Genomic DNA, 141976 nt, shown 5'->3' with positions numbered 1-141976 from the left:
GTACTATGAGAGATCAAACTCATTGACGTAGATCGTATCGGAATAGATACGAGAGCTATTACTTTGTACGAAAAGACACGTTGTACTGTGCTCAGATGAGAAGTTGGACAATGGTACCCTGTTACCAGGGTATGTGCCCTATCTTTTGTAGAGTGGAAATACAGATTGTACTATGAGAGATCAAACTTATTGACGTAGATCGTATCGGAATAGATACGAGAGCTATTACTTTGTACGAAACGACACCTTGTACTGTGCTCAGTTGAGAAGTTGGACAATGGTACCTCGAGTACTTTCTTCGTTGCACAATATTGCACGATACACTTCGTTCTCATTGGAGTGTCTTCCAGTAACGAAAATATATGTGCTCTATTTTTTGTAGAGTGGAACTACAGGTTGTACTATGAAAGATCAGACTCATCGACCAACTTCTCATCTCGAGACAGTACAAACGAGGTACTGAGTCATTTTCTATGAATATTTTTTAACTGACTGTACGTTACAATCGTGTCACAAGTGGAGGTCTACAGGTGGCAGATTATACATATCGTACGATTTACGCAAACATTTGGCACGTAGATTAATCCTAACGTGACGTAAACATTGCTGGTACCTGTATTGTAAAATACAACGGGTAATTTTCCTGGTTATCGTCGAGCGAGATTATTATTTGTGCGAGAACCGTATGGTATCTTTGTTTCTGATTCTTCTTGAAACTTCTCTAGCGCAGTGTATTGTAATTAAATATATTAATATTTTTTCAAGGCAGATTACCTTGAAAATCACAAGTAGACAAGAGAAAGAAAAACGTACGACGAACGAGAGAATTTACATATTGGTTAATTATTCGTTCTTAATCCTACCGAAGATCGTTTAGTTAATTTCTTCCACTTTGTTGATGGTTGGAAAGTGCGATTTAATAATCTTCAGTATTGCTCATACGAATATTTAATACTTCAATGTATAATTCACAGAATGATTCTTAGCACGTGTTTACAATGTTAGGCTCTCACGAGGACTCGATGGTTACGCGGTCTCGCACTAGACACACATGCATACACACACACACGCATACCACAGTACACGATAAGAATGTTCCAGAAAAAAAGGTAAGTATGGTATAAAAATAGTTAGCATCTACAATCGGAGATGTCTCAATTAGTGACTTTAAAAAACTCTAACACACTCAAAGAACACTTTGTATCAATTATCAGGTTTATTTCGTTTCCCAACGATCGATACAAAACTATACTAGGTTATTCGATAAGTTTTATCGTTCTATAGAACTTATTGAACAGTATGGTACTAGGTTGCTCAATACGTTTCATCGATTTCGTGGTTCCATAAAACTTATTGAACAGTATGGTACTAGGTTGCTCAATACGTTTTATCGATTTTGTCGTTCCATAAACTTACTGAACAGTATGGTACTAGGTTGCTCAATACGTTTCATCGAACGACAAAACTTATTGAACAACCTATTACATTGAACATTGAACAACCTATTACATTGAATATTGAACAACCTATTACATTGAACATTGAACAAGCTATTACATTGAACATTGAACATTGAACAACCTATTACATTGAACATTGAACAACCTATTACATTGAACATTGAACAACCTATTACATTGAACATTGAACAACCTATTACATTGAACATTGAACAACCTATTACATTGAACAGCCTAGTACATTGAACACTATAACCTATTACAATGTAACAGTATTACATTGAACATATTACATTCATAAGTTTTATTGAAGAACCTATTACATTGAACGGTACTGTTCAATAAGTTTTATCGAACAATAAAATTAATTGAACAACCTACTACATTGAACAGTACTGTTCAATAAGTTTTGTCGTTCGAAAAACGTATTGAGCAACCTAGTACCATACTGTTCAATAAGTTGTATCGAACGACAAAACTAATTGAACAACAGTACTGTTTAATGTAATAGATTGTTCGATAAGTTTTGTGTTCGGTAAAACGTATCGATGAACCCAGTACCATACTGTTCAATAAGTTTTATCGAACAACAAAATTAATTGAACAATCTATTACATTGAACAACCTATTACATTGAACAGTAATGTTCAATAAGTTTTATCGAACAACAAAATTAATTGAACAACCTATTACATTGAACAGTACTGTTCAATAAATTTTATCTTTCTATAAAACGTATTGAACAACCTAGTACCATACTGTTCAATAAGTTTTATCGAACGACAAAACTAATTGAACAACAGTACTGTTCAATGTAACAGGTTGTTCGATAAGTTTTGTATTCGATAAAACGTATCGATCAACCTAGTACCATACTGCTGAATAAGTTTTATCGAACGCCAAAACTAATCGTACAACCTACCACACATTCGTGTTCCTGCAAGGTGGATATCTCCACGGTGGACAGTTCGATTCTGCAAGGACGGACAAGCGATCGCGGTATCGCCCTAATCGTCCCTGTCGACAAACCGAACAGGCGACTCCTTACGAACTTAACGTCCAAACAACAACCGTTTCGAGCGCGTTACTCGACAAAGAGGAATCGGTTCCCTTCAGCCGCTGGACGCGCCAGATTCGTTCCCCCGATACCCCTGGGATTCCCGCGAACCGATGGACGAAGGTTCTCCGTTGCGTGGCAAGAGGTCGAACAAGTGTACCGATTGTCCGCGGCGTTTTCGCCTTCGACTTCCCTTCGAGCGGACGCACTTTAGATGGACGCGTCGATAGATCGTGACCGTGGAACGTGGGGGCTGCGTGAAACAAAAAGCCGAGAAGATCGCGCCGAAGATTCCGTCGAGGCTGTCGCGGAAGCCACGTCCGCCGCATAACTCTCGACGCTCGTAGTCCTCGGGGCTTCCCGATTTTCTCTGTCTCTCCTCCCTTACCAATGATTTATCCTATCTGTTCATCTCTCTCTCTCCGGGTTCGTCTCTCTCTCTTTGCTGTCCGAACTCGCTATTTTGACAAATAGCAACATCATAATACGAATACAGCCGATTAAATTACGAATACGTGTACGAAGAACCAAAGAACAGAGTTCATCTGGGGTAATAATTCTATTTACGATCCTCCGTTAGCCGAACTCGAGAGAGGTTTGGTTACACCGAGTCAAATCCACTTGATAGTGACGTGTATCGTGGAATATTCCGAAAATATTGGATTGTTTGCAAAGTCGTTTCTTGTTTTCGGTGAAAATGAAACACGATTTTTTTAGAGCGTGCAAACATTTCATTAGATTGTATACTCTCCATTTTGGAGAACAAAGTGACTTCCCGGACAACTCTATAAGTTCCGTGGGATTTGTTCGCGAGATGATGGGCATATTGTAAGATCGACGCGACGATTCTTGATTTTTCACAATCTGAAAAATACTTTGAAAATATACTTTGGAAATATACTTTGTCGACCATTCGATGAATTCGTTTCAACGTACGCTGTCTCGTTACGTATAGAAAAACACCCAAGTAGCGATACACAGTAGCTCGTAGGAATTAAATTGAATTTAGAATCTCGTTGGAAACACATAACACTCTTCCCCGTATCGAGTGGAAACTTAATTAATTCTGACAAAACAATTCGTATTGGATGTTCTCAGAGTTCTTTTTTACTTCTCTGCGAGTACTTGGACGTATTGCTAAATACCTAGATGAATTCGTCCGTGAGATATTTATTAAGAAATATTTTTCTAATCAATTTCACAATAAAGAGAAGGTAAGGCCACTGGACGCGTTACTCGAGCAAACATTAACATCTCCGCTATTTTCTCCAACTTCGACGAGCGTGGAAAAGCACTTTTCCGCTGGTGGAAGAGGGGAAAGTGCAACAATTTTTCTTAACCTCCCACGTTGTAACCCCTTAATATCCTTGCGCGTTTAAGAGCCGGGGGTATCCTTACGTAAAGGTGGCAACGGTGATACGCCGACGGCGATAAGCGGGACACGCACGTCGATACCTACGTAATATGCGAACCGAACGCCTGAATAATGGATGTATTTCGACCGTTATCTATGTAGCGACCGTACCCATCGACGCGGGATATATAACGCGATAAGGAACGGACAGAATCGGACAGCGACTCGATATCCCTCGCGCGACGCGCTTCAGATAAGACGCCAAGAACGTCGAAAAGGAGTCGAGCGGTTTCGTTAATGCATTTATGTATCTACCGCCATCGGACCGGTATATCGTCACCGTTTACTGCTTTTCTCTCCTCACTGTCATTCTCTGGGCACACCTAATCGCGAGGCGACCATACGTCCCGATTTTTCGTCCTTTGGCCCGATTTTAGATCAACGCGTACCTCAAGACCCCCATTTGTCCTAAACTCGATTATTTTGACCCTAATCACGGTAAAGGGTATTTAATCTATATTACGTAGAATTCAGTTATTTTGTTCCTAATCACAATGAAATATTTACGGATAAATTTTCACTCGACGAGATTATTCGATGTTACTATCGTAAGTTGTTAAATTCAGTGTCCTGATTTTTCGTCATTCGGCCCGATTTTAGATCAACGCGTACCTCAAGACCCCCATTTGTCCTAAACTCGATTATTTCGTCCCTAATCGCGTTAGAGAGTATTGTGTACAATTCAGTTATTTCGTTTCTAATCACGATGAAATATTTACGGATAAATCTTCACTCGACGAGATTATTCGATGTTACTATCGTAAGGTGTTAAATTCCGTGTCCCAATTTTTCGTCCTTTGGACCTACTTATCCCGAACTCGGTTATTTGGTCCCAATCTGTTCCTAATTACCAACAAATATCTCCGTATGCGTGAATTTTTGACTAAACAAATAAAATCAGTCAATGTACATACTTCTATTACTAACTATCCGATCTTCATGCTGAGAAATACGATCAGGTTGTAACCGTCATTGTCGACGATCCCCTGTACTGTTCACTGCTGATAAATTGGCAGTCGTGACCACCATTGAGAACCTACTGGATCAGTAGTTGCGATCAGTTCGAGTAATAGCGAAAATGCGTGCAATTCGAGTCCATGTTTTCGTTCTTTGTTACGACCAATAGGACACTCGTTCCTTCCAATCTGCCAATTTCCCATTAGCGAACTGTACATAGGTGTAAAACCGTACAAATCTACCAAGACGATTTCTTCTTCCAGGTCTTCGTCTTCTTCGTCCTCATCGACCCTCGATCCCCTCCCTCGCCACACCCCCGATTCTATTTCTGGACGAAACAGTCTCCACGATCGAATATCCACGTACGTTGAATTTGCATTGCGTATCGGTCACCGCGATTTCGTACCACCGATCGCGAAGAAACCCGTAGACGCCCGGTTTTCCCTCCAAGCGACCTTCCTGAAAGACCACGCGCGCCATCCGGTTCTGTTTCGCTCGACTCGCTTTTACTGGAGGACGTCGAGAGAATTTGCACCGAATCGAATTACGAGATTTATTAGATTCCACTCGAGACTCGCGAGATGTCTGCTTTACACGGTTTCTGGACGAGAATATTTGCGTCCCCTTGTCGAAACTCGGATAGAGTTTAGGATAGAAGAAACACACCCTCGGTTAAAGTCAGGGGACGCTTAGAAGAACCTCGCAAAGATCTGAAACGAGTGAAATGGAAATCGAGACAATCTTTTCTTACATTTTATATTGTTAGCTGCGAAAGAAAGATACGTGCGACAATATCACCCAACATCATTAACAGTGATGTTTTTCTCGGTGTGTGCGCTAAAAATTTTCCAGACGAACGACAAACTTCGAACAGTTCCAACTACGTGAAAAATAACCGTACGATAATCTACGTGGAGTCATTTTAAAGATTGAGCCCTCTACTTTCACATCCCGGAATTTCAATTCCTCTAAAAATCCTCCCGCGCTGGAAATCGATTGAAAAAGTTCGTATAATTATCGGAAAGAATCGAAAACGTTCAAACCGCTGCCAATTGTTTAAAACAATCTTTGCGTCTCTAATATCATCATCGACTCGAAGATCGAAGTCATTTCTTTACAACGACCCCCTAAGAGTTGCTACACCGATTGTTCTTCTCGGAAGAAAGAAACAGTACCGTTCGATGCTCGTACGTTCCAACGAAATCGAAGGGATCTACCTCGTGTCTAGCTACCCTAATTCTCTCAACGATCGAATCGCGTAACCATCTCGATACGGTGACTTCCGTGGTACATATTATCGGCGATCGATCGAGATCCTCCGTTGCCGCGTTTCCATCAGTAACTGTTTCGCGTTCGTGACCGCGATCGTTTCTTTGCCTCTCGCACGGTTAAGGGCCCCTGGTGAAACTTCATTTTTCACGGCTTGCGCCAAAAAGGGGGCCCCGGGAAGAGTAAAGGAAGAAGAGTGAGAAAAAGAGAGAGAGAGAGGAAAACGAGACAGCGGGGTGGTTCTGTTTTACCTGGTCCTAACGAGGGAGAACGAGGCGAATCCTGCGCGTCGGACAGGTTGACGCGAAGCGGTTTGCTTTCCGGTACCGGGAACTGGTGCGGAACGACCGGTCAGGATGTTTTCTTTCCAACGATCTCCACTTTCCCCCCCTCCCCTTCCCTTTCCCCAGTTCACCCCTACGTGGTATTATCTGATCCTTGCTCTCATCGCCGAAAGAACAAAACGCGACGCGAGCCTATCCGCTCACGATCGCGATCCCGCTACATGATCTACGCGCTACTCCCGTTATCTCGCGGCGATCGAGGATACTTACTCGGCGTTCGTCCCGAAAAACGAAGGTCCTACCGTGGGCCCCATCGGCGAGATCGTGCGAGACCGGGGGCCCCCGTGTCCGCGACCGTGTCCTTTCCCGGAGAACGGAAGGCAACGCCACGAATAAATGTTTAACCACACGATCCGTTGTTCTACAAGAGGCGGCACTCGTTAATCGATCGGTCGCTACCCGTGGGTACTTCGGTGCTTGCGGTTTTTTGCCACGGTTCCGTTAGAGCGATTCTCGGTGGAGATAGAGCAACGTTTCGAGGGAATACGATCGTCCATCGTGAACAATTTCTGTTAGGGGGGCGGGGTGATTGCGCGGGGGACGCGGTGGTTCAATGTTTGTAGGAGATCACGGGGGTAGGTTTCGAGGAAAGTGGGAAATCTAGAGAGGTGTGGGGATAAGTTGGGAAATCTAGAGAGGTGTGGGGAGAAGGTGGGAAATCTGGAGAGGTGTGGGAGAAGGTGGGAAATTTTGAGAGGTGTGGGGAGAAGGTGGGAAATATGGAGAGGTGTGGGGAGAAGGTGGGAAATATGGAGGGGTATGGTGAGAGGGTGGAAAATCTGGAGAGACGCAAAGAGAAGGTGGAAAATTTAGAGAGGCACAGGAAGAAGGTGAAAAGGTGGAAAATCTAGAGAGATGTAGAAAAAGGGTGGAAAATCTAGAGATGTGGGAAGAAAATGGGAAATCTAGAAAGATGTACGTAGAAGGTGGAGAATCTGGAGAGACGCAGGAAGAAGGTGGAAAATCTAGAGAAACGTAGAAAAAGTGTGGAAAATAGAGATGTGGAAAGAAGATGGAAAATCTAGAGGGATATAGGAAAAAGATGGGAAATTTAGGGAACTATAGAAAAAGAGTGGAGAATCTAAAGAGATGTAGGAAGAAGGTGGAAAATTCAAAGAGCTGGAGGAAGAAAGTTGAAAATCTAGAAGGACGTAGAAAAAAGGTAGAAAATCTAGAGAGGTGTGGGGAGAAGGTGGAAAATCTAGAGAGATGTACGAAGAAGGTGGAGAGTATGGAGAAATGCAGGAAGAAGGTGGAAAATCTAGAGAAACGTAGAAAAAGTGTGGAAAATAAAGATGTGGGAAGAAAGTGGGAAATCTAGAGGGATATAGAAAAAAGGTGGAAAATTTAGAGAGATGTAGAAAAATAGTGGAAAATCTAGAGAGATGTAGAAAGAAGGTTGGAAATCCAGAGTAAGAGGGTGGGGAATCTAGAGAGATATAGAAAGAAGGTGGGAGATCTGAAGAGACGGAGGAAGAAGGTTGGAAATCTAGAAGGACGTAGAAAGAAGGTAGGAAATTTGAAGAGACGTAGGAAGAATTGATTTAAAACGAGTACATTTGCATTTTTCAGACTCATCGTTCTATTGTACTTGTAAAAAAGTAAAGTCGTAGAAAAATAAACAGTTACACCGTTCAACTTTTCCAACTTCTTACCAACTTCAGTTGGTACACTCTTACCAACTTCAAGGTACCATTCGTTGAAATTGCCAGACTCACCCTGTACAGTCTGAGCAAGCAATGTTGCTTTTAAAGTAGATCACGAAACGAGAGATTGATAAAACGTCGGGGACCATTGAAAAAATTGCCGGCAAGACCGTTTATTTCCTCTCCGTGGCTAATAAAAATCTTGTATCGACGTTAGGCAAATTTTTAATCGAAGCTACGATCAACGACCGACATCGTTGGTTCGTGTACCAATGGGGGTGGTGCGTCGCGACGACGATGACTCCAGAGAAGAATGCAACGTCACGACGTGACGTTTCAAAGCGGAAAAAATGTTTCCCCTTGGCGCACCCCCGGCGGGAGAAAAACGATCGCACAGGTGTAAGCCGCCCCTGGCGGAAATTGCGCTCTCCTTGGTCTGTTACCACCCTGTGAACATTGATTCTAAATACCATGCCGGTCGTACGAAATTTTCCAAGGTATTTCAACAACTGAATATGCTTCTCTCGAGAAAAATGAATTCCGTAGAGAAAGAACGTTAGTTGACTCGCTGTGAAAGTATTTATTTTTCAATATTCTTTGCACAAACAAAGAAAGGAATAAGTAAAAAATATTTAAATATTTTCTTCCTACATCTCTTCAGATTTCCTACCTTCTTTCTACATTTCTCTAGATTCCCTACCCTCTTCTTACAGCTCTCTGGATTTCCAACCTTCTTTCTACATCTCTCTAGATTTTCCACTCTTTTTCTACATCTCTCTAAATTTTCCACCTTCTCCCCACACCTCTCTAGATTTTCTACCTTTTTTCTAGGTCCCTCTAGATTTTCAACTTTCTTCCTCCAGCTCTCTGAATTTTCCACCTTCTTCCTACATCTCTTTAGATTCTCCACTCTTTTTCTATAGCTCCCTAAATTTCCCATCTTTTTCCTATATCCCTCTAGATTTCCCATCTTTTTCCTATATCCCTCTAGATTTCCCATCTTTTTCCTATATCCCTCTAGATTTCCCATCTTTTTCCTATATCCCTCTAGATTTCCCATCTTTTTCCTATATCCCTCTAGATTTCCCATCTTTTTCCTATATCCCTCTAGATTTCCCATCTTTTTCCTATATCCCTCTAGATTTTCCACCTTCTTATTCCGTGAACGAACAACGATGAGATCGACGGGTGAAAATTACGCGAAAATTAACAGAGAAGATTGCACCGGATAATCACGTGGTCATGGAACTTTAAGATAAATATGTTCTTTTTAGACCGGTCATTTGACCACTCATGGTAGGATTAAGTATATATGAAATGTCGGTAGGTTTAGTGTTAACGAAGATTATCGCTAAAAAATATTTCGTATCGATGAATTACCACGCGAACATACGAGACTGTAACTATCCACTCGTCGTCGTGTTTGTAGAATATTGTAAACGTAATACTCCTTTGCGAGTACTATGCCCGATCGTTCGCTTTATTACAACTCGAAGTTTTCCTCGACGCGCTTGTATATCGCTCGACGATTTTCGCAGGAAAGTCGCGCGAGCAAATCTTTAATACATCGACGCGACAAACGAGGCTAATTTCTATTTAATACCTAATTACCATAATACGCGCAATAACTTGGAACAGGTGTCGCGATTAGTCGGTCTTCGCTCTTCTTTCTCCTTCCAACTCTAACGAACTTCGTTAGAATTGCGTTCCAAGGTGTACGACCTTGTTAATAAAACAGCTCGTTTGCACCGATAACATTCAGGGGATCGAATAAACGATTTTTGGACGGTAATTAATCAACGGACCGATCAAGTGTCCGTCCACGGGGCAGACAGCCTTAATTTCTTCGACTATGACTCTACTTTCCTCGAATAATGTCAATGGCCAGTTGTATGCAAGAAACGACGCCTCGTCGTTTAGCAGGATGTTTTTCCTCGTATTCTAATTGCCCGTGGAACCGAACCACCGCGTCACAGCTTCGAATAAATTTCGAAAAATTCCGAGAACGCGAGGAAATTGGAGGCACGGTGACGATAATATACCGACCGAGACAGAAACACGATCGTAAAAACGAGACACGTTGCACAGTGTCCTTAACGCGTCAGCGTTTGGACTAGGCTAACGTCGAAAGTCCATCGCGAGTTTATCTCTCGAACTTGACGTTACCTGTTGGACGTTATCGTACGCGCGACTCTAGAGGCCCCCTCCACTCCCCCCTGGAACGACGTTCGGTTATTTCTGGAGCGACCTAATCAAGAAAAGAAAGAAATTACCTCGAAAATACGTTTCACGACGGTTATTATTAGCTAACGGCGACAAACAACCGACCGACCGTCCGATTGGAAAATATTCGTATCGCTGCAGGGAGCCCTGTCGTGTTTCTCCCGGACCCCGGGAATTATTTCTCTCTTGCGCAATGGGCCCCTCCCGAAATTGGTTTCTCGAGACGGAGGTGCGACGGTGGATAATAACGAACCACGATGATTAAAAAATATAATTCGTGAACGGAAAAATTGGGTTTTACGGTAAACACGATACGAGTCTACAGGGTGTCCCGAACATCACCGGTCGATTTGAATGTCGCGCTGTTTTTAAAACGTTGAATCGATTGAGCTGAAACTCGACGTGTGGCATATAGATAGTTGGGAGATTGATCGTGGAGAAGTACACGGTGAAAGAACGCGTGCGAATTATTCAATCGAATCGAAGATAGGTACACGTTATATGTGTTATTCGCGAACCTTGTGTCGATAAGTCTGTGATAAAAATTGGGTAATAATATAGAATATTAGAAAAAGAGGGAAGTAAGTATTAGTTATTGAACAAAAAAACTTATTAAACAACCTATTGTGATGAGTTATATGGAACATTTAACGAGGTATCGAGTGTGAAAATATAGTAGTGTAGGGAAGCAAAGGTAGGTGTACGTTATATGTGCTATCGTAAGCCTAACGTCGAAAATTGTGCAATACGATGAAATAATGTACAATAATAAAAAAAAGAGAAATATATACACCTGTGATATATGTAATACGCATCTGAGTTAATTAATATAACAACAGACAACGTTTCTAGTTTCTCGACATTATTCACAAGAACGAGAACCAAATTTCTGGAGAAACGAAAATTGTAAAATTGTCTCGAGAAAGAATTTCAGCGCCGGTAACGGAAAAACTGGGAAACTGTGTTAGAAAGTGGGCAAAATATAAATCGAATCCCAAAAGGTTTGAGAGCACCTTTCGACGCCACGTGTCGAGGAACCGGGTGAAAATTTCGAAAACGATCGATGGTTTTTCGAGAGATTTCAACCGTGGGTCGAACGATAATTCACCGGCGCCACGAGACGACCCTTTCGAGGTACACGGTCGAAATCGAAAGGAAAGGCGAACGCGCGTTAAAATCTGCTCCCACCATTTACCATTTTTTCGTCAAATCCGCACGAAAGTCGAGTATGTTAATAATTTGAAATTCTTGCAACTATCTTACGGTACGGGATGTTTAATTCTGGACAACCCGTGTTACGTAACAACCGCGTTTACGAACCTGTTTCGAGGGAACTCTGGCAAGGTAAACTTTGGCAAACGGAAGGAAAATGATTTTTTTTTTTTTTTTTTTTTTATTTGTAAAGTATTTAGATCGAAATTCATGCAACTCTTGTACGACACGAAGTGTTCGATTCTAGACAATCTGTGTTACGTAACAATCGCGTTTACGAACATGTTTCGAGGTAATTTGAGAGAAAAAGTTTGGCAAATAAAAGGGGAATAGTTGTTTATTTATTTACAGAGTATTTAGCAGCGACGTTAATTGCAATTCGATTGTCGAAAAGTTCAATTTGAGGGCATCGTCTCGTAGAATTGGGAAGTTCCCTCCTTTTGGACCTCAAGCAAGACTCAGGATATCTAATCTTGTTAACACCTTTCGTGAAGAAGTACATACATTTTTGTAGATACTTAACAACATTACCCACGGAGATATAGGAACAAGAACCTGTAAACCCAATTTGTTAGAGATAGTGTCGAAAGCTGACAAAAATGTATGCGTAGGTCTCTAAGGGAAAGGGATACGCTTTTCTAATCTATCCATGAACTATATTTCCACGAAGATGTTATTGTTAACCAAGATATTTCATTAACGATACAATAATTCGTACTTTAAACTCGTGAACCGAGAAGTCAAGATTCAACATCGATCAAAGGACGACATTTTCATACCCTTCGTTCGCTTAAAGTAGGACCCTTGTTTCTTCCAAGTTCGTTCTTCTCATCTTCCGACAGTATCTACTTTCAGGAAATCAGTGTACTCTCTAAACAATTTTATCGAACACTGGCACGAAGTATAGAAATTTTAACAATAGTTTCTACAGACTTCTCTCTTCAACATTCGCCTTGAATAATATTTTCTACATTTCTCTCTTTCACACCCCTCTTAAACAATGCTTTCTGCATCTCTCTCTGCTTCGTTCTTTTTTAAAAATCTTTCCTACATTTCTTTCTGCTCACTCTTCTATAAAAATTCTTTCTACACCTCTCTCTTTATACTGCTCTATAAAAATTCTTTCTACATTTCTCTTTGTTAAACTTCTTTTCCAAAATTCTTTCTACACCTCTCTCTGTTACACTTCTCTTTAAAAATTCTTTCTACACCTCTCCCTCTCTCTCTCTCTCTCTTCTACACCCTATAAAAATTCTTTCTGCGCCTCTATCTTTGGCACTCCTCTTTAACAGTGCTTTCTACGCCTCTCTCTTCGACCCTCCTTTTTAAAAATTCTTACTACGCCTCTCTCTTCTACACTCCTCCGTAAAAATTCTTTCTACGCCTTTCTCTTCGACACTCCTCTTCAACAATGTTCATCTACCTCTCACATCTACATTCCTCTTCGGCAATTCTTTCTCTACCTTTCTCTTCTACGCTCCACAATTATCAATGCTCCCTCCATCTCTCTCTTACACCGATGTCTCCAACTCGTGACCCATACTCTCCCCGTTTATCGCAATTATAAAAAAATCCAACGAAAAGATCGCGATGCACCCTCTCCCGAACGCGATCTCGCGCGCGAACATCCCCGACTTTCCCAGCCCCGATCTCGCCGCGTCTCACGAACGGAACGACCGAACCCCGTAGAAGGAAACTCGAAGAAAAAAGCGCAATTTATTTAAACGCGGTAAACCGTGAAACGACCGGGTGGAGCGATCCCCGAAATTTCCGGAATTCTAAGGGAATAGAGTTGCACGGCCACGAGGAAGAAACAAGGGCGGCGTAGTAGGCGGCTCCGAGGACTCTCGTGAACCACGAGAAACGAGAGAGGTAACGAAAGAAAAGAAAAAAGGAGACGAAAAATAAAGAAAGGTAGAGGGAGTCAGCGCCGGGGCGAAGAGGAGAGACCCCAAGAGACCCAGGTAGATGCTAATGGGAGCCCATTGTTTTTTCTCCTCTGTTTCCCGGTGACTGCATTGTTCTTGCAACGGGTCCGGCTTCGCTCATCAGTTAACATTGTCCGCGCATTAGATCGGCCTTGTTCCAAATTCGAGTCGCGGTCGCGCGCGACCTCCTATCGTCGAAGAATGCGACGCTTTTTCGACCCCGGTGCAGTCATCTGGTCACGGAGCGATAAAAGCGAAAAGAAGAGGAACCGTGGATTGGGGAACGGAGATCAGTAGGAGCCAGGGACCAGACAAAGGCACAGAGGGCAGCGAGAAGTTCCCGCAACTGGTGTAAACGAGTGGACGCCTCCCTGTTTAGACTCCCTTTACCTCTGTTTGGTCGACCCGGACAATCGGGAACGCGTAAAACAAACAAGGGATCCTTCTTTCCACCCGAGACGAAAGATCGGTCTGAAATATTCCAACCCGGGCAAACACTACGCGACGACTAATTCTCCAGGAGTCGATTGTGAATTAAGGGGAATATTAGCGCGAGAAATTTCCTAATTAATTTTGAATATAAAGATAATTATGAGTGCGAAGAGTCTGCCTTGTTTGTTGTGGGGACAATTGTCTCTCGATGGGAATAAGTTTCTCGAACGATTGTTCTTGTTACCGAGTGTTAAAATTGTGTTTTACTGATGTATGAAAGAACTTTTGTTTGCCACGAGTAGATTTTTTATGAAATAAAATTGTACTGGTCTACAATTCCAACTATTGTAGAACTATCCTAGAGTCCAACTATCCTAGAGTTCCAACTATTCGGGGCGACTAGTTCTCGAGGAGTGGATTGTGAATTAAGGGGAATATTAGCGACAGAAATTTCCTAATTAATTTTGAATGTAAAGATAACCACGAGCGCGAAGAGTCTGCCTTGATCGTTGTGAGGACAATTGACAATTCTTCTTATAAAGGAATTTTTATATGGTGTTAGAACGATTGTTCTTGTTATAGAACGTTAAAATTGTGTGTTACTGATGTATTAAAGAACTTTTGTTGCGACGCGTAGATTTGTTATTAAATAAAATTGTAGAGTTTGTATTTTGCAACTATTCGGGACGACTAATTCTCGAGGAGTCGATCCGCGGAATTAGTATCGCGGATAAGGACCCTCGAACGATGTGCTTTATTCACTGAGATCTGATGAATATCTTCGACGGATCGATTATTTCTTTTTGTAAAATAAAAGGAATATTGAAATATTTTTTCACTCGAGACACGAGGGATTCCCCTTAACCTCAAAAGAGTGCCCTCTTTGGGACACAAATGTCCCAATACTACCAGAGCCATCTTCTGGAAATCATCGAAAGTAATTCACACTCATGTATTAGAGTAGACATTCTTGCAATCTCTTTGCAATTTCACTGTTAATTACTACGCAACCATGGACAAGATTGTACAATTCAAGAACATACATTCGGGAAACTCGTTGCTAGATTACCTCAAATCGATAAAAACGTTATTGCCAATCTGGTGATTATATATACACAACGTAACTCAGACCTAACCCAGACCTAACTCAGACCTAACCCATAAATTTCCTTCTATCAATTGATAAGATTTTCACCGATTCCGATAAATCGATTCCACATAGAAATTGTTTTATTCATTTATTTATTTATTGTTTGTCGGTGGTAAATTCTTTACAATACAAAGAAAGATACAAATCAATCGCAAGAAGTATTTACATCGCTGCAACGAGATGAACCTTTCGATCTCATTTCACGAGGTGACCAAAGTGCTTACAGAAGGCAACGTACAGATTGCTGATGCAAATGGGTTGCACACTTCTTGTAGACGTTTCTTCGTAAATTTTGCAGCGAGCCACGTCACCGGTGAGCGTACCTGAAGAACCGGACCGAAGGACGGTCCCGATTCGCGGTCAAGATTGATGCGTTACGGCCAGCAGGTCCGGATGAAACTGCCAAAGAAGACGAAACGGCCTTCGAGACGGCCGAGCGGGTGCCCTGGGCCCAGTCCCAACCGCGAGGGGGTGTCTTTCGACGTGGTAGACGCGAACGTACCCCTGGCGAATGGACAGGGGGAGGTGCCGATATCTCGGGCGTAATTTATCACCGCGCGAACGACGGGGACCAGCTAGAGGAACGGGCACCGAACGGGGCCCGAGATCCTCGAGGAACGCGAAATAGACGAAGGAGAGAGGGACCAGACGCGCGGAGGACCGAGCTGGGTCTCCTCTCGGGGCCCAGCCCTCATTACCACGCCCCCAAACTTCCTAGTCATTATCTGGTGGTTCCAATAGCGAGATCGAATTTCATCACGGATTCCAGAACGGACATTCCACCGTGATAATCGGTCCTTCTTCTCCTTCTACCCGTCGAGACCGCTCGAGTATTTTCGCCACCGAGGGGGCCATTTACTGACCAACTTGAAATTCAAGACGGGGAAGATCCTTCCGGTTGCAACCGAGAACTACAAGGCTAGAGAGAGTTTGAACTTGGTGCTGATAGAAGATAGGTGAAGTGGACGAAACATTTATCGAGTATCGTTTCGAACTAGAAAAGTACCATTTTTCTTTCTAGACAGAAGAAGATCCTTTTGGTTGCACCAGATTACTACAAAGCTCGAGAGAGCTTCAACTTGGTGCTGATAGAAGGTGTAGGTGAAGTGGATGAAATATTTTTCGAGTATCATTTCGAACTACAAAAGTACCGTTTTTGTACTTAGAGTAGAGCCTATATTATACAAACTTCGTATGAAGGTTCAACTTCTGGTTGCATTTGAGAACTACAAAGCTAGAGAGAGCTTGAACTTGGTGCTGATAAAAGGTAGGTGAAATGGACGAAACATTTATCGAGTATCGTTTCGAACGAGAAAAGTACCATTTTTGTTCCTAGAGAAGAACCTGTGTTATACGAACGTCGTGTAAAGGTTCGACTTCCGGTTGCACTTGAGAACTACAAGGCTAGAGAGAGCTTGAAAAGTACCATTTTTATTCCTAGAGGACAAAAACCTTACTGGACCTGTGGTATAACACTGAACCTGTTTTATATGAACATCGAATGAAGGTTTAACTATACGAAAATTTTGTTATATAAAAGTTCTATTATACCAACATTTTATATAAAAATTGTATTGTACGAACATTCTGCTATATGAAATCTCTATTATACGAACAGTACATTTCTTGCTTGAAAACATACAAAGTATGTTCTATTAAAATCTATTCACAATTATTCGACACAAAATTGGTACAGTCGCCATTATTCTAAATACAGACCACAAGAACGACCACACAGAAAAGACCAAGTCGTAAATAAAATTAATTGCTACCAACTACAGATAGCGTATACATACTTTCCAAATGAGACTCCACATCGAGTCACTCCGATAATTGCCCAAATTTCGATAGCTGCGCGTTCCGTCCCGTTTCGGTGCAATTATCGGGGTTCCACGTGTATTCGCGTTCGAAAGACCCCGAGAAAACCGAGCAAACCAACACGGGCAACGTAGAGGTTAACCGTCCGGTAATCGAGACGTAATGGCGTCTTATCGAACGGTTCTCCCGCCAAAAGTTCGAAGTTTAACCGATACCGAGACGAGCGACGAAAGGGACGGGAGCTTTGCTCTCGAGAGGAGTCAAAGTAAACCGGAGGGCACCACTCGGGGGCTGGATGTAAATAATTAAAGAGGTCCGGCGAAAACAAATATATCGTTTCGCGCAGTGTGATAGATGATGTTGCTTATTCAGCGTCCTGGATGAAGGAGAAAGAAGAAGAAGAAGAAGAAGAGGAGCGTAGGACGAAGAGGAGGATCGCGCGAGCGCTACGAGCCGTGGATGAACGAAGAGGTACGGGAGGTACGGGCCTCGGTAGGCTTTTAGGACGTTAGGTGGACCCGGGAGAGAGTTCAAGGGCGTGCTGGACGTTTCGAGGGAAGGATGGCGAGGCAATTAGGAGGCTCAGCGGGGTGCCAAAATCTTTGCCCTCTTCCTCGTCCCTCCTTCTTCGACGAGCCTCCTCCTACGCCTCTGATTTCACTTCTCCCTTTATACCCCCCCTGCCGCCCATCACCTTCGTCACCGTTCTCCGTTCATCTCACGCGAGTCGATCCAACGAGCTCGCTTCTTCCTACTTTCGCTCGAATCAGGAAGGACAGGCATTCCTGACCCACCCTTCGATCGTGTAACTAACCCGAAACGCCCTTTCGCGTCCACACCCTCGTATTAATTCAAAGCGTCGATGCCCTCGAAGAATAGGCGAGGACGCCTAACGTCGTTGGTTTTCCAATGGTGGTCCCCCACCCCCTAAGAGGGATGCCCGAAACGTTTGGCGATTCGTTCAACAAGTATTTCACAATTATCACGGGCCATTCGTCTAACTCGAAGATCGAACCATGACGTAGATATCGATGTATCGTAAATATCGATCTATTTAAAATGGGTTACGATACTGATGTTTCGCGTTGAAATTAATTTTAGATACTGAAAATTTCAATTGACGAAACTTAAAATTTTGGAAAGAACGAGAACAGAAATTGTTTGTCATTAAAGTAACGGAGGTTATAGCATGTAGGCGTGCGACGCTATTTCAGTTAATAAACTACTGTGCAAGTAATGAATGGGTAGTCATTCGGATATCTAGGTTACGTGTGCAGCTCTGGAGACCGCGAAAAATTAAAATATATCCTATGTGACATGGATATTGAATAGTAGCGCCCCTGACAGAATTTCTTGGAAACTGTAGACCAAGTCGATAAGGTAGAATAACAGATTTACGAAAGACGAGTGTTCGAGAGAACATTCTTACATGAAAGATCTCTTACCATTTCCACGTCATTACCTACGTTTTCGATTCTGAATGGATTAAAATTTTAATAGAATTAAATGAAGGAATTAACATCAAATATAACAAGATTTAAAAAATTTGGTCGTAAATAAAATCACAGGTGAAATACACAAAAGACTATGGCAAAATATCATTAGTTTGAAACGAGATCTTCGTTTAAGGACGATGAGACTGGAAACTGTATTCAACCGAACCCTAAAGTCGCTATATGAAAGTAGTAAAGATACAAACATCTTCTTTGTATACGATTCATAATTTCATCGAACCTGTCAGTCTCAGAACATATTGCAATAAATTTCACTTAGAAATTTGTTATAACGCGCATGAAAATCTGCATACTTTTATAAAACGTAAGAATATGAACAACTCCGATATATATCAATAAATTCATACGCAAAAGAATTTAATTCTTAGTTCAAAATTCAAATAATCTTAAAAGCACAAGTGGCACCATCTACGGCGAAACGTCCAAGTTTGTTGAGAAATAGTTCGTTAGGCAAGCGCTAGATGGAGACATAGGTACTATTAGACTGTGTAGTTGAATGTTGGTATCAAAATATAAATTTTTCATAGAAAACAGGAATAAATAATATGTCTAGAGGTGTACATAGGATGTCTGTGAGAATGTAAGGGCAAAATATAATTTATACGTAAAATCTTATATATAGGAGATTCATTTAGAACGTGTATTAAAATCAAAGGAATTTGATTTTACTTATTACTTATTATTGATATATTATAATTACTTATACGTAAAATCTTTCACATAAGATTGTATGCATAAATTTTATTTGACCCTTACATATATAACACGCATTCTATGTACACCACTAAACGTTATATTTATCCCTATTTTTATGAAAAAATTATATTTTGTTATCTACAGGCTAATACACGCTCTAACAGCACCTGCATCACCATCTAGTGTTTCGTCAATGAACTATTTCTCAACAAACTTGGGCATTTTGCCGTAGATGGTGCGACTTGTGCTTTCCGGATTATTTAAATTTTGAATTAAGTTATTTTTGTACTTGTGCTTCTGCACACAGTTAAAATCCAAAAATTAATATATTATGCCATAAATTTAGAATAGATAAGAATATTATATAAGAATAAATATTATATTGTAACGTAGAGAATTATTATAGCGCGCATGAAAGACTAAATATATAATGGGCAAAAATAAAGTTTTTGTTGTTTGTCAAACTGAATTTATTGAAATACATTGATACATCGGAGATACTATCGAATTCTTTCGATTCATTAACATATTCGCACTTTCATACTTATTACAAAAATGATATTCTTCAAAGTACTCTACTTGTTCTTATACCGTAAAAATTATTATTCTAAATTCGCAGCCAATTAGCTCGGTACTACTCGCGACGAAGAATTATTGTTCGTCGCGAGTAATACCGATTACCAGGTCTCACCACGTGGAGGTTGCTGCGAGCGGAGACCCGGAGAGAGATAGATGGAATCAATGTTCCATCGATCTCCCTCGATACGCGATACAAACGAAGTTACTAAACCAAAGAGATAGAAGGAATCAATGTTCCTTCGATCTCCTCGTTTAGTTCTGCCAAGCAATTACATTATGGAAAAATTAGGCAAAATTGGGAAAGACGCGACACGAACCGTGCAGTTGGTCCTACTAGGTCTATCCCGTTTCCCCTCCGTGGTTCCGATTCCAGAGAAAACGAACGACGCCTACCACTCCCCTAGAGGAGTGCCCCGTTTCTCCATCTTTACGACGAGAGGGTCTTATTTTGGAGGCTTTCGCAGGGACCAGCAAAAATGCCTGCTCCTGTGCTCGCAACATGCCCCCTCTGGAAGCGGACACACCGGAAGAGACGGCGATAGACCGTTCGGACTACTTACACGGCCGGCCACTTGCTTGTACAAGAAGCAGTGGTGACCGGACCGAGGAACGAGGAAGCGAGCAAAATTAAGCTAAAGATTGGATAATTGCTTGGCAGATCACACCCTTAAAACTAACTTATTCTAACTGCAGAGATAGAAGGAATCAATATTCCTTCGATCTCCTCGTTTAATTCTGCCGAGCAATTACATTATGGAAAAATTAGGCAAAATTGGGGAATACGCGACGCGAACCGTGGAGTTGCTCCTACTAGGTCGGTCCCGTTTCCCCTCAGTGGGCCCGATTCTCAAGGATATGCGCGACGCCGTCCACTCCTCTAGAGGAGTGCCCCGTTTCTCCCAACTCCGCAGCCAGGAGCCACGCAGAGCGTGGACCTGACTCACGGAGGATGACGAAGAGAGGGTCTTATGATGGATCAAGGGCTTCCGCAGGGACCGGTGCGAACACCTGCCCCTGTGTTCGCAGCATATACTCTCTCAAAGCAGACGCACCAGAAGAGACGGCGATCGAGCGTTCGGTCCACCTCCACGGCCGGTCACTTGCTTATGCAACAAGCAGAGGTGGCCGGTCTGAGATACGAGCAAGCGAGCAAAAAGAAGCTAAAGATTGGATAATTGCTCGGCAGATCACAGATATTCGTACATGGTGACCTTAAAACTAACTTAGTCTATACTTAGAATTAACAGTCCCGCGGCGTATGCAGTAGATCAGTCCTCTTCGTTCTTAGTTCTTCGTTTTCCGATACATCTAGGAGAACGTATCTAAGAGAAACCTAAGAGATACCTAAAGTCAAAGCATAATAGGAAATAGAAACGAAGTTGGTTAGTGGAAAAAAAATAAACATGCAATAACAAGTTGAAATTAAAATCAGAGAACAAATGAAATGAATTAGACAAAGAAACAATTAAAAAAAAAGAAGAAAGGGTTGAGAGAGTGGTCGCCAGTACTGACCACCGCCTACCGGCGGCCAGTACCGGTTACCATGGTGGGGGTCCCCCTTCCATAAACCTAAAACGAAGAGATCCGTCCACCTCGGAGGCTCCAGGAACAATGAAATTTTAAACAACCGGAGGCTCCTTATATATCCACCGCAAGGTCACTTACCAGTGACTTACCGTTACTTCCATTGTCTTTGTTCGATCTAATCGAATATTTCAACAAATTGATGGCTTTTTAGCCATTATTTATACTAGAACATTGTTAATAATTGTTTAATCTACGGTCCTACGACGGTTGTTAATAAATATGATAAATAAACATCAAGATATTGCGAAATCTTCGAAGACGTACGGTTTCGGTGAATGTTTGTTGATTTCCGCGATTGTTACTAACATTTATGAATGTTCCCAATATTGATAGAACAATGTGCATCTTATTTATGTATTGCAATTAATTAAGAAACTTACAGAAGTTGATTTTGATCGAGATTCGAAGTAAATACGTGCATCGTAATGTTTTTAAAGCATGGAAAGTAATAATTGTTTATTTGCTACACTAATTTAACCATTGTTTAATTCTTATAATTTACACAATACGCGTAGAAGTAGTATTTTTTAATTAATAGCGCCGAAATTCAATTAATCTCTTTTCTAGATAGAAAAATCATCGTGATGAACGGTTGTGTATCGATAATCGATATGTGTAGCCTTGAAAATGTCAGTTGGATCTTAAGGAAAAATTCCTTCGCGAACAAAAAATATTTCAACGAAATGATATTTTAATCCATTATTTATACTAGAATATTGTTAATAATTGTTTAATCTACGGTCCTACGACGGTTGTTAATAAATATGATAAATAAACATTAAGATATTGCGAAATCTTCGAAGGCGAACGGTTTCGGTGAATGTTTGTTCATTTCCGCGATTGTTACTAACAATTATGCATGTTCCCAATATTAATCGAACAATGTGCATCTTATTTATGCATTAAAAATGATGAAGTAACTTATAGAAATTGATTTAGATCGAGATTCAAAGTAAAACGTGTTTCGTAAAGTTTTATAGCATGGAAAGTTACAATTGTTTATTAGATACATTAATTTGATATTTGTTTAATTCTTATAAGTTACACAATACGCGTAGAAGTAGTATTTTTTACTTAATAACGCCGAAATTGAATTAATCGCTTTTCTAGTGGTAAAAATAATCGTGATGAACGTTTGTTTATCGATAATCGATATGTGTAGCCTTGACAATTTCGGTTGGATCTTAAGGAAAAATTCTTTCGCGAACAAAGAATATTTCAACGAAATGATATTTTAAGCCATTATTTATACTAGAACATTGTTAATAATTGTTTAATCTACGGTCCTACGACGGTTGTTAATAAATATGATAAATGAACATCAAGATATTGCGAAATCTGCGAAGGGGAACGGTTTCAGTGAATTGTTGTTCATCAACGTAATTGTTATTAACATTTATGCATGTTTCGAACATTTATGTCAGAGAATGCATCTTTGTTATGCATTGTAAATGATTGATTTGTCTATAGAAATTAAATTTGATCGAGAATTGAAGTAAAACGTTTTATTCATGTGTTTCTCGATTTTCGATCGAAATTAATATTTGTAAAGTAATTAATGACTTATAATGCACAAATAAGATGCACATTGTAATGTTAATATTCGGAACGTGCGAAAATGTTAATAAGCATCACGGAAATGAAGAAACATTTACCAAAACCGTTCCCCTTCATAGGTTTTGCAATATCTTGATGTTTATTTATCATAATCATTAACAACCGTCGTAGAACCATAGTTTAAACAATTATTAACACTGTCCTAGTATAAATAATGGCTTAAAATATTATTTCGTTAAAATAATCTTTGTTCACGAAGGAATTTTTCTTTGAGATCCAACTGACATTCTCAAGGCTACACGTATCGATTATCGATAAACAAGTGTTCATCACGATGATTTTTCTATGTAGAAAAGCGATTAATTGAATATCGGCGCTTTTAAGTAAAAAATGCAACTTCTACGCGTATTGTGTAAATTTAAGAATTAAACAAATGTAAATTAATATATCTAATTATCAATTGTTACATTCCTTGCTTTGAAACATTAAGAAACACGTTTATAACCCGAAACTCGATCAACATTAATTGTTGTTGGCGAATCGATCATTTTTAATGCATAAATAAGATACACATTGTTCGATCAATATTGGGAACATGCGTAAATGTTACTAACAATCGCGTGGAAGAACAAACAATCACAGAAACCGTTCCTCTTCCCAGATTTCGCAATATCGTGATGTTTATTTATCGTAATTAACAACAACCGTCGTAGGACCGTACCTTGAAAAATTATTAATAATATCCAAGTATAAATAATGGTTTAAAATATAAATGTATTGAAATATTCTTTGTTCGCGAAGGAAGTTTTCGTTGAGGTCCAATGAACACTGTCAAGGCTACACGTATCGATTATCGATTTACAAATATTCTTCACGATGATTTTTCTATCTAGAAAAGTGATTAATTGAATTTCGATTCTTTTAAGTAAAAAGAACAACTTCTACATGTATTGTGTAAATTATAATAATTAAAGAAATGTTAAATTAATGTATCTAATAGACAAATAATACTTTCCATACTTTAAAACTTTAAGAAACATGTTTTTACTTCGAATTTCGATAAAAATTAATTTCTGAAGGCTAACTAATCATTTATAATGCATAAACGAGATGCGTATTGTATCATTAATATTCAGCACATGCGTAAATGTTAATAACAATCGCGTGGAGGAACAAACATTCACCGAAACCGTTCGCCTTCGCAGATTTCGCAATATCTTGATGTTTATTTATCATATTTATTAACAACCGTCGTAGGACCGTGGATTAAGTAATTATTAATAATGTCCTAGTATAAATAATGGCTTAAAATATAATTTCATTGAAATATTCTTTGTTCGGGAAGGAATTCATCGATGAGATCTAACTGACATTCTCAAGGCTACACCTAATGTTTATCGATTCACAAATATTCATCGCGATAATTTTTCTATCCAGAACACCGATTAATTGAATTTTGGCACTTTTATGTAAGAAATACCACGTCTACGCGTATTGTTTAAATCATTAGAATTAAACAAATGTTAAATCAATGTATCTAATGAACAATTTTTACTTTCCATGCTTTAAAACTTTACGAAACACGTTTTAACATCGAGTCTCGATCAAAATCAATTTCTATAAGTTCCTTAATTAATTGCAATACATAAATAAGATGCACATTGTTCGATCAATATTGGGAACATTCATAAATGTTAGTAACAAACGCGGAAATCAACAAACATTCACCGAAACCGTTCGCCTTCGAAGATTTCGCAATATCTTGATGCTTATTTATTATATTTATTAACAACCGTCGTAGGACCGTAGATTAAACAATTATTAACAATGTTCTAGTATAAATAATGGCTTAAAATATCATTTCGTTGAAATATTCTTTGTTCGCGAAAGAATTTTTCCTTAAGATCCAACCGAAATTGTCAAGGCTACACATATCGATTATCGATAAACAAGCGTTCATCACGATTATTTTTACCACTAGAAAAGCGATTAATTCAATTTCGGCGTTATTAAGTAAAAAATACTACTTCTACGCGTATTGTGTAACTTATAAGAATTAAACAAATATCAAATTAATGTATCTAATAAACAATTGTAACTTTCCATGCTATAAAACTTTACGAAACACGTTTTACTTTGAATCTCGATCTAAATCAATTTCTATAAGTTACTTCATCATTTTTAATGCATAAATAAGATGCACATTGTTCGATTAATATTGGGAACATGCATAATTGTTAGTAACAATCGCGGAAATGAACAAACATTCACCGAAACCGTTCGCCTTCGAAGATTTCGCAATATCTTAATGTTTATTTATCATATTTATTAACAACCGTCGTAGGACCGTAGATTAAACAATTATTAACAATGTTCTAGTATAAATAATGGCTTAAAATATCATATCGTTGAAATATTCTTTCTTCGCGAAGGAATTTTTCGCTGAGATCCAACTGACATTCTCAAGGCTACACGTATCGATTATCGATTCGCAAATATTCATCGCGATAATTTTTCTATCCAGAACACCGATTAATTGAATTTTGGCACTTTTATGTAAGAAATACCACGTCTACGCGTATTGTTTAAATCATAAGAATTAAACAAATGTTGAATCAATGTATCTAATGAACAATTGTTACTTTCCATGCTTTAAAACTTTACGACACACGTTTTAACATCGAGTCTCGATCAAAATCAATTTCTATAAGTTTCTTAATTAATTGCAATACATAAATAAGATGCACATTGTTCTATCAATATTGGGAACATTCATAAATGTTAGTAACAATCGCGGAAATCAACAAACATTCACCGGAACCGTACGCCTTCGAAGATTTCGCAATATCTTGATATTTATTTATCATATTTATTAACAACCGTCGTAGGACCGTAAATTAAACAATTATTAACAATGTTCTAGTATAAATAATGGCTAAAAAGCCATCAATTTGTTGAAATATTCGATTAGATCGAACAAAGACAATGGAAGTAACGGTAAGTCACTGGTAAGTGACCTTGCGGTGGATATATAAGGAGCCGCCCGTTGTTTAAAATTTCATTGTTCCTGGAGCCTCCGAGGTGGACGGATCTCTTCGTTTTAGGTTTATGGAAGGGGGACCCCCACCATGGTAACCGGTACTGGCCGCCGGTAGGCGGTTGTCAGTACTGGCGACCACTCTCTCAACCCTTTCTTTTTTTTTTTTTTAATTGTTTCTTTGTCTAATTCATTTCATTTGTTCTCTGATTTTAATTTCTACTTGTTATTGCATGTTTATTTTTTTCCACTAACCAACTTCGTTTCTATTTCCTATTATGCCTTGACTTTAGGTATCTCTTAGGTTTCTCTTAGATACGTTCTCCTAGATGTATCGGAAAACGAAGAACTAAGAACGAAGAGGACTGATCTACTGCATCCTTCGTGGGACTGTTACTTCTAAGTATAGACTAAGTTAGTTTTAAGGTCACCATGTACGAATATCTGTGATCTGCCGAGCAATTATCCAATCTTTAGCTTCTTTTTGCTCGCTTGCTCGTATCCCAGACCGGCCACCTCTGCTTCTTGCATAAGCAAGTGACCGGCCGTGGAGGTGGACCGAACGCTCGATCGCCGTCTCTTCTGGTGCGTCTGCTTTGAGAGAGTATATGCTGCGAACACAGGGGCAGGTGTTCGCACCGGTCCCTGCGGAAGCCCTTGATCCATCATAAGACCCTCTCTTCGTCATCCTCCGTGAGTCAGGTCCACGCTCTGCGTGGCTCCTGGCTGCGGAGTTGGGAGAAACGGGGCACTCCTCTAGAGGAGTGGACGGCGTCGCGCATATCCTTGAGAATCGGGCCCACTGAGGGGAAACGGGACCGAACTAGTAGGAGCAACTCCACGGTTCGCGTCGCGCATTTCCCAATTTTACCTAATTTTTCCATAATGTAATTGCTCGGCAGAATTAAACGAGGAGATCGAAGGAACATTGATTCCTTCTATCTCTGCAGTTAGAATAAGTTAGTTTTAAGGGTGTGATCTGCCAAGCAATTATCCAATCTTTAGCTTAATTTTGCACGCTTCCTCGTTCCTCGGTCCGGTCACCACTGCTTCTTGTACAAGCAAGTGGCCGGCCGTGTAAGTAGTCCGAACGGTCTATCGCCGTCTCTTCCGGTGTGTCCGCTTCCAGAGGGGGCATGTTGCGAGCACAGGAGCAGGCATTTTTGCTGGTCCCTGCGAAAGCCTCCAAAATAAGACCCTCTCGTCGTAAAGATAGAGAAACGGGGCACTCCTCTAGGGGAGTGGTAGACGTCGTTCGTTTTCTCTGGAATCGGAACCACGGAGGGGAAACGGGATAGACCTAGTAGGACCAACTGCACGGTTCGTGTCGCGTCTTTCCCAATTTTGCCTAATTTTTCCATAATGTAATTGCTTGGCAGAACTAAACGAGGAGATCGAAGGAACATTGATTCCTTCTATCTCTTTGGTTTAGTAACTTCGTTTGTATCGCGTATCGAGGGAGATCGATGGAACTTTGATTCCATCTATCTCTCTCCGGGTCTCCGCTCGCAGCAACCTCCACGTGGTGAGACCTGGTAATCGGTATTACTCGCTGCGAGTAATACCGAGCTAATTGGCTGCGAATTTAGAATAGTTATTTAAGATAAGAAAAAGTTGAATACCTTGAAAAGCAACATTTTTATGTTGCGTATGAATGCTTGAGTATGTTAATTAAACGAGAGAATGAGATTGTATCACCGATGTATTGATATCTTTCAATAAAGTCATTTTTAGTAACAACAAAAGTTTCTTTTTAGCTATTATTTGCCTCCAATTCCTTAACCGGATCCTACCACGTTGCTAAATTACCGAAGTTCCAAAATCGTCGAAAAATTTGGCCAATGTTCAGAAATTCATTCGGAAATCTCGCAAAATCTTAATTCGCAGAAACTTTTGAAATTTGACGACATTTCCAAAAATCACCGGAATAGGAATACCTTCTCGAGTATCATGTCCTCCCGTTACCAAAGCCAAAAATCAACGAAGGATCTAGCAAAAGTTCAGAAATTCGAAGGCGAACGGTTTCGGTGAATGTTTGTCATTTCCGCGAGTTTTACTAACATTCATGCATGTTCCCAATATTAATCGAACAATGTGCATCTTATTTATGCATCACAAATGATTAAGAAACTTATAGAAATTAATTTTGATCGATTTGTATTTATTAACAACCGTCTTACGATCGTAGATTAAACAATTATTAACACTGTTCTAGTATAAATAATGACTTAAAAGCCATCAATTGCTTGAAATATTCGATTCGTTAGATCGAACAAAGACAATCGAAGTAACCGTGCGATAAAATAAATGAATATTTTTCCACATATCGAAATTAAGTTTGTATGTATGCAAATATAGTCTTACCACGGAATTTCAAACGTTAGTGGCGTGGTAATTACATGGGTTGCCATCTATTGGAGAAAGGGTTAAACTACACTTAAGGTGTGAAAACACCTGGTGGAGAAACGCTCAAGTTTGTCGAAGAATTGTTCGGACTTTCATCTATAGATGTCGCCACGAACATAATTTACCGACATTATGGATAAGTAATTCCATTAGTATGACATTCCCTACCGTACGATAAAATAAATAAATATTTCTGCGCAAACTTTTGTATGTGTCATCTTTCGAATAAATTTAAAATTTAAAGAAATCAGCATAATCTAACTTCTCTTCATTCTAGCCTTCCTTTATACATTAAAAAAAATCTTTAATATCTAGAAATCAAGGCTAGACACATCAATTATCGACTCACAAGTGTTTATCACGACGATTTTTCTATCTAGAAAAGCGATTAATTGAATTTCAATGCATTTAAGTGAAAAATGCAACTTCTACGCGTATTGTGTAAATGATCAGAATTAAATATATGTTAAATTATTGCACCACATAGTCAAATATTACTTTCCATGATTTAAAATTTTACGAAACAAGTTTTTACTTTGAATCTCGATCAAAATCAATTTCTATAAGTAATTTAATCATTTGTAATGCATAAATAAGATGCACGTTGTTCTATTAATATTTGGAACATGCGTAAATGTTGGTAATAATCGCGCATAGGAATAAACATTCACTACAGCCGTTCACCTTCGCAGATTTCGCAATATCTTGATATTTATTTATCATAATTATTAACAATCGTAATAGGACCACAGTTCAAACAATTATTAACAATCTCCTAGTATAATTAATGGCTTAAAAGCCATCAATTGCTTGAAATATTCGTTAGATCGAACAAAGCAATCGAAGTAATCGTGCAATAAAATAAATGAATATTTCTCTACATATCGAAATTATGTTTGTATTCTTACCACTTAATGCCAACATTTGCGGCTGGTAATTACATGGGTTGCCATCTATTGCAGAAAGGGTTAAACTATACTTAAGATGTGAAAACACCTGGTGGAGAAACGCTCAAGTTTGTCGAAGAATTGTTCGGACTTACATCTATAGATGGCGCGACGAACATAATTTACCGACATTATGGATAAGTAATTCGATTTGTATGATATTCCGTAACGTGCGATAAAATAAATAACTATTCCGTACAAACTATTGTATGTATCATCTTTCGAATAAATCTAAAATTAAACGAAATCAGCATAATTTAACTTCTCTTCATTCTAGCCTTCCCTTATACATTTAAAAAAATCTTTAATACCTCGAAATCAAGGCTGCACGTATCGATTATCGACACACAAGTGTTTAGCATGACGATTTTTCTATCTAGCAAAGCGATTAATTGAATTGCAGTGCATTTAAGTGAAAAGTAATTATTACAAATAAACATCAAGATATTGCGAAATCTGCGAAGGCGAACGGATTCGGTGAATGTTTTTTCATTTCCGCGGTTATTACTAACATTTATGCATGTTCTCAATATTAATCGAACAATGTGCATCTTATTTATGCATTACAAATGATTAAATAACTTATAGAAATTGATTTTGATCGAGATTCAAAGTAAAAACTTGTTTCGTAGAATTTTAAATGATGGAAAGTAATAATAGTCTATGTAGTGCAATAATTTAATATATTTAATTCTTATCATTTACACACAACGCGTAGAAGTTACATTTTTCACTTAAATGCATTGAAATTCAATTAACCGCTTTCCTAGATAGAAAAATCGTCGTGATAAACACTTGTGTGTCGATAATCGATACGTGTAGCTTTGATTTCGAGGTATTAAAGATTTTTTTAAATGTATAAGGGAAGGCTTGAATGAAGAGAAGTTAAATTATGCTGATTTCGTTTAATTTTAAATTTATTCGAAAGATGATACATACAATAGTTTGTACGGAATATTTATTTATTTTATCGCACGGTAGGGAATTACTTATCCATAATGTCGGTAAATTATGTTCGTGGCGACATCTATAGATGAAAGTCCGAACAATTCTTCGACAAACTTGAGCGTTTTTCCACCAGGTGTTTTCACACCTTAAGTGTAGTTTAACCCTTTCTCCAACAGATGGCAAGACATGTAATTACCACGCCGCAAATGTTTGGAATTGCGTGGTAAGAATACAAACTTAATTTCAATATGTAGAGAAATATTTATTTATTTTCTCGCACGGTTACTTCGATTGTCTTTGTTCAATCTAACGAATATTTCAAGCAATTGATAGCTTTTAAGCCATAAGTTATACTAGGAGATTGTTAATAATTGTTTGAACTGTGGTCCTATTACGATTGTTAATAATTATGATAAATAAATATCAAGATATTGCGAAATCTGCGAAGGTGAACGGTTGTAGTGAATGTTTATTCCTATGCGCGATTATTACCAACATTTACGCATGTTCCAAATATTAATCGAACAACGTGCATCTTATTTATGCATTACAAGTGATTAAGTAACTTGTAGAAAATGATTTTGATCGAGATTCGAAGTAAAAACGTATTTCATAATGTTTTAAAGCATAGAAAATAATAATTGTCGATTTGGTACATTAATTTAACATTTGTTTAATTATTATAATGTACACAACATGCATAAAAGTAGTATTTTTTACTTAAAAGCGCCAAAATTCAATTAATTACTTTTCTAGATTGAAAAATCATCGTGATGCACATTTGTAAATCGATAATCGATATTTTTGCCTTGACAATGTCGGTTGGAGTTCAATGAAAAATTCCATCGCGAACGAAGAATATTTCAACAAAATGATATATTAAGCCATTATTTATACTAGGACATTGTTAATAATTGTTTAATCTACGGTCCTACGACGGTTGTTAATAATTATGATAAATAAATATCAAGATATTGCGCAATCTCTGAAGACGAACGGATTCTGTTAAAATATTATTTTATTGAAATATTCTTTGTTCGTGGAGGAATTTTTCGTCGAGGTCCAATGGACACTGTCAAGGCTACATGTATCGATTTTCGATTTACAAATGTGCATCACGATGATTTTTCGATCTAGAAAAGTAAGCAATTGAATTTCGGCTCTTTTAAATAAAAAGAGCAACGTCTACGCGTGTTGTGTACATTATAATAATTAAACAAATGTTAAATTAATGTACCAAATACACAATTATTCCTTTCCATGCTTTAAAACATTACGAAACACGTTTTAACTTCGAATCTCGATCTAAATCAATTTCTATAAGTTACTTCATCATTTTTAATGCACAAATAAGATGCACATTGTTCGATTAATATTGGGAACTTGCATAAATGTTAGTAACAATCGCGGAAATGAACAATCATTCACCGAAATCGTTCGCTTTCGCAGATTTCGCAATATCTTGATGTTTATGTATCATATTTATTAACAATCATCGTAGGACCGTAGACTAAACAATTATTAACAATGTTCTAGTATAAATAATGGCCAAAAAGCCATCAATCTTTTGAAATATTCGATTAAATCGAACAAACACAATCGAAGTAACGGTACGTGACCTTGTGGTGGGTATATAAGGAGCCCCCGGTTGTTTAAATTTTCATTGTTCCTGGAGCCTCCGAGGTGGACGGATCTCTTCGTTTTAGGTTTATGGAAGGGGGACCCGCCATCTTGGTAACCGGTACTGGCCGTCGGTAGACGGTGGTCAGTACTGGCGACCACTCTCTCAATCCTTCCTTTTTTTTTTTTTAATTTTTTCTTTGTTTAATTCATGTTATTTGTTCTCTGATTTTAATTTCTACTTGTTTTTCCATGTTTTCTTTTTTCCACTAACCAATTTCATTTCTATTTTCTATCATGCCTTGACTTTAGGTTTCTTATAGGTTTCTCTTAGGACTAACTTATTTTCTTCGTTTAACATTTATCAATTTAGCTCCTTTAGGTAGATATATCGGAAAGCGAAGAACGAAGAACGAAGAGGACTGATGTATTGCATCCTCCGCGGGACTGTTAATTCTAAGTATAGACTAAGTTAGTTTTAAGGCCACCATGTACGAATATCTGTGATCTGCCGAGCAATTATCCAATCTTTAGCTTCTTTTTGCTCGCTTGCTCGTATCTCAGACCGGCCACCTCTGCTTGTTGCATAAGCAAGTGACCGGCCGTGGAGGTGGACCGAACGCTCGATCGCCGTCTCTTCTGATGCGTCTGCTTTGAGAGAGTATATGCTGCGAACACAGGGGCAGGTGTTCGCACCGGTCCCTGCGGAAGCCCTTGATCCATCATAAGACCCTCTCTTCGTCATCCTCCGTGAGTCAGGTCCACGCTCTGCGTGGCTCCTGGCTGCGGAGTTGGGAGAAACGGGGCACTCCTCTAGAGGAGTGGACGGCGTCGCGCATATCCTTGAGAATCGGGCCCACTGAGGGGAAACGGGACCGAACTAGTAGGAGCAACTCCACGGTTCGCGTCGCGTATTCCCCAATTTTGCCTCATTTTTCCGTAATGTAATTGCTCGGCAGAATTAAACGAGGAGATCGAAGGAACTTCGATTCCTTCTATCTCTTTGGTTTAGTAACTTCGTTTGTATCGCGTGTCGAGGGAGATCGATGGAACTTTGATTCCATCTATCTCTCTCCGGGTCTCCGCTCGCAGCAACCTCCACGTGGTGAGACCTGGTAATCGGTATTACTCGCGACGAACAATAATTCTTTGTCGCGAGTAGTACCGAGCTAATTGGCTGCGAATTGAGAATGTTTATCATGTATAATAAAATATAATATTGTGACATAGATGATTTTTGTTACGGGTAAGATACGCAAGAATACCTAGTGGCGTTACTCCGATGCATTTCAATAAATTCATTTCGAGTAACATTATGTAGTTTTCTTCCTTTCCCTTCGTTTCTTCTATTCCCTTTATTTGATGCTAAATTATGAATCGCATGAAATAATGTAGTTTTTGCAAGTATTGTTTATTCGTTCCTTTCTTAAAATGTAAAATACATATTACGACATAGAGGTCTGAGAATAAATTAGACTTGGCAAATTAGATTAAATTCTTAAAGTAGATAACTGTAACTTTGAAAATATTCTCAATTCCGTACCAGTAAACTATTTCAAGTTCCCCCTGTGTAAAATAAATACAATTTAATGTTACAATATTTCGTGACTCTGATAAGGGTCACAGAACCTCATATTACACAAAGGATCGAATTTTTTACATTTACCAACTTTACCGACTTCGTTGATACAGTTAAATATAGTTCTATAAAATTATTATTCTTAAACGAGGAGATCTACCTAAAACCACCGAGATTTTTCAAAGCCAAATTTTTTATTATGGGACACCAAATCCCTTATTGTTAAACGCATATTTCGTACTTCGTGCATCCGATAAAGCGGCATCTATTATTGCGGTCGGTAAGATAATTACAATAAAGTTACACTGCAAAACTCGATAAAGAAATTTTCTCTCTTATCAACAGTAGAGAAACCGTATCCTCGATGATACTATATCCATTTCAAGTGTGTGTTTGTATCGTTTAATACAATGAAAATGAAACTATTATGCAATCGTGGTAACTTTCAGAGAAAGATACGTACAGGATGATTCGCTGATAATAACAAAGTACTGTATTCTTGACCAAAAACAGATCAATAAATCTTGCGACTAACGAAAAGTTACATCAATACTTCATCGTTCCAATCTTTCCTCTTGTTTGCGTCTCCCTAGCGACGCTGGTAAAAGTCAGTCGTTCCACGAAGCCGTCCCAATTTTTTGCTTTATGCCCTTAATCGACATTGACGGGCGCGAAGAGCAATCTCTCGAGAGAGCAAGATCCGTGAAGAAACGTGTAACCGTACCGCGAACGAGAGACACTCGAAGCCCGGTCGCATCGGTTGGAAGAAATGGGTACGAGAACCGCGGAAGTATGTCGGATGTGCAGCCGCGGAGTGGAACCCTACAGGATACCCGCGACGGAACCGAAGAAAAGGGAGACCTACACCTTCGTGAAGAGTCCAAGGGCCATTCTGCACATCCAGAAGAGATATAGGAACCCACCCACGTAAGTTATCGTTGAACGCTCGCGTCGTGGAAGATATGGGAGAACGTATCCGGGTAAGAGGAATCGATCGCGAGACCGGTGTAAATCGTGGGCAAGCGTCGAAGTACAAAAAAAAAAACGGTAATCGGAATAAAAGTGCATGAGCTCCGTGTCGTAAGTTTTCGAAAAAGTTTCGTTATCGCGTCCCCGAGTGGCTCCGTCCGCGGAGCGATATCGTGACGCGGGAACTGTAATAACTTTGCGAACAATGGCACGCCCGTTAAGTCAAATGGTACCCGTCGTTATCGAGAACCATCGTAGACCGACACTCTCGGGCCACCGTTGCGCGAAAAATCAATCGCTGCTCGAGATTTCGCGTACGTTTGCGTGTAACGATACACCGAACGCGACAAACACGTACACAACTTCTTGTTACCCTGTACAAGGTTTTTCTTTTTTTTTTTTTTTTTTAAGAAAACGAATTCAAATGTCACTCGAGTGCACTCGATCGATCTTTAACTTATACTAGGGATTTCGGCACGTGTGTGTACTCACGTTTAAAGTTACGTTTAACGTTACGTTTAATATTACGTTTAACATTACGTTTAACATTACGTTTAACGTTACGTTTAATATTACGTTTAACATTACGTTTAACATTACGTTTAACATTACGTTTAACAATACGTTTAACATTATGTTTAACATTACGTTTAACGTTACGTTTAACATTACGTTTAACATTACGTTCAACATTACGCTTATTATGTTTAACGTTATGTTTAACATTACGTTTAACATTACGTTTAACATTACATTTAACATTACGTTCAACATTACGCTTAACATTACGCTGAACATTACGTTTAACATTACGTTTAACATTGCGCTTAAGATTACTTTAACATTACGCTTAACATTACGTTTAACATTACGTTCAACATTACATTCAACATTACGCTTAACATTACGCTCAACATTACGTTTAACATTACGTTCAACATTACACTTAACATTACGCTCAACATTACGTTCAACATTACGGTCAACATTACATTTAACATTACGTTTAACATTACGTTTAACATTACGCTTAACATTACGTTTAACATTACATTTAACATTATGTTCAACAATACGTTTAACATTACGCTTAACATTACGCTTAACATTACGTTCAACATTACGTTTAACAACACTCAAGTGTTGCAACGAAATTCGAATTACATTCGTAGCGTTCGAATTAACAGTACCGAAACCATTGTAAATCTCCAACGATGCTATACATCCTCAGGGTCACGTGCAATTTTTTCTTTACAATTGATACACGATTATCGAATTTTTTTTCATTCGCGTGTTAACGATTTTTACGAATTATTCGCAAATTTTGATATTCACGATCGTGAAGAATCGCTCTGCGGTAGAATTTTCGTAGTCGCGACCTCGTCGACACACCGCTTAAAGAAATCTTTATTAAGCGGATGCGAAAAGGTGACATCGCAGCCGGCTATGCACTCGTTCTTACAGTCATCTATTATTACGCTAATCAATTCTCGAGGAAGTATCGCGCGCGGTTCGAAAGGAGCGTGAAGCTTTGGACAACCGGGAAGATGCGATCCATCGATAATGGAATAAACTCTGTACGCGTGTGAATTATTCGGTTGATGGCTGGCCAGAAGGGAATGACCGCGCGTTTGATTTTATCGCTCGTCGCGGTCGCGGTCGCGAAACCGTGCGCTTGTAAGATAACCCGTTTCTAAACCGTGCAACATTTCCCTCTACCTAACTTTTATACTGTTCGCTCGAAACGGAGTTAAGAACCGAGTCGCGTTCACTCGGTTCCTTGTAAAAAAAAAAATATGGACTGCTCGCCACGAGAGAACGATAAAAATTGTCGAGTTACTCGATAGGGAAAATTTTTTAACTGCGCGAGAATTAAATAATTCTTACGATTCGTAAAATTCGTACAAGTACTTGCTTTCAGAAGTGGACGATTCGCTAGATTTACTAGGTTCTCTCGTGGCAAAAGACCACAGGCCTCGGTTTCTCGAAACACCGCTATCTTTAAAAGTCGCGGAGAACGTAAAAGTTTACCTGCAAATTACGTGTAAGATTTGAAACGGTTGATTCTGAGAAATACGGTGGAATGTAAATTCAGCGAATCGATAAAACGACAAGAAGGAAAAATGATTAGACGGTCCCGGTGTGACGCAATAAATTTTGAGGATGATATAGATTTTCTAATACGAATCGAAAATTGGAAAGTATAATACTATCAAATTTATTCTTTTCACGATCGATGTGCTCGTTGTCGCGTTACACTCGTGGTTTTTTAATAAACGCGACGCCTCTTGTGCAGTAACGAGAGCGCAGGAAAGAAAGAATACTATTTCGGTCTTTTATTAGCAATAAATTTTTAACTTTACACACGACGGAACCGAGCTGTTGGGTATCGCGATCCTTTATTGCTAAAAAAAAAAAAGAAAAGAAAAAAACGATCTGCCGCATGGTTTCTATCACGAAAGGAGAAATAAAATGCGTAGATTCGTTTATCTTATCGCGATCTAGAGTCTCACGATTTTGAAGCACGCGGGCTGCCGTGATTGGCCTCCAAGGACATCCCCGGTACACCAACGCGAAAAAAGAACTTTCGAGCGCGTAAGAAACGTCGAAACATTTCTCGGATTCCGTGAAAGTACACGGACGCGCGATACCATCGATGATCGAACGTACGAAATTGCGTTATTAATCGGCCAGGAAGCGGCGAGCCCAGATCGAAACGCGCGATTAAACGAAATCACGCAATTAGAACGAAGTCGTTAATTCCTCTTGAGCGGAAAATACCAGAAACTTGCATCGATACGCGAACTACGAGAAACGAAGGTGTGAAAATTACATTAATTACCGATTATATTTTCATCGATGGATCGATGAATAACAAATTCAACGGAATTGAACAGAATTTTAACCACCTTCGAAAATAATTAATTTGGTACAATGTTTGTATTTGGAATCCTGTTTGGGTTCTAGCTGCGTAGATCGTTTCTCTCGAAGAGGGCTCGAAGAATCTCAAATAAATTATATACACTGTAAATTGTAACACTGTCCGATTTATTCTTGTACCAGTATCGATCTCGAAATTGTAGGGTTGCAAGAACAAAGTAAAATTATTACTCGTTTACTTCTTCGACGAAATAAAGTTATCTCGGCTCCTTGGCTGCCGAACAAGTTTTCATAAATAATAACAATTTGAATTTTTTATCCAGAGCTCTATTATCGTAAATAATAATAATAATGATAATACACTTGTGTCGACTACTTCGGTATTTTATTCTCATACAAAGTGACGAATTGTTAAAAAATGTGTCGACATTTGAGACACTCGTTTTAAAAATTACCAGCACCGAGATAATCTCGGTATCGAGTCCGCCGCGGGCAAAGGAAGACCGCAGAAGAAACTTTTATAACCATGAATCATAATAATTATACTTGCACCGAATATTTCGGTACTTTATTCTCACTTGAAATCATAAATTGTTAAAAAACACATTCACGATTAAGACACTCGCCTTAAAACTTGCTCGCACCGAGAAATTTTCGATTGCAATTTATTCGTACCGACCGATTCGATACTTTATTCATCCTTCAAAGGAACCAATTGATAAAAATACACTCCCAATTGGAACTCTCGCTCTCACCGAAATACTTTCAGTTTGAACTCCGCGACAAAGACAGTCAGAGACAAGACAGAACATTAGAAAAAGATTATTCTTCCCTCGAAATAAGAACAATACATTCATACCAAACGATTCAATACTTTATTCACCCTTCGAAGTAACTAATTGATAAAAATACACTCTCAATTGGAACTCTCGCCCTTACCGAAATATAATACTTTCAGTTTGAACTCCGCGACAAAGACAATCAGATACAAGACAGAACATTAGAAAAAAATTATTCTTCCCTCGAAATAAAAACAATACATTCATACCAAACGATTCAATACTTTATTCACCCTTCGAAGTAACTAATTGATAAAAATACACTCTCAATTGGAACTCTCGCCCTTACCGAAATATAATACTTTCAGTTTGATCTCCGCAATAAAGACAGTCAGATACAAGACAGGACAGTAGAAAAGATTATTCTTCCCTCGAAATAAGAACAATACATTCGTACCAAACGATTCAATACTTTATTCACCCTTCGAAGTAACCAATTGAAAAAAAATACATTCCCAATTGGGACACTCGTTCACACCGAAATACTTTCAGTTTCCAGACAGGACAGAAGAAAAAGATTATTCTTCCCCCGAAATGAGAACAATACACTCGTACCAAACGATTCAATACTTTATTCACCCTTCGAAGCAACCAATTGCTAAAAAATACATTCCCAATTGGAACCCAGTAGAAAAAGATTACTCTTCCCCCAAATAATAACGAAACATTCGTATCGTCCGATTCAATACTTTATTCACCCTTCGAAGTAACCAATTGCTAAAAAAATACATTCCCAATTGGAACCCAGTGGAAAAAGATTACTCTTCCCCGAAATAATAACGAAACATTCGTATCGATCGATTCAATACTTTATTCACCCTACGAAGCAAGCAATTAATAAAAAATACATTCCCAATTGGAACACTCGCCTTGAGAGTCGGGCACACCGAGATAATAATTTCGATTTGGAGTGGTGGGCAGTGAGGGTGGGGGTGTGGGGCGGTTGATACGGCATCAGAAGAAACGATCGGTCAAACGTGTAACGTGTTTCACCTTGAGGAGGTTGACGGGAGGAGAGGTGAGGGGTGGCGCGGTTGGTTCGGGACGAGTTCCCGGCGCTGGTGCACGGTACGCGTACGGACATACGTGGTCATAGTTACCACCGATTTCGAGCCCCTTCGGCATCACTTAGGCATGCGCAAAGTTGACGGTGGTCAGCGTTATTGAGTGGCCGCTCGCGCGGTAAAAATACACGCGCACCCTGTCTGCGGTCTATGTCGGTCGATTCTAAGGACATTGTCCAGTCTCTGAACTCGTTCGCGCCGGTTGCGAGCCGGTTAGTGATGCCGTGAACGCCGCGCGGACACCCTCGTCCTTCCACCGTGTCGCGAACGATCCACCGTGTGGTCGCGAATGCAACGCGAAACGAACCGCGTGAAACGTAAGAAAAAGAAACGTTCGTTCGATCGTCTGTTACGGAACGCGCGCCTCGTACCACCGCCATGTTTATTTATCATCTCGCGGCGCGAGGAGTTTTCGTCGTTGCCACGAAGTCGACGCTCGCGAGAGTTCTCTAGCGATCGATGGCGCGTCGATGTCGTAATCCAAGACTCGGCGAGGCGAGCCGAGAATAATTTAACAACCGTCACTTTATCCCTGAATAATTCAGATAACGGATACCGGTCCGCGTCACTCGTCCGATCGCGGACCGACCGTTTCCACTTCGAGGTGACTCGTTCCTCCCTCGTGCGAAGAGCTGCTACGTGTGACACGACGTTCGCACGCCGGACCACCAGAAAATCGCGGGACACCTGGCGAGAGACCCTCCCCGCTATCACGATGACGCGCGTAGAGTGAAGAGAGAACAGAATGCCAGCTGGAATATCCGCGTTGGCACCTACCGCCAACGGTGATCCCTTCGAACGCGAGAGGAAGGATCCTTCGGCGTTCACGATCCTCCAGAAGGATGGTCTGGACACTAATCTTCCCCTGCTCCACGTGAACGGTGACGACCGACCGATCGAGAGGAACCTGGGTCGGTTCGAGAACGGAAACAATAATCTTCTCGAGCGCAAACGCATCAGCAGATCGAACGATCATCTGGTACAGGCCAGTCTCCAGTCCATACAGACGAATCCGTTGAAGAAGAAACCGAGAAGCAGGAGTCAGGAGAGCTCCCGCTCGTTGGAGAAGGTACCGGCGATCAAACCGGCGATCACATTGTCCACCGAGGACTTCAACGAGGTTCTGAACGCGAAACTGAAGAGGATCCAGGAGCTGGAGAACGAGGAGGAACGGAAGTCCACGAGGAGGAATCAGATCTTTCGGAAGAAACCGTTCATCACCACTGTGAAGACAGGGGAGTTTTTAATGCCGCCACCGGAAGTCGCTGCCCTTCTTGGGATAGGTCCCGGGCCCAACGATCACGAGGATGGCGACGGTTGTCCACTACGTTCGAGATTCAAGTCGCTCGTGTCGCTGGCCAAGAAACCAGAAGTACGTCACAATAGCCACAACGCCAGGTGTCGGGCTGCACTCAAGGCCACCGTCGACTTCACCCTTGGAATGATGAACGCGACGACCATGGCTGCCGCAACCTTGGACGAGCGAACGAAGATCGCCAAGAAGAGCGACGCGACGTAAGTTTTACGGATACTCGGTATCGTCCAAGAGAGAAGTTTTTCTCGATGATAGATCGATGTCTCTCGTATAGCCGATGGAACGAATAGAACGATTTGAACAAAAATTGGAAAAAGACAACCAACTGCGAAAATTACGGAAAATTACATTCCTTTTTTTCTCTGTAGTTGTTGCACGTTTCTTTCTATCGTGAGTCCACTTGGTTAAGTTTTTCTCGACGATAGATCGATGTCTTTTGTACAGCTGGTGGAACGAATGTAGAAATTCGCGTGAACAGAAATTGGAAAAAACAACCAACTGCGAAAACACAGAAAAATTACATTTTTTTTCTTTACAATTGTCGCACGTTTCTTTCTATCGTGAGTCCACTCGGTTAAATTTTTCTCGATGATAGATCGATGTCACTCGCATAGTTGGTAGACAAATATAGCGATCTACTTGAACAGAAATTGGAAAAAAACAACCAACTGTGAAAACACAGGAAAATTACTTTTTTTTCTCTCTGCAATGTCGCGGGTTTCTTTCTATCGTGAGTCCACTAGGTTAATTTTTTCTCGATGATAGATCGACGTCTTCCATGTAGCTGATGGAACAAATAGAACGATTTGAACAAAAATTGGAAAAAGACAACCAGCTGCGAAAACACAAGAAAATTACATTCCTTTTTTTCTCTGTAATTGTCGCGCGTTTCTTTCTATCGTGAGTCCACTCGGTTAAATTTTTCTCGATGATAGATCGATGTCAGTCGCATAGTTGGTAAACAAATATAGCGATCTACTTGAACAGAAATTGGAAAAAAACAACCAACTGCGAAGATACATGAGAATTACACTTTTTTCTTTACAATTGTCACGCGTTTCTCTTCTATCGTGAGTTCACTCAGTTAAGTTTTTCTCGATGATAGATCGATGTCCCTCCTATAGCTAGTAGAACGAATATAACAATTTGAACAGAAATTGGAAAAAGGCAACAAAATACGAAGATCCACGAGAATAATCCCTTCGTGTATTATATCGATAAATTTTATGAAACTTTTAATCGTCCTATTGACACCAAATTTTTCTTCTAATGTCTTCCATTTCCCGATAATGGCCCAAAAACTCGAGGGTCAAAACGATACAAGAGCTTCACTTGCATTAATAAAATTATAATTTCTTCGTTTATTGCATGGACGAGCTCGAATCTTCGATAAAATCCATTCGAGCCTTTCTATCAATAGATTCGTCCAACCAAATGATTAAAATTGTTTACTGTACGCCCGTGGGTCTTATTTGGCAATTGTTTTTCTAGCTTGCCGTGGCTATCACCAGCTTTACCGAAAAAGCTAGAGCCGATCAAGGTCACTGAATATTCGCGGGTAACGATCACGACCCAACGATCGCATTTTGTCCTGTGTGGCGCATGTTTGTACGTTTCTTTTATCGCAACAATTGTTCTCCAAACGTCGCCACCGCTTCCTCTCGATCCTCTCACAGAAAAGGAAGTTCTTCCTACGCTTGCGCTCGTGTTCCGCTTCCGGCCGTCGTTGCTCCTGGTGCACGCTGATCGAAGCAACAAACTCGTGAAGAGGGTTAATCAAGGGGACTGATTTAACGCGAGAGAATAAAAATCGCAAGATCGCTCCTTGCAAGATTAAAAAAATCGTCGCAGAAAAATCAAAGATGGCGAATGATTTCGTTGCACCCTAGAAGGATGGTTATCGACCTTACCGCGCACCATAGATGGGCAAAATTCTCGTCAAGATTCAAATTTTGAACAAACGAAAAATTAAACGACCTTCGATCAAAATTTAAACGTTCAGATTATTGCATTTCGCGTTGAACGAACGAAAGTTTAATTGTGTAACTGTCGATCGTTGCGAGTAAAGACAATCGTTACACGAAACTTTTCTTTGATATTGTTGGAATGAAATTCTGCCCACCTTTGTGTACGTGTACGAAATTCCACGTGTAGATACAAGGTGGACCGAGGTTTAATTTTTTTTATAACCAAACGACGAATTAAAATTTCTTTTATCGTGAATAATAACATTTCGAATGACCTTCGAGGTGACGTCATTTGATCTTTTATACGATTGTAGGGGTGGACATAAAAACATTGAAGACGACATTGAAAAATTGTTGAGTCAAGAATTGTTGAATCAAGAATTGTTGAGTCAAGAATTGTTGAGTGAAGAATTGTTGAGTGAAGAATTGTTGAGTCAAGAATTGTCGAGTTCAGAATTTCAATTAAAGAATCGTGCAGTCGCATCTATTGCAATTTCAATTCTATGCATTATACCAAATGGAAAAATATTCAACTTTTTAATCTTCGCATTTAGCAATTTTTAAAATTACAAAAGAAAGGCGTAAAGAATATCAAGTCTCTTCATCTTGACAGTCCTCTGAAATTGTATCGTTCGCGATAAAAAAAATTTTGATTCGTTTACTGGTTATGAAAAAGAGTCCAGTTAGTTTGTATATTAATCCACCCTGTACATTAACAGGGAATCTATTTATTATTCTTTCTCGATCGCACAATTTGTCGACGTTTGCCCAAGAGAGACAGTTTTCTGTTGAAAGATACAAGTATCCGGGTTGAGTCGCCCAATTTGAACGCCCCGAATTCCTCGATAAACAATTCGTTGTATGAAAACAAGTTTCGAACAACACTGATACGGTTGTCAGTTCTTAGCTGTCTTAAACTTTAACAAATATGCCACGAAGACCATATTTGAATGGATTTGAATTTTGTCGAGCATCGAGTAAAAAATGTCACCTCGAATCAAAAGTTAACAATCAAGGAGATGCTCTTAAAAGAATTTCTAATGTAAACAACTACTGTGGAAGAATCAACGAAACAGTATCGACGATCGAAGACTTGCCAAAACGTGTCACCACGACACGTAAAGCTACAACTGCAGAAAGACTGCAACGTGTATCGTTCTCACTCGCTGTCACCGACATTAAACATTACTCGAAGAATATTAATCACCAAAATCTAGTCCCGTGTACCTCGACACGTAATCACTCGGTGCTGGATACTCTTTCGAAATTCAAATCTTTCAATCTAAAAAACTTAAAACAACGTTTGTATTTCGTGACATTTTCGCGTAGAAAAACAATTCAAAATTTAATTGTGCCACTTTTTGCGCAATTATTCGCTTACAGAATTGACCTAAATCTAAAACCCGACAAAAATAGAACTAATCGCTCATTTCGTGTTACATAAATGTACGTTGCACGAAGATAAAACAAAAAAAAAAAACTATCGACTCACCGGCCAGAATTCAAGGCGATCGATTCGAGCGACTCAAGCCGTGCACATTTTATTAAAAATCTTTTACATACCGCGCGTGTACCAACCGCGCCAAGTAGAGTCATTCTTTTACCTTTTTTTATTTTTTTTACAGCGATCAACCGGTTCCTTTCGGGAATATCATGTTTGACCGGCGCGTTGTACGTGGAAGCACGTTCGCCACCGCTCCTACCCTCGTAAGTAATTAACGAAACTTAACACTAGAACTAACAATGGGATCGATTCGTTTGAAACTTCTTTTTAAAGTTGCTCGATTATCAACGATTTCTTTGCCTACAATATTCACGGACTATTATCGAAACAGACGATTAATGATCCCGGTAAATCAACTCGCCCTTTCCTCGTCTAACTTCGAAGATACTTGTGTGGTTTGTTGCAAGTAACATTACGTTCATCGTTGATAGTTCTAGTGTTAATTGTGGAACGTCACGGTCCGTTTGGAAAACGTTCGAGAGATCGAAAACAACTCGCGGAGAAATATTTGCGTACTTGTCGCAGATCGATGGGGAACAATCGATAGCGGCGAGGCAGGCGGAAGCCAGGAGAAGACATTTGGCGAGGAAACGGGCTCAAGCGCAGGCCACCAAGGCTCACGTCGCCAGAATAGGGTCACCACCGCCGGTTCCTGGTCGCAAACACGAGCCCGTGCAAACGGAAGTCTTTCTCGAGGAGGTAGAGTCCCTTGTCCAACGACTCGCTGTCTTCCATTAATCTGGCTCCGTTAACCCTGTTCGACGCGTTCGTGTACCCCCCCTGTTAACCGAAAAACGTTCACCGCGACCCAAATTTCCAATTTTACACCCTTACCGGTTCCTACGTCACGTTTTTCACACCAACTTCAATATCGAACCAGACTCGACGTTGTGCAGGTGTCTTACTGCTCGATATAAGTGAAAAATATATTTGTCACATTGTGTGCACTGTTTCGATACGATATTTTATCGATCAGCCCCTTTTTTCTATTTATTTTGTAAATTGATCGTGGAGTTTTGGTAAAAAAAATTGAGAAGTACAAAGGATTAACGTGACGTATATTTTTACCAATACACTATCGGGATAATTGACGATTTAATTGGTAAATGGACACTTTTATCGTGAGTATCACAATTTTGGATCGTGAATAAATTTACTGGGGTAACGAAGATAATTTTTGAAACTATTATTTTTACTTTGCTAAAATGTAGATGCTAGATGTAGACCGTAAGATGCTTTGGTATTTTCTAAATTTATTGACAATTTTAGATTTACAAAGTATAAATCATATTGTGTTGTCTCTTGGTAAATTTCTTTTGGAAGCACAGATGAGTCGGTGAAAAATAAAACACAAATTTGTCACAAAATGGTAAAGGTACACTTTTCTAACGACGAAGATACACTTGAGGGGAATTTTATTAAAATAATGAATAAAACATTATTCGTATAAAATTATTCGATCAAATTTTGTATACGTACCAATTTGTTAGTAATACCGGACCAGGGATCACGGATGGCGCTAGGACTTGTATAGCACTTGCTAGGTGATGCACATTTTCGAGAGAAAAGTATAACTATACGAACAGTTTCAATAACTGTTAAACATCGTGAATCGTACCTGGCTGACACTTACATACGCTTGTGCACGAGTAACGATGCTTCGCTGTTAAATTTTCTCTTATTTTATTCACCATACAAATCGAAGTGCATCCTATGGAGACACGAGACCACCCTAACTATTAATTCCGCGTAATTGATTTACGTTTGGTGTATATGATGTAATGCAATATAATCTCGAGAGAGAGATTAAAATTGCTTGAAATAAGAAAGAAAATTTCCCGTAATTCGACAGCTGTTCGAGAAACCAGAGGAGTTCGACGTCGGGACGCAAACCGAGTACTTCCTGGACAGGCCACCGACCCCGAGACATTGCCCGGAGAAGATCGGCGAGGATGCCAGCACGCAGATCGAACCGAATGACGTGAGCGTTCTTCCATTGAACTGTGCACGCATAATCTCTGGGGTGTGTCCCGGAACTCGGTTCTCTAACTCGATAACACGAGTTCAGAATTGTAGTGAAGAATTGTTGAGATAAAAATAGTTGAGTCAAGAATTGCTGAGTCAAGAACTGTTGAGTGAAGAATAGTTGAGTCAAGAATTGTTGAGTGAAGAATTGTTGAGATAAGAATTGTTGAGTCAAGAATTGTTGAGTCAAGAATTGTTAAGTCAAGAATTGTTGAGTCGAGAATTGTTAAGTCAAGAATTGTTGAGTCGAGAATTGTTGAGTCAAGAATTGTTGAGTCAAGAATAGTTGAGTGAAGAATTGTTGAGTCAAGAATAGTTGAGTCAAGAATTGTTTAGTGAAGAATTGTTGAGTCAAGAATTGTTGAGTCAAGAATTGTTGAGTTAAAAATTGTTGAGTTCAGAATTGTTGAGATAAGAATTGTTGAGTTAAGAATTGTTGAGATAAAAATTGTTGAGTCAAGAATTGTTGAGACAAGAATTGTTGAGTTAAGAATTTCAATTAAAGAATCGTCCAGTCGCATCTATTGCAATTTCAATTCTATGCATTATACCAAATGGAAAAATATTCAACTTTTTAATCATTGCATTTAGCAATCTAGGTTCTCCCTTTTTGAATCTTTTTGAATGTTTACACACTCAAAGCCTCTGGGACACTCGTCCAGATTCTCTTATATAGACTTTTTCAATCAAATTACTTTAGACGATCGTAATGTCTCTTTTGCACGTAACTTTAATATATTTAAATATTCCTAAGAAAACTAAAGTAAGTTGGGGAGCGATCGAAGATTTTTGTCTGTTTCTTTTACATTTTTCTGCAACGAAAGTGTCTCTGGTTGCAGGTAGAATGAATTTTATACAAAGAAGAAGAAAAGTAATTTTAATTGTAGAGAAGCATTATATTGCGAGGAGACGAGGGGTCGGGAAAGACCCGAGAAATACGTCTAAGTTAAAAAAAATATTGTCTGCTCAGCTGTTCGACTTCGACTTCGAGGTGCAACCGATACTGGAGAAGTTGGTAGGAAAGACGGTGGAACAAGCGTTGATAGAGGTCCTCGAGGAGGAGGAAATTGCAGCTTTGAGGGAGCAACAGAGGAAGTTCTTGGAGCTGAGAGCCGCGGAGAGGGCTGAAGCGCGAAGACTGGAGGAACAGGAAAGGAGAATAAGAGAAGAAAAGGTACGAGGCATTTTTCGGATAAATTGAACCCTTTGAACATTTTTTTTCATCCCCAAATACCCAACGTAAAGTATATTTGTCGAGAAAAATGGTGACGGAACAATTTTTCCGAAAATATTCGGATTTGTTAACACTTATTCTTCACTCGTGTCAATCTGACACATTTTTTACGTAAACAGTATATTATTTTGTCATTTGTGGAGAAATTGATCCAAGTCGTAGCTAATATGTTTTTTTTTCCAAACATTGGAAACAACCCTTCGCGTGTTCCGATCGTATCACACTCTTTATCGTCCTTCGTTTTATAACGGAAAAAAAAACACAAAAAAATGTACAACCGTAATAGACGTAAAAAATCACAAATAATTGAACATGAATTTACACACCGAACGTTTGTAGAAAAAATACGAGCGCTTTGAACCCTTGATTGCATAGTTCTTTGGAAATTGGGAACAGGATTGAAAAAATTATTTTATTCGTTGTAATGAGTGGACATTGACTGGAAAATAATTTAGAATCGAGAGAAATATGTTGAAATTGAATGTAATAAGGAATTGACAAAAGTTGTTTCTTTGTAACTTTTTCCTTTCACGAAACGTTTTCACGACAGTGAAAAATAAATACGTTGCAATTCTACAATCGTGTGCATTTCAAGATTAATAAGAGGACGAAAAAACGAAGTTGTACTTATTTTTTCGTAACTTTTTCCACGCTCTGTGTAACAATGCGAAACAATGTATTCAAATTTGAGCTTTCGAGTGTGATTTATTTATAATACGAAACATTCGACAGGATCAACGGTTGAAGCAATACGAGAAGGCAATGAGAGCTCGAAGAGAATCTGAAGAACGAGTCGCTGCGGCCACCCTATTGACCGGATACATCGCGGAGCTACTTCCGGCGGTGTTGGAAGGCCTGAAGATGTCTGGATTCCTGCTGGACGAGATCAAGGCCGGTTGGTGAACTCGCGAGAACACTGCTACTTTTTGTGAAATTAGTTAATCAGAAAGGTTTATTAATTTCTCTTTATTTACGTCGTCTATCCAACTCGAGTCACGAATCACGCTCGCTGTTCTGTTTCGATTGATTTCTCCGTGCGATTCGACGCGAACACGACTTGGCTTGAAAACCAATAATATTTGTTCACGCAGATGTCGAGGAAGGCTTCGTCCCGTGGCTGATGAAGGAGGTGAAGAAAGAAATGGGCAACATGATCGAGAGCCGAGAATTACTCATGGGTAAGTACACGATCGATGCAGCGTGACCTTTCGGGATCTTTTCTCGAATCACTCAATGGTTTGGTAGCCTTTGGTCAGTCCTTTCTCGTTACTAATTCGAAGTGAAATTGAATTTAACAACGCCATGCCCGTCAATTTATTTCATTGAATGTTTTTAATCTTCGAGACCCTTTATATAGATTTTCAAACATCTTAAGTTGTCTCGATACATCCTGCTTACAAGAATTTATTTAATTGAATGCTTTTAATCTTTGGGGCCCTTTCCTACAAATTCTCAAACATCGTGAGTTGTCTCGATACATCCTAATTGCGCGAATTTATTCACTTGGATATCTCTAGTCTTCGAGGCCCTCGTTTAACAATTTTCAAACATCGTGAGATGTCTCGATACATCCTGCTTACAAGAATTTGCTTAATTGAATCTTTCTAATCTTCGAGGTCCTATTCTACAAATTCCCAAACATCGTGAGTTGTCTCGATACCACTTAATTGTTAATTCCACTATCCACACTCCAACTTCACCGATCGACGTCGCGTTCGAATAGTGGACAATTTAATAAAAAAGTAAAACATCTGTATATCGTATATTGTAAATCTGATGGATCCACGGATTCAATGGACTGACTTTGAATTTACAGAGGTATCGGTAACACCGATGACAGTTCTCTTTGTATCGCCCACTGTGACGCTAATTATAGTTTTGTCTACGGAAGTATTGTAACATTAGAATAGGAAAAGGACCCCTGCGCCTTTCGTTATTATCCCCTCGGAGGCAAAGGAGGGTTTAAGTCGTAACGGAAAGCCATAAGCTTCAGGTACGATCATTCATGACCGTGGTTTGGTGCCACTATGTCGCGACGAGACAGAGATCCGTGCTGTCGTTTCGAGAACCGCATTAACGTAAACAATAGTAAGGCCCACCCCTTTTTTTCGAAACGTAACACACCGGACGTATCCGCGACCCGTCTACGAATCAATATCGAACGAGGATGTTCTGACCTCGTTTTTTAACGTTTCAGAGATCATCAGGGAGATTCTGGAGAACCGCGCCGAGACGTACAGGCAACTAGGCGAAGAATACGATGCCTCCAGGAGGCGGAAATCCTTCACGGAGAACCTGGAGAACGTGGAGAATGGCAACCACGATCCGAATTTCGTGAATTACCGACCACCCGTTATCGACAACATGGACGTTGTTTAACGAGACCACTCGTTCATCCGCCCTTGTGCGTACAGTACGAGAACATTTACTTGTTATCGTTATCAAAATTTTTTTATTCAACGTTTTCGATCACCTACAGTGGCTGATTTTTATGCACACTTGGGTGTGTGCATAATTGTTACGTGTATGCAATTGTTACGCAACTGTTAGTTATTCGAAGTTTGGTCCACAATGGAACTACATCTTATAGAATAAATATATTTAAAAAATGTCAAAAGTATACAGAGAAGTGTTTGGGCAATTATAGATGAGAAAGGTGGCAAGATCGAATACTTTTTTTAATTGTAAAAGCTTTGAAGTAGTCGTAAAATATTGCTACAAATTGCATTTTAAATTCCATTCTTGACCGAAGCTTCAAGTAATAGTTTCAAAGTATTGGTAACAATTTGACCACCGGTTGTAATTAACGATCGTTCTTGAATCTAGAAAAGAATATAAATATCAAAAGTATACAGAAAAGTGTTCGGGCAATTATAGATAAAAAAAGGTGGCACGATCAAATACTTTTTCTAATTGTAAAAGCTTTGAAGTAATCGTAAAATATTGCTACGAATTACATTTTCAATTCCATTCTTCACCAAAGTTTCAAATAATAGTTTCAAAGTATTGGTAACAATTTGACCACCGGTTGCAATTATCGATCGTTCTCGAATCTAGAAAAGAATATACGGCTAAATATAGAATAAATTTACGATAGTACAACCTATAATTCGAACGTTTATCACAAGTGTACGACACCGAGTTGCACAATTGCACGAGTAAAAGTGTCACGAAGTATTCTATTCGAAAAAAGTCCCTCGAAATTAACAATTGAAATTAGAACAAACTACAAAAACGAAGAACTCCAAATCAAGATATATTCTCGGAGTGATCGTTCCCAAATTCCTATTTCTTACAAACATTCGATTTTCACTATTCTGATATCAATTTTAATCTTTCAGATTCTTTTCGAATTTCGTGTCGTCTTTTTAACCCATGCATTTTATCGTCGTTCGTCTTAATATTTGCTTCGATGTACGAGAAACATTGTATTGGGTTGTTCGTGAAATCATTTCGTTTTTTATTTTCTTAAAAATGAAACACGTTTTTTTTTCGGTGAAAATGAAACACGATGAAAATCTCTTTTAAGAGATATCCAAGATTTTTTTTGGAGTGTAATATATGTTTAATAAACATTTTATTAAGCGATATACTCTCCATTTTGGAAAATGACTTTCCGAGCAAGCCAATATTTACTTGTTTACGCCTAATCGTCGCCTCGTCGTCGAGAATTCTTTTTTCGGCTCCGTTGCTCGTTTGCCGTGGTTTTAACGCTCGTTGATCTACGACGGAGAAACGAGCGTATCATAGTTAGCTTTCGGATTTAGGGACACCTTACCAGCACCGGAGCAATCCCCGTCCCCGGTGGCTTCTACATTAAGCAGTGTACACAGCTGCGAAACAAATCCATCTCCTCCGGGTCGCAGCCCGTGACAGGTCACCGTGCCACGTTTGCGCGTCATCCCCGATGGCAAACACGAACCACCACTACCACCATCACTATCGTGACCACGCGTTCCGTGAAAATACATCAGAAATTAATTATCGATCCTCCTAGGCTCGATAACGGGGCGGATTTTCGCGCGAGTTTACCGAGCGGATCCAGAACTCTTTGAATTTCGCGCGCGCTCGTTGCACTGATTTTGTTTTAATTTTTGAAAATTATTTTCTACTTATTTGTTCGCTCGATATCTTTACTGTACGTTGTAACAGTTCAGAAATAGATATTATTGGAGAAAATTGTGTACGATAGTGTGCAAAGAAGGAGATATACAGTTAAAGTAGTATCTTTAAATTAATTAAATATTTCACGTTGTTTGTAATAGTAGTGATAGAGAATAATTACTGAAAGAGACGAGCGTCTCTTGTGCAAGGCAGGAAAGACACAACTAAAGTGTTAGCTTTGAACTAACTCTAAATTAATTTAAAAGAATTAAAGAGAGATACAGCTAAAGTGGTGTCTTTGAATTAACTAAATACTTCACGTTGTTTGTAATAGTAGTGATAGAGAATAATTATTGAAAGAGACGAGCAGTATAGTGTGCAAGGCAGGAAAGACACAACTAAAGAGTTAGCTTTGCACTAACTCTAAATTAATTTAAAAGAATTAAATCAATGTTCAGATACTGAAAAGATACTACTATTGTAAGTAGTAAGAAACCGAACCTGTAGAACTGCTAGATGTCCTAGAAAATACTATACAATTCTCACTAGCTTCAGAGAGTCTCTTCCTTATGGAATATTTTAATTATTAATTGTCTTTTTCAGGTGAGGCGCGAGTCGAGCAATGACGTCCAGTCGGAAATCGAAAGAAGTTTTTTAAACCGCGAAAACGATGATAAATTTCGCGAGGAACGTTCGAAGCAATCTAAATAAATGAAATATTTACTATTCATATACGGTCGTTGTTTCTTAATACCTTCATTTTTTTTTCCATTCCAACCCAAACATTACGAGCAATTTAACAATCGTTTCGGGGCAACCTAGCCAAGTAACTGGGTCGAACGCGATTCAGATATTTGTGGCTAATGGCGGGTGACTTATCTCACTTGGATTATCTTCCGCTCGTACACGGAAACGCAGCTGAAGAGACAATCGATAAGTCCGAGAATACAAGATCGTACGTCGCTAAAATCGTCGAACGTAATTTCACCGCCCTTTCGGTTCTCTGTTATTCCGGATTACGGGGCGCCGAAACGAAAACGCGGAGGGCGAGTCCCGTGTATGGGGATGTCGGTGAAAAAGTTCTTCAATGGGACCTGAATCGTTTCAGGGGACCAGCGTTGTTACAAAAAGTCGCTGGAACCCGATTTTAAAGAGTGGAGAAAGCTATATCACCACACTATTTTCCCCCGCTCTTTAAAACCGAGTTTCAGTTTTGCAATGGGACCTAAATTGTTTCAGGGGACCAACGTTGTCAGAAAAAGTTGTTGAAACTCGATTTTGAAGAGTGGGAGTAAGCTATGTCAACACTCTATCTTCCCCCATTTTTTAAAGCCAAATTCCAATTTTGCAATGGGACCTAAGCTATTTCTGGGGACCAACGTTGTCAAAGAAAGTAGTTGAAACTCGATTTTGAAGAGTGAGGAAGAAACTACGTGACCATTCTATCTTCCCTCATTTTTTAAAGCCAAATTTCAATTTTGCAATGGGACCTAAGCTATTTCAGGGGACCAACGTTGTCAAAGAAAGTCGCTGGAACCCAATTTTAAAGAGTGGAGAAAGCTATATCACCACACTATTTTCCCCCGCTCTTTAAAACCGAATTTCAATTTTGCAATGGGACCTAAATTGTTTCAGGGGACCAACGTTGTCAAAGGAAGTCGTTGAAACACGGTTTTGAAGAGTGGGAAAGAAGCTACGTGACCATTCTATCTTTCCTCATTTTTTAAAGCCAAATTTCAATTTTTCAATGGGACCTAAGCTATTTCAGGGGACCAACGTTGTCAAAGGAAGTCGTTGAAACTCGGTTTTGAAGAGTGGGAAAGAAGCTACGTGACCATTCTATCTTTCCTCATTTTTTAAAGCCAAATTTCAATATTTCAATGGGACCTAAGCTATTTCAGGGGACCAACGTTATCAAAGAAAGTCGTTGAAACTCGATTTCGAAAAGTGAGAGTAAGCTACGTCACCACTCTATCTTCTTACATTTTTTAAAGTCAAATTTCATTTTTGCAATGGGACCTAAGTTCTTTCAGGGGACCAACATTGTCAAAGAAAGTAGTTGAAACTCGTTTTTGAAGAGTGGGGTGCAAGCTACGTCACCGTACTGTCTTTCTCCACTTTTCAAAACAAAGTTTCAACAATTTTTTCTGGGGACGATCGTAACGCGAATTGTTTATTCGATGGTCGTAAAATCGTGGCGCGGACAACCTGGTCGTAAGACGATTAACCAAAGCTACGGGCGATCGCAAACGGTGATAGGCGGACGAGAAAAAAATAAAAAGTAAAAGTTTTCGGAAAGTAACGTAGCTGCTGGAACAAAAAAGGGGGCCCAGCGACGTCAAGTCTGGAAGCTGACGACGTCTGGCGCCTACGACACCTGTCCCCTGCGACTTGGCTTCGCATTTATTGAATTACTTTAGACCTGTGTGTACCTGTCTCATGGAAGGGTACCGGCGAATTCGACCGAAGGTGTCTGCTATTACCGAAAGGCGACGTTACAGTCTGATGCTCACGGATAATGCCATGAGCACGAATGCGCGTCGAACGGAAATTCGGCAAATGGAAATGGCAACAGGTTAAACATCATTGTCGAAACTAACGCTCGACGAACAATCGGGCTTCCACGAACACCCAATTGGGAACAAACGGTCGCTCGTCTAACGTACGTTTTCCGAAACTTCTCTATCTATTCAATGGTGCGCCATGGCTTCTCGCCAGGTGGACATATAAACCGTAATGAACGTGGACGGTCGAATTTTTCAGATCGATCCTTTACAGGTTGGCGACAAAGGAACAGTCTTGCGTCACGAGTACATCTTTTCTCTCGAGTGTGTTATGTATAAAATTGGAACTATTCGATGAACGCACTTACGAAGATTTTAGGCGAATTTTTCCGAATAATTTACTCCAATCATATACTAGTTATCGGTAATTCCCTGACCTTTTACATTTCGAGTCTCCTGTTTGGAATAAAAAAATCAACACTTTGCGAAAGAATACGCTTTTACGAAGACATTACACGAATTTCTTGGAGCGCCCTATTCGAACAGTACACGATTTCATTATTCATCGTAATTCACGACCATGATCGCGGCATCTTTAAATAATCAGAAACGAGAGCCACGAATTATTATTTTACACGCGTACGATCCTGTTCCACGTCCTGTTCTCCAATTTCTTTATTCAAGGAAGCTGTCTATTAATAAAACTCGAGAATACATCGAGAACGAAACAACGATCCAAATGTGGTAGGTGATAAGCAAAGAGAATGCAAAGGTAGAATTAAAAAAAAAAAAAAAACCACACTCGAATCTGTCCTCCCTCGGAAATTAAATAAGACTCGTCGGTACACCGCGAAAGTAAAAAACCTGTCCTGCCCAATCAGGATTAGATCGATCATAATAGGATGAGGTTTCACGGTGAATTGAGATCGGCACAGTTTTAAAAAGCCACCCACCCTCTTTAACGCACCCCTTCCGACGGTGGACAAGGTGAGGGGAGCCATATTGTATTGGATTAAATTAAACGGGGGCCCGGCGTCCCGATACCGCGCATTATATGCACAAAACTTGTGTGCCAAGTGAATCGTGTTCTAGGGAGACTCGAGAAGGGGGGTCCAAGCAACCCCCCGTCTCTGATCGTGCGTAGAAGGGGGGCCTGTTTCGCGTTATTTCGTCATGTGACCCGTGTCACCTGCATCGCCGCGTGATTCTCTTTTTCCAACAATTACCGGGGACACTTGGGCGAAACGTTTCCTCTTTACCGTGATTCGATTACTCTTCACCCATTATGCACCAGTATTTGGAGAACTTAGTAATTGATAACCATCAATTAAAATTGATTAGAAATAATTCACCGGTACTAAAATTTACTCGAATATCTTACACGATTACTCTTTACTCATTATGCACCGGTATTTGGAGAACTTAGTAATTGATAACGATCGATTAAAAATAATTCACCGGTACTAAAATTTACTCGAATATTTTACACGATTACTCTTGACCCATTATGCACCAGTATTTGGAGAACTTAGTAATTGAAAACGATCAATTACAATTGATTAAAAATAATTCACCGGTACTAGAATTTACTCGAATATCGCGATTACGAAAGTTTAAACAAGAACACTGTGGATCTTTCGTATATTTTTTCTTAATGCATTAAAAATAAAAAATAATAATCGTTCTCCCACAATTACAATTGCGCAAAATTTTCTCCTTTTCCGAGCAATCTAGATATTTAAGGTACAAGATCGTTCTACCGATTTACAGCCAAAGTTTACTCTATCTCTCTTTTCTCGCTCTCCTCGAAACGAACAAGGATCCAGTGATCCAGGAGATCGATAATCGAGATACGAATCGATCGAACCCTATGGTAATTCTCGACACGTTTAATCGTGATGTTTGAAAAATTGGACATGTTTGGGTAAGCGAGACATCGATGAACAGAAATTCCACGACTCTGAACGATAAAATGGAGAATTTACGTACTCGTATTCCACGTGTTTGGCGGTGGTAACTCGTAGAATGAATTGACTCTTAAAATCAAGTAAACAGTAGCTAATGGTTAAATACGAGCCGAAGACAGGGGCGGCGTATGGTTCCTCTGCGATCGCGTTGCGGGGTATTCGGGCGGCACGTGTCGTGTTACAGAGCACTCGGGAGACACGGACAATATGTCGGCGGCACGTGACCGAGGCAACTGAATTTTGACTGCAACTAACGGAGACATGCCTCTGGATACGTATGTTCGATGTTGATTAAATCCTTCCTCCCTTGGAATTTATCGCGTCGGTCAAGGTCGAGGAATAACGAAAATTAAGAAAATCACACCTCTCGCGCCTCCGTTTTTATTTACAATTCAACGTGTGTGAATAGTTCAACCCTTAGGTGTGCGTTACAAAAATTAATACCTTTTTTACACCGCTCTTTGAATTTCCCTGATGATCAAAACTCTCGAAAAATTCGTTTCTTTCGACGTTAGCTTTGTATAATAATATGGGGTGTCTCGTACCCCGTGAAAAGCGTACCAAAATTATGGTTAGCTTTCAACGATCGTCGGGATCGTTGGAAATTTTGGAAATATCGGTAATTAATTTTAGCGCGATGCAACGTTAGTTTTATGTAATAATATGGGGTCGTGCACTGTGAGAGGTTTTGCGTAGGAAAATGTATGCGTACTAAACAAATTATGGTTAGTTATGAATCCATCGAGATTGTTGGAAATTTTTTAAGGACCGGAAAATTAGTAATTAATTTTAACGCGATAAAAAATAAGGTAACGAGAGCTAAAAACCAGCCGAAACGTCGATGGTGTTGAAATTATAATTAAGCGTTGAATTTTCGGTAGGGGTTGCTCGAGTTTAATTTAACCGTTGAATTTCTTTTGCAACGTTGCAAACAATTTATTAAATATCGGTTCTGACCACTAGCATATAACCAGTGTTTGCGACGACTCTCGGCGAATATTAATAATACATGAGCCAGTGTCTCGTTGGAAAAGCTATTAGGGACAGACTTTTGACACTTGCAGAACCGAGACGAATCACCTTTATGGTCACCTCCCCGCATCGGCGACCATAACTCAGGCTTCGCCCCGTAGTCATCCAGCGTGGTCGCGTTGCACAGAATCTCGTAAAAGGGGGGACAAACAATAAGATTTGTTACGTCTCTGCGCGAGGAAGGGGTCCGCGTTTTCGTCGTTCAAAATAGAAGACTCTGCGCCTCTGTTTGAGCACTCAAATTTATGCACGGACACTGGTCTCGTAATGATCGAATAATATACAAGCCTCGATGCGAACTTGGTTTCGAATACTCTTTCCATTAGATTTTACTCGTAGAATTCTACGAAAGAATTACTCTTCTTCTGACTCCTACACTTTGACGGCCGTTGTCACTCATTCGTGACTTCGTCGTCCAATAGAAGACTCTAGGTTTCTATTTGAGCACTCAAATTTATGCACAGACACTAATCTCGTAATCGAATAATATACAAGCTTCGATGCCAACTTGATTTCGAATACTCTTTCCATTAGATTTTACTCGTAGAATTCTACGAAAGAATTACTCTTCTTCTTACTTCTACACTTTGACGGCCGTTGTCACGCACACGTGACTTTGCCGTCCAAAATAAAAGACTCTGTGCCCCTATTTAAGCACTCAAATTTATGCACGAAGACTGGTCTCGTATTGATCGAATAATGTACAAGCCTCGAAGTGAACTTGGTTTCGAATACTCTTTCCATTAGATTTTACTCGTAGAATTCTACGAAAGAGTTACTCTTCCTCTGACTCCTACACTTTGACGGCCGTTGTCACGCATACGTGACTTCGTCGTCCAAAATAGAAGATTCTGTGCCCCTATTTAAGCACTCAAACTTATGCATGAAGACTCGTCTCGTAATGCTCGAATAATATATTAGATTGTTCAGAAAGTCATTTCGTGTTTTTTGGTGAATATGAAACACGATTTTCTTAGAATGTATAAACGTTTTATTAAATTACATATTCTCCATTTTGGAAAACGAAATCACTTTCCGAACAAACCAATACAAGCCTCAAAGCGAACTTGGTTTCGAATACTCTTTCCATTAGATTTCGTATTACTCGTAGAATTCTACGAAAGAATTACTCTTCTTCTGACTCCTACACTTTGACAGCCGTTGTCACGCATACGTGACTTTGTCGACCTTGTACACATGTTTTTACACTTTCGGTGTGTGTCGTTGTGTCGCTCGACCGATTAACTTTCTATAGAGCTTTTACTTCTACTGTCGAGGTTCTTTATGTTATTTTCACTATACTATAATAAATATGCCTAGCCAGTATCATTATTGGACATTGCGAAACGCGGTATTCCTATTGTAATACAATTAAAAAATGTTCGAATATTAGTCAAAGTTGTGTACAACGCACTATAAAAACTCAAATTTTTCCAAAACTTACATTTTCTCGAGCTTCCAACTTAAATTTACTACGAGAATATTACAGTTCAGAAAGTACCTTAAAAAAAAAATTTGAATACTTCGACTATTGTACGAATTATATTCATTTATTTTTAACAAAACGTGGAAGTAACTAACAATAATATTATTGTTCTTAGCATCCCCGACTACCTTATTTTGTTTCCACAAACATCGATCTGCCCAGAAAGCTACCTCGAGTTCTAATTCTAAAACATGGTTAATTGTGAACAATCATCGGGATAGTTAGGAATTTTCAAAGGATCAATTCGACGATTAATTTCACCCATTGAAAAATAAACAGAGCTAAATGAAAACTGAAACAACGACATAAGAACACGTTATTGAAATTATATTTGCAAGTTTCCGCCAGTGGTTGTTCCCAATTACAAAATATTTTCTAACGAAAGCTTTCGAGAATGTTACGTTTACTGTCGCGTGAAATTATTATTGTTTCCAATTCGATTGAAAGACGAAGGTACGCGTTTCTCGGCGCAGCCGCGGACCATGGAATTGTTTTCCAAAAGAAAAGTAACGAGCAGTACGCGTACAAGCCGAAGAGGGGGTGGTCGGGGGAGGGGTGGTGTTCTAGCAGGCTTATTTTGAGCATCGGCGGTGTAGGGGCTGCACGGCGATAATACGTAGATGATAATCGCGATATTAATATCGCATTGGGAAGCGCGCACATGCGTGCAAGAGCCCATTGGTCACGGCGGAACACTTGCTCGCTTGCTGGCTCGCGGTTCTCTGAATGCACCCTGATTTTAGAAAGAGACGACCAGAGGGTGCCACCCCAAAACAGCGATGCGGGCAAAATTCGAAATTTACCCGCCCGCGCTGCGGTGAGAGATGGAAATGTTTATTTATTTTCGACGACAAGCCGCGACCGAAACACTGTCGCTTTGTCCTTTCATTTTTCTTTTTTTATCACGATAACCTCTGCTGTAGGTATACAAATTTTTTTTTTTTTATAAAATGAAACGCAAACTTTAATTTGCAATTGTAAATTGCGACGTCTTTCCCACGTAGAATGTCTTGACCGATATTCCAGAAGTTTTTCGAAAATGGAATAAGAAAATTGACCGATAGATGAGAAAAGGTAATCGAAACTGTCAATATATCGATGATTGAAAATAAATGTAAGTATTAATTTTTTCACCGAAAGTCATCGTCGAAAAACGATATTACTTATGGGATGATTTAATGCTTGATTTATTCATCGCTATTATTATTCACAAAGAGGAGATATTTTACTATTAGAATATTACTGACGTTTAGAATTTTGAAAATATCGTGAATTAAATGATAACACCGAATCTTTTCTCTAAATAAAGTGGCTGATAAACGATGGTAGCAATTACTCCGATTAAAATATCTCAAGCTGCAAATTCTTTCGAAGAAACGTACAATTCGGTTTGAGAAAATGAAAGAAGGAAATTAACCTATTCAGGTCGTTTCACCTGCCTGAGAAATTAATAATATCCAACCCCTTTGAAATTCAATTTTTATCCAAAATATTTTTCCACTGTGGATAATAGTGACCATAAAGACACTCTATATAATCGTGCACTTAAACGTACTACATATTAAATTGTTCGAAAAGTGATTTCGTTTTCCAAAATGGAGAATATACAATTTAACGAAATGATCATGCACCCTTAAAAAATCCTGTTTCATTTTCACCAAAAAAAAAGAAACAAAACGACTTTCCGAACAATTCAATACATAATATATTCGCATGATCAATTTCTATTTAAATTACAATTATAATTACTAACGGTGTCTTTGCCTACAATATTATCAAAATAGAAAACTAACGATACTCGTAAATGAATTTACCCTTTCCCCGTTCAACTCCGCAGATACGTAATAAGTTGCTCGATAAGTTTTTCTTTCGTTCGATAAGAAATGAAGCCATTAGTTTCATCGTTACATTTTTCTAAAGATGATACACCACCGTTTAATAAACATATGTAAAGTCTCGCACAGATCTGTCGTTCGTATATAATCGGATTATTCTAAAAGTCGTTTCGTTCTCCAAAAATGGAGAATATACAACTAAATAAAATATTCATACACTCTGAAAAAATCGTGTTTCATTTTCACCGAAAGAAAAAAACGAAACGACTAACGAACCAATATTTTACATTGGAGAACACCCAGATACTCTCGGGAGATTCTTCTCGGTAGCTGGAGAAAACGAATCGGTCGAAAAGAGCGTCGAGCGATCGATTCGCGTTTCTCTCGAATTCGCTGTAAATATCCGAGGGAAGCTACGCGGCTGGTAAATTACGAAGAATAAATTTCCAGGAGGCTTCCGGGCTAGTGTTTGCCGCCGACGAAGCGTGCGAGGGGCTTGGAACACTTGCCGTAGCTTGGTTTCGGGTAGGAGAATGGTGAAACACTCGTGCTTGAATTTCGAGGGACCAGAGAGAGGGGTTGGTACGGGGGATGGTGCAGCTTGTGAACACTCGTGTCATTCCCTGGTCCGGCACCATTCGCCCTGGGATGAATCACGTCACCCGTGCAGGAGATCCACCAAGATGGAACCATGCCCTTCTTCTGGTTTTCCTTCGGGGTGCCGAGTACCTTGTAATCTCGCTAATTCAATTAACTCGTTGGAATTCGCGTAGCTCCAATTTTTCGCTATTCGTTTTTCGTTCGATGGAACAACACGAGATAACGTGACACGAAAAATGTTAAATTTACTTGGATAAATAGAAACAACCCTCGTATAACGTTGTCTTGAAATATTCAATTTTGCCTAGGTTACGCGCAACGTAATTTACGTCTTCTTTGTAATTTTAATACGTAATCTCGTACGTTTACTACGTATCTACCATCGTTTGTTTCAAGTGTATTTATTTGTATGTTGACTCGAATTGTTCGAAGTAGATAAAAATTGAATCCTTACTTTTTGCGTGAATATTGTTTATACTATGTAGAGAAAAAAAACATTTGCCAAATGTGTCTAAAAAAGACACTTAAGATAATGTTCTTTTCATTTGGAAACTCGTCTCGTTTATTGTGTTTCGGGTAATGTGATTCGTGTTAGGTGATGTTCGCAGTTAGGGCTCGTGTTAGGGAACATTTAGTGTTGTACGGGTTAAAATTGAGCGTAGAATGTCTCCTCGTGGAGAATTTTTGTCGATAAAGTTCGAAAGGCGACGCAAATGCGTCAACCGAGTATCGTTAAGCAGGAATACCCAGTCGCGGCAAATCGAGCTCGATCTCTACCGGGAACTAAATTGCAACAACGCTAAAAGTCTTTTAACCAGAACTAGGATAAGGATCGACGTATTAACCTCGAACGACGTAAGCGGTCGGTACTAGCAATTAGCACGAAATACCCGCAGCTGCGTAATTGCGTGCAGTTCGGGGCGAAGATTAAGAGGCTCATTAGGCTCGCAAGAACGTTCGATAGTTTCCTCTGTTGCGGGACTCGAAACGTCCGAGATTTCGGTTAGACGACGGTTCGTTGAAACGAACGAACACGCTCGAACTTGTCCTGTTTCGCGACACCTACACCCCAATCCGGAAGTATTGGGAATATTGAATGTCACTTTGTCGAAGGATTCGTTAAAATATTCCCTCGGGTGGTATTATACACGGTAGGAGAAGTAACTATCGCACGTGAACCTATTGGAACGAAATATCAAGGGCTAATGTCTACCATTAGGGTAGGAGAAAAATTGAAATTGTTTTTTTTTATGTAAAATCATAGTTCGAATCTTTGAAAATAGTGTGGAAACTTTCACGTTGAGAAAGTTGTATAATGGACAAAAATTCAACGCGATGACTCAGTACAGTGAGAAATGTATTTTTCTCGAGACAATTTTCACCCCTTCTTTTGGGAAAAATACATAATTTTTTAATACTTATGTACGGGAGTCTAGAAACTCAAAATATGTTCATGGTACTGGGTAAAAGAAACCAAGTGAGAAATTTTATTTTTCTTGAAACGATTTTTACTTCTTTCTTGGGAAAAATAGAAAATATTCTAATATTTATGGACAGAAGTGTAGGTACGCAAAATACGTCCATGCCACCGAGTAAAAAATACCAAGTGAGAAATGTATTTTTCTCGAAACAGTTTTCACCCCTTTTTTGCCAAAAATATAAAATGTTCTAATACTTATATACAAGAGTCTAGAACCTCAATATAGTAATAAGAAACCAATAAATAAAGAAACTAATTGAAAGATATATTTTTCTCGAAACGATTTTTACCTCTTTCTTGTGAAAAATACAAAATATTCTAATATTTATGGACAAAAGTGTAGATACGCAAAATACGTCCATGCCACCGAATAAAAGAAACTACGTGAGAAATATATTTTTTTCGAAACAATTTTCACCCCATTTTTTGCAAAAAATACAAAATGTTTTAATACTTATGTACGAGAGTCTATAAACTCAAAATATCAGGTTGTGCGGAAAGTCATCTCGTTTTCCAAAAATGGAGAATATATAATTTAATAAAATGTTTATACACTCTGAAAAAATCGTGTTTTATTTTCGTCAAAAAAAACGAAATGATTTTCCGAACAACCCGATAGTAATAAGAAACTAATTGAAAGATATATTTTTCTCGAAACGATTATCACACCTTTTTAAAAGAAAATACAAAATCTCCGGATACTTACGGACGTGGGTGTGAGTACTCGAAACACAGTTGTGCCACCGAGTAGAAAAAACTCGGAGAGAGAATCGTTTTGCGAGATTCGTTCGTCGACCAGGATGAAACGAAAAATCAGGCGTCCCGTAGACTGCCGGGGGATGGTATCTAGATCTACGGACGATTAGGCAAATCCAGGCGGTATCGGTCGATCGTGATCTACGCACGCGCGCGAGAAGAATGAGCCACTTAATTTCCTAATCAACCGTTGATTCAGATGCACCTTTCGGTCCGGGTCCCTCGTCCTCGACGGGACGCGCACACTGGATTGCAGCTGAGCCAAACAATGTCCTTTCACATGAGGCTTTTATAGCCCTATCGAACGTATCCAGTCGGCCACGGCTCCTGGTGACGACTCTCCACGACCTGCGTGTCACTCCCGCCTCGCGGAATACGCGAAACGAGGTGAAACATCGTATTTCGATTCCTCGAGGATCTCAACGACCTTGACGCACGTGATGTCGCCTCGTCACGTGACGCGGTTTAGTAATCGACTCTTTGCGAAAAAAATCCCCTCCCACGTAGGTAGTACTTCCAAACGAGGTCGAAAGTAGGGTAATTTTATTTGATTTTTTTTCAATTCGGAAAATTCGTAATATCTCGTTAACACCAATGTCTCGAGATACTCCATTTTGGCTTAGAGCGATACAACAACCCGACCATTAAATGTCGCTTAACTATCCTTAACCAGAAATGGACAAAATTCCAGTTGAAAAATCTAGATAAGGAATTTCAAAAGAGAGATAAAATATTCAATGCGTTATTTGTGCGAGAAATATCGCGGTTCGAATTATTGGGTTGATCGGAAAGTCATTTCGTTTTTCAAAATGAAGAGTGTACAATTTAATAAAATGTTTATACACTCTAAAAAAATCGTGTTTTATTTTCACCAAAAGAAACGAAATGACTTTCCGAACAACCTAATATATCGTACGAAACTTATTTGAATCACTATTGCGAACAAATCGTCGTGTAGAGTTTGTACTCGTTGTTCGTTATTTGAATAAAATTGCTCCGAAGCATGAATAGGTACAACATCCAGGGAGTGCAGGAATGTGAAATTGAGTAAAAATAAAAAAGAAGAATGGATGCAGGGTTTTGTGTGCGAAATATGAATACACAGTGAATGAACTATTGTTACATCTATGACTAGTCCAAGTCATATTTAATACTCAGAATCGATATTCACCTAAGATGCTGTGATTTTCGTTCCAGGTTAGATCATAAGAAGAGATAATCTTATCATCTACTCGGTCTTTTTAATTTTCTATATAACATCCCCGTTTCGAATTATCCACATGGTGACAAAATCGTCACTTTACCTCATTATTTAATCGGACCAAAGTTTCCAATATTCTTTACTTCCGAGAGTAATATAAAAATTAATTTTCCCTCGACTAATTGTACAATCTTATTCGTTCCCATTCTCTATCATAATTTTGTTACTCTTTTTACAGGAACTGATACTTCAAATATAATATACAGTCATCCCGAGCTAAAAATGGCTCTGCCCTAATTTTGTTATTCTTTTTACACAAATTAATACTCCAAATACACCACGTTTCCTCCGCATATGATATACAACCATCTCGAACTAAAAAAGTATAATTCTAACCTCAAACGCGTAAGAAAATTCAAACTTTCGAAGGTCGATATTCTTCATGCGATAAACGAGATCAAGAAGAGTAATCTTGGCGAGTTTACAATGATACCAAAAGACAAATAAAATCGTCACTCTACATCATTATTTAATTTAAAATTTCCGATATTCTTTACTTCCAAGAGTAATATAAAAATTAATTTTCCCTCGACGAATTGTGCAATCTTATTCGTTCCCATTCTCTATCATAATTTTGTTACTCTTTTTACAGGAACTGATACTCCAAATATAATATACAGTCATCCCGAGCTAAAAATGGCTCTGCCATAATTTTGTTATTCTTTTTAGACAAATTGACACTCTATGATAGTGTCTCACCGTATATAATATACAGCCATGTCGAGCTAAAAAAGTATAATTCTAACCTCAAACGCGTAAGAAAGTTCAAACTTTCGAAGGTCGATATTCTTCATGCGATAAACGAGATCAAGAAGAGTAATCTTGGCGAGTTTACAATGATACCAAAAGACAAATAAAATCGTCACTCTACATCATTATTTAATTTAAAATTTCCGATATTCTTTACTTCCAAGAGTAATATAAAAATTAATTTTCCCTCGACGAATTGTGCAATCTTATTCGTTCCTATTCTCTATCATAATTTTGTTACTCTTTTTAGAGGAACTGACACTCCAAATATAATATATAGTCATCCTGAGCAAAAAATGGCCCTGCCATAATTTTGACAGTGTACAGTGGTACCAGAAGATGGCCAAGAGGTGGAAATACTCCGTACAATACAAAAAATTAAAAAGAGTGATCTTGGGGAGTGGTACAATGGTACCAGAACATGGCCAAGAGGTAAAGATACTCTGTACAATACGCAAAATCAAAAAGAGTGATCTTGGGGAATGTACAGTGGTACCAGAAAATGGCCAAAAGGTGAAAATACTCCGTACGATACAAAAAATTAAAAAGAGTGATCTTGGGGAGTGGTACAATGGTACCAGAACATGGCCAAGAGGTAAAGATACTCTGTACAATACGCAAAATCAAAAAGAGTGATCTTGGGGAATGTACAGTGGTACCAGAAAATGGCCAAAAGGTGAAAATACTCCGTACGATACAAAAAATCAAGAAGAGTGATCTTGGGGAGTGTACAATGGTACCAGAAGATGGGCAAGGAGTAAAGATACTCCGTACAATACGCAAAATCAAAAAAAGTGATCTTGGGGAGTGTACAATGGTACCAGAAGATATACAAAATGTGGAATCGATGTGTCGCTTATTAAACGAATATACTGTTCATCGAAGTGTATCCAAGCACAGCTAAACGTTCACCGCGGCGCAAAGTACCTGTTATCTTACGTTAATCCTCTCACGCTCCCGTGATCATGAACGATGCGCGACTCGGTGGTACCTAGCCAACTACCAAATGAGTCAGACAATCCGGCGCCAGTGAACGACTTTCAATGGGGGGCAAGAAAACCACGGCGAACGGGACCTTGGCCCGTTGGATTCATCCCCTTTGCCGGACATGCTCGACCCAGTCACGCATCCGCGACTCCACCCTCGTGCTACCTGCAGCTACAAGTTCCATTAGCGGTACGACTCGTGAAACTCGTCCCATTGTCTTTTGGCGTCTTCAGATCGAAACCGTATCGCGTTACGATCGGAGGAGGTACGGGGTAGTAAAATAATTCACGCGCTACGAGTTTCCGGACGAGCGATTTTTAACTGCACAAACGTTCCAGGGAAATCGACAAAGTGCCCTCCGAGCCACGAAAATCGCCATGGATGGTCGAGCAAGAGTCATTGTAGTTAAACTACCGTCCGAGTTTCGCCCTTGAACGATGCTGAACCTGGTGAACGCGTTCCAAGGTGCGCGGTTAATGCGTTTCTTTAAAGAGGGAACAATAAGGGACCTGGTGGGGACCTCGAACGCTATAAAAATACAAGGATCTCTATCAGGTTATAACATTTTTCATTTCGTTTCAAAAATGAACTAATTACATTTTCGCAAGAACTTCGCTCCTCCTGAGACCTGATTCTCAGGTCATGGTGTTCCTCCCTTGGGTCATTCGTCCATGTTTATTTGGAATATAGTATCGAGCATCGAACACCAGGACAACAACATCAATGGCGTCATATATTCTTCATTCAACAGAGGATGTTTCAATGTTATAACCTTTTTCAACCTCTGATCGTTTTTAAACCCGAGTGATTTAAAACAACCTCCGTTGAATCGAGAGTACACGACGCCATTGATATTGTCCTGGTGTTCGTTGCTCGATACTAAATTCCGAATAAACGTGGAAGGATGACCCAACGGAGGAATACGATGACCTGAGAATCAGGTGTCAGGAAGAGTGAAGTTCTTGCGAAAATGTACGTTTCATTTTTTAAACGAACGAAATGTAAACATTGCTAGTGGATAGTCAACGTTCGAGATTGGTCTCGCGTCTAAAAGAGTTTCGTAACGATTTTTGGAAAGAAGTTCTTTTCTTTTTTTTTTAAGGAAAGATATTTGTGATTTCTTGATAAAGTACCTTCGATCGAGATACTTTTCTGAAACTCGTTTCGCGATCTCGTCGTTACGCGAAATACGCTTGGATCCCTGGGATTGTAACGCAGGTAATGACGAAGATGGTTCGTTGGTACCGGATGCAACAACGTTGGATCTCGGTACCGATTATGTCTCTCAGATCCGGGGAGCATACGTATCTTCACAATTTACTCGGCACAAAAAGCAAACAAGAAGGATATTACACATGGAAGGTAGATTATTTGATAAATCCGTCAGAGGCTTTCAGCCGAGTGCGACGAAAGACCAATCGCGCGCCAACGAATGGGAGTAGGGCGGGCCAACGAACGAGGAACGACTCAATAGAACAATTCCGGCGTAAGAATCGGCCGTTCGATTGGTCCGTGGCTTTCACTTTGAAAAAAAATTATCGAAATCACGGTTCACGGTATCGAACTCTAAAAGTTGTACACGGATCGAGTACAAATTGATAGCTTTACGCGTAACAGTGAACGCGATAAAATGTTAAATTACATACAAAGAAAAGAATGTTTTTTTTTGCATAGTTTGCAATAGATCGAGTTCAAATTGATATCTTTACGCGTAGCAGTGAACGCCATAAAATATTAAATTAAATACAAAGAAAAGAATGTTTTTTTTTTGCATAGTTCGCAATAGATCGAATTCAAAGCTCGTATAGCTTTACGTGTAACAGTGAACGCGATAAAATGTTAAATTAAATATAAAAAAAGGAATGTTTTTTTTTTTTTTTGCATAGTTCGCTACACGACTTCTCTTTTTTGGGGGGAAAGGGGGTACAAGAAACGTTTCGATCTAATACGTAAATTTTTCGTCCCCCGATGTGATCCTAAAATACTAACGAAAAGCACCCCGAAATTTATAATTGAAAATTAGTTTTCAATCGGTTGCATAGATGCACCTTGCACTCGGAATTACACCGTGTTCGCCGCAACCCCCTCCCAGTCTACCACAAGACCCCCACCCACGTGATTGGCAACGCATCAGGATTCGAGAATCGTAAGAACGAAGGGCCGAGTTACCCCCTGTCCGACTCTTTAAATACAATTACGCGTATACTCGCTGCGGAGGAGACGGGGGTCCAACTGGGTGGAGGGGAGCGAGCAACCATCCCCCCGGTAGTCAATTCGGGGCACGAGCCCTCCGGATATATTTAAGCCACGTGCGGTATACAGGTCGTACTCAGTTGACACCTTGGCATCGCGTCACGATCATCGGGAGATCTTGGTGCTGACGAGTTCATCGTCAACGAAGAGCTTCACCTGGATTGACGAACATTAAACGATCACCGTGAACGTCGCGAGACATCGGTGTGAACTGCGTTCTAGTTCGTTACTCGTTGGAGTTGACGGTTCAGTGTCTTCGATAAAGAAACCACGGATGATCGATCGTGATCATTGGTATGATCGCGAGGACCTGAGATCAGCCTAGTCTAGAAAATATTGGATAACCGAAGGACCAGTTCGAATGGAAGCGACGAACGCTCTTATGTTCCCTCCCATAGTTACCGAAAACGCATTGATGATGAGCATCGAGGCCCTCGAGAGGACGTCTCTGTCCCAAGGACGATTGGATCGACCTATCGTCAGAGCTGCCGGTGTCCTTGGTAGAGACTCCTCGACGGAGGTGATCGACGTCAACAGACTGTCCCAGAAGAGCACGTCGGTCATCCAATACGTGAGTACAAAGATTCTTATACACTCGTGTTCGATCGATTAACCGTGTGCAAGGTTACGAAAACCAACGAAATTTTCTCGTTCGATCGTAGGTGGAAGTTGCGGAAACGGAAGGTCGCCTCTACTGCGTGGACGGTCTCGTGAGCACCCCGTGCTGGATGAAGATCGTCACGTTCGCGAAGGACTGTCAAAGCTGCAACGTTCTGTTGATGACCACCGATAAGGGAGTGATACTGAAGACCATCAGAAGCATAACGCCGGGCGAACCTCTGTTGATGTGGTTCACCGAAAATATCCTGGCCATGCTGAACATGCCGTTTCTGACGCCATCCAACATTCAAGGTAGGGCAACATTCAAGAATCTGCAGAAAGAAAAGATCTTGTAAAATGTACACTGAACGTATCCCCAGACTAAAAACAAACTCTGAAACGATTACAGGTCAGAATCGCTACATCTGCCACATGTGCAACAACCTGTTCGAGTATCCAAACCCTCTGAAGATCCACCTGGCTTTGAAGTGCAATCGACTAGACAGCAATCACCTCTGGTCCTTGTTGGCGAAAGAGTTCAGTCTGTCGCCGAGATCCAGCTTGTCCCTGAGCCTGTTCCCTCAATCGACCTTCAGATTCGAGCTTACCAGATCGCCCCAGACTTCACCCAACAGGATATCCCCGATCTTGGTGGAGACGATGGACTCCAACGTTTCCATCACGACCAACAACTCACCGAGCTCCTCGAATCAACCCTCTCCATCTTCGTCCAACGAACCATCACCCAATTCCTCGTCCACTCAGATATCGCCCAACTCGTCGACCCAGGTGTCTCCGGTGCGCAAGGGTTTAGGCTACCGACACTCTGCCTTCAAACCGTACATGAACCAGACCAACGTTTTCGCGAGTGTCTGCCCACCAACCAGGGACGAGACGGTCTTAACGTCCTACAACGTTCAGACGACCGCAGCACCCATCAGCACCGATGTCCACGCTGCTCAGATGGAGACCATAGTCAGCAATCTTGGGAAGTCGAAGCAAGGACACCTGTGCATTTACTGCGGGAAAGTCTACTCCAGAAAGTACGGACTGAAGATCCACATCAGGTAAGCTCCATCGCCTTTGCACTCGGCTCGTCTTCCACCTGATACAGATAACACGTGAATAGAATTTTTCCCCAAAAATGTTAACCGAATGATCGGAGAAGAAATTCTCGATCATTCGGAGATCATTCACGTTCGTAGAAACTCCTCAGAATTCGATCTCGAGTACAAACACATTTCGTTACCAAATGTTGGCACAATTTACAATATTTGTACAATATTGTATTAGGTTGTTCGGAGAGTCGTTTCGTTTTCCAAAATGGAGAGTAGGTAATTTGATAAAATGTTTGTACACTCTAGAAAAATTGTGTTTCATTTTTACCAAAAAAGAAAAAAACGAAATGACTTTTCGAAGAACCCAATAATTAATCGTGATCCTTGTCGAGTGAAAAAATTAGAATTGGAAATGTACGCGACGCTGTGAATTTGTAAGCAAATTGTCGAATAAGGAAAAAGAAAAAAATGGTTCCAAACTTATAATTTACATTTTTTATTTTGTTTCCTTGCTCGAAGACGATCGCAAATAATTCGTTCGAAACTTCGTCGAATTATATTCTATATGAGTAAAGAAATTTTGTTTACTCTTATAAACGTGCAAATGTGTTTGCGATCGATATTTCTGATAATTGTTATACAAATGATTGAATAAATGTTATTTTTCTGTGCAGGACACACACCGGCTACAAACCACTGAAATGCAAATATTGTTTACGGCCGTTCGGTGATCCGAGCAATTTGAACAAACACGTGCGTCTGCACGCTGATGGGGAAACACCGTACAGATGCGACCTCTGTGGAAAGGTGTTGGTCAGAAGGAGAGACCTCGAGAGGCACATCAGATCGAGACATCAGGAGAACGTGGAGCAAGCTTCGGACACGTCGTCGGATGGAATCGATGTCTGATGGAAGGAGAAGAAAAAAAAATATATTAGGTGCTATTGCGAAGTGATCGAAAGTTTAGTTCCATACGCTCATTATGCCGCGTGTCTACGTGCGACGTAGAACACGCTCGAAGCACTTGAAAATTGCCGCGTTTCAAAGGACATGCGCACCAACACGCGTTTCGAGTGTGTTCCGCGCAGCGTGTCGAACGCGCGAGAACGTTAAACATACCTGTCTTCGACATCGAAGGCAGTGTTTGTCGGCGAACGAAGTGATCCATAAAAGCGAACATTGTTCATATTGTAAATTTACATCGGGATTAAGCTAATAGACGAGATAGTTTTTCTATGAAATACGTTTTTGTGATCGAAACCCGAATTATTTTTCTAAGGTTCAAAGAGAGGCTGTAAATATCTAATTAGGTTATGTGTAACTTCGGCAGAAACGATGATCAGATGATGAAAAACTTTTGATACGCAGCATGGAACTTTTTGCTCGAGATGTTAGTTCGAAGTCTTTTTCTTTCACTATCTTTACGAGTCGCGAATGCAAAGACAGAATACGAGAAAAAAATTACAGCTGAGCTGTGCTGATCATCGGCCGACTAACGTTGTAATACAAAATTGTAACTAAAATTTTAACCTGTACGCTTCCAAATCTTAGGATTAAAATCATTGTTATCTTAGTGCGTAGTCAAGATATTAAAATAAAATTGTTATTCTATATTCATTGATATTGATTTTCTTCGTCGTTGAATTAACCACACCTAATTTCCATTCATATTTAACGCGATGCCTTTAACCTTCACTTCGAACGATAAGCAAAAAACGATCTTGTTTGCAAAATTATTTCCAATATGGAGTTGTCGATTCGAAATAGCGAACTCGTTCAATACTGTTAAAATGAATAGAACTGTATACACTAAACGACTCACATTTGCGATTCTCTACTATAATCTGGAAACCTTGTCTACAATAACCAAACAAAATTTGCGACACATTCGCTCAAACGAATTCAATTATTTATTTCATTTACAAACACTCAAAATCGCGCACTTTCATTCATATCGAACAATTCAAAATGTTTTTAGAGGGCGCTACTACAGAAGTATTGCAACGACATCTATGATACAGAGACCGAATAAACTTGTCAGACTTGTAACTTCCTTATCTACTAATGAGACTGCGTTGTACTGATTCATTTTGATTTTTAAAATATCTGTGATTATGGTTTTTAAGTTTAATTGCATTTCATTTTGCAAATCAAGTAGAAATACATATCCAACAAGAAGTCTAATTCAAATTTGAGGTAGATTATTTAACCAATAATTAAAAGTGCATATTCGCGCTTGCGCTAGAGTAGTCTAACAACCACGCCATCGAGTGAGTAAAGCAGACACTTTTTTGTCGTCTGCAAGACAAGTAGGTTCTTACTCCTTGCGTTTGACTTCGTCCGGTCTCTTTGCAATAACTGATCATCTCTACTTATATTTACGATATCTGCTATAACTAAATCGCAGTACAAAATATAGTTGATTAAACGCACGGTAAGTTCGTTGAACTTATAGTTAAAAAGAATAAATAATCTATGCCCACCCACATATTTAATTCACTTAACATGCAAGATTATCAAAAATGGGTTATGCACGTATGACGATCTTGTGATGTAATCGGTTCTGCCTATTATTTGGATTTAAACTTTGTGTCATAACAGTTCTCATCAAATTTCATAAACAGTATTTTTGTTGTAGTATTTTAAAATGGCTACTCTCGCTCGTAACTTACGCCCTTATTTGAGATATTTACGCCATCAGATAAGAACGTACGCTGATGCTAGCGATCAAATGAAGTTTACCTTTGCTGGAGCTAATCAGGTATAAATAAATATATATAACTATTTAAAACAAGTGTTCTTTCAAATTTAAGTTTATAAATTTTTAATGACATAATTGTAGGTATTTTATGATCAAGCTGTTATTAAACAAGTGGACGTACCAACATTTTCTGGTTCTTTTGGTATTTTACCAAAACATGTTCCCACATTGGCTGTGCTGAAACCTGGTGTAGTCACAGTATATGAAGAAAGTGGAGAAGCCAAAAAAGTGTTCGTTTCTTCTGGAACAGTTACCATAAACGAAGATAACAGTGTACAGGTATAGTTTTAACGTGTAGCATTATGAAAAGAAGAAACAAAAAAATATTGAATATTTCTTTAATTTTTGTTAATATGTTAACCAAAACACTTGTAAACATTGCAGATTCTAGCAGAAGAAGCACATTCTTTAGAAAATCTTGATAATTCAGCAGCTAGGGACCTTCTTAGCAAAGCTCAGCAAGAACTTTCTTCTGCGTCATCTGAACAAGACAAAGCTGCAGCAGCTATTGCTGTTGAAGTAGCAGAAGCTTTAGTACAAGCATCACCATAAGCATTGCACGAAACATAATATAAATGTAAAATCATTATTCTGTTACTCGATCTTAGGGCATATGTTCACCACATTTCTGTCATGGTACTGTATAAAAGCGCAGTAACAATAAAAAGATATTACTAAGTTATGTACACATTGACTTTATCACAGAAAAAAAATAACAATACATAACTTCATATTATAATTTATTAAATGTTAGTCAAATTTTACTTAATGATAACACAATAAAATTTCTTGTCTAAAAACTATTTAGGTACATTGATTTTGTTGCATTTAACAAGTACTTATAACAGCCATAAAGAATTTCACACTAAAATTATAAAACTTGTTTCATTCTATTGTCCTAGTTTATTTTTTTTAATATTTTGAAGATTTGAGTACTTTTGATAGCAAGCAAGAGCATAGAAGAATAACTTAATGTTAAACATTACTATAGAATATTACTTAATGATTTTTGTCACAATCTGAAGTGAAATATCTTTAAACATCTTTCTAAGTATTGTGCATTAGAAAACAATTACTAAACAATAAATATTTTATTTCAACTACTATCTAAAGTATTTAGTACATTAAACATAATCGATGGTTTCTTTAAATAAATACCATATGAATTAATGAACATCATTCCTTCATAAAAATGTATGATATGAAATGTTTTTACAACCATCATTAACTATAAAAAGATGGTATGTACATTATTTTTGTACATAAAAAATATATTATACCGATCTATGTAACATACAAGTATCAAATTTGATATAACATTTGTAAAATATACTCAGATTTTTTAAATAGACTCCGATATAATACGAAGACCACATATTTTGTGTATCTTCGTATATTATAAACATTTCTTTTAAATATCGATATTTTATTATTGTTCAATATGTTCAATATGTTAAAGCAATAGAGCCTTTCTTTTCTATAAACTATGCAACAGCAATGTTATATACGTAAAAGTTTTTAAGTAAAAAATCTACAAATATATTGGCACACAATAAAATGTATCATAACATCTATATATTGCATCTACGTAGTAAAGTCTCTTGAAATATAGTACAGGTATGTACATACAGTCCCATACTCTCAATTTGTCCTAGGTAACATTTTTTAAAGTTAATATTTACGTGAAAAATCGCGTTTAAAGCTAAGCAAGCTAATCTATAGATCACGATAAATAACAAATCCTTACTAAAGATTTATGCAAAAATATGTTTCTTCTGGCATGACTAGTTGCATAATAAAACATTTGTTTCATTGGTTTCTTGTTAACTGACATTTCATCAATGATGGGATCAATTTTTCCCTACATGTTACATCGCTAGCACTTTTACAACAATTACGACTGAATACTTTTTGCAATTGCTGTAATGTTTTTAAACAAATGACGACACAGCATGAGCCACAACCATTAGACTCATTGTCACACAAACATTCGCTTTGTAAAGAAGACACAAAATTGTCTACTACTTTCGGTAGTACGTCCTTTTTATTAGCTTCTGTTGTTGGACTATTTGAGCAATTTTGACAATTTTGCAAATAATAGCATTTACAATCGATACATTTGCATATGTCCACTTCAGCTGTGATCTCCTGTAAAATGTTCCTACTCTTTTTTATCTTTGTGCTATCTTCTTTTTGCCTATCATTGATATTCTCTTGACAATGTGTAGTTTCTGTGCTCGTAGCAATGCTTTCCACGTCTACCAAATTGACGTTGTCCAAGTGTTGAAGTGATTCTAATTGATTTTCTACTTGTAATGGATAAGGTTCTGGTTCAACTAGATCGACTAACGAATGAACGGCCGTTGGAAAAGCATTCAATTCAGACCACGACTGTCTCCTTAAAGCAGATGGAGTCGCCAGTGCCATGACGTCCATCCAAGGAGAAGGTAATTCCTCTTCGGATGCTATAGCTAGTTCAATAGCTTCCGATTGCGCGGTTGTAACAATACTAGAATTCAGTGACTGTTCAACTTCATTAAGAGATCCAGTTCGTAAAGTGCCACTAGCAAATGATAGATTTTCTATTCCACTATCAAAAAGCTGAGTCTCGCTGGAGGAACTAATTATGTTTGATACATGACTAGTAATAGAATTCGAACTGTACAATGTTGCATTTGCATTTGATTCATTATTATATGCTTTCTCATTGATGGATGTCTGATTCTCATATTGCTGTACATCACTTGTAAAATCTGTTCCTTCCGATATATGAGCAATTGTATTCTGTAAACCATCCTGTATAATTTTTTGCTCCAAATTTATCGAGTTAGATTTCTTTGTATTTGCCGTACTATCTTGTGCTTCTGGTGAAGAATCAGATGTATATTGTTGATTTTGATCTTGTAAATTCGAACGAGTTACATCGTTGAATATTTTAAATTTATCATAACTTTCATTGTTATTAAAATTATCAATCGTGGGTTCGTTAAAATTGTTTAAAATAATATTTTCTGATGTAAGGAGTGTGACTTCTGCAGTTTTATTTGAATCTTCTATACTTTTAGTATTAATATTATAATCAACCTCTTTATTAAGTCTATTTTGACTTAAAATGTTCAACATATCATTTGTAGAAGTTGATTGATCGTTTACATTTTCTGTGGGTAAGTAAGTTATACTTTCGTTATTTTTCGTTCTACTGGATAATGGTATAATAGCGTAAGATGGCACATTTATGTTCTTAGGAGTTACTTCAACGATATCAGTTTCTGACTTTGATAAATCGCTATTTCTTTGGTTTCCGCTATCATCTTGATTTCCGTCTTGTTTCTGTAGTAAAATAGTGTATCGTAATACAAACATTCAATAGTGTAAAAGGTTTTTGTACCGTTAATACATACCGCTTCGTCATTATTAATTATTCTCTTATGAGTTTTTAAGTGACTCTTTAAACTATGGGGTGTGGTGAAGGACCGTTTACAGTTTTCATAAGTACAGACATAAGGTCGTTCTCCCGTATGCGTCCTTTTATGCGTTTTTAAATGATGCGATGCTGTAAAAGCTTTACCACATCCTTTTTCTCGACATCTGGAAAAATAATTTATGTTATTTCATATGTATATTGCACATAGTATATTTCATATAATCTGTTTGGTAAAAAATGTATAAGAACATGATGTAATATAAAAATATAGGAATGTGTTTAATACATTAATATTTGAGCTAATCCTTGTAAATCAGAAATTTAATAAGTTTTAAGTTAATTATTGATTTTTAATATTACGCACATACTTTATATACATCCATATCTTTAATCTCCTTGAAATATACATTAGAAGTACAATACACAAGCAAAATTAAGCAAAAAACCGAATATAAAAATTAGTAATTAAAAATACCAAAAAACCTACTTGTAAGGTCTTTCTTGAGTATGAGTACGAATATGTTTCTTGAGATCGCTTAGAGTAGTGAAGAACTTAACGCATCCAGTCTCTTCACAGTTGAATGTGTTGCCACTGTGAAGTCTTTGGTGAGCTCTCAGTCTGTAAAGGGTATTGAATGCTTTCTCGCAGCCTTTGTGATTGCATTCAAATGGTTTTACTTTTGTGTGTACCCTAATATGAATCTTTAGGCTGTACGACGTGAGAAAGGCCTTGCCACAACTTGGTTCTGCACATTTAAATCGATACTCGCCTGAAAGTTTTGAGAATTCCCTCCACATAAAAAGTTTGCTGGGCTACCTATTGCTTGCGGTATCTGAAAGCCATGCAGGTCGAAGCGATCCCTTTATACCAGCAGTGATGACTTTATAATGAATAAAAGTATACATAAAAAAATTGTTTATAGCACAAACACACTTCATAGATTCTAATTTGTTTAGAATATGAAAATTAACAATAACAATAGTAACATTTCACACACCTACCTTGTTTCCCTCAATCTTAGAAAGCACAAAAAGGACATATACAAATTAGTATGTGTTATGCTAGCCATATAAGTACAATGTGCAAAGCACATAACATTATTTAAAATCACAAAAATTAAATAATAATTATTAATGAAGGTAAAAAATATTATTAATAATGCTTTGTACTATTTAAAAGTACAATAGAAAACTGTTAAAGCTCATGACTATAGTTTGAGGTATTAGTAACTCAAATACTTTCAACATTTTTCATAGACATTCATTCATATCATTCAAAATGTTTACTTGCTTTAAGTTAAGAATTGTATAAAAATCTTACCTTTATGAGTTTTCATGTGGGTACGTAAATTTCCAACCGTGCTGTATGTTCGATTACAACCCTCATATTCACAGGTATAACGACCAATATGTTTTTGACTTGTATCTGGAAGTGCGCTTTCAATTTTGATAGTTGTATGCAAAGACTCACTTGGTAATATATCATCTTGACCAGGATGAATTCGCATATAAATTTCATGAGGGCTAATTGTATGATGTATTGACCTACAAAAAAATTAAAACATTATTTAGTTACCTATATTTATATACTTGTCTGCAGAAGTACACATCCAATATTTTGACACATAATATATACTAATTTTACCAGTAAAAACAATATATAATAACCAAGCATGAGTAACACCTGGTTAAATACATTGTTATTTGTGACTACTCCTAAGCTAAATTTATAACATTCTAACACTGCCTTTATATATAATACTTTGCAATAGCACTATATTATAAAAAGAACAAGTTAAATATTTATCCTTTTTAAATGTATCTCATCATGTTACAATTTTTATATTAATTAAACATAGCTTCATTTAACAAAATTTCTCTCTAAAAATAATCAATGGAATTATATCATACATATCAAATTTGATCATTTATGTGTGAGTAATTAAAGAACTTTAATGATGACTTATATAGTTTCATAGATACAATGATAATTGTAAACTGTTGAACCTTAAACATTAGTTACAAGTATATGACATAAAATAATAAAGATACAGCTAGCATTTTGCAAAAACTGAAAGTAAATACAACCACATATATACATATTAAATAAATACTATTCAATGAAATACACTTAAAGAGATATATTCAAAAAACATCAAAAACTTCTGACATTAATTCAAAACAAGTACATTAAACACAAAACAGAAAATTAAGGGTCTAATTTCAAAATACGTTATATCCTTATAAGGATGGGATACAAAATACCGCTTGCTATGTAAACGAATAGGTTACGAATAATTTTTGTTCTTTCATTTTTTTTCGTTCTTACCAAACAACTGACCAGAAAGAAATTCATTTCACATAAATAAGAAAGAAACATAAAAAATTCAAGTGATCTTACCCCGTGGTGTTGTCATTAGGTAGCCTTTCGTCAATAGGGGTATCATCGTCGGAATACTTTTCATAATCGAACACGGCACTTTGTTCATAAACTATACCAAAATTGGTTAAATCTAAGCTATCATCAAGGCAATCTTGAAGATCATGCGTCACGAGAATGTTATCAAAATTTCCCTCAATATCGTCGGCATTCTCAATCTCTTGAAATTTTTCGCCTTCCCACGTCGCCATACTTTTTCTGGCTGCACAAAACAAATCACGAGGTAACACGAACGTAGACGCGCCACCACGTTCCATCATAATTTTACGAAAGTTGCTCGATCGGTATACTCGATCTTCCATTTTATTGCTAACCATGTGTATAACTCGTTTGTGATGTAACTTACGATCATGAAGAATTTATAGAATTTTCTGTAAACAATTACTTTAATGTTTGATACGAGCTAAATGGGAATTGACATAATATAAATAATGTTACTAATATATTTACAATATACTTTTCTGGTTGTCGTAGATAAAATTACATTTACATTGAAAAGTATTTTCATTGCAAGTTAGATATCTATAGAAAAATTTTCTTATCGCAAACAGTCCTAATAAAAAGTTTAGTGATACTGTTGTAATTTTTAATAGAAAAAGGTACAGTAGTATCCGCTTTAGCGTCCGAACTTTTGCCCACTTTATTATTCATTGCTAATGATCCCCACAAATTCTTGAAAATAGTTTAACATAATGCAATTAATGCTCGAATTCGCATTCGTACATGTTGTGTATCTCTGTCCCACTCACTCTCGTTTCCTTTTGTAGAAGTCACCTTCCTAGATAAGTATCTGTATACAGACTCCTATCAGATTAAAACGGGCATTACTGTACTTATATAAGAATGCCCGGTACAATCCCACGCTTTATTCACTGAATATTTGTTTAGTGAGTGCTGTGTACTAATCGATCGATATGTGCTCCAAGGAGTCACCGCGAATTCTTTCGATACAAAGTCACGTAGTGTTCGGTTACGTTGGCAATAAAAGTGTAACATTTCCATTACAAGTAAACGACACGCCCATATTGTAAAATTAATAAATTGCCTACATACGCTGTTGTGGCATTTGCAATGTCACCGATATCATTCATTTATCATCTTCAGACAGCTGCCTATAGTGGGATTTTAACCGCTGCCTAACCAAATATGCATCTAAAACAATTGCAATCTAACATGTAACGCGGTATGTGTGATATTTTAGATGGCGATCCAACGATGATGACATTCGTATAGACGCTTACTTTCTTATTTTGCAAATAAAAAATCAGCAGTTCTTATTTATCCTATTACTGTAAACCGTAATAAGACCGGGTTATCCGAGTTATCACTACCTCGATGTCATGAGTTAGCGATTGTGCGAGTTACTCCCGCGTTAGGGTTACGGTTATAATCCCTGGCCTATACCTACAGGCTACGAATTACAAGATCCATTCTCATTTGTTTTAAATTCAATTATGATTTTAAACATCAACCTTTACAGAATTAAACTATAACAAAGATAAATAATATGTGAATATTACAATATACAGTACAAAATGTAAAAGTATAATGTTCTTTTTTTAGTTATTAGGATTTGAGGTAGATGCAATTAATTCTGTTCAACTGTCAAATCATACTGAATACGAGGTCTATAAAGGTCAAATACTAAATGATAAAGACTTAGGTAAGATAAATGTTTCTATAAACACAAAGGACAGAATATAAATTCTTTTAAAACTTTATTTTTAAGTTTTTCTATTGTTAGTGGTCATTTTATAGATGATTTAATAGATGGATTGATACAAAATAATTTGGATAATTATACTTATTTACTCACTGGATATGTTAGTTCTGCTTCTTTTTTGAAGAAAATAGTAGAAGTGGTTCGTGCCTTAAAACATAAAAATCCTAATCTCATATATGGTAACCATTATCTAATCTTATATATGGTATAATTATATGAACTATTGGAGTTATTAATTTCATATTAACCATAAATTTTTTAATGCAAGTATGTGATCCTGTTATGGGAGATAATGGGAAACTGTATGTTCCTGAGACATTGATTGAAATTTACAAAACAGAAATAGTACCATTGGCAGATATTATAACACCAAATCAATTTGAAGCAGAGTATGTTAAATACTTTCATAATTATAATACAACTTAAGAAAAAATAGTGTTTATAATTCAAATTTGTTTCAGACTACTTAGTGATACAAAAATCAGTACAATATCTGAATTAAAAAGTGCTCTAAAACAATTACATAAACTTGGTCCACAAATAGTAGCTATCTCATCAACAGAAATCGATAATAAATTAACAGCTACCCTCAGCACAATAAAAGGTAATGAAATAATACAATCAACCTTCAACAAGTAAAATTTCTTCAAATATGGGATTTAATTTCAGATAATATGTTAATAAAGATCAACATTCCAAAAATACCAACTAACTTTACGGGTTCTGGAGATCTTTTCACTGCTTTGTTTTTAGCTCACACATACTTGCAAGATAATATGAAAAATGCTTTCGAAATGACTGTAAATACATTACACAGTGTGCTACTAAAAACTTATGAACATTTCAAAAGTATATATCTATTTAAATTATTTTATTATGTAAAAATACTAAAAAAAATAGTAACATTATTTTAAATATTCACTAGCATGCCAAGATGAGGAATCACAATTTTCAAAGAAAATTGAACTTCGCTTAATACAAAGCAAGCGTTATATTGAAAATCCAGAGATGCGACTACTTGCCGAACCGCTTTAACGTCGATTTTGTTACAATTGTATATAATTTTAAAATGTGCAAAACCTATTGTCGGATTTACAATATAATAAATATATTTACACATATAAATCGCAGTATCTTGTAAGTAGCTTTTCAAAATATGTAAAATTATTCGCAATAATTTTTTAATGTCAAACGAGGTACGATATTCATAGACTGTAGTTCTTGAAAAAGTAACTTGCAAGCATAAGGCATAGAAATTGTGGAAACACACGAACTAGAACGACAACTGTGACACCAACCGCTGTATGCCATTAGACCACATTTGTTACATACATCAACATCAAATGCATCACTAGATATCATCAACCTTTCTATCAACATCATACTAGCACCATATCCAATCAGACAATCCCGTTCCATTTCACCTAATCGTAAACCTCCTTCTTTGGCACGACCTTCGGTTGGTTGACGGGTTAATACTGCTCTTGGTCCGCGAGCACGAGCATGCATTTTATCCTGTACCATGTGCTTCAATTTTTGATAATAAACCTGTTTTTAAATATACTTGTAGTATAATGTAGTTATAAAATCAAGCAAATGTTAAAATATTAACTTACAGGTCCAGAATAAATATATGCTTGCAATGGTTCTCCTGTAATACCAGAATAAAAGAAATCTTTACCCAAATAATTGTAACCATGCTTTACCAACTCTTCGCAAACATCTTCCACTTTTGAACCTCCAAAGGCTAAATTAAAATTATGTCATCATTTTAAATTGTTGTCATAACAATCATTAAGAGGGAAAACTTTATTATAAATATACCTGTGCCATAATGAAACTGTCCTTTTACAACACCAGCTTTTCCAGCAAGTAATTCTATTAATTTTCCGACAGTCATACGTGAAGGAAAACCATGCGGATTCATAATCATATCAGGACATATACCATAATCATTAAATGGCATATCTTCTTGCTCCACAATCAAACCTATATAGATATAAGTAATGAAAACATAAATTTGCAATTTTAAATAATTTTAAATGATTAAAATACATACCAGTTACACCCTTCTGTCCGTGTCGACTACTAAACTTATCACCTATCTCTGGTCTTCTAGTTTGTCTTAATAATAATTTAATCAAAAATGCATCTTCTGCATTACTAGAAATCATAACTTTCTCAACATACGCAGGAACCGGGCCTTTAAAAACTACTGGAACATCTTTATACTCAGTTTGTGTTTGTACATTACCAGAATTTACTGGACCAATATTTGCAGAGGGCGACGATTTATTTACCATTACCTATAAAGAAAGTAAAAGCACATTCCTTTTGTTTACATAGACAAGTCTAAAATCTAATTTATTTACTATTAATCATTGATCCTCAAAATTGAACCTTTCTGTTTTCTGCCATTTCACCAGGTGCTGCAATTCCATCACTATCAATAATATCATGTTTCCAAACCGATTTTTTTGTATTTGAATCTATTAATGGACCCATTATTCGATCGTATGTTTGATTAGCGTATCGTTTTAATGTACATTTTGCATTTCGATATATCAAACATCTCCCAAATCCTCTATCAATTGAAGCTTTATTTAAGATAAGAGCATCTTCAATATCATAACCACTATATGACATGACAGCTACTGTTGCATTTTGACCAGCAGGTAATTTATCAAAATTAATCAATTCTATCGTTCTAGATTTCACCATAGGTGCTTGAGGATATACTAAATTATACATCAAGGTGTCAATACGATTACGCTGATTATAGGCGATAGTTCCCATTGCCTGTTTACCCATAGCACATTGATAAGTATTTCTTGGACTTTGATTATGATGAGGGTATGGTACTAATCCAGCACAAACTCCAAGTAATGTAAAAGGTTCAATTTCTAAATGCGTTGTTTTGTCATTGATACTTGATTCATTGAATGCAATGGTGCTATCATTTTCTTCATTCACATCCAAGTATTCAATCGAACCTATTAATGATGCAATAATGAGATTAAATACATGTGGATAAAATTCAGACAATTTTAATTTTAAATATACTAACCATCTTGTAAAAAGTCTTCGAAACAACGTACACCTTGCTCAAGAAATTGTATGTGTTCTCCTTGTACAAGAGGTTCTCCATTTTGTACAATAATATACGGTCTACACAATCGTCCTCCATCAGAACTAATTTGAATGCATCTAAATACGAATAACAAAATTACAAAAAAACTGCAGTGTTATAAAATATGTTGACATAATTTTTACATAAATATTACCTGTGCTGGTGTTGTGTATATATTGAAACAAAACCATTAATAAGGCCTTTTCTACGTAGCAATCTAAAGACATTTACTAGTCGCTGATAATTCTTGACTACACCCAAAATGTTACCATTTAGAAAAACCATATAAACTTTTTTATTATTGATTTCCTCTCCACCAAGAATGTTTACATTTTCCACTCCTAAGTTGAATGCTAATCTCACAATTGGTTCCTCATCAATTTCTGTAGTAATATGTGTCATAAGAGCCAAATTTTTTACTAAACCACAACCCTGTGGGAATTTTTTGTACAGATAATCGTAGTTGTTTAGATTAATTAAGATTTTATTAAAGAATTCATATACACTACTAACTTCTCCTTCAGGAGTGTCACTGGGACATAGCATTCCCCATTGCGATGGTTGCAACGATCGAGGACCAGATACTTTCCTAGTCTTTTCGAACTGTGAATTAACTCGTGTCATCATACCCAGCGCCGAAATATAAGAGAGTCTAGATAACACTTGAGTGACGCCATGACGTTCCATTTTAAATCGTTTAATCGTCCAATTACCCTGTAAAGTCAAATTTTTTTACATAAACTAACTTTTATGAATGGTTTCTTTGTTCAACTCAATCGAGGAAGTATTCTTTACTCACAGAAGATATAGCAAAAGCTAATCCATTGGTAATTTGATCTTGTCTCATATGTTTTACAATGTCAAACTGTGCAGCTTTAATTTTTGGTATGTTTTTATCAGCAATTTGCTTTAACTGTAAAATCATTGCAAATCATAATCTTTTCTACAGATACTAGTAAAAAACATTGAAGATTATTGTACATTATTTTACCTCCCAATTGAATCTTTTAAACAAATCTTCAAACATTAAAGACAGTAAAGAACCAGCCAGTTCTAATCGCTTATTACCATAATAGTCTCTGTCATCTACAAGTTTACCATCAGATTGTGCTTTCATAACTTTACGAATCATTAAAGCAATGTAAGTTGCTTTCATCTTAAAATTAAAATCTACAACCTGTAATAGTAATACAGTAATTTACTTTCCTGACATTTTATAGTAGTAGTAAATATTTTTAAATTACTAACAGGAACATGAGATAAAATGTTGGTTGCTAATATGTCCTTCACTTCATCTGTGACACTGGACTTTATTACCGAATACCTTTTTTGTTTTCTTTTATTACTAAGAAACCTAAAACATTATAGTGTTATTTATAATGTTAATAACATTATATATAAACAAATTATTACCTTAATGCTTGATTTTGAGCAAAAACATTTAAAGCATGGCACTCTTCCAAGCTAGAAGCAAATTTTTTCATAAATTCTTCTTCCGTACCAATTAATTGCATAATTTCTTGATCACTCACAATTCCCATTGCTTTAAATATTATTGTTACAGGAATATCCTTACAATATAAAGTACATAATTATATACAAACAAAATTTTTCATATTTTATTCATACAGGACAATGTACACAATTTTTACTTACATCTTGAAAAATATTATGCCTCATGTAATACCTTCCAGCTCTACCTACAATATTAGTTTTTGTTTTCCTTTCATGAGTGGAACTGTTACAAGATGCTACAATACATCCTTTACTATCTTCTTCCAAAATAATTCTATTCCTAAGCATTTGTTCTTGAATAAGAATTACTTTCTCCTGACCATTTATTACAAAATAACCGCCAGGATCATGTGGACATTCATTCATTTTTGCTAATTCAAAATGAGATTTCCCATTTAATACACAATTTGAACTTCTTAACATAATGGGCATTCTGGAATGTAATAACCAATTTAATTTACAGGTAACATTATACATATGTTTAACAAAATTTATACCTTCCAATCAATAAATTATTTCTAATAATAGGCTGATGTCCTCTGATGTATTCAATGTCTACCGTGATAGGAGCAGAATAATTTAAATCTCGTAAGCGACATTCATGTGGAGTAGTAGAACGAGTTACATTGAAACCTTCTTCGACATCGGGCGAGCCAACATGTACATTCAAATATCTGTAGTACAAAATACACAAAGGATGTAATAAATGGTTCATCAAATATATCAACAAACAAAAATTCCATTTCTTACTTTAGATAAAACAAAGGATCAGCATCGCTAAGTACTTTTTCATTTGCTTTTACAATCTTTTTTATCTCTACATTAATAAAATAATTAAAGGAATCAATGTGTTGCTTCACAAGACCTTTGCCCTTAAGAAAGGCAGGTACAAGTTTCCATTTGTCCTATAAACAAATGATTTCAATGTTGTTTATTTTAAAATGAAGTCATCAAAATACAATATACAAAAAATATAACCTCTTTCGTACCTGTATATGTTTGACAACTTTGTTATACTTTTGTTCTGTTTTAATACCATCGTGGGGACTAATTTTCATTTCGCCCATTTTTTCATGTATGTACAAAAGATACAAAATTGTTATATAGAAAATTAAATGAGATTTATTAAATAATTATGTATCTTTCTCATCTCTCGTTCCTTGGCAAGTACTTATCAACATGCTAACCTTACAAATATGAAATAATGTAAGTATGTATATATACAATAAAGTCGTTAAAAATTTCAACATACGAAATAAGAAAACGACGCATGGATTGGAAAATTCAAAACATATTTTGACATGTATACAACGTTACAATTAAAAAAGAGAATAGTAAGTGTAGCATGTATTAAATGTATTTTATTCAATAACATCACCTGTATTCTTTTATAACGAAATAAAATATTCTTTCAAAATTCGGATGGATTTTTATTATTATTCACATAAAAATTATATGTTATTGACATTATAGATTTAAGATTACAATTTTATTATAGATAAAACACATATAATTACAAATGTCACCACGAGATTTATCTTTCTACTTAATACATTCAATTTAATAAAATGACTATGATCAATATTTGTATAGATTACAAACATTAGCACATTACGGTATGTATTTACATATATATTTACATACCATACATGATACGTACATCGTATCAACTTTAAGATATATAACTCTTACGATACATAACTCTTAACTCTTACGATATATAACTCTTAACTCTTAAGATATGTAACTCTTAACTCTTAAGATATATTTATAACCAAATATGGAGTTTTGTGTTCGTAATTTTACAAAAGTGCTTCTTCAAAATTTCTCAAGATTGAACAATAAATTCAGTGTGAGACGTTCTTCACAATATTATAGCATAGATGAGAATATTTTTAGATTAAATGATCAACAAAAACAGGTTAGTAGAATTGTAATAGAACTAGGTCACCGTGCAGAGGTCACCAAGTTCAACCATTACATACGCGTATTACTTTAAAACGATCAATCGATGATCAACATTTTTTATTCGAAATTTAATTTCCGCTCTATACCCGTGTGTAAAACAATAAAATTGAAATCATGTGTGTACGCGTTAAAAAGTATCTGCATTGTTTTTTTTTTAATAGCTACGGAAACTGGTTTTTGATTTTGCGCAAAAAGAACTTGCTCCAAAAGCCGCCGAGATCGATAGGAAGAACAATTTCGATGATCTTCAAGTGAGTAACAAAACATTTAACAAACAACGAAAAATCGTTTCGAATGGAAAAAGACAAGAGTTGTAAAACTTGTTTCCAGTTATTCTGGAAAAAACTGGGCAATTTAGGTCTCCTGGGAATAACGGTAGAGCCAAAATATGGTGGTACAGGTGGTACATATTTAGATCACGTTATCATTATGGAAGAATTAAGCAGAGTTTCGGGTGCTATAGCGCTCAGCTACGGCGCGCATTCGAACTTGTGTGTCAATCAAATTTATAGAAACGGCACGGAAGAGCAGAAGAATAAGTATCTGCCGAAGGTAATGTAGCCAATGTAATAAACGAAGAAAAATATATCACTGGAGGTGTTAAGGACAATTTAAGGTTATTTAGATGAAACTAGAATGATCATCCTTTTAAATGAAATTTATATCTGTGGATAAAAATTGTTCGCTTCGTATACGTATATACATTTTTATCGTTTCCGTTCACTCTCTACGAAGAATATAATCGTTGTAAACGAATATTCAATATAGCTATGTAGCGGAGAACATATCGGAGCACTCGCGATGTCGGAACCGGGATCTGGCTCCGACGTAGTTTCTATGAAGCTACGAGCCGAGAAGAAAGGCGATTACTATGTTTTGAATGGTAATAAGTTTTGGATCACGAACGGCCCCGATGCCGAAACCATCGTTGTCTATGCGAAAACGAATCCGAATACTGACAAACCGCAACACGGTATTACGGCGTTTATCGTGGAGCGAGGATTCGAAGGCTTCAGCACGGCTCAAAAATTAGATAAACTAGGAATGAGAGGTTCGAACACTGCTGAACTGGTATTCCAAGACTGTAAAGTTCCTGGTAATTAATTTCGAATTGTTCGTAGAGTATATCACGAGACTGCGTGTTTTACAGATTATTGTCATCAATTGCAGATAGAAATGTGCTCGGAGAAATCAACAAAGGTGTGTACGTTCTTTTCAGCGGTTTAGATTTGGAGCGACTAGTTCTGGCGGCTGGTCCAATGGGGTAAGGATTCTTTAAATTTTTCAATATATTTTACGGAAATCAACGGAACATCGTGAATTAATGAGTCGAGTGTTAGAATTCTTCAGGCGTGTTGCGACGTGACGTTCGACTACGCGCACACGAGGAAACAATTTGGAAAACCGATCGCGGAGTTTCAACTCGTACAGGTATGAAAATCATTGTGGTGCGTCGTTGTTCGTAAGAGTCGAATCTACATTTTCGTCAAACGGTAATGAATTTTAGGAAAAAATAGCGAACATGTACACGAGCCTGAGCGCCTGCAGAAGTTACTTATACTCTGTCGCAAGGTCTTGCGATAGTGGTCACGTGAATCGGAAAGATTGCGCCGCGGTGATACTTTTCATCGCTGAAAGCGCAACGAAAGCTGCCCTAGACGCGATCCAAGTACTTGGTAAATTATCTCGGTTTAATCCCTCGCGAATATTCGTTAGCCGGGAACGTTCGTTTTAATTTCTACAATTTACTCTAGGTGGAAACGGCTATATAAACGATTATCCTACTGGAAGATTCTTGAGGGACGCTAAATTGTACGAGATTGGCGCTGGTACCAGCGAAATTCGCCGAATGGTGATCAGCAGGGAAATCAGCAAAGAATGTTTGTGAAAGGGAACGTTCTATTCTACCAGCTCCGATGAAAAAAAACGAATGAGAACATTTTTGAGATAATTTTTTCACAAAATTTATAAAGAAAGATACGTTTCGTATACGTAGGTGTCGTGAATGATCCCTCGCCGAGACGTGTTACGTTTGAACCTTTATTAATTAATACAACTACTTGCTCCTATCCCGTACCGTTGACCCAAATTATTTTTAATTCTTTTCCGAGCTTCACTTCGCATCGTGGATCCATTCTTAGCGACACGAACAATCCGTATCATCCGAACGGCATATCGCTAAGCGATTAATAGGTCATTAGCATTGCCAATCTGCATATCAACCCAATAGATATGTGTACACTTTCTTAGGATCGTGTAAATTGAGATAAATGAGTCACTAGAACGGTCCAGTCTCGAAGACTATGATTGACTAACCTTTCGCGCTATAGGTTGCTAATTTAAGTCAAACTTACGTACACTCTCTTCCTCTCGTTTCATCGCACCAACTCTCTTTTGCTCCTTCCCCTTTCCCTCTTGATCTAGTCTCATTAATCACAGTGCAGCCAAACTAATTAGATCGAAGCCAGATAGGGGAGAGAAGCTTTCGGGCGCTGGCAGACGTCACTCGGTGAAAGTACGTCCGCGTAGGAAAAAGGGAAAGCGACCGGCCCGTGGGAATTCGCGAAGAGAAGATGGCCCTTAAGTTCTCCATAAGCAGTTATTACGAGACCTATGTGAGTAAGCGGTAGACCGAACCGACCGATCCCGGATACTCCTTTCGTTCGAATTCCTCTCTGTGATACACGGATGACGTTACCCCCGTGGATGGACCATGTTTCAACCCGCATAACTTTTCGATCGAAGAGTACGAATTTTGCGTGATCCACGGTCGCACCTCTCCTTCGTTGTTTGGAAAACGAGAACCAACGGACAGTGTTTCAGATTCACTCGCTCTCGGCCTGTCCTACGATCGAAGTAAGTCTCTGCGTTAATTACCCTCATCGTTCCATACGAAGTACGCTCAACCCTTCTGTAACACGGTCAATTCGCGTTAAACGAAACCTGGACAATCCGATGGAAATATTCGCGCTATGGTTATCCAAGTTATCGAGTACAGTACCGGACAAACGTCTTCCGGGCAAAGAGTATTTTCGTCGTTCACATTTTTCCGTATCATTGAACAATTTTTCATTTGAAATCTACCAGATCAATTTATCATTTCCTTTTATATATATATATATAATTCGATTTGGTGCGACCCGGAGAACAATTCGGTACTGTACATTGGAAATTGCGTTACGAGAGTATCGTGCCATCAATTTTCACAGCTCGTTACATCAAAATCGCGTTAGGGTTGAGCGTATTCGTAAAAGATATACACTTGCGCGCGAGCCAGTACATCCTGGCCGTATCCCGGGTGGTCGGTTAAATTGTTTTAGAACGGGCGAGCTCGAATGAAAAATTATTATCGTTGTTAGCACGGAAGGAAGCGCACCGACCGGGTATACAAATTAATTAACACGTCGAATGCCATGTTGGTTACGAACTTACGTTTCTTCGAAGCGATTACGAGGAACGAACCCCAATGTACATTGTTAAATCAATGTCGTTAGCGATGTTAGAAAATAACAAAGTGTACACTCGACGAATATGAAAAACTGACGCGACGATCGTGCAGTATAGCGTTTACAAGAAACAATTCCTAATACGTGTACATCTTTAAGTAACATCAATCGTTAGCGATGCTATAAAGTAACAAAGTATATAAATACGTCTACATTTTTAAGTAACATCTATCATTAGCGATGTTATAAAGTAACAAAGTACACTCGAGTAATATGAAAAACTGGCGTAATAATCGTGCAGTTTAGCGTTTACAAAAAACGATTCCTAATACGTGTACATCTTTAAGTAACATCAATCGTTAATACTATAACAAAATGTACATTGGACTGTTTCTACCTTTCGCGCGACAGTTCGATCGTCGAGGACACCCTCGAATATGAAAAATTGACGCAACGATCGTGCAGTTTAGCATTCACAAAGAACGATTCCTAATACGTGTACATTTTCGAGTAACATGTATCGTTAATGCGATTATAAAATAACAAAGCGTACATTGGACTGTTTGTACCTTTCGCGCGACAGTTCGATCGTCGTGGACACCCTCGAATAGGAAAAACTGTCGTGGCATTCGACGTGTTAACGGAGTCCAGCGATATTGGGTTTCGCGCGTGATTATTGGTCCCATCGCCTAAACGCAGCGAAGTCAGGGAGGCCGCAAATGCCAGAGAAATGAGTGCAGGTCGGGCCAGAACAATACACACACGGTATGCCAATTCGAAATGGGGCCAGAATAGCAGAAGCGGCGGGCCGGCTAGTTGGGTAACTAAGCTCGCAGAGGTAAAGCCTGTCAAAATCAAGTGGCGGTGCAGCCCAGTAGTTCCCGTTTGCCAGTAAAGAGCGTAAGCCGCGGGCTACGATATCGGGTCGACTCGTCGACGGTTTCGCGTCGTCCAACGATCCCTTACGACCCGTAGATCTCTCTCGTGGTCCATCGTGTTCGCTTCCCCCTTTGTTTCGACGTGCTGCTCGCACCTCGCGGCGTCCCCCTTCGCTTCGTTCGCTTTCACGCGCGTTACGTCTACGGGTTGTCGTGCGACACGGTCGGAGAACCGAGCGGCGAAACGGTCCCGGGGTTCCCCATCGGTTTTTTTTTTTGTGCCCGGTTCTAAACACGCGATTGCGTTGTTGTGACAGACGGAGTAGAGCATGACGAGGAAACAAACGGTGATCGTGAAGCTTAAGAGATCCAGCGCCGGCAAACCTTGGGGGATACGTATCGCCGGAGGCGCTGATTTGGGCACACCGATCGTCGTCACCCGCGTGAGTTCCTCAACATTTTTACTCCTATCATCGCTGCTTTTTGTTTTTTTTCTCTCTCTCTCTCTCTCACACACACACTCTTGGGGACTCCGGTCCCGATACGTGCAGTAATACACCGCTCGCTGGATTCGCACGCGTTTGCCGACGTGCAGTTATTATTGGACGTGTACGGCAGCAAAGCGCCTACCGCAAACACGGAACAGCGGGGGATCGGGGATTATTTTTCAACTTGGACAACCTTGTTCCGCGCCAGTATCGTAATATTTATCGCTTCGGAGGTCCCTCCCGTTATCTTATTTTTCTTGCCGTCTCGCGTGCCAAAATCTCTACTCTCCGAACGTACTCGATGGTACCATTGTTCCGTTCGACGACCAGCGCCGAAAATCGGCGGTGTTTTCATCCGATCGGTTCCTTTTTTTTTCTCTTACGAACCGGACGTCGCGGACGATATCGATTTCAAAGTCTCGGCCCACAAACGCTAAAATCGGCGCGCACGTAACCGAAAGCGTTCGAACGTTTTGCATCACGACTAAATTTCGGCCGTAATAATATCGTTTTAGAAGGTTCCCCGGTATTTAATGCATCGTTCGTGCACGTCCACCTGTCACGTGTGGCCCAATCTCGTGTATCTTCTCGATCTTCTCGGGCCGCGTTCTTTCTGGCACGATTATCGAACGCAGAAGGGAGAGGCCATAAACACGTCTGGACACGGGCCAAACGCATATTTTCGATCGTTAAAACATAATTGTGCGTTACTGCATGTATCGGACCTTTCCTGGTTTATTTTCTTTCGCTTTCCGTGCGAGATTCGAGTGTTCGCATGGGCTCCCATTTTCACGCGCGTTACGCACGCGACTCGTGACATCGATACGCGTGTAACGCGGTTTCGTGTATATACGGTACTCGCGTTCGAAACGCGAACGTATCGCGTCGATACGATCGTAACGAAGAAATCCTCGCGATGGTTGTTTCTTGACGCGTCGAGAGCAACGCGACCGATACGCGTAATCGAATCGGTGCACGATCGCTCCGTGTTCCGTGTCGCCGGAAATACCGCCTCGATGCTGTTCGGATCGCGAAAGAAACGACGACGGGTAACGTAAGGTTCACCGTTACTTCGAGATCGTCGTACGTCGTGTGTGCGTCGTGATTGTTAACGATGGAAATTCGTTTTCTTTGTGTTCGCAGTCGGAGAACGAGGCGCTCCAGAGGGGTGACGTGATCAAGAAAATCGACGATTACGACGCGCGAGACGTGAGGCACGTAGACGCCCAGAACCTCCTTCAAACCTCCGAATCCATAAGGCTTGTAATCGAAAGGTCTGACCAGTCGAGTGCGTCTCGTATCAACATTACCACGTCACCTCCGATTATCAAGCCGATCATTGGCAACAGGGCTCCGGGCACTAGTCTGTCAGAAAACAATTCCACCTTTATTACTATGAGCTCCGTTTGTCGCACAACGCTACTGCCGCGCTACATAACACGACTATTAACGCTTCGCATTAAACAACGACTCCCCATCTCTCTCTCTCCTATTATTCTCATGCATTGATCGCAGCGCCTGGCAGCTCGCCGCATTCAGAAACATCTTCTCCCGTCTCGACAGCCACTTTCTCCGGTCGGGGACTTTTTTTTCGTCGATTCGATCACGAGCGTCCTTTGTCTCCCTCGACGAAGAACGATGCAACGATCGCACGGTCGTCGCTTAATTATTATTTCGTCGCGTTCTCCGCGTCCAGTCACCGTCTTCGAAGAAACACGGAGTATATCTAAAAATATGAAATAATATCAATACAATGGACAATTATCGTTATTATTGTAAATTGAATATAATTATTTCAAAGAAATTCGCTTCGATGTATATTCAGCTTTTCGGCCGTGATCTTTGGTAAATTTTGCTTTCGAAATTGCGGCTATGCACGATCTTCTTACGGAAGAGAACTTGAACACAGTTGATAAACTCGAATACAGAAAAGTGGTTGTCGAACGCGCGACAAGACACTCGCAAGAACGATCCGTTATTACACGTTGACTCGTTAGTAAGACATTTTCGTTCCGCTCTAGACCCAAAAAACCGAAAGTACCGACGGACTTGCCGAAGAGTCCCGTACCGCCGCCATCGTTCGACGATTACAGTCGACCAACGACTCCGCAGGAACAGTTCACCTTGCCACACGATCATCTGGACGAGGTTCGCGAGGAGAGAGTCTACTTGTCGCAGGTATCACGGTGTACAAATTTTTTAAACCACGATTCGAAACAGGAGCGAGCAAAGTGCGCGTACAGTTCTCCGAGTACCGTGCAAACATTTGCGTAGCGCGAAGAGCTACCCTTCTATCGCGATAGATCGATGAAACGGATGTTCACGGTTTGGCTTAGACCTAGACCAACGTGATTTTATCGCCTGTGTCGTTCGAAAATATTTGCTCGTTCGTGTTTTGCCAGCGCAAAGATAATCCATCGAGGGCTCATTGGCTAACTTTAACATAGACGAGGACCGACAATTTTATAGGAAAACGTGAGCGAATCTACCCTGAACGACTCGTGTGCACTCTACGGCTACGAATCAAGCGATCTGAATCGCCTGTTGTGCTCTATTACGGGTTCGATTCTTGGAAGCGAATGGAGAATTTGCTTCCTGAAATCGAATTTGTAAACGCGGCCTAGTTAGTTTAATCTTCCCAGGGAGTTCGTTGATCCGTAAATATAACATCTCGTACTACACCAACCGAGCGGGGTAATCTCACGACCGAGGTATACATTTTCATAGGTACTAAAAGCTACTTGTTACACTCACGTGACACACATCTCTACCACGAACGCGCGTTGTTTCTAATTTTACGCAACAACACTCGTTCGGTACACCGAGACTTCATCGATCCGGCACGCGTGTCACGGAGTGATCATCGATGATTTTGTCTCCCGGTTCGAAAGAACGACCAACGCTCCGAATAGTCTAAGAGGAATCGACAACTTCTAACGAAATTATGCGGGCGAACGCCAAAACCACTCGCTAAGTATAGAGCTAGACCGCTATTTCGACCGATACGACGTGGTCCGCCCGCTGTTAATTCTGGCCTATCCGCGGGGCCAACGATTTTTTTCTCCTTTTATTCTTTCAATTTGTTCGAATTTTCGCGAACGAGAGACGAGAACGTCCCCGTGACGCGCAACCGCGGGATCACCACGGTTAAAGAATTGCAAAACTACACCAACGCGATATATATTCGTCGTGGATAGATAGGGTGCAGACGGTTCTTTCGTTGAGCGATAAATTAACGGTACAACGATGAGTTATTGGTCTTCGAAACGCGGAGCCAACGATTTCTTTATTACTCGAGGTTGGTCGAGTTCTCGCGAAAGAGGAGAACGAGTCTCCTGTCCACGGATTAAAAATCGTGAAACGTGCACCGAACTGATATAACGCTCGTCGACGTACAGGGAGCACACGGTGCTTGAAATAATTACAACGGGCGGTACAGTGCGCAACGAATTCAAGGTACCGACGATGAGTTATTGGTTTTCAAAGCGCGAGGTAATCTGGCAAGTTGCACGCTACCGCGCCGCGCCGAAATTACTCGGGCACTTTGAAATAATTCAATAATTCACGGTTGAATCACCGCGAAGGTGCAGCCTGACGGAATATTTGTCGAATTTAATTCGCCCATTTCCGCGATCCGTTTTAAGAACGTCGACCGATCGGTAGGAAAATCCAGCGGCCAGTTTACGCTCAGAGACGTGCACGGTGGAACGACGAAACGAACTTAAAAATTATTTCGGGGCCAAATCCCCTCGAACGATCTCGCGTCTCTCCGGTCTTATATAACTCTCACTTAGCCTCAAGTTGTACGCGCGGTCATTAAATTACGAGTTTATCTCTTTGTCGGGACGACGGGACTATTTGTTCATTCAACTCTGGCTTTCGTTCCGGCTGTTAATCCATCTGTTTGCACGGTTGTCTCCTCGAACATATTACTCTGCCCTTCTAGCCGTACGGGTCGGTTTTCTATGATCGTCCAATGTCTCTTCGTGACTCTGCAAATACGATACAACGTTAATTCAACGGCGCGGTCCAACACCTCGGGTTACAGTTGTCAAACACGCGAAACGATACCAAATGATATAAACTAAGGACTAGAGATCGCTCAGATATTCAATTGCTGGATATTATTGGGTTGTTCGGAAAGTAATTTCGTTTTCCAAAATGGGGAATATATAATTTAATAAAATGTTTATACACTCTAGAAGAATCGTGTTTCATTTTTCAAAAAGAAACGAAATCACTTGCCGAACAACCCAATAATAATTTCGTCGCGCAATTTGTGTTGTTTTAACACTTCATCGTGGCTCGAGAAATATCCCGTGCATTCGTTACGGGACGTTTTCTAAGCCGTTAAAAAGTTAATCGTTTTAAATATATATAAACTTGGACAATTATTCAACGATCGACTCTTACATGCATATATATAGACGTGCGTGTATAGTACGGGACAAATATCTTTCCGCGTAAAGTATCTCTTTCACGTTTGTGCGTATTATTGGGTTGCTCGGAAAGTTATTTTGTTTTCCAAAATGGAGAATATGTTATTTAATAAAATATTTATATACTCTAAAAAGATCGTGTTTCATTTTCACCAAGAAAAACGAAATAATTTTCCGAAGAACCCAATATTGCGAAACGTTTCGATCGAAATCTACCGGAGTGATTTATTTATATTATCATTCCCATATCTGTGGGTAATTTTATCGATGAACAACAATTGGAAATATCGCGAAACATCTGTACAGATATAATACGCGTGCCCGGTACCGTGCTTCACCGCGATCGTGGGGAAAACGTAAATTGAACCAATTTTCCAGCGAACGGCGCAGATTCGTCGAAAGTCCGAAGACGCCTTTATCCACGGGACATCCGAAGTGTGAATATATTTTTGTTGGCCCGCCACGATGCCGGAAAGTCCACGTAGAGGCAGTTGCCACGCTATAAATATCGCTTTTGCATCGAAACCATTGCTCCGATCCAATACTGCGCGATCCAGGACGATTTCGGAGCACCGTTTCGATCATAGTTCACGCTCCGCGGAACGTTATATTACGTATTCACGGTATACATATATGTACTAGGTTCTTTAACAAATTTTGTCGTTCGATAAAACTTATCGAGCAACCTAGTAAGTACTGTTAGATAAGTTTCATCGAATGACCAAACTTATCGAACAACCTATTCTACTGGGTTGTTTGGAAAGTCATTTCGTTTTTCAAAATGGAGAATATGATATATATGTGCTAGGTTGTTTAATAAATTTTGTCGTTCGATAAAACTTATCGAGCAACCTAGTAAGTACTGTTAGATAAGTTTCATCGAACGACCAAACTTATCGGACAATCTATTGTATTGGGTTGTTCGAGAAGTAATTTCGTTTTCCGAAATGGAGAATATATAACTTGATAAAATGTTTATACACTCTAAAAAAATCGTGTTTCATTTTCACAAAAAAAAAACGAAATGATTATCCGAACAACCTAATATATATATTCAATTGCAGTTCCTCGTTATTCCATGGTTCCTCGTTATCCAATGGTTCCTGGTTAACCGCGACTGCAAAACCTGAAACAAACGAACAAAGTGTCAATCGGGTGTTGAGTGTTTTCCCATATCGTTCATATAAGTATGAAACGGTAAAATAATAAAGCTTCTATGACTACTTTATCAAATGTAGATATTAAACGTTCGTCCGAGGACTGGATATACACCCTTCCTGGAAATAAGTCACCTCGAACGGTCAAGTTCGATCGAGATCGATCGTCGAAGCCGTAGATCGTAGTAAGATTTACCGCGAACTTGGCAATCAAGAAGAGGCGAACGACTATCGTTGGTTCTCTCGTGGGGAGGGACGCTCTGCCAAGGGAAACACTTTCCACGGTGTTTCGAAACGACGATACTCGTTCAGGGTCGTATGGTCCATTAATCACGGGACTAGGGAACACCGGTCGTGATAATGGTACCGGTTGACAATCGTCCGCGGGTTCTGTTCCCATTTATCCGGCCACGTAACCATCCACTCACAGGAACGATGCTCAAAAGTGTGTGATTTCGTTAGCGACTCCGTTCGAGGGCCTTCGGGCAAGCTTTGGTACGAATCCAATGACGTACGCGGCTCCGTAGGGGTAGACACGTCGACTTTGGAGTGAAAAGAAAAAAAAAACAGAGAAAGAAAATATTAGAAGAAATAGGAAAAAGAACGGGAAACCTGTAGCGCGATTATCCAACGCGGAGCGGATCCGTTCCGACATAGAACGATACCGACGAACGAGCGAGGCGGACTCGAGGCGAGGCGCGAAAAGATTCGTAAGACGTGCACGGGGCGAGGGCAAGGAGATCGTATAGCCGATCGCGAGGGCAAAAACGTAGGAGTGATCGAGATACGTCGGTAATACGGGAGAGGAGAAGAAAGAGCGCGAGAGCGAGTCGCGTGGAAAAGGCCAGAGTTAGTGCCGCCCGCGCAACCAGCCAGTGCGTTAGCGAATATTCGTAGGTGAGGGATCCACGGAGAAAAAAGTGACAGCCGCTGTTTGCGTTTAACGAGGGCAACGAGGCGAGAAGCGGACAGATAGATCCTTTGCGCGCGTGTCATTTCCAGGGAGATCACAGGGACCACGCACGGTCTTCGATCGGGAAACGATGCCGGCTTACACCACCGTTTACCGTAACAACGTCGAATATCGCCAGCAGCCCAAGGAGGAGGAGGCTGCTGTGTACTGGGTACGAAACACGGGTCAAAGACAATCTCCGATACAAACATTTCTCTTTTTTATTTTTTTTTTTATTTTCTTTTCTTTTCTTTTTCTCGTACGACGAACTGGAAGGACGGAGTACTCCTTTTCAAAGGTCGTCTTCTTCTTTCTCGGTACGTTACGAAATACGCGGAACGAATCGAACGACGAGATACTTTGTTTTATCGAACGACGAGATACTTGGATTCTATTTTCTTTTAGTAATATACAGTTGAATTACAGTTCGGGTAACGTTCTTGGTGCGTTGACGAAACACGGTGTCAAACTTCTGCGTAGATTAACAACGTTCAGAAATTCATTTTCCGATACTCGATCCCGTCGATTCGAAATAGGATCCTCGTTGAGAATCGACGATTCTTTCTCTATGTGAAACGCATCGATATAAATCCGCGAGCGCGTTTCTTTTTTTTTTTTTTTTCTTTTAATCCGCCACGAACGACGCAGAGTGTCGCGTAAGCAACGCGGACGTATCACGGTTCTCGCGGCTCGATTTCGTTCGGTTTCGTCCAACGTATTTTTCCCTCCGTCCGTGAATTATTTTTAACCGCGACAACAATTTCGTACAATCCGGATCTATCGTATCGCCGGGCAAAAATAGCCAAAGTCGGGACAACAAAATCCGCGCGAACAAATGATTCCTCCGCGCGATACGACTGTACTGGGGGGATGGGGGATGGGTGAATGGCAGCGAAGGGGGGAGTAGAATGTAACGTAAGACGATCTAGATTTCGAATAATGCCGCGAGCCAACCTTGACACGATGTTGGGAATGTGGGGCTAGGTCCCAAAGGCTGTGTACCACTGACATTAAAAAAGGCCAGAAGCGAGATCCGCGCGAGATCCGCCAACGCATTACGCGCGCAACCCCCGTGAAACGTAACGCAACCGGTGGAGAAATGATCGAGTCGAAAGGAGAATTACACCGCGAGTACGACCGACTAATAACACGATGCAATAAAACGCACGTAACCACGCTACCGGGGGCCGTTCATTGGTATCTTATTCTATTTTCGTGAACGAGATCTGGGTTACTCAAACACAAGAGGGTCGACACAACGACACACCCACACCGCGTAATTCTTGCTTTTCGAAAGCAAGTCGTTCCGCCCCAAAAATTCTTTCGTCAGCGTTAAAAAAGAACCGTCGTAAATCGAACGACATTTCGAATCGGTATTTCAAGCTCCTACGAAATATCGGGAACGGTGAGGACTCTTCTCGCTTCCAATAGGGTCAAGGTGGCTCCGAGACGATCCACGATGAAACCATTTTATTCATCTTCGTGCACCGATATCGCGTTCGTAACGTTTCTTATTATCGGCCGCGGTATCATTGCCAAAAACTTCTCGGAGATTTCCTTAGAGTTCAAGTTTCGTTCGGTTATACCGGTGGCGAGCCAAACGATAAACACTTTTCGAAACAGCTGTTTCGTCGTGGCTGAATTTAGTTCGGGGACATGCAACAAAACGTGAGATCCGAACAACCGTCTTCCTTGTAATATTTATTGTCGGGTGTATCGTTCAGAGCCGGCGTATAGAACGCTTTGCGAAATCGACGAAACTTCGAGCCGGCTCCAACAATTCCGGAACTCTTTTAATAGGCTCTGTTTAATCGGTCGGCACAAAACTTCCAACGTGGACGGTTAGGCTACAAATTCCTGAAAGTACAAATTTCCGTTCGAATCGAATCCGATACTTTTACGTTGCAACGAATACCGAATGTTATTCGGTGATTCTCGTATCTTACTGAATGTAATTCGATTTAACGTACCTTCTTCGTCGTGGCCGTGGAATGTTCTCCTTTCCGTTCCCAACCGCGTACGAATCTGTCGATTACAATAGTTCTTTAGATAAATACAATAATGATACATTCACGATACTTTTATTCATTTCGCGAAATTATTTCTAACGACAGTTTTAAAGCGATCGTATCCATAAAACGTTTCTTACAAAAAGTTCCAAGGCATCTGTTCCTGAAGAATAATTTTCAAAACAGTTCCAGACGATAAGAATTTTTTCCATAAAAATTCCACCAAGCGTAATCTCTGACAACAAAAATTGAACCTAGATCTTACCGACTCCATAATCGGTACTATTGTACAACGAATCTTACCAACCGAGAATTCTTTTACCCGAAGACAATCGTACATCTTCGTACAAACCGATTTTCGTTCAAATAGAAAATCGATAAAAAATTGAGAAGCGTTTCCCGCGACGGAGACAAATTTCGTGGCACACGGGGTACACGTTATTTTTGCCGGCTAGGGGCCTTCATCTATTTCGAGAGAGTCACTGATGCTCACCCTATGAAAATGATGTTCCTGACCCATTTGTAATGGAATTCTCGTAATCGCGATTTCACCCGGTGACGTGAAATCGTCGGTCGACGCATCGATCGGTATTTACGGATCGTCGAAATAAAATCAATGGCGGCTCGACTCAAATTCGATCTTCTATTCTTGCAAGCGTGTCTTATAAATACGACGCGTAACTTTATCCCGCGTCCGCGCTCTTTCTAGACACCGTTCCACTTGACATTCTCATTTTCCTCGTGTTTCGGCAATGACGATTGCCAATTGAAGCGCATTTGTTTTGCAGATAAACATAAGTCTTCTATTCTCCCTCTCTGTTTCTCTCTCTTTCTTTCTGGTTCTCCATCATCATCGTCAGAGAATGAAAGATGTGCTTATAATAATTTCCTAATTTTACGCAGAAAACAAACCGCAGATGACATAACGAATAGTCGCGGATACTTGGCAAATGCTTTTGTCCGTAATGTCACAGTTTTATGCAATTTTCTCATTGTGCTCGGATTCTCGAGCCAAGCGTGTGAAATTTTAGCCGCCTTGGAGCTTTCGTTCGAGACGAGCGGTCATCGAGCAATATACATACGTATTCTATACCGCACGTTCGCCCGCTTCCGGTTGTAATAGCTCTGCCAAAATTATCGCCAGCTTTTGCTGTTTCGACTCGGGAATTATTCAGACACGAAGTCATTTAAACGCAAATAGAACCGAAAAGTTCCACGCGTCTTTTGTTCGATGGATTCGAACCGGCAGCGGTTTGCGAATCGTGAGATTCGATTTAGGTATACTTGAACGTTACTTTGATCCATCCGATTAACCGGACGAAAACCGCTCAACGGAAAGTGGCGTCAATATCTTCGAAATTATCATCGATTTATTTTTGGTCGGGTTCGTGGATGCAAGCCGCGCTCCATTATCGTAACAGTGTCGAGAATTAATGAGGTATCATCGATCACCATGGCCTCTATTAAAGTTTATTTTAGATTTCGTTAGTCGGTAATTGACGCCGTTCTGGCAGAGCATTCCACGCCTACCAATCTGATTAAGAACTTGCTGTTCGGGTATTCCCAGTTCGATAATTATTCTAATTCCACTGTCTTCGTTTTTCATTTAACTAAAACGATACAAGAGTTCGTGAGATTGCTCAGTATGCAAGTTTTCGAGATCACGTACCAACTGTAACACACAAAATGATGTTACTTGTTTGTAATGCACACAACATTTTCACTTACCGTGTGCCAGTGAGTCTTCAAAATTAACGCTGTCAATGTCGCTCTCGCAAACCCCTGTACTCGGTACACGTCTACGCGATGAATATTCTGCAATCTGAAAAAATAATTCAAAGTAATGAAACAAAACATTTGTAGTTTTCGGGTTCCGCGAGGGTTGATTGTTTTGAAACTAATCGATTGAACTTTCTTATCGACCGAGTGCACGGTTTGTGCAAACGATTTGTAATTTATTTAATAATGCGTATTTGGATTTGGGATATGCATATTACGTTTAAGATTTCGAATTTATTGAAAACGTATTCCCTTAGAACCTTATACGGATCCTCGCATAAGTTTTATTTGTAAACGAACCGCAATAAACTGTAGCACACGTGATTGTCTGGTTCTAATGATAAACAAACTTTTAGCCATACCGCACGACTCCTCTGGTTTTGCCAGGTGCAAAGGTCAAGAAGGATGCACCGCTCGGAGAGTGTTACCTACGCCATCATCCAAATCCGATGATCAGAGCGGCACCTCATCATTACGAACAAGCTCATCCCGAAGTTGCTATGAAGCAAAAGGTGCGTGTTAGCGAATCTTAACCTTACCAAATAAAGGAAGAAGAAAATATATTCTACGAATAAAATTTGACATTTTATTTTCTATTAAGAAGGACAAATTTTCCTTATCGCGGATATGTCGTTATGCGTAATCCCGGTTCCCAATAAAAGAATTCAGAATATTTAACTTGTAAATGTGTTTCATAAAACGTCCGACTAGGTGGCGGAATCGGTACTTCAACGTGTCTTGGGACCGAATGAAGTTCCAAAGGTTTGGACCACTTTATTCTCGAATCGCTTCCGCTTCCATCGATGCTTCCGCTTTAAACGAAACCACACGATCTATTCAAGCTTAAATGCGTCGATTTTTAAATTCTAACTACATTACGTCAAATACCATCGAAATTTGTTGCGAGTGTCGGTGATAATGTAGCATGCTATCGATATTTTGTCGTAAATTAACCTATCAAAAATTAAGCAATCATTTTATAGTAAAACGCGTATGTGTATGTATATTTTTATTCGACTTAGACAACATTCCACGAGCAGATTGAACCGTCCGAAAATCTATCAATACTTTCAATGTGTTTAACAGTAAATGTATGACTTACTTTAGGGAATATAAGACACATTGGAATACAACATGTAAATACTAATGCTATACATTCGAATAGAAACATCAAGGCAACTCGACCATTGTGATTAATTTCCAATTAATTTACGGTCAACTTTTTCATCGTTTTGTTTCATTTGATTTCGTAGGTAGTCCACAAGCAATTCAACTCACCGATTGGCCTCTACTCTGAACAGAATATCGCTGACACTATTAAATGCCAGGCATCTGCTATACCGTAAGTACTGAACAAGATTTCATGAAAAAAAAAAATAAAGGAAACGTCTAATTCGTCGTGTAGCTTGCAGTAGAGTAATAAAGTTAGTATCATTAATACGAATTGGCTTTTTGCTGAATGCTGCCACTTATCAAACAATTAACTCTAAAAAGTAACCGTAATCTTGACACTAATAACCAACGGACACTTGCATACTGTAACTCGATTTGCCCAATATATCGAAGTCACGTTTCGTATTAAAATTCGGTTGCTGTATATCGTGCATCGATCTTGATATATCGACATTTTCGATCTATCAAATATCAAATTTCCACACGATATCGATATTTTTTATGACAATACTTTGACTCGATCTCGAGGCTTCTTAAATTTTGTATGCAACGGACAACGGTGACATTTTTTTTAAACGCGTGCAACTACAAGTCGCATGCATCGCTTACTAATACTCAACTCGTAGGCAGACAAAATTATTAAATTCAAAACGAACGATCTCTATTCAACACGCGAAGGATATTGATCGAAAGTTCTGTATCGGAGATCGATCGATTTATCGACGATAGGCTGGCGGGAACGTTATCGCGACGAAGTATGGACGAAGAACAGAAAACGCAGCTCAGTTCTTACACAGCTGTATCTCTTGCAAATGGATTACACTCACGTGCGGTTTGTTTATTTTACAGCATTTTCATAGACTTTTCCTTCGTGAAACAGAAACAAGAAATACAGGAGCAAGCGAGAATCTTGAAGGAGCAGGCCAAGGCCGCCTCCTCGAAGAACGTGTGGCCGCAATTCAATAAGCCAAATTAATATCTATAGTTCGAGACGTTTTTCGATGCTTCTCCCACGGCTGTTTATTCGCTGTTCCAAAACTCTACGATAACACTGTCAATTATTATCGATTCGAATTTTATCGTTTCATCGTCTATTACTTTTAGATCACACGTAGAATCGTGAAGTAACTGTTTGCAGTTTATTGTAGCGGTCTCGAAATAGTATCGATAAAACCGGCAGGAAAGTTAGAAAAACAAACCTCGCAAAAGTTTGCAAAATAACAATCCTATATTCTTGCATGCTGTAGAGTAGACAATAATCAAATAATTAATCGTATGAGATATACGTGAATATAAGTAGTCTTACTAATTTTGATGCTTGCGTAATAAGAGCGATTCTCGAGAATTACAGATCGTGATTTAGGTGTTGATATATTTGTTGTTCCTGAAAAATACTACGTAAAAACTTTCTATAATTAATCATAGAGTAAAGGAGATCAGATTTACATCTGTCCTGTTCACAATTGCTTTTAGAATCGAAGCAAATTTCTCAATTCTGTCGCCATTATTATAGTACACGAACGTGCGCTAGAGGCAAAAATTTTAGCCACTCGAGGTCACTCCCCCCCTAATCCCACTACAAATCACGTTAAACGCGATCCTCATTTTCCATTCTCGTGACGTACTTAGTTACATGTACATATAGATACACACATGGACTTTTCGATTTTCTAAGCCGTATCTATGCAGTGACGTACACAGTTGACGTCTACGGTAATTATTGCTGTTTCGTATTGGGTTTGTATGAGCTCGATAGAATGTCTAATGAGTAATGGGGCCGTGGACAGGACTGAATTAAACGATCAAAGGAGACGAGATACGGAACGTAATCCTCGAAGAAAAGCATCGAGCATCTAGCTAGAACGTGTTTGTAATTAGATTAACGATAAGAGCTCGGAAGCGGACCGAAAAGTCGCTCTCGAACAAGCAATTGGCGATACATAACCCTGGCTGCTGTTAACCGATTTGACGAAATCGCAAAGCAAATCAATTAAAAGTAGTCCATGTGTACACATGCGATACGACGATACAGCCCGAAGAAAGCGGTGAAGTACGACCCGAGTAAGAGCGAGGCTTACAAAGCTCTGCAAGAGGAAGCCCTTGGTGATACAGTGCAGGAGGTGAAACAGCCGGCGCGTACCGGTGTTTTCTCGCCGCAGAAAGTCAATCAAAATAGGGTATGCTTTCGTATTTATTATTGAAATTACGAGTTTTGAAAATCAAACAAAAGTTTTAAAGTAATAATGATTTCAGGTACCCTACGCTCGACCAAAGAGTCCCGCTGGACCATTTGTAAGTATAGATATCGATATTTTAATATTAGATTAGATTAAAACAGAAGAAAGGAGTTTGTGCAAGTTATCGTATCTGAATCTTCTTCGTCGTACCCGCATGTAAAATTGCATGAACTGCACGCAACGAATGCGTCTTTCTTTACCGAACACACTTGAATATCGTAATACATAAATAATGATAATGTCCTTAAAAGATCAATCGATCATATTTCTTTTCATGTTTACTTATTCGTCCTGTCGTTAAAGAACAGTTATTCATTTTCCATGTTAAAAACAAATGATAAAATTAATAGTTGATATTTATTTGATCAAGGGTGGAAATTACAGACGTCCCTTCCCTCTTCCTTTCATAAAGGATCGCATCAACGACTATTAAACCTTACACCAACTTGTACGTGTAATTTGTGTATCTGCACCCGCATGAATCTGCTTGTATGCATGAGACGTTTTGCGTTATGGCAGAGTATCGTACACTCCAATCGATCATCTATGAACGAATATAGACTTTCGTCAAATAAGTGTTTTGCATTAAAATTAAACTTAAGAAAACAGTTAACAGAAGGTTAACTTGCACCAATTAAACGAAATACGTACTCGTAATGGAATCTGCAATGCATGTCTAGCATTTTTAAAACTTATAAATGATGTGTGATTTATACGAGGAAAAATTTGTTGTTTCTTTTTAGATAAATGTCACCGACGACGACGGCGAGAAGATCCACCAAAGTAACAGCTTTAAGAGGATTATGTACAGTGTGCTGGGACAAACTGATTATTAAATTCACTTCTGAACTGATGCTATAAATATATCTTATTTATAATATATAAATATATATATATATATTTTATTTATTGTATAATGCAATAAATGGTAACAAAAAAGTGCCAAATAATAAGAATTTAAACAAAATAAAAAATTAAAAAGCAAGGTAATTATTATTGTTACAAGATAAAAAGAATTATATCCAAATCGAATTTTTTAAAATGTAATAAATTCTTACCTGAGATTTCAATGAAGTCATACAACTAAATAAACATTTATAAATGCGGATTATGTACGATGTAAAATAGCTGTTGTTTCATTGTCTTTCCTTTTCGTTTTCCCCTGAACACGAGCAATTATCAAAGAAAATTAATATCGAACACACTATAATGGAGAGAAAATTAATAAGTACCAAATAATGACTAACATAATTTAATTCAATTATAAGATGCTACAATATTTATTGCAATGTCACTGTATTTATAACTAAATAAAATTTTTATTCATTTTCACTAGCAACTTCGACCTATTAATTTTTATTATTAAAGCATACATGGCTGCGTCGTCGTTATTATGCATATAACAACAAAAAATTATGAGTGGAATAACAGTAACGCAGTTTGTATTGGATCACATTGCATCTATGATATCCTAGCAGATTTCGAAATATCGCAATACTATTGTTTCATATAAGTATATCTGAATAGAAGTTTACAACTGTTGCAAAGTATTCGATCGAACTTTCATTCTTATTTCGAAATTGGTAAATTCGATTACAAATGCACCCAGTCGAATTCGATAAAGTATTTTTTGATCAATGCACCGCTTTGTGACAAATATTCCATTCGCAAAACCCATTTTTTAAACAATTCGTACGTAGAAGAATATAAATACTGTGCCTTCGCAGACTATGCAGTAACCAACGCATAAGGTTGGTTCAGGTATAATAATATTAAAATTATTTCCTAGATCTTTACTAACGTACTAGTAATTTGTCTTCTACTCTCACCACTCTTTTCAAATGGGAGAAATTTTAAAACTTTTCGAGGAGTAACGTTACGATTGGATTTCGTTGATACATTTTTTCCTTATTAAATTTATACGAAACTAAATTCGTATACTACTGAGTACGTAATCAAATCTAACGCTACAACTTGATCACTTGTAATAATTCTGGCCATCCTACCAATCATTTAATTTTTTATAAAAATAGAGCGGCGATAAAAAATTAAATTAATTGGCTGTCTTTCGCAACGGCGTAAATAAAGAAATAAAAAAATTGCCGTATATATCCACAGCTAACCCCGAAAAGTTTCACTTAAATCTCCGCAATTGTAACTATTCGCATATTTACGCTCTGCGTAAAATGTTGTATAAATTAAAAATAATACTTTCTCTTTAATCTTATTCGTTTCGTAATGTTACTTTATCAACATATTAACAAAATAAAATACAGACGTCAACGCGCGAATATTTTCATTCGGCGAGAAATCCATTTACGCAAGATTTCGGAGCCAAACATTGAGTAATACATGTCGGAAATATTCGTATTAATGTAATTTTCATACTTTCGATATATTTACAGAATAAAAAATTCCTCTAAACTCAAACATACACTGAGCTCAACACTCAACTTGCATACTAATATAAATAGATCACGTATCTTAAAAAAAAATATACAGAACCTCCTTTAACATTAAACGAGAATGAAATGCACACATATTTACATGGATTACTCATTGCGAATGCATATGTACATAGTTACAAAGAAAATAAAACTTTATGACTTGGGTACGTATTCGATTTGATAAAAGGACCACTAAATTAGAGAAAAAGGAAATTTCAAAAGCAAAGTCAAAGATTTAAAATTAATAATGAAAAGTATTAAATTCGTGTAACTCGCGATAGATATAAATCGCCATCAACGAAATATTCGCGCGTGCCGTTTTCTATAAATGAATCAGTAATGGAGAAATTATTCAAACTATGTCGACCTCTGTAACGGTGTATGTAGAGCAGGACAAAGGAATATAACAAATACAATACGAAAAATAAATAAAAGATGTGTTCTACATAGTGCTACGAAGAATAATTAAATATTAAAAGAGTCGTCAAGCAATTGTTTCAGTTCTTTAAGATGCTGCATTTTGCTTCCTGTCGCAGGTGAAGCTCCTGTTGGGCGACCAACATACCTGGAAAATAAAATAAAATCCATTGATTTTAGTGAACTATACAACAAAAATGCAATCCTTTTGCAATTACATCTTATCATCTATGTCTACTGAAATAAAAGAATACCTGAATGAACATAAATAATCAACTAAACTTCTTATTAAAAATTATCAAGTGTTCCCCAATTAAATGCTGTAATTAACATTACCTCACTGTTCTCTGTATGGGTTTATCGGATTCTATTGACTGGGGCTCGGACGCACTTGTCGTCGTTGGTTTAGTTGATGAAAACCATCCACTAAACCACCCTCCGCTACCGTCACTCTTGTATGACGTACTTCCGCTGCTGTAACATGGCCCAATTTTGTACTTTGCTTAATAAAAAAAATCGCGTAAGAAGCAGTTGCCAATATTTCAATACTAATAAACATTGTGCTTAAAGAGATTGCATATTCATGGTATAATTGCATGGATCAAGATTCTATAACTTGCGTTACAAACGTAACTGTGGCAAAGTGAAAAACGTGGGCCATGTGAACAGCTAAAGGTATAAAAAACAAATTATGGCAACAAATTATTTTATGAATGTATCCATACGTTACTTTGAAAAACTATTTTACGTTACACTCATTGATTAGTTGATCGTGAAGAATGAAGGGATTAAACAAAAATACAAGCCATATTTAATGTACAAGATAATGTATGCCACGTCACATTGCACGAAATGAAATTGCATACAAAGACAGTGATTTCGATTACTAAACTTACAATACCTTATTTTTAAATTAATTACTACAAATATAAACTTCCTACATGTACACAAAATAATGATTTTAAATTTGATTGTATACTCAATACTTACAATACAGGGCGTGTTCCATTAAGAGCCGTGTAGAATCTAGGTTGAACATATGTCCATGCACCTTGATTTTTGTGTTCTTCCTGAGCCCATATCAGTTCTGAATTGGGGTACTTAGCAGCTTCTTTTTTAACCAAATCATATGGGAAGGGTGAAATCTGTAAAGAATAAAATTAAATTACAAGTTAATAAATTCGATCCACCGAATAAAACTGCAGAGAGAAAAGCAAACGGTTATTAATAATCCGATTTTATCATTTACCTGTTCAACTCTCGCAATAGCGATTTTATCATCTAGTTTCCTTTCTGCACGTGCTTTTTTCAAATCGTAGTAAACTTTTCCGGAACAGAATAACAATCTTTTAACGTTATTGGGATTTTTCGCCGCTTCACCTTCCTCTGGAATTACTCTAAGAAACTCTGTATCCTCTAACATCAAGTCGAAATTGGATTTGGCTTCTGGGTGACGAAGCAACGACTTTGGCGTCATTAGAATCAAGGGTTTCCTGAATGGTAATGCAATTTGTCTTCTAAGAATATGGAAGTAATTCGCTGGTGTACTGCAATTAGCAACAATCCAGTTGATGTCGTGCAATTGACGTACAGCGAATTCTTCGCTTTCCGGAGGGAAATAGTCTGGATCATCCGCAGACATTTGGAGGAATCGTTCCAGTCGAGCACTCGAATGTTCCGGACCCTACAAAAAATGACGATTTAAATTTATTACTGTCTTTATTATTACCAAGCTCTACTTAAAAAGTAATTACTAATAAACTTCAAAAAAGTTAGTAATATACAATTAACTTACCATTCCCTCAATTCCATGAGGTTGCAACATGACAAGGCCAGATTGACGTACCCATTTAGCTTGACCGCTGCTGATAAATTGATCAATTATACATTGTGCCGTGTTGTTAAAATCACCGAACTGAGCTTCCCAGCATACCAATGCATTAGGATTTGTCATAGAATAACCTAATTCAAATCCTGAAAATTCAGCGAGACGTGTTAATTTTATTCATTACGATGTACTAATTAAACAAGTACAAAGAATTTCATTATTTATTACCAAGTACACCGAATTCTGACAAAGAACTGTTGCACACAGTATATGGAGCCTGATCTGGGTAAAGATAGCACAATGGCCTGTAAGTAGCCTTATCCACGGTTTGATGATGAAGCACATGATGTCTGTGTGAGAATGTTCCTCTTTCTACATCTTGACCAGACAATCTAACGTGTATACCCTCTTTGAGAAGAGAACCGAAGGCCATTGCTTCGCCAAGAGCCCAATCAACTGTTCGAGCCTCAATCATTTCCATACGAGATTTTAGAATACGTTCAATACCTACAATATATTAATTGATTCATCGTAGAAGAATAATTTTAAATTGTATTAGAAAAAAAACAAAACAATATTTACCTTTGTGGATTACAAACTCAGCAGCATTAGGAGGTGGTGACGAGAATTTTTTTCCAATGTGGATAAGTGTATCTTCTTTGATGCCAGTTGGGGATACTTTCAATGGGTCTTTGCCTTCAAAGAAACCAGACCACGGAGAATCTAACCAATCCTTGTACTTGATGTGCGTTTCTTGTCTAGCATTGGTATATGCTTCTTCACAAATTTTTTCATACTTATCTTTGACATCCTGTAAAATAATGCCAGTATTAGAAGTCTATTAAATTAATTTATTCAAATGAAATATATTTTTAATTTTAGTACCTTAACTTCTTCGGAAGTAACAACACCGTCATCAATAAGGGATTTAGCGTACTTGTCCAGAGCTGGTGGAGTATTCTTGATTTTGCGGTACATCAAAGGTTGCGTAAACATCGGTTCATCGATCTCATTGTGACCATTTCGTCTATAAGATACGATATCAATAACGACATCCTTATGGAAAGTTGCTCTCCACTCAGCAGCAACTTTGCAAACGTGCATCACTGCCTCCGGATCGTCCGAATTAACGTGGAAAATGGGCGCGTTGACTACTCTTGCAACATCTTATAAACGACAACATTAGTTTAATACAGTTTAAATACAGTGGATATTAAAATATCAAAATAACGGTTTTGATGTTTGCGATGAACTTACCGGTACAGTATGGAGAAGATCGTGAATGTCTAGGATCGGTGGTAAATCCAATTTGGTTATTCACCACAATGTGGACAGTACCGTGGGTCGTATAGTCGGGCAAATCAGACAAGTGCATTGTTTCGAAAACAATACCTTGTCCACAGAATGCGGCATCACCGTGCAAAAGAATGGACATGACCTGTTTTATGCAAATTCAATCGCAAGGGTTTCAAGAAGAAGACACAATGAAACTTTCCTTTTGATGTAACATATTTTATGTACTGTACCTTCTTTCCTTCGCCATCACCTCGATAGAATTGTTCTGCACGGGTCTTTCCTTGTACTACTGGATCAACAGCTTCCAAGTGAGATGGATTTGCAACAACGGCCAAACGAATGTTCTTATTCGTTACACGATTCAAACGCTCAATGTAGGTTCCCAAGTGATATTTGACATCACCAGATCCCTAATGCATCGTAAGTTAGTTGTATAAAATATGTCGACGAATTACAAGATAAAAATCCATATAAAATTTGTCGTGTGCTTACATCGTCAGCTGCTTCGAGAGCCGCAAACTGTGTAAATATTTGACTCAAAGGTTTACGACAAACATTGGCAAGGACATTTAGACGACCACGATGAGGCATACCCATAACAATGGATTCGACGCCTAACTCGGTAGATTTATCGATTACTTGTTTCATAGCAGGGATCAGAATTTCACAACCTTCCAACCCAAATCTCTTCTCAGATGACCATTTGCGTGCAAGGAACGCTTCAAATCTAAAACGATAAGATAAAAACAACAAAAATTGAATTTACTATTTCATAAATATATCCAGATTTTAAAGTTGTCATTTTAGGTACCCAGTTGCGCGAGTTAATCTAGCCAAAATAAGCCTCCTTTCATCGTTCGTCATTTCCATAATACCAGGTGACTCCATTTTCTGACGAATCCAATTACATTGTTCCAAGGAGTTGATGAACATGAATTCCACACCAATATGACCACAATAAGCGGACTCCAATCTTTTCAAAATTTCACGAAGCGGCAATGATTTCTCTTTACCGCCAATAAAAGTCGTGGATGGTAACTTGAAAATGCGATCCATGTCCGACTCCTCTGTAGAAATCATACAATCAAATACTTGCTCGTTTTTAAAGAAAATGAACACAAACCATTTAAATGCCATAGCTTTAAGATGAACGAAATTGTGATACTTATGAATAAGATATTTGTTTATTAACAACTCTAAGAATTGTATCTGTGAAAGCTATGGCATTTAATTAAATACTCGTGTATGATGATATGAAATATGATACAAGTTTTACTTATTCTGTACAATATATTGTATACAACACATTATTGTTCTTTTGCCATTATATATAAATTTTATATTTTATGACTGATACTGAAAATGTAAGCTATGGGTAAAGCAAAGAATGAAAGAAATAAATTACTTTCGGTGGAATGTAGAATTATACATAGGACTTGTACACGATTAATTTCGTAAAATGTAAAAATTTAAAGTAATGTTTTATATACTTATTTTATGTAAGTAAGCAAATTAGTTTATTTAATAACGTTGTATGTGTAAAATATTTGGAAAATGATATATACATGCACAATATCTTGAACAATTGCTAAATGTAACAAACCTTCATAATACTTATAAAAAGTAGAAAAATAAATGGAAAACTGGGAAAAGAATTTCAATAAAATGTAAAGCTGTAAATCGAAATAAAGCGACATTAGTACAAACAATCACTAACAAAACTGAAGTAGCAATAAAGAAATGTAATACAGACAACAGTGGGACTTTCATATTCTCAATCACACATTATACAAAATAAAGATTAAAAAATATAAAAGATTAAAAGATCATGTTAGAAAAATATAAATAATGTAAAGTACATTTACTAAATAAATAGGAAGCTAAAGAGGAAGTTTAAATCAATAATTGAAAAATTATATATTATTTTTTAGAAAAATATAATATAATTTTTATCATATTACTGTATATAAATATCACAGTAATAATGTTATTTCTTTATTGTACCTCCTCTAATTCTTCCAAATGAAATGCTTAGAAGTTATTCCTGACATAATCATATTTACAGCAAAATATAGCAATCTTTAAATCAATATTTATGCAAAGGACCCAAGCACCTTTACAATTTGCCTACAATACCAATTTTTATACAATCCCATAATAAACCAACGCCTCCCAAAGATACTAACAACTCACAGAGCTTTAAACAGAACTTTCATTTGGGTTGTGATTTTTACATACTTTTCATAATTGCAGCTATTCGGTATTGTAGTTCCTGCGAGTAAGTAGTACGTGCTCTGTTTCCTGTGGACATTAGACTTAAACTGAATAATTAAATTAACGGATAGGTACGAGAGTTCTTCAATTACATACTATAGTAAAACTTTTTGCCCTTAAACATAATTAAATAGTAATTATATTAATCTTATTATAAGATTATATTTTTACTAATTTCAATTATTTGTATAATGCTTTAAATTTAGAATTTTCACTGCATTTAAAATGCTATATTTTGTGTCCAGGAAGAAAATATGACAGTGAAATGTGGATGATAATAATAAAAATAATAACAGTAAATGTAATATCGTGATGAAGAAAGTAATTGATAAATAATGTCTTATGTAAGTATCAAAAGAGATTTATCAAAGAAATAGTAAATATAGGTTCTTCTAAGTGTCAAGCAGTTTAATTCATTGAAGTTTGTTGTTAATACATTACGGTATATCATTTGAAATGCGTCATATAGTATCTGTAGTCCTTTAATTTATACAAAGACACATTCATATGAGCTTACCAAATGAATAATGATTATAGAGCAACTCTTGTGGATGTCTATCATCAAGATCAGCGCTGTTGATGCCAAGTGGATCCAATTTAGCGATATGATGGCCACGAATCTGTCAATTTAATGCCACATTCATACGAACTAAGTAGTTATTAATTTGTTAAATCTAATAACTCATTATATTAAGATAAATTACTGTGATTGATGTTTTGCTTGAACATATATTAATGACATGTAAGTATTAATAACAAAAAGAAACAAGTACATTACTTTGAAAATATCTCATCACAGTAATTGGAAATGAACACATTATAATAATAAGCATTTGTTAATAATGGTATTTTAAAGCATGTTGATATCATATACATGCTTTCAATTATTAAACCTGTTACATGATAAAGTTCATAAATTTTTATTTGATAATTTACTGTTTTACAATTTCTTAAAATATTACATAAAACTAGTATAATTTGAAAATACCTCTTGAAAAGAAACATCAAATGTAACAATATGACATGGATAAGTTAAATGGTAGACTGTTTCAAAAACAAACATTCCACATGATAAGTTGCGAACATGTAAAGGCAAAGCTAAGAATAACATCATTAGCAAGCATGCAAAGCAAGAATTTCCAAGTACTTTTTCTTACCTTAGGCATATTTATGTACGTATAATATTTAAACACAAATCACAAGTACTAACACACTGACTACAAAACAACAAAGCTAAAATTTCATTTGCAAATATCTTTCAGTACATTTTTACGTAACATTAATACAAACCACAAAATGTAAACCAATTAACATCCCATCTATTGTAATAAAAACATTTTCAGTATCAGTAAAACCTTTCATAGAATAACAGCCACATAACGCCTTCTCAGTATTTATAAAATTGGAACACTATCATTGTTCTATTTTACCAGTACGAAATTAAATATAATTTTATCAATTTTTTACACAAAATAAATTTAACACATGAAAAATGTTATTTCAATTATTTAAGTCGTATTTCAAATAAGATGAAACAAAGTTAAATCGATAAAATTTAACAAGCAAGATGTTTAATTTTAAAAAGAATATAGAAAATAAGAAGTTTACTAATTATATAGTACATAGAATATCAGATCAGAAGAAGAACGTTAAACAGTTAAGAAGGAGTTAATGTGTTTGATAGAGACCATGATCTTCATGTATATGAGATGATATATGATGTATATATTGGGTGAAGGTGTCTTAAAAGCTTTAATATCTTAAAAGTATTAACATTTATGTAAATTTCAACATAAATCATAAAAACAAATACAAAGTATCACATATTTCAGCAACAAACATTACATTTTTGATACACCTTTACCTTATGAATACATGAAAACTGACTAAAGTAGTACTTTGAGGAATTGGTTTGGGAAAAAGCCTTACCAAGCATATATTGACGTAGAACCTGTTCTGGAGACCCCTTGCGGGCTGCATAATGTGTATGTACCAGGTCTGTTTGCATGATACCCAGTGGGTCCAAATCAGCAACTAAGTGACCTCGAGCCTATATGTTCAATGAATAATCCCAAAAGTACCCCAATGTATATCATTTTTTCTACTTGCCAAATTTGACTACACATCACTACATTATAAACAGATGATATTGCTATCAAAAATACAATCGACAGCTAGTTTATTCTCAAACTCTGATTTCTACTATAAGACATTAAAGTTTCAGTTTTTAAGTCTATAAAAGAATAAGTGTTGAATTGCTTTAAAACAGTACCAATCATACATTCTTCTTCATAAAATATAAAAACATTACACTTTCTCCTCCTATATGAAAATGTTACTTGTACTATTTAACATAATATTTTAATTGACTTTCAGAACATTAATTATTTTTTAATATCCTCATTTCATGTCAATTATACCAGTATTTGCCTTTCCTTTTACTTGTGAGTAGAAGATACATATGGACAATTTTTTTGATCAGTGATTAACAATGACTGTATAAATATTTAATTTGCATTACAAACTGTGAAGTTTGAATTCTAATATTGGGAAATACTTAGAAAACATGCTTAAAGTGAAAGATGCAGTGAATAGCTAATCTCATAATAATGAAACGAGGCTATTATGCAATACTTAGAAATGAGCTTCTAATTTATGCTTAATATATGTACGTTTTTATTGCATATTGACCAAATGAGATGAATTAATGATGCACATGATAGCCCCTAATGAAATAGTTTCTACATCAATTTCTTGTATCTCAACTTTTGCAAATTCTAATTCTTTTAATTACAAACCATATATTTGTATATTGATTGTATAGTTCAAACATGAATTATATCAGTGGATACATTTATGTTAATAAAAGCAGAAGTTGGTCACAAAGATTGAAAAGAAACTCATGTCACATGCATTATAATAGTAAAGACTTTCCTTCAACATAAAACATATATTCCTTCAACATAAACGTATAATGTTTTCATAATTCATGCTCTAGTGTTCCTAATATTCTCAATATTAAATAGTGTTTTCAAAAGAAAGTATCAATTTGTTCAAACAGCACTATTCAATAATTGTAATAAAAATATTCTAATTCTTTGCCAAAAAAAAAGAAAAAATTCACCATAAGTTTTGATATTACACAAAGTAATAAAATATTATATAATTTTGTATTAGACAAAATAACTTTAAGTAAGAAAAATCAATGTATCAAAAACAAAATATAACATTTCATGTACATGTCTGATATACATATTTAAAAATGTACTGTTCAGAATACCAACTTAATCAAAAACATAATAAGAATATTTTGTTGAAACATAAATATAATTGTTTCTCTATTTTGAATGTAAAATGCATACATATATACCTGGTAAGATCGAATGATAGCTTGAACAGCCAGGTGGTCATCGATTATTTTCTCATTAATAGGTATTTGGCTCAATTGGGATCCACCACCAAGTGGTAACAATGCTCCTAATGGTACCTGGTTATGACTTGGAGCAAGAGAAGGAGGAGCCTGGTATGCGAGACCTGGGGCAGCTCCAGCAGTGCTGCTACGAAAAAATGAATCCCACGACTATAAAAAAAAATTTGTTAAGTTTATAAAAGATCACTATTTGAATAGTACAGATATTTATATTCAGTGAATTTATGTATGTACACAAGTTAAGAAGGTATGATGTACTACTAACCACATGTACACTGTGGGGATCTTGAAGCCATGCATTGTACATTTCTTCTACATAAGAACTGGAACTGCCATTCAAAAAAGGCTCAGTAGCTACCCGGCTGTTATATTTCCTAATTGGTTCAGTAACCATCACCTGTGTGGTCCTAGACAGGGGATGGCTCCGCACCAACCATGATACAAATCTTTCTGGCCCACACATGCGTGGTGCAAGGGGGGCCAACGTACTAAATACTGTCCTTGCCTTATACATTTTTACCTATATCAAACAATGTTAACGTTATGTTAAATGCAAACATTGAGTATTTAATTTATAATAAATATATATTTTATGAATATTATGATATGATAAAATATAAATACACATATGTAAGATAACATTTAGATATTAATATCCTCTCTAAAATCATGGATCAAATCAACAAGTGTTTCTTATCTATAAGATTAAGATGTACAAATATTTTTGCTGATTTTATTCACTTACAAAGTAAATACTTATGACTTAAGAATGCTGGTTTTTAATTTTTATCAATTTTTGTTCACAGATAACTCTAATTAGAAATGGTTATTCTTATCTCTACTTATCATAATAATATCACCGTCCTATTATGTCATTTAATTTTTAAACTTATAGCCTTCTGTCAAAGATAAAGAAGACTTAATTGCTATGGATGTAGCATGACATTTAAAAAATACTGTATACATTCCTCTATGATATAATGTATTGCTTACTATTATGTTTTCAGTACAATACAAGTTTCTTGTAAATCTATTTAGTACAATTTTATTGATCTATTTTTGAAAGAATATTTTTAAATTTCTTTTTTGATTTTAATTGTAGAATTGAATTGCACAACAATATGTTAGGTGCCAACTATAAAATTTAATATATGATGAAACCAATAGCTATTCTAAGAATAAATAATAAAAAACATCTTTTTAAAAATATTACTTAAAACCATGAAAACCGTTTTGAAAGAACTTTGCAAATGAATGTAATATTAGCAAACTATTTAATTCATATCAGTATGTTAATTAATGTATTTCAATATTTTAAATATTAAAATGTCAAACTTATTTGAGAAATTGGCATGTAACCAAAAAATGTTCTGTAACACTATATATATGTAATAAAACAAATTGCGCATTAAACAATTAAAACTTTTCTATAAAAGGAAATTAATATATTGATATAACTAAATTATTTAGATGTATTAAAAGAAAAACATTAATATTATGTTTAAAACCTAGGCAATTACTTTGCAAATAGAATCATACTTAAGAACTTCTATACTTTATATCTTTTTCATATTATGACGCAAATTCAGAGTACACATTATGATAATATACTTAAGTGAATGTCTGAGCAGGAAATAATACATTGTAATACAGTCTGATCTATACAAACAACCTTGTCCATTTAAGTCGTAATGAATGACTAATATTAGCTAAATAAGCAATCAAGAAAATCATAATAGATTAAGGAAATTCCAGACAAATTTTCTGTATTCAATCTTGTTGTGATATGATAAAGAATAAATGTGTCTGCAAATGACAGATAAGAACAATAAATTATATCTTGATTCAAAATATAAAAAAAAATTGATTATAAATACAGACTACAGACTAAGTGGAATATATAATATAATGCAAATTTATTTGTAATATATGCAAGCAAAAAAACAAAATATGTATTAATTACAATATATTTATGAAATAACGAATTATAAATGATTATGATATATGACGTATCAATCAGTGTAATATCGATTAGAATTGTATGAAACTTATAAAAATGTCATATTAGGTAAAATGAAACATCGAGAATCAATGTTAACAAATAGGCGTGACGAGACATTGACCTAATTTTCACTAACCTTTCTCGTGTTAAACTTTTCATATAATCGCGGATAATGCCAAACTGATCTGTATAAATTTATGGACCGACTTTAGATTCGTTACCGGAATTTCAAGATTTTAAAATAATTAAATAAGTACTAACAGTAAGAATCTGTTAGACATTATCAGTGTCCATGTGACATTTGTCTCCTAAAACGTGGTCGCTTTCGCAGTGACATATACGCGTATATATACATGTATGAATATACGGACAAAGCCTAAAAAAGATTTCTTAAAGTAAAAGGCACGAAAGAATAAGCAGGATTAGTTATGTAGTACTAAATACCTATAGCGATTACACAACTGCATTTATACATATGTACATACAAGTAAAAACTTATTTTTTGATCATATTCAGATAGTAAATCAGTTTGTTAAGTTGCTTGTAAAATCCTCAGAATTTATTACAAAAAAGCAAAAATTCTTAAAAGTTTTTAATCATTGTGTATTTTCTCAAAAATATTGGAAAAGTAACCATGTTTGTCGAGTCAGGTGACTATTTCCGTCTGTGAAATAATTTTACGTAATCGAAGGAAAATTTCAATTGTAGAAAATACTATTTTTCATTTAGATTGATTTTTCTTCATAATAATTAACAATCATTGACAGAAATCCTAATCATTTTCTTATTAACATAATGAATAAAGAATCAAACATGAGAGAGACAAAAATTTACGTACCTGATGTTAACGCAACCAACGGTGACAGGCCTTCCACCATTTGCAACTCACAAGTAGACCGAACTACGTCTTCTTAAAATATATCTGAGAAACAGACCTCAGCGCACCTAACGTCTAAATATTGCGGACAGTGTCACAATAATCCGATTTAAAAATTTACCGGGTGTTTCGTATATTTTTCTAGATCCTTCTCCTAATTAATTATTTCAAAGCTGTTTTTGAATTTGTTACCAACTCACGGATATTTATGGCACAGTACACAATTTATTTGAATGGCGAATTATACTACATCTATAACATATTCTGTAGTATATCTTTTTAAATATGTTTAGCCTCACGAGTAATTGATTTTGGTTCCCGCTTAATATAAAATGCTTTATGTTTAGTTAAACCTAAAAATGTTGAAGTACGAAATAATTTAATATTTTACTGTCAAGAATGTTTTGTATAATTTGACAAATCTGGCATAAATCTATTACTTTTATTAATAGTTTCCAAATTGTCAAATAAATTTCAAAAAATGTCTATCTTTTAACTAGTCTCAGTGATTGAAATAGAAAAAATCTATACTGCGTTCAACTAGGATGACGTACAAACAAAACTCGTGACTGCGTCAGGGCCGAAACAACAGAGGGTCATGCCTTGAAGAGATACAGCTACAATAGAATTTATATAATTTACTATTTATTTATAACAGTAAACTTCTTTTTAGAAGTTATGACATTTAATAAAATAATATTTTAATAGAAGTTCTTTTTTTTCACTCTTTTTATGTGATCCTAAATTATGAAAAAAAAAGACATTAAAATTCCAAGTGTTGTTTAATCATTCTTTCTTTAGAATATAAGATACATATTACAGAATAGGACTCTGAAAATAAATGAGACTTAACAAATTGTATTAACTTGTTAGGATAGCTGTAACTTTTATGATATTTTTATTTTCATGTTGCTAAAATATTCCAAATTCCATCTGTGATAATGAATAGAATTTATTATTATAATATTTTCTGAGAATGATAGGTTTGATAGAACCATAAATGATATACAAGGACGAATTTTTGTATGTTTACTACTTTCATTTACCGACTTCGGTGATTCGGTTCAATATAATTTCTAAAATCACCGTTTTTAAACGAAGAGGTCGCTCCAAAACCATTGGTATTTTTTGAGGTCAGTATTTCAAATCGTGACACCAACTCTTGGTAAAATGAAATGTTTATTCTATATTTCATTGTGACACTGATGTCAATTAACGTTGAACGGTACTTTACGAAAGCTTTTTTTTACCTCAAAGAATATTATCATTTTTGTAACAGTATTTCAATAATATTATAGGGACAATGAATGAGACTTGAATTTAGTGAATTACATTAAAGAGGTAATTTTTAAATTGAATAAAAATTAAATTGAATATATACAATTCGAGTAACGCAAACATTTTGTTGCGCCAAGAATCAAAATTCTGCGCAAATGATTTTTTTTTAACGAAAGACGAACGGATCGGAAACAAAACATTTGCGTGCAAAAATGTAATCGATTAACAATAAAAGTATAACCTGCGGATTGTGGTTTCGCGAACTTTTATAGATTCCTTTTATTTTTCTGTTGCTGCAAATTTCTTTTACTCATTGGAATATTATCGGTTTGTTTTATTATTCTCACTTATGACGATTTATCTAATAGGTAACTATGAAGCTTACTTAGTAAGACAAAAATATGGATGTTATTAAGACAAAAAAGTGCTTTAATGGTAATTATATTTTTTTTCTACTTAGGAATATTGATCTTAAAATATGCGTTTTAAACGTTCTTTAATTTAAAATTTATATTTTTAAAGCAATATAGATACATTTTTAACTATGACTAAGATTACTTTTATCAATGACAAATGTGATGGTAATTGAATGATATTGTCTTGTTTCATTTATTTAGATTCAAAACGTATGGAACAATGGTTCGATTATACAAATACAAGATACAATTCCTTACAGTCTCATATGAATTATATGAAGATGCTATATCATGACATACAACCAGAAATTCTAGAAAATAAAAACACTTCTAATATGTTGAATCATTGCAAATCTAGAAGTAAACCTTCTAGTCATGGTGAAGTTATAATTTCCAAACAGACAAATTGTAATAACTCTTTACACGAGTTATATGATATTGAATGCATGTCTGCAAATGACAATAGTATGAAAAAATATTAAGTTACACCTTTTATTTTATTATTTCAAAATGTAAATAAGATGTTTAACAATATTTTTTGTTACAGGTAATATTAAAAAATATAATTCATGCCAAAGTCCAAAATTACAGCGTATTGTATCAAAAATTGGTGTGCAACGTACAGATGGAGAAAAAATTGAAAACTTAAGTGAACAGGGAAAAATGGAAGTTGAATTAAATGAAATTACGCCTAGAATTTATAGACTACCACACAGTTTACATTCTCAATCAACCTCATCATCACCAATTCATAAAGAAAACATGATGGTATCTATTATATATATTTATTAAATATATTTTATGGAAACACAATTTAATAAAAAATGTTTTCTATAACTATACGTACAACATTTTCTCAACAGTATGAAAAACATAATCATAACTGGGAAGATCCACATGAAAATGATTCAACAAAATATTCTAAAAAATTAATGCAAAGTGTTGAAAATCCAAAGAAAATTTCTGAACAATCAATTCTGAATAATGAAAATGAATATTTGCTTCAAAATATTTCTTCTGCAAGGGATGGTATTAAACTGCATGCTGTTGGCAGTGGAAAAACTACAACTACAACTACAACTGCAACTATAGGTAAAATTAAAATTCGTTCCAAAAGTGAGAAAAAGGAAAAAAGAATTCCTTCTTCATTATTAAGCAAGAAAAGTTCTTTATCTAAGTTAGATGATATCGCATTAAAATTTAAAAAACGTAGACGAAAATTATATGGTTCTAATTCAAAAAGTACTATTACCACGAGAGATACAATTTTCATAGGAGGGAAGGATACAAAAAAACGAAAACCAAAAGGTATAGAGTAAAATTATTTATCTAAATAAAACAAAATAGTTGCATATTAATATATAAGACTAATATTAGAGTTTAAGAGTTGTATATTAATTTTTATGTATCTCTTAGGTAACACAAGTAATCGTCATGTACTAAAATCTCGTCAGGCTTCTAATGATGTAGTTGAAATTTATCATCATAATACAGCAACAAAAAACGATAGCCCTTCTCTCATTGCTAAACATTCCAAATTTGATTCCTACATGAACACAAGTAACAGATTAGCCACAAATAAACAACAAAATACATATGTAAAACCAAAATGTGAAAAAAGTAATAATGTACATAATTGTAACATTGATGAAGACAATGGACAAGATAGCTTTCAAAAACAGTGTCAGTCTAAATATAAAGCAGAGTAAGTTGTAATAATAATGATCGTAAAGATAATAATTTTAAATATGATACGGATTTAATTTTAGAGGGAAACGTACAAATACTTATATTCAAAATTCTAATTTGGAGTTTAATTCTATTCCTGTATGTACTATGGAGAAATGCAATTCACATCAATGTCAACGTTCAATTATGCAAGCATCATATTGTGATCCAATGATTACTCATAGTTATGAAATGCCAACATTTGCTTCAAAATTGAAAAGAGTAAATCGTCCATACTTCAGTAAATTCAATTTTCGAAACATACCCTTTGTAGTGGGCACTTCTATAACCCCAAGTCACAATTTAGGTTTAAATATTCAGCAAGTACGTTGTTTATACAAGACTACAAAAGAATTCATTGTAATCATTTTTTTTTATTCAAAAGGTATTAAGTATAATGAAAACAAGGCAACCAACAGTAAATGGAATTACTCCTCTTCTCATTCGTAAAGTTAGCAGAGGAATAAAACCTGTATCTACTCTTATGAAACAAATAAATAATCAATGCAACAAACTGCCTCACACAAATACTGAAATCGTCAATGAATTCGTCCAGAAAGAAAATTCCTTTATAAGTGGAAGTGACAATTTATTTGAAAATGATTTTCATGAAAAAAAGGTTTATCTTAAGATACAAAAATACAATCAAAACTGTATTATTAAAAATAGGCTTTTCATTTGGAAATATAAAAATCTATTGTTTACAGGATACTAGATCAGAGAATATATTGAATGGATGCAATGCAATGCAAATACCAAAAACTATGAGCAATGCCAAAATGTTAAAAATATTTTCTTCTCAACAAAATGTAAAGACAGAAACGAAAATTTCTGGCATACAGTCAAAAATTTATGAAGTAAAATCAATACAAATTGATAGAATTGTTAAAGATTCTAATCTAAGAAAATTACAGGGCAACGAATGTAATGCCGTCATGTTTAATACTCCATCAATCAATCATTCTCAGGATGCAAAGGGAATACGAGAAGTTCTCATTAATCTTCATGATCAGTTTGAAGAACTAAACACGTAAATTGCACCAACCAATATTAAAATTCTAGAAATTTTTATAATTGAATTATTTTTAACTAATTATAGAAAATATGAAAAATTACAAGGAAAAAAAGAAAAAGGTATCGATAAAGAGTCTGAAAAAGAGGTGCTGAATCTCGAAAAAGAGTTAACTGCGAAAGAAGATGAAATAAATGCAGTTATTAATTTGTATAAGGAGGTAAAATAAACTTATATTTATGAATTATAATAATCTAGGATGTGTATAATATCAATATTAATTTTAATTATAATACTTCAACTTTTTTTTTGATATTAGGTAATGCAATTAAAACAACAAATGAGGTTACTGCAGGAAAAGAATAGTTATGTTTGTATATCAACTGAAATTCCACTGGAATCAAACAAAACTTATTCATCCACGCCCTTTACATTATTTAAACCCAATGGAATAAGTTTTCAGCAGAAACTACATCATAGAAGAGGAAATAGTATTATTGCAACAAGAGAACCTACTTCTATTCGGCTAGTTGGGCTATTGCGGCAAATTCAAACATTTCAGAAACAATTGAAATTAACTTCGTGATAAGGATACATAATATTTTCAAGGTAAGTTGAATCTATTAATAAACATATTTATTATACGATAATTATTGAAACACTTCTCATATGTACATATATAGAAATAAAATGAATCTCAAATGGATAACAATTCAAGATACTGCATCTGTTTACTACATTAAAATAACTACAAGACATGCATACTGATCGATATTGTTAATTCTATTCATCATAAATGCAGGTTTAAGATTTGGTAGAAACTTATGAGAAATATACAGTGTAAGGCAAATAAAATTTGTAGTAGTATTTTCTCTTAAACAATTAGGTTTTTTAGAATTTGTCATTTATCACTGTACATTACAATAGTTAAGATTAAAAAGGGTTTTTCTTTGGATTATTTTCTAGAATGAGTACAATGATTTTAGTGGATCATACTCTTCTTTTATTCGATTCTGCGTGCTACTTCTTATAACATATATATTGATTTGTATGCGTGTACGGTTTTATGTATTTATGTATGCAACTGCTGTACATAATCACACGTTTATAAACGTTGAGGACAATTACATTCTGTTAGATGTAATTTATTCCTCGTTTTTGATCGTCTATTTGTAATACATATATAAACAAAAACTTATTGTAACATATCGATCTTTATTTATCATTCAGTGTTAACGCTAATTTCTAAATATGTCGTGAAAAATTATAATCGAACCATCTCGAGTTTATAGTTTTTTTTAGTCGTAACACATTTTCCATGGACACAGATTTTCAATTTATCGGTGTCAGAAATGTCTTTTTCTCAAGCAAATACACAGAATCACGCGTTTTATTTTTATGCGTGAAAAGACGTCTCTTCTACAACCTACAAAATGTATCTTAGATAACGTTAATATAAAATGTTATCTTATTTCTATGACATTACTTTTTCCCTCTTCTACTGTAAAGGTCACTGCTCGTTCACACAAAATCTATCGAAATAAAACATTTCTGTGATATCGAATATAAAATAAGTTTTTTCTTAAATCGATTCATTAAGAATTAGTTGTCGCGACAATCACTAGAAACCGCGGAAGGAAATTATATATAAAAATATTGAACTCTGAAAAAGAAAAAAAAATAAACTTCTCATTTTTATATTTGATAAAGTTTTAATTTAGTAAATATTTTAAATTAGTCAATGTATAAACTAAATTTAATGAATCATAAACGGTTTGATTATCCGCGAATTGAATATTCTACGTCAAATGGGTTTTCCACGAAAGAAAGTAACGTAATTTAAATTATTATCCTTGCTCCGCGATCTTTTAAACAGATTATCGATCTCGATTACCTTCTACGAAGAAGATGATTAAGAAACGTTCCTTCGTGGTTAGAAATCGTTTTTACGAAAAATGAAAATTAAATCCTTCTCACACACACTCTCCCATATTAACGCAAGTAGTATATCTCTCATATTATATCACAGACTAAAAAATGCTTTGGTCTAAAAAATCGTTTGCTTTTTCGTTTGCTCCGCGCATTCTGTTCTGCGCGGAATAAAATTTACGACAAATCTCAATCGTCCAAAGTTGTTCGAAGAAATCAATTTTTCGTGCGAGTGTGCGAAATGGATTAGTATAAAACAAAAATTAGGAGGTCGCAGTGATTTTTTACTCGGCACAAACAGCAAAAATTAAACCAAAATATGTAGCAAGGAATCGATCAAGATTACTTACGCGACAAATTTTTTATATATTTTTGTAGTCGACTTAAAAATTGAGATTTTAAACGATACATATATTATCATTGTTTACGATACCTGTTTACGTGGTTATATTTTAATCCTTGTTCCATATTAAAGTTTAAACTTTGTAGCTTCGTAGTATTGTTAGAAACCGTTAAGAAACGTGAAACTGTTCGGCGCACTTCAACGTTAATCGAACTCACAAAGTATTTCTTTCGGTTTATTCGACATAGTTTAAACTCAACCATAGCACCCTCGTTCGAGACTTCGTCTTCGTCAAGTTGAATTTTAAGGCCGCCGCCGCTGCTTACAAATTCTACAAAGTCGCGGTTACGCCAGACTTAATTGCCTTAAAATTTTACTCGCGCAAACAGATTATAAAACGCAAAAATCAACGAGCTTTTAGTGAATATGTTTAATACGCTATAAGACTGTAACAGTTTATAGTACTCTACAATTACAACATGTGATATCTCTTACAAGGTACTTACATTACAAATAACCCCACAGATTCGTTCTTTACTCTCAGTATCCAATCTGGTGATAATTTTCGAACGATAAAATGAGCATACCGATTCTAGTTTAAACGATATATAGTTTAGACACCTGTTTTCTCTATTGGAAATAAAGATAACTCTATCGAATCACAATCTTTACGTAAATAAAGGAAATACAAACATCTCAACAAGCGGATCAATAATCGGAAAATGTAAATAATACGATTAGACAAGAAAATCTCTACTAAAATTTCTAAAAAGTAAAAAATAAAAAAAAGTAATCATATAATGTACTCATTGTATTTGTCTTGATTATGAAAGCGATTTCATAATTCATGTCCGAGGTGGACGCTGTTACATCTTTCACGCGTGGTTCGTAAACTTTTTTGAATGTATTCTACCTCTTGATTTAGAGTAAGAAACGACGCATACATAGCATAGCAATTTCTCAAGCAAAATTTTTCAATTCTTTTTCTGTTTTCGTATGTTTTCAACATTTGGACAAACACAGAGGAATGCGAGAAAGTAGAAAATATGGAGATCATACACTTATGATACAACATCACAATGTAAATTTACAAACGCTGTAATGTAGAAAGAAGAAAATTTTCGAAATTTCTATTATAAAACCATAATATGTTTGATGGCATTAGTAAAAGTACGTATAAAACTTTCGATAGAATAAGTCGTTAGCATTGCTTGCGTGTGTAGTCATCGTTTTTTCTAATGAATTATTTGTCATGCGAAGTTCTTGTTCATACAAGTAGGTAGACATTTGTAATGATTTGATAGATATTATGAAATAAGCATCCTCCTGTTGTATTAAAATCGATGTCGAATATTTTGAGGAAGTTAAGTGCAAATCGGCGGATCGTTTCGATACGCATAGCGCAGTAGCCACTGTCATTTTCTAACTATTAGTGCTTAGAGTTCAAAGTGCTATTCTGGTAGGATTCGTATCCATTACTATCGTATAATATCCCTTTATGAAGTTATGTATAGTCCGAGTCTCCGAAACGATAGGAGACTTGATAAAATGACGTTGTTAATTGTAATAATCGATACTGTTCCTCGAAACAATTTATACAGCAATATTATTACGTTCGATAATTTTTTATGAAAATTATAGCAAAATCACAAATACGTTTACTTCCATTGATATCCATATAAAATGTCTAGAATCAAAATTCGCGAAAATGTTTCCATCCATCAAACATTTCTTTTTTTTTTATTTACAAATAACGCTAACAAAAATTATCGATAAATAAACTGGGGAGGAACGATATCGATATCATTATTGTAGGTATTCCTTTTCTTTATATCTTACAATTTTTTGATTTTTTAGTAACTTCAAATTATTATACATATTACATTCCTTATTTCAATGTTGGATTTTTCTCTAATTCTTTTGTTTGTCATTCCTATTGCACAACAGAATTATTTAACAAACTATACGAACGTAATGCGATTTGTTGATTGTATAGCGACTACTGTGCACGTTCCACATGTTTCATGATGCTCTGGGGTTTTATCGTTGCCACGTATGCAAGTCGCAAGGCGTCAATTAGATACTGCGTCAAGCGTTTTTAGCTACAAGAGCGTCGATCAGTCTAAGTTTCGCTTTGGCCTGTTTATATGATTCGTAGACAGTGATAACCTGCGGGTCACGATCTTCTCTCTGCATTCTGCGACCAGTATGAACTTCAAATTGTGTTTCTAATTCTTTCAAAGCTCGTCGAAGACGTTTCTTTTCTTGTCTGGTTAATTTCTGTTGAACCAACAATTCGTCCCTGAAACGAAACGAAATAATTTAAACAAAGTCTTCGACAAATATAATAGACTGAAAAGTAATTACATATCAAAGAGACTCACAGTGGAAGTGCATGAAGACTTTCATTATTACTACGACTTCCTTCGCTACTGCTGTGCTGACTGTCACTGTCGGTTGGTAGTTGATCTACCGCATCTAAACAATCCAAAATACCTCTATGTGACATATCTGGCTCGCTGGCTCTTCTTTCTGTATCAGACGGATTGCCGGGTACATTGGATGACGTAAAATCCATTGCTTCGTGTTCCAAGATAGTGGCTAATTCCGAAATACTATCTTTATTCTTGCTCTGTAAAAAACATTACTTAAGAAAAACCAGTTATCAATTTTGTACGTCAGAGATATATTACAACACTTACCACTCCTGCTCTAATAAGTAATCTTTTCAAAGTTCTATATCTATCATATAAAGGACGCACAACAGTCCTATCTTCTTTGGAGACGGGTCTTCCGAAAATATTTTCAATATGAAGCAAAGCTTTCTGCACAGCAGTTTTTTCATCTATCAGTTGCTCGTAAGTGAGCTCTTCCATATTGTCGGGTCTGTTACATTTTAATCTCTTCTCGCTTAGTTTTTTCTCTATGTCCTTTACCATTTCTTCCATCGATGTAGCTCTAGACTTTTCCTGACTGTTATTGTTATTAGTTGGGCTACCACTATCCGTTCTTGTTCTATTATTTGCATTGGCCAATAACGCGCTGACTGGATCTTCCTTTAGAAGCTTATGTTCCTTTCTCAATTTGTTCAACTCCGTGCACAATCTTTTTATATCCCTGTTGCTCATTTTATCGGAATGACTTGGACGATAACCAAAATTTTCTTCGAACTCGTCTTCAAATTTCTTTATCTTTTTCTTCAAACCATTTATATGCTTTGTCAGATTTTTTAATCCAAGTTCTGCAACTGTTGGAGTACTGGGTTGCGCTTCGTTCTCGGAATAAAACCGTCTAGGCAACAATAAAGAATTTCTTGGCGACAGCATGGCTTCCACTCGTGCATCTGCAGCTTCTCCCTGAAGAACACATAATTAGCGTGCAATAAGTTACACAAGGTTTCATAGTAACAATGCTCTATATGTTCCATTGTTATTTACATTTTCTTGCCGTTGAAAAGTCCAATTTGTTAAACTAGGATTATTTAAATCTTCATGATCGACCGTTGGCGGACGAGCTGGCGATGGTGATCGGCTCGGTCCGCTGTTCAACATTTCTAGAAAGCTCTGGGCCGGGGACCCGTTACGACTGTTGGGGCTCGACGATACGTTGTAAATGTTGTCAGGTCCGTCATCGTTCTCCTGATGTGAGAATTTTGTACGATTTATTGCGAATTTTTAAACACACCTTTATTTTTATCACCTTGATAGGCGACGTAATTGAGAAAGTTTATATTTTACCTTGCTGGAACTCACCGCGTCTGCGATCTTGTGCACACGTCTTCTTCGTGCTTGTTTCCTACCTCTTGGAGTGATGCTTCTGCTAAAACGTTCGCTACTTCTCAATTTCTCGGCATCGCATTCGAATTTTTCAGTTTCCAAAGCCGTCTCGCACGGCGACGGGAACGATGGCGCTTTTTTCGATATGGGCGAAACATTTGTTCTTTCGTGCAGAGGAAGACCTCCGCATCTCTGTGAATAAATAATGACAATGTACGTTTCGTATTCAACGTGTAAATAACATATTATACGATAAGAGAACCCACCACACCATGACCCATGTCTTGCCTGAGTTGAGACAATATGTGCAAATGTTCCTCTCTATTGAAATCCTCGTGACTGCTCACGCGTCTGATCGTGTCCGCGGCTTCCGCGGGACTCTCGAGAACACGCTCCTCGCTGCTGCTCCTAAAACCGTTTTATTTTTATAAGAAAACGAAATTCGTATTATCGAGCACATATTTTCATCGATAATCTCGATGGAATATGTTTTATTTATTTATTTATTAATTATTTTTTTTCTGCTCTCCTTTTATCGATCGTACCTAATTAGTTTCCGTTCCTGGCAACAGGATTCGCGACGTTCTTTGCGCTTACGCGGTTTCAGCGCGCAGAGCAGAGACGTACCGCCGTCGCCGCCGCCGCTTTCTGAATCCTTTGGTTCGTCCTTTGCGTCCTTACAGATCTTACAGTCACTGGCAGGGATCACGCCGTTCACCGCGTTGTTATCACGGATGCTGAAAACACAAATAAAACGAGCATACAGTTACACACGGTTCCTCGGTTTACTCATCGTAACACCCCTTGCGTGAGGTGAATCATTTCTGTTGATATCGTTTATATTTCGGGAATGACAATTCACAGTAACGCGATGTTCTAGAATGTGGACGAAACGATTACCCCATCGTGTTTCCCTGTGTATCGCGATACACGTATTACATGTAGTAGTGAACGAACTGCAAAGCATAAATACTTTCACGGTGAGTCACCGGTCCTCGGTGAGTAGTGTTTCTTTCTACCGACCTAATCCTATCAAAACGGAGACAGTGGCGTATTTTTCCTTTTTTTTTGCTCGTAGTAAACTACTCGGACGTGATATCTATAGTTAAGGCGGAGGTAGGTGGGGAGAAAATTGTATAACCTCACGGTTAACAATTCTCTCTTGTTCGTAATGCAAGAAACAAACGAAAGAACTAAACAAGAACGAATGTATTATTTTTCGTTAAAAATGGTCAAAATTGATCGTAAATCGTCGATCGATACAGACGGGGATTGATTATGCGTTCAGAAAATTTTAATAATTTTTTTTTCACATAACTTTAATCCTTCGTCGCGAATACTCGATAGTATAATTACTATTCTAGTCTAGAATGAATTGGAATTTGTCTTATCATAGACCTTTTGCCCCGTACTCATTGAGCGATTGGAAAATTCCACCGCTACGCCACTGAGGACCGGTTCGATCAGAACCCATAGAAAATTAACGAAGTAAACAACACTGATGCCGGCGCATCAACCGTCCTATTAAACTAATTCGTGATGCGATAATTGGTTATGGAATTAACCGACGCGGAAGATAACGAAAGGTGGAGATCCGTCGAGAAAATTCGAGCGAAACGCTCGAAAGATTCTGTACCGACTGCAAAGCCACAATCGCGGCACGCCATTCATACCGGCAAGGATTAGCGTTGCTGAGAAATTAATGAAGCGAGAGATGCACGTTCCGACAATATTAGTCAACGATAAATTTATGTTCGTGTGAAGAGTTACGTGAAATGCATATTAAATAATCAAAATCAACTAAACGTCTGCGTTACGTCGGTTGTGTAATTCTACATGTTATATCTTTATCGTCTTTCTATTATGTAAATCAATAAACTAACGTTTCGATCGATGTTCCCCTCGTGGAATTGCACTACGAACTTGTCGAACGACTCGGTCTGTAATTAAAAAACTTTGTGGCTATCCACAAAGTTATATTATTCATTGGTTAGGTTAGGTTTAGAAACAGCACTTCAGCTACACCACGCCTCTTTGTACACTTAATTCTTTTGTATCGCATCTCCGACAGTAAACGAATGTTTTACTTTAAATGTACAAATGTTACGAACTCGGCGCAGTGAGGACGTTAAATAAAATAAAAATAAATATTCGTCATCTGACAGAGTAACGCCTACGAAACCTCTTAGTCGGTAATTATTTTGGTTAAGGATAGTGTTGCGACATTTTACGTTTGTACTATAACCTCTAAGTTTACGAAAAATATGACAGGTTCGACCGTTTTTTAATGGAAGGTTTAAACGTTGCTTTTAGGAATTGCGTTTTCCAACAGGAAAAAAAAGGTCTAGTCTGAATTGATCGATCGATGTTCAAAGGGAAATGCCTTTGCGAGGCTAGGTCACGTCGTTACGCGTTTTATCGTGTTTTCCCCGTGAACTTTTTTCCCCTGTCTCGACCAGACAGGTTTAAAGTATAACGACGTTGCTTTCAACAACAACGGGTGCCCAGTGAATACACCTTGATTGTCAAAATTTGTTAAATAAATAAACACGAAAGAGAACAATTGTGCTAATTAATCAACATTTCGAATATTTACAGTTTAAAATGAAACTAAAAGAACGTTACGTCATTCTCGTCTGCAATTTCGTGTAAGAAAATTTGTATCGAGTTACACTGTTTCTAAACGATCTACATGGTTATTCTATCGATTGATAATCGAGTCAGTAGATGCCATAGAAGTAACGAGCTGGTGGCCGCTCGATTAAAGTAACTCAATTAAACCTGTCAGTAGCGCGAGGATACTCGACATACACGACGATCGATTTAAAGTTTTATTCCTTCAGCGGCAGAGATTGCAGATAAAATTGCTGTCTGGGTGGGTAAAGTGTAGAGGAAAAACTGCAACGAATTCTCACTTACGTTGCACGCAGAGATCAATATACTCCCATAGATGTTCCCTGCATGGAAACAGAATTCTTACATCAATGTAGATTTAGTTTTTGTTACGTAATTCATATTTCTTTAATATTCGAACTGTTATATCGTATTCACTTAACTTTTGCATCGTTATCAGGAAACAGTATTAGGTTTCTGTTGTGTAATTTATCGCTAAACGGATCAAGTTCTTAACATCCGACGGTTTCGTGAAACATTCGAGCGAACATCGAAGTAATTACCGAAACCTACGAACTATCCTAAAGTAGACGGTACAAATCGAAAGCTCATCTTGTCGAGTCACAACTGTGTAATACTCGATTATATCAGTAACAGATCGAATAGCTTCTCGAGATATATCGAGAAATTGCGACTACCTCAAGGCTTGTAAAATTTAATCGACGTATCTCTCCAACTCGTTCCCCTTTGTATACATTGGGGACGAAGGTGCGAAAGAACGAGAGCGAGGGAGATACAATTATGACGTGGGGTAGGGGGGAGGGAGCGGGGTAACCACGCGACTCTTCTCAAGACCGTAGATATTCGAATGCTCGCGACAGCTCCTCGCGTGTCCGGTTGCCATACCGGTGTGAAGAAAAAAACGTGGAAAACTCACTGTACGCGAATCCCTTTTTCCGGTAGCGGCTACTCATGTAATCATGAACACCAACTTTCTTTTCCAATGGCGGACCACCGGCGCGAAGACGAGTCTCTCGGTGATTCGATGAAACATTTATGGCCGTCTGCTCGTAGTACTAGGTTGCGAGAGTGACAAGGAGAGTGTCTCGGATCGTCTCGCGCGCAAGGAACACAATTTTTCGTTGGACGAACACACAACACGCCCCGTTGCCGCGTTTCGTATGGGAGTTTTCAGCACGCCAGATCGTTTAGGAACGAATAACACTGGTTTGCCGCATAACAGGCGTGCAGAACCGCTCAAGAGCGTCGCGCGAATCGTCGTCGTATAGATACAAACGAATTAACCGCACAGGGGCCAAGGTAAACGATTTAACACAGTTCACGTTCACGGGCGCGCCACGTTACCGTGGTTTCGACGTTGCCGTGGAAAACACACCTTCGATAGATCCGAACACGTACGTGGCACGAACGAGTCGGAAATCAGACTGCGCCAGCCACCGGCCGACCCTCGTCTATATTCTGGCGCTCACGGTGCACTGACACAGATCTTGGTGTGCGTCTTCGCGCGTGACGCGGCTTTCCGTAAGCCGGCCGCAAGGCGTATTATGCGCACGTGACAGCCTCGACCGATCGAATGGAAACCCTTTCTCCGTCCGTACCCGGCGACAGGAATGGAAACACGATTTCGTGCAATTACGACCGCGACCGATCGGCGTAAACTATCGATTCCTCGAAATTTACAACGATAAGACCGCATCGGCTCGAAACACTCGAATTCTTTCAATCGGGAGTTCAAAGGCTTCGTGACCCTTTTCGACACTTCGACACGTCGTATCGGGGAAAAAAGCAAATGGCGAATGCAAATCGGTGGGGGAACCGTCGAGCATAGAAAATAATACATTAAATATTTAATCGCGCATAATACGGACAGAAAATTCTCCCGCTGATACTATTCCCTCTTTCTTATTCGACTACGATTAACCGTCGTACGTATCGATTGCTCGGAAACATTAGAATTTGTTTCAACGCTTGTTTTAGCACTCTGCGCAATTATTCTCCTAACTTCGAGTGATTTCCTATATCTGGCTACGTGGCTTCGTTGATTCGTTGGAAATAATTATCCGCAAGAATATCACCCGTTAATACTCACATATTCTATTACAGTACAGTCTCTGAAAATTTCTCTCTTCCCCCGTATAATATTTCCTTTTCGTTTCTGATTTTTATTTTCTTTATAATAATTCGTTTTTATTTCGATCACGTTCGTTGAAATTTCCAACACCAGCCGCGGACATCGTCGAGCGATCGGATTCAACGCGGTCGATCGTTCACCGTCACTCGATACTTTTCTCTCGCTTAAAGAAAAAAAAACTTTATCAAACGTTTCGACAAACAAGTCGAAAGGAAACGCCGCGTCCTGTTTTCTTTGCAATGGTTGATAAGCACCGCGCGAGCCACGCGTGGTTTCCTATGGTGCGTCGGAAGATACAAACACCTCAGAACCGGTTCGGAGCTTGTCTCGCAGCCAACAACTTCGCGGTTAATGTAGCGACTGTTTCGATATACGCTCTATGTTTAAGAAAAATCACCTCTACGGACAAGTCTGAATCTATACCAACCGCCGGTCAGTCAATCCGTGCAACCACCGAAGGAGAATTGGATCGTTTCTAGTCAGACGCTGGCAAATACGACGACGCGTGATTGTTTCCCGAATCGAACCGTATCCAATCGAGCGCGTTCACCAGCAAACGGAGGCACGACGAACGGATTTTCGGGTGCGTTCGTTTCGTTCGTTTCGCGGAAGAAAATGCCTGTCCTATCGATCGAGAAAGTAAAAGGTAAGTTTGTGTGCACACGGTGCTCGGTACGGACGACCGTACGGTACGCAGATTACTTCATTTCGTATCTCGTGTCGTAATAGCAACGGTTCAACGATCGAGCGAACCGAACCTGTACGTTTATTGAGAAACATGTAACGCGCGTACGAGTAAATTGGAGCGTTGGCTCGTCGGGGCTTTGTAAATCGATGCTCCCTCGATATGATCGTAACGACCATCTGTTCGCCGCGTAAACGAAACGTGCCACGGCGGGTCGTCGAATGGTCGCTGGATGCTTAGGCACCTTGTGATCGCGCATTTGGCGTCTTGACGTCAACGGTGTTATTTCTGGTCGACGATGTACATTTAGCGCGGAGCCACATCGTAAAATCACCGGCAACAGGCGCGCATCTTCTCCTCGAACGCGAGGCGTTCAGGAACGAACGTGTTTCCTGAAACTCCGTTCGCGACAACGAAACAAACGAGTCGTCCGCGAGAGCGCTGTTTTCGGAAATTTCTTAGCAACGAGATCTCGCGAACGGTAGCGGGAAAGACACGGTTGCAACGATTTCAAGCACGGAGAATCATCGTGCGGACGGGACGAGTGCAACCCATCGATGCTAATGGCGCTAACAGCGCGAAAGCCGATGATGCTCGATGGAACTCGAGAGATCGTGTACCCAACCGTTCGTTTTTCTCTCTCGATGTGGCAACCGATCTTAAACGGGGCAACGTTTAGGTCTATCGGCGATTCGATCTGTAGTTATGTTCAAATTCCCAGGCTGAGTTTCGCGGAGTGAGAGCTCGAATCACGGACTATTTTCGTTGGCAGACACGCGCGCGGCCCGTTGAAACCGGCTTGTACCGAACCCGGTGACTCTTCCCCCGAATACGGATACAGAGAACACACTGTAACGATTCCGGGTAATCGTCTGTATGCACGTGGGCACATTTAAGAGACCGACGATACCTATTAGGGATGTTACGTCATTGCTGGATCGCTGCCTTGAATGACTAGAATGCACAGAAGACGTTTGTAACGACGAGGAGACGTTGGTCGGACACGCGACCACTCGTGACTAGCGCTGAGATCAAGTTCAATAAGTAGTCACGAATACCAATCAATGCTAATTCGATATCTGCGTTTCGTTTCGTTCGACTCGTGGAACCGGAATGGGTTTCTGTTTTTTTTTTCTTACTCCTCGATCTACGGGAAAAGGAAACGATCGTAACGGTGAAAAATTTTTTCGAAAAAATTTTATCTCCGCGGGGAAAAGGAACACGCTTCGATACTCCGTGATTACGTTTCGATTGTTGAAACAAAATTCTTTACTTTAGCTTCAATCTCAACGAATCGTTGTATTTAGGTTTTGTAGGCACATTTTCAGGTGGGATTCAATTTTGAGTAAAACTGGAACCACGGATGACGATGATCGCCTCGTGTAATTTTTTGGTTCGTCTCGGTATATATTGGGTCGTTTGGAAAGTCATTTCGTTTTTTTTTTTTTTTTTTTGTGAAAATGAAACACGATTTTTTTAGAGTGTATATATATTTCATCGAATTATATATTCTCCATTTTGGAAAACGAAGTGACTTTCCGAACAACCCAATGTATTTGTTATTTGTAGAAACGTTTGGTATGAATCGAGCGTGTCGATAAAGATTGTTTCGTATTAATTGCAAAGAGAATTCCACGTAAAGAAACTCAAATAAAATTTCTTGCTGTGTTTTCCAATAAAGGAAAAATTTCACCTTGGAAAAATTAAACGTTACACACTCGAACGTCCCGACGTGTTCGTCTCCGTTCAGGTTTTTTTTTTTTTTTTTTTTTTTATTCCATTTACGCCTGAAGTAAACTTTTATTTTTACACCTTTGAAAGTTCGATGTAACGTGGAACGGAAGTATCGTCCTCAGGATATAAACAATATCGATTACGTTGTCCGCATAGACTTCCCACGTGTACGAATCCGGTGTTACGTCGTTTTCGATGAAAGGAAAATTTTCGATAGACGGAGAAAATTATTTTTCGGAACATTCGCATGGATTTCGTTCGGAAAGATGCACCTCGAGAAGGTAGGTACCGCTCGAACGAGGTGTTAAAATTATTCGGACCACCGGGGGGGAGTTGCAGTGTAAACATTGAAATTTATTCATCGGCACGCTTCAACCGCCGCGAATGGTCAATCGAATCGGCTACAACGTGAAAGCTTCTCGAAGGTTAAGGGCGCTGGAATTTTCCAGCGGTACGAGCGAGTTCGGTGTCGCGCGCAGTCGACAATGGAGGATTTTTTCAACTTTCACCGGATTGAGGAAGAATCGTCTCCCTTCAGGGTGAACGGGAGCAGCTACGAATCTTGGACTCAAGGTCTGCGAGAGTACGAGCGCGTGACTCGTCATTCGCGTGCAAGAAACCACGTATGCGCGTATACATACATATGGTAGCGCTCGAGAATCGTCCACCATTCTTGCCTTTCTATTTTCGTTCATAAAAGATAATCCATGAGGACATGAGATATTTTTGCGAGATGCGTTACATCGATACGATCGCTCGTTCGAAATCTAATGGGGTACGGGACCATTTTTATAAAAGTGTTCTCGAAATTGTTAATTGTTAATTGCAGCGATTTACGAAATTTTCCTAACGTTGTTCAATGGTCGTTAAACGTTCGTGAGAAATTCGAAGGCAGTCGATTGGGTCGGTTTATCGTTATAAATGCATTCTTAAAAAAATAATTCGACGAGATTATTAATTGCATCGATTTACGAAATTTTCCTAACGTTATTTAATAATCGTTAAACGTTCGTGACAAATTTACGATTATTGTTATTGTATTGTATATTCGCTCTTAAAAAAATAACTTGATAAAATTATCAATTGCATCGATTTACCTAATGTTACTTAATAATTGTTAAACGTACGTGACAAATTCGAAAGCAGTCGATCGAGTCGGTTTATCGTTACAAATGCATTTTTAACAAAATAATTGGACGAAATTATTAATTGCATCGATTTACGAAATTGTCCTAACGTTATTCAATCATCGCTATACGTTCGTGACAAATTCGAAAGCAGTCGATCGAGTCGGTTCATTGTTGTATATTCGCTCTTAAAAAAACAACTCGATGAAATTATTAATTGCATCGATTCACGTTATTCAACGGTCGTGAAACGTTCGCGACAAATTTAAAAGCAGTCGATCGAGTCGTCGGTGTATCGTTGTAAATTTCCGCAGATATCGTTCCTGCTTCGGGACGTGTGGAGCCTCTCGTAAATCTCTCCTCCCGTTACGGAAAAAGCGCATTGTAATATTTGTGGGGGATCGGTTTAAATTTAGGCAAGCTTTCGAGGCTTAGGTGGGTCTTTTCGAGCGGAATCGAGGGATTCCGGTGATTCTCGGCGATACGTTCTCGTTTGGAAAACATCGCCGTTCGACAAACCTTTCCGAGAATTGAATTTAATTCGGTCGAACGACTTCGACGCGGGACTGGAATTGAAATTTTGCGTAACAAATTTCAGCTCGAGCGCGGACAAGAAATACAAACGGTGTTAAAAAGTTTACTATTTGCCGAACCGTGGTTAGCATAGTCACGAGTCGTCATACTTTGCTCGATCCCCTCGAGCTAAACCGTGGAACTGCGCAGTTTGCCGGCAAACTTAGGATAAATTCAACCAGAATATCTGGGTAGGGTAACATCTACGCGTCGTGACGCGTGATATATTATTGTTTCGCCTATGTCAAGGCCGTTTCATCCGACGCGTATATCTTTTATCGCGAGATCACTAACTGATACCATCTGCGTAAGTAATTACGAAACTGGTCTAATTGAAGAATCTAGAAAAATTTAATTTTTTCGACGATAATACGGGACGTATAAAATACATCTGGAGCATCGTCATAATTATCGATCGACGTTCCGAATTTTAAAGAGGAGAAATTGTTTCTATAACCTACGTTCGACACTGCTATTTTTAAATGCGGTAAACTTCGTGGGAAAGAAAAGGAGAGAGAGAGAGAGAGAGAAGAAAAAAAAGGTGCAAAGTCTAAACGCGGAATAGAAATACTTTTTGCAATTTCGAGGTGAACGGTAATCATTTGTTGTAAAAATAACGTCGATATTATCGTAAACAGTGCCTGGAATAGCCTCTTGCGTAGCACCGGAGTACCGAGACACACGATTTTTCCACGAGTATCTGTTTCCACGTGGTACGGGACGGCGAATGATCTCTTCGTGGATTTTGCAAAATCTTCGGATACCGTAATCGATCCGTACGTCACCCACGATAGTAACGTTCGCGATCTGCATCGCTTTTATTACACCTACGTGTCTTGTCTAATGTCTGGTGTCCGCTGAAGACAGTTTTGCGAGGCACTCTGTTCGACCGAGAATCGAAAGCGGGGCACAATTTTTTATACGCACATTTTCACCCCGTTACTCGTCGATGAAAAATAAAAATTTAATTCGTACAAACGTCGCGGCTAACGAAACGTTGATTTCGTTCATTTCTCATTTTGCGAGTATTCGTTCGAATTGTAACCGTGCGTGAGTAAGTACGCGTATCGAGAGACACTGTCAGCATGGACTTTACATCTCTGACTCTCATCTCGCATGAAAGAGCTCTTATTCTCGATGAGCATTTCGCTGGCAAAACAGCGATTTCCACGGTCGTGACTAAACAAGGAATTATAACTTTGATGACTCTCTCTCTGTTCGGTTCAACGGTTTAAATCATCGGTCGGAAAACTCGTGCGAAAGAGGATCGATGAAATCGAGTATCATCGTTAAATATAGTTTAAGCGTTCGACTGTAAGTCACACGGCGCCAACTTCCTCGTGGGGGAGACACGGTAATCGATATTACCCACAATGAAGAATTGTTCGTCGGTGGGTAATATCGAGCTACTCGACTGCGAACTTAATACGGTTTTCTAAAGATCGGGCAACGTTTGCTCGTGCTGTCGCGATAGAATAGCTTCCTTAACCGGTGAAACGAACGGAGAATATTCTAACCGGTGCGTTATTAGCGATCCGAGTCTCTCGTTTCCTTCTGTACAGTTACAATTACAGTGAAGATGGATTACGGAGGGGGGTGGGGGAAGGAGAAGTCGAATGTTTCATCATCTGTTTAAAGTACACCGTTAATAACCAGTCCATTGGGAATCGATGAAATTATTCTACAGAATTGGCCATTACGCGAGAATTTATTTTACTACTCTCCCCGTTTGATAAGTGGTTCTTGTACGTTGTAAAAGGAAGTCAGCCATCGCGTTTCATGGATGGATCGAATCGTCGAACGGTGAAGAGTATCTAGAATTCGCGTAAAGGGTGCCCGGACGGGTTATAATCATCGACTGTAACTTTATCGCCTCGTAATCGACGATAGTGCGGGCGTCTGGTTTTAATCGTTCAATTTATATCACGGTGCGTTGCGTGCCAGCGGTGTCGTCGCTCGAATTGTCTGAAATCGAAGACGATACTCGGCTATTGTCTATCGTAATGTTCGCGATCTACATCCTAGTTGGCACATCGCGCGATGACTTTCTTTCTGCGAAGAATATCCTAATATATCGGTATTCTCCGTTAATGGACATCTCTCTACTTTTATCTTGATTTCATCTATCTATCTTTCGTCCACTCGACGATTTTCGTTTCAAATTTTGCGATCATTTTCTAGAAATTTGTCAACCTGCGAAGAATATCCGATCGATCGGTATTAGTGGACATCTCTCTACTTTTATCTACTATCTTGATTTCATCTATCCATCTTTCATCCACTCGATCTTCGTTTCGAATTTTGCGATAATTTCGTAGAAATTTGTAAGCGTGCAGAATCCGACGACGATCAACTGAGAAGAATATCCGATCGATCGGTATTCTCTATTAGTGGACATCTTTCTACTTTTACCTACTATCTTAATTTTATGTACTATCCACTCGTCGATTTTCGTTTCGAATTTTGCGATAATTTTCTAGAAATTTGTCAACCTGCGAAGAATATCCGATCGATCGGTATTAGTGGACATCTCTCTACTTTTATCTACTATCTTGATTTCATCTATCCATCTTTCATCCACTCGATCTTCGTTTCGAATTTTGCGATAATTTCGTAGAAATTTGTAAGCGTGCAGAATCCGACGACGATCAACTGAGAAGAATATCCGAT

General features: G+C 37.8%; 12 protein-coding genes and 1 long non-coding RNA gene across 47 annotated transcripts in view; 8 read left to right on the top strand and 5 right to left on the bottom strand.

Annotated features, from left to right (window-relative positions):
- The first annotated feature begins 39278 nt into the window (after positions 1 to 39278).
- On the top strand, positions 39279 to 52013 carry Rsph3 (Radial spoke head protein 3). 3 transcript variants are annotated; one of them, XM_076307979.1, is made up of 9 exons: positions 39283 to 40647; positions 44040 to 44121; positions 44444 to 44617; positions 45771 to 45899; positions 46914 to 47117; positions 47910 to 48072; positions 48269 to 48355; positions 49375 to 49581; positions 51885 to 52013. In XM_076307979.1, the coding sequence occupies exons 1-8, from the start codon at positions 39878 to 39880 to the stop codon at positions 49554 to 49556; spliced, it is 1791 nt and encodes a 596-aa protein (XP_076164094.1). In that variant the 5' UTR covers positions 39283 to 39877; the 3' UTR covers positions 49557 to 49581; positions 51885 to 52013. The 3 variants fall into 3 exon arrangements, with proteins under 3 accessions (XP_076164102.1, XP_076164110.1, XP_076164094.1); XM_076307987.1 differs by lacking the exons at positions 44040 to 44121; positions 44444 to 44617 and adding an exon at positions 41939 to 42005 and having other exon boundaries at positions 39279 to 40647; XM_076307995.1 differs by lacking the exons at positions 49375 to 49581; positions 51885 to 52013 and having other exon boundaries at positions 39279 to 40647; positions 47910 to 48127; positions 48269 to 48341.
- A 15147-nt stretch (positions 52014 to 67160) lies between these two features.
- Positions 67161 to 70963, top strand: Prdm13 (PR/SET domain 13). Its single transcript, XM_076312869.1, has 8 exons — positions 67161 to 67425; positions 67963 to 68175; positions 68273 to 68323; positions 68543 to 68763; positions 68855 to 69104; positions 69202 to 69859; positions 70525 to 70753; positions 70859 to 70963. The coding sequence occupies exons 1-8, from the start codon at positions 67161 to 67163 to the stop codon at positions 70961 to 70963; spliced, it is 1992 nt and encodes a 663-aa protein (XP_076168984.1).
- A 1166-nt stretch (positions 70964 to 72129) lies between these two features.
- Atpsyndelta (ATP synthase, delta subunit) lies at positions 72130 to 73414 on the top strand. Of its 2 annotated transcripts, none has more exons than XM_076307704.1 (4): positions 72130 to 72284; positions 72489 to 72611; positions 72693 to 72890; positions 72996 to 73414. In XM_076307704.1, exons 2-4 carry the CDS (start codon positions 72498 to 72500, stop codon positions 73161 to 73163), a joined length of 480 nt encoding a protein of 159 aa, XP_076163819.1. In that variant the 5' UTR covers positions 72130 to 72284; positions 72489 to 72497; the 3' UTR covers positions 73164 to 73414. The 2 variants fall into 2 exon arrangements, with proteins under 2 accessions (XP_076163819.1, XP_076163828.1); XM_076307713.1 differs by having other exon boundaries at positions 72137 to 72284; positions 72475 to 72611.
- A 554-nt stretch (positions 73415 to 73968) lies between these two features.
- LOC143154979 (uncharacterized) lies at positions 73969 to 79842 on the bottom strand. 5 transcript variants are annotated; one of them, XM_076327148.1, is made up of 6 exons: positions 79199 to 79842; positions 78437 to 78677; positions 77357 to 77580; positions 76523 to 76805; positions 76013 to 76199; positions 73969 to 75941 (listed from the first exon to the last, which is right to left on the bottom strand). In XM_076327148.1, the coding sequence occupies exons 2-6, from the start codon at positions 78664 to 78666 to the stop codon at positions 74421 to 74423; spliced, it is 2445 nt and encodes an 814-aa protein (XP_076183263.1). In that variant the 5' UTR covers positions 78667 to 78677; positions 79199 to 79842; the 3' UTR covers positions 73969 to 74420. The 5 variants fall into 5 exon arrangements, with proteins under 5 accessions (XP_076183263.1, XP_076183272.1, XP_076183253.1 ...); XM_076327157.1 differs by having other exon boundaries at positions 79225 to 79240; XM_076327138.1 differs by lacking the exon at positions 79199 to 79842 and having other exon boundaries at positions 78437 to 78799.
- Positions 79189 to 86193, top strand: Pdxk (pyridoxal kinase). Of its 6 annotated transcripts, none has more exons than XR_012994307.1 (9): positions 79191 to 79482; positions 80039 to 80138; positions 80234 to 80377; positions 80467 to 80587; positions 80660 to 80802; positions 80868 to 81047; positions 81124 to 81335; positions 82910 to 83080; positions 85307 to 85948. XR_012994307.1 is itself a non-coding variant. In XM_076327186.1 (7 exons), the coding sequence occupies exons 1-7, from the start codon at positions 79390 to 79392 to the stop codon at positions 81231 to 81233; spliced, it is 891 nt and encodes a 296-aa protein (XP_076183301.1). In that variant the 5' UTR covers positions 79190 to 79389; the 3' UTR covers positions 81234 to 86193. The 6 variants fall into 6 exon arrangements, 1 of the variants encoding a protein (XP_076183301.1); XR_012994308.1 differs by having other exon boundaries at positions 82910 to 83092; positions 85372 to 85947; XR_012994309.1 differs by having other exon boundaries at positions 85372 to 85946.
- Positions 81166 to 86168, bottom strand: Rpiii128 (RNA polymerase III subunit RpIII128). Of its 2 annotated transcripts, XM_076327125.1 has the most exons (16): positions 85833 to 86164; positions 85594 to 85748; positions 85341 to 85517; positions 84985 to 85276; positions 84742 to 84899; positions 84577 to 84682; positions 84320 to 84505; positions 84128 to 84241; positions 83842 to 84042; positions 83483 to 83760; positions 83266 to 83405; positions 82599 to 83191; positions 82258 to 82504; positions 82023 to 82187; positions 81815 to 81945; positions 81166 to 81746 (listed from the first exon to the last, which is right to left on the bottom strand). In XM_076327125.1, exons 1-16 carry the CDS (start codon positions 85908 to 85910, stop codon positions 81363 to 81365), a joined length of 3405 nt encoding a protein of 1134 aa, XP_076183240.1. In that variant the 5' UTR covers positions 85911 to 86164; the 3' UTR covers positions 81166 to 81362. The 2 variants fall into 2 exon arrangements, with proteins under 2 accessions (XP_076183240.1, XP_076183231.1); XM_076327116.1 differs by having other exon boundaries at positions 83483 to 84042; positions 85833 to 86168.
- A 359-nt stretch (positions 86194 to 86552) lies between the features above and the next one.
- Positions 86553 to 88880, top strand: LOC143147140 (isovaleryl-CoA dehydrogenase, mitochondrial). Its single transcript, XM_076312102.1, has 8 exons — positions 86553 to 86764; positions 86973 to 87062; positions 87142 to 87363; positions 87580 to 87907; positions 87982 to 88075; positions 88152 to 88242; positions 88319 to 88487; positions 88566 to 88880. Exons 1-8 carry the CDS (start codon positions 86624 to 86626, stop codon positions 88697 to 88699), a joined length of 1269 nt encoding a protein of 422 aa, XP_076168217.1. The 5' UTR covers positions 86553 to 86623; the 3' UTR covers positions 88700 to 88880.
- A 365-nt stretch (positions 88881 to 89245) lies between these two features.
- Positions 89246 to 108381, top strand: Zasp66 (PDZ_signaling and DUF4749 domain-containing protein Zasp66). 11 transcript variants are annotated; one of them, XM_076312136.1, is made up of 11 exons: positions 89270 to 89667; positions 91453 to 91578; positions 92767 to 92990; positions 93645 to 93801; positions 102316 to 102471; positions 102671 to 102721; positions 103213 to 103301; positions 105165 to 105309; positions 105386 to 105424; positions 105740 to 105817; positions 106113 to 108381. In XM_076312136.1, exons 2-10 carry the CDS (start codon positions 91465 to 91467, stop codon positions 105800 to 105802), a joined length of 1038 nt encoding a protein of 345 aa, XP_076168251.1. In that variant the 5' UTR covers positions 89270 to 89667; positions 91453 to 91464; the 3' UTR covers positions 105803 to 105817; positions 106113 to 108381. The 11 variants fall into 11 exon arrangements, with proteins under 11 accessions (XP_076168309.1, XP_076168292.1, XP_076168257.1 ...); XM_076312117.1 differs by lacking the exon at positions 105740 to 105817 and having other exon boundaries at positions 89271 to 89667; XM_076312186.1 differs by lacking the exon at positions 105740 to 105817 and having other exon boundaries at positions 89272 to 89667; positions 92767 to 92837.
- On the bottom strand, positions 92992 to 102190 carry LOC143147184 (uncharacterized). 3 transcript variants are annotated; one of them, XM_076312220.1, is made up of 7 exons: positions 101909 to 102190; positions 100674 to 101852; positions 100142 to 100196; positions 98596 to 100028; positions 97355 to 97761; positions 97104 to 97188; positions 92992 to 95615 (listed from the first exon to the last, which is right to left on the bottom strand). In XM_076312220.1, exons 5-7 carry the CDS (start codon positions 97617 to 97619, stop codon positions 95486 to 95488), a joined length of 480 nt encoding a protein of 159 aa, XP_076168335.1. In that variant the 5' UTR covers positions 97620 to 97761; positions 98596 to 100028; positions 100142 to 100196; positions 100674 to 101852; positions 101909 to 102190; the 3' UTR covers positions 92992 to 95485. The 3 variants fall into 3 exon arrangements, 2 of the variants coding, with proteins under 2 accessions (XP_076168335.1, XP_076168345.1); XR_012992190.1 differs by lacking the exons at positions 92992 to 95615; positions 97104 to 97188; positions 97355 to 97761 and having other exon boundaries at positions 98379 to 100028; positions 100674 to 101790; positions 101909 to 102176; XM_076312230.1 differs by lacking the exons at positions 97104 to 97188; positions 97355 to 97761; positions 98596 to 100028; ... (1 more) ...; positions 100674 to 101852; positions 101909 to 102190 and adding an exon at positions 96391 to 97076.
- On the bottom strand, positions 106606 to 120054 carry Nc73ef (oxoglutarate dehydrogenase Nc73EF). Of its 5 annotated transcripts, none has more exons than XM_076312068.1 (16): positions 119902 to 120054; positions 117327 to 117581; positions 117002 to 117211; positions 115561 to 115681; positions 112169 to 112424; positions 111850 to 112084; positions 111588 to 111767; positions 111319 to 111499; positions 110947 to 111227; positions 110644 to 110872; positions 110290 to 110568; positions 110029 to 110207; positions 109483 to 109917; positions 109224 to 109378; positions 108570 to 108707; positions 106606 to 108381 (listed from the first exon to the last, which is right to left on the bottom strand). In XM_076312068.1, the coding sequence occupies exons 2-16, from the start codon at positions 117573 to 117575 to the stop codon at positions 108282 to 108284; spliced, it is 3228 nt and encodes a 1075-aa protein (XP_076168183.1). In that variant the 5' UTR covers positions 117576 to 117581; positions 119902 to 120054; the 3' UTR covers positions 106606 to 108281. The 5 variants fall into 5 exon arrangements, with proteins under 5 accessions (XP_076168183.1, XP_076168192.1, XP_076168173.1 ...); XM_076312077.1 differs by lacking the exon at positions 119902 to 120054 and adding an exon at positions 119200 to 119218; XM_076312058.1 differs by lacking the exons at positions 115561 to 115681; positions 119902 to 120054 and adding an exon at positions 114149 to 114251.
- A 1052-nt stretch (positions 120055 to 121106) lies between these two features.
- Positions 121107 to 126339, top strand: LOC143153667 (uncharacterized). Of its 4 annotated transcripts, none has more exons than XM_076325094.1 (12): positions 121107 to 121281; positions 121587 to 121653; positions 121836 to 122099; positions 122182 to 122402; positions 122498 to 122942; positions 123051 to 123339; positions 123404 to 123686; positions 123748 to 123981; positions 124070 to 124219; positions 124277 to 124392; positions 124462 to 124594; positions 124694 to 126337. In XM_076325094.1, the coding sequence occupies exons 2-12, from the start codon at positions 121620 to 121622 to the stop codon at positions 124958 to 124960; spliced, it is 2436 nt and encodes an 811-aa protein (XP_076181209.1). In that variant the 5' UTR covers positions 121107 to 121281; positions 121587 to 121619; the 3' UTR covers positions 124961 to 126337. The 4 variants fall into 4 exon arrangements, with proteins under 4 accessions (XP_076181209.1, XP_076181229.1, XP_076181218.1 ...); XM_076325114.1 differs by having other exon boundaries at positions 124070 to 124171; positions 124694 to 126336; XM_076325103.1 differs by having other exon boundaries at positions 123404 to 123584; positions 124070 to 124392; positions 124694 to 126339.
- LOC143153649 (protein FAM13B) overlaps positions 125355 to 141976 on the bottom strand; it is a 28754-nt gene continuing 12132 nt past the window's right edge. Inside the window, exons 5-11 of one of the 2 annotated variants that reach the window (XM_076325079.1) lie at positions 130968 to 131159; positions 130689 to 130830; positions 130384 to 130614; positions 130084 to 130284; positions 129349 to 130002; positions 129031 to 129278; positions 125355 to 128948 (exon numbers count right to left, since the gene is read on the bottom strand). In XM_076325079.1, the coding sequence (XP_076181194.1) occupies positions 128735 to 128948; positions 129031 to 129278; positions 129349 to 130002; positions 130084 to 130284; positions 130384 to 130614; positions 130689 to 130830; positions 130968 to 131159 (1882 nt within the window). In that variant the 3' untranslated portion in view covers positions 125355 to 128734. The remainder of the gene's footprint in view (positions 128949 to 129030; positions 129279 to 129348; positions 130003 to 130083; positions 130285 to 130383; positions 130615 to 130688; positions 130831 to 130967; positions 131160 to 141976) is intronic. The other variant, XM_076325070.1, reaches the window with a different exon arrangement.
- The window catches only part of LOC143153681 (uncharacterized), an 18892-nt gene continuing 12413 nt past the window's right edge, over positions 135498 to 141976 (top strand). For both annotated transcript variants that reach the window (XR_012993887.1, XR_012993893.1), the window contains exon 1: positions 135498 to 135833. This is a non-coding gene — a long non-coding RNA (uncharacterized LOC143153681). The remainder of the gene's footprint in view (positions 135834 to 141976) is intronic.

The sequence above is a fragment of the Ptiloglossa arizonensis genome, chromosome 1 (assembly GCF_051014685.1).
Source record: "Ptiloglossa arizonensis isolate GNS036 chromosome 1, iyPtiAriz1_principal, whole genome shotgun sequence".
NCBI lineage: Eukaryota > Metazoa > Arthropoda > Insecta > Hymenoptera > Colletidae > Ptiloglossa > Ptiloglossa arizonensis.
This window is presented reverse-complemented; position numbering and strand designations above follow the sequence as displayed.

Coding starts and splice junctions, on each gene's coding strand:
- Rsph3 (XM_076307979.1), top strand. CDS start 39,878: ATGCCAGCTGGAATATCCGCGTTGGCACCTACCGCCAACGGTGATCCC. Junction 40,648..44,039: donor GCCAAGAAGAGCGACGCGAC/GTAAGTTTTACG, acceptor TTTTTTTTACAG/CGATCAACCGGTTCCTTTCG. Junction 45,900..46,913: donor CGCAGATCGAACCGAATGAC/GTGAGCGTTCTT, acceptor TTGTCTGCTCAG/CTGTTCGACTTCGACTTCGA.
- Prdm13 (XM_076312869.1), top strand. CDS start 67,161: ATGACGAAGATGGTTCGTTGGTACCGGATGCAACAACGTTGGATCTCG. Junction 68,764..68,854: donor GCACGTCGGTCATCCAATAC/GTGAGTACAAAG, acceptor GTTCGATCGTAG/GTGGAAGTTGCGGAAACGGA. Junction 69,860..70,524: donor GGACTGAAGATCCACATCAG/GTAAGCTCCATC, acceptor TTTTCTGTGCAG/GACACACACCGGCTACAAAC.
- Atpsyndelta (XM_076307704.1), top strand. CDS start 72,498: ATGGCTACTCTCGCTCGTAACTTACGCCCTTATTTGAGATATTTACGC. Junction 72,612..72,692: donor CCTTTGCTGGAGCTAATCAG/GTATAAATAAAT, acceptor ACATAATTGTAG/GTATTTTATGATCAAGCTGT. Junction 72,891..72,995: donor ACGAAGATAACAGTGTACAG/GTATAGTTTTAA, acceptor TAAACATTGCAG/ATTCTAGCAGAAGAAGCACA.
- LOC143154979 (XM_076327138.1), bottom strand. CDS start 78,792: ATGGTTAGCAATAAAATGGAAGATCGAGTATACCGATCGAGCAACTTT. Junction 77,581..78,436: donor CCTAATGACAACACCACGGG/GTAAGATCACTT, acceptor ATTTTTTTGTAG/GTCAATACATCATACAATTA. Junction 76,200..76,522: donor ACTCAAGAAAGACCTTACAA/GTAGGTTTTTTG, acceptor TTATTTTTCCAG/ATGTCGAGAAAAAGGATGTG.
- Pdxk (XM_076327186.1), top strand. CDS start 79,390: ATGTGCTCCAAGGAGTCACCGCGAATTCTTTCGATACAAAGTCACGTA. Junction 80,139..80,233: donor ACTAAATGATAAAGACTTAG/GTAAGATAAATG, acceptor GTCATTTTATAG/ATGATTTAATAGATGGATTG. Junction 80,803..80,867: donor TACCCTCAGCACAATAAAAG/GTAATGAAATAA, acceptor ATTTAATTTCAG/ATAATATGTTAATAAAGATC.
- Rpiii128 (XM_076327116.1), bottom strand. CDS start 85,910: ATGGGCGAAATGAAAATTAGTCCCCACGATGGTATTAAAACAGAACAA. Junction 83,192..83,265: donor CGAAGACTTTTTACAAGATG/GTTAGTATATTT, acceptor CATCATTAATAG/GTTCGATTGAATACTTGGAT. Junction 82,505..82,598: donor AAATGGCAGAAAACAGAAAG/GTTCAATTTTGA, acceptor CTTTCTTTATAG/GTAATGGTAAATAAATCGTC.
- LOC143147140 (XM_076312102.1), top strand. CDS start 86,624: ATGGAGTTTTGTGTTCGTAATTTTACAAAAGTGCTTCTTCAAAATTTC. Junction 86,765..86,972: donor TAAATGATCAACAAAAACAG/GTTAGTAGAATT, acceptor TTTTTTTAATAG/CTACGGAAACTGGTTTTTGA. Junction 87,063..87,141: donor ACAATTTCGATGATCTTCAA/GTGAGTAACAAA, acceptor ACTTGTTTCCAG/TTATTCTGGAAAAAACTGGG.
- Zasp66 (XM_076312117.1), top strand. CDS start 91,465: ATGACGAGGAAACAAACGGTGATCGTGAAGCTTAAGAGATCCAGCGCC. Junction 102,722..103,212: donor GACCGAATGAAGTTCCAAAG/GTTTGGACCACT, acceptor TTGATTTCGTAG/GTAGTCCACAAGCAATTCAA. Junction 105,310..105,385: donor AGAAAGTCAATCAAAATAGG/GTATGCTTTCGT, acceptor TAATGATTTCAG/GTACCCTACGCTCGACCAAA.
- LOC143147184 (XM_076312220.1), bottom strand. CDS start 97,619: ATGGGAACAGAACCCGCGGACGATTGTCAACCGGTACCATTATCACGA. Junction 97,189..97,354: donor ATCGAACTTGACCGTTCGAG/GTGACTTATTTC, acceptor CGTTTGTTTCAG/GTTTTGCAGTCGCGGTTAAC. Junction 95,616..97,103: donor CAATTGAATATATATATTAG/GTTGTTCGGATA, acceptor TCGTATTTGCAG/AGTCACGAAGAGACATTGGA.
- Nc73ef (XM_076312068.1), bottom strand. CDS start 117,575: ATGTATAAGGCAAGGACAGTATTTAGTACGTTGGCCCCCCTTGCACCA. Junction 111,228..111,318: donor ATCTTCTCCATACTGTACCG/GTAAGTTCATCG, acceptor GTCGTTTATAAG/ATGTTGCAAGAGTAGTCAAC. Junction 110,569..110,643: donor TGAGTTTGTAATCCACAAAG/GTAAATATTGTT, acceptor AATATATTGTAG/GTATTGAACGTATTCTAAAA.
- LOC143153667 (XM_076325090.1), top strand. CDS start 121,620: ATGGATGTTATTAAGACAAAAAAGTGCTTTAATG. Junction 121,654..121,835: donor GACAAAAAAGTGCTTTAATG/GTAATTATATTT, acceptor TCATTTATTTAG/ATTCAAAACGTATGGAACAA. Junction 122,100..122,181: donor CATGTCTGCAAATGACAATA/GTATGAAAAAAT, acceptor TTTTTGTTACAG/GTAATATTAAAAAATATAAT.